The sequence below is a fragment of the Eleginops maclovinus genome, chromosome 2 (genome assembly GCF_036324505.1).
Source record: "Eleginops maclovinus isolate JMC-PN-2008 ecotype Puerto Natales chromosome 2, JC_Emac_rtc_rv5, whole genome shotgun sequence".
Classification (NCBI taxonomy): domain Eukaryota; kingdom Metazoa; phylum Chordata; class Actinopteri; order Perciformes; family Eleginopidae; genus Eleginops; species Eleginops maclovinus.
The window spans coordinates 28,098,552-28,221,138 of NC_086350.1; the positions used below are offsets into that span (position 1 = coordinate 28,098,552).

A 122,587-nucleotide genomic window follows, 5' to 3' on the forward strand; every position below is an offset into this window, starting at 1 on the left:
GTATACCAGAGTCCTATGTACATCATAGTAATTTATTGATATGCCGCATAATGTCCTCCTTTTCGGTGTTATGGAAATGGTCACCCTACCCTCACCTCGTGTGTTTGTGTGAGAGTGATTGGCGTTAAAAAGAAAAAGGGGAAAAAAGAGTAATGGTTCAGCCATTTGTTTCATGTTAGTTATGATTATAGATAAGCAATATTGTGATGTAATAATAATATGTATATGTGTGTTTATATGGAAATGTTTATATGTAAAAGTATATATGTTTTAATGAGAACATTGTAATAACCCTCCTTTTGGCCTGTATAGGCCGGGTCTTTTTCTTTTCTATATTCTTTTCTCTATGTGGTTCCTGTTTCAAGATCTACATGAAGACTTCTTCTACTGAGACGTTCCCAGTTCTGTAAGGTAGAGGGGACTCAGTAGTACCCTAAATAGAGCTGTGTATTAGTGAGTTAGGATTTGGACTGTGAATTGTGATTTGATATCTTGTGTGTGTTGACATTTTATTTTTTTAATGATTTTTAATTTCCTTATTCCCTTTACCCAATATAATTTAATACGTAAAACTTACCTGTTGGTTGTGCGGCTCATTTATTCTTCCACTCAATGCAGATTGCAAATACCCCTTTTTCCTATAGCGAATCTAGACTTCAGATTAACTAGTCCATGAGGTAAATAGCACACTGATAAAAATATCTACCGCCCAGTGTCTTTATTAAATGATAGTAAGCGCTGAGGCGGGTTACAGTTGCACTCGGGCTGCATTTAAAGTAAAAAAGAGAAATTAAATAAAATAGCTTTTGAAATGTGTGCATCTTAAACAAACTTAATTTTAGAAAGATTAAATAATTAATTAAAGAGCAGCAGCAGCTTGAGTTTCCCTTTCTCTTTATTAACTTCCACATCTTAACAGTTTCAGCCAATTATAGAACATATCAGTCTGAACACATCATAACAATGGAACAGTTTTAAGGTTTGTCTTTCTGTCCCTCTTATATTCCACTCCCTCACTGACTGTCTTTAGTTCAGTGAGAGAACTGAGCTCTAGCCTGTCCGGATTTTAAATCGGGGCTGAAATTGTGTCAGGGCCATTCTCATACACATGTGAAGGTGCTCATTGGTGCTCCACTCTCCGCCTTCTCTCTCTGTCTCCCGCTAACTCGTCTCTCCACTCACTCTTCTCTTCGCCTTCTCTCTCTGTCTCCCACTAACTCGTCTCTCCCCTCACTGTTCTGTCCGTCTTCTCTCTCGGTCTCCCGCATACTCGTCTCTCCCCTCACTCTTCACTCTGTCTTCTCTCTCTGTCTCCCGCTAACTTGTCTCTTCACTCACTTGTCTCTCCCCTCACTCTTCTCTCCGTCTTCTCTCTCCCGCTAACTCGTCTCTCCCCTCACTCTTCGCTCTGTCTTCTCTCTCTGTCTCCGGCAAACTCGTTTCTCCCTTCACTCTACTCTCCGTCTTCTCTCTCTGTCTCCCGCTAACTCGTCTCTCCCCTCACTCTTCTCTTCGCCTTCTCTCTCTGTCTCCCGTTAACTCGTCTCTCCCCTCACTCTTCTCTCCGTCTTCTCTCTCCCGCTAACTCGTCTCTCCCCTCACTCTTCTCTCCGTCTCCCGCAAACTCGTCTCTCCCCTCACTCTTCACTCCGTCTTCTCTCTCTGTCTCCCGCTAACTCGTCTCTTCACTCACTCGTCTTTCCCCTCACTCTTCACTCCGTCTTCTCTCTCTGTCTCCCGCTAACTCGTCTCTCCACTCACTCTTCTCTTCGCCTTCTCTCTCTGTCTCCCACTTACTCGTCTCTCCCCTCACTGTTCTGTCCGTCTTCTCTCTCGGTCTCCCGCATACTCGTCTCTCCCCTCACTCTTCACTCTGTCTTCTCTCTCTGTCTCCCGCTAACTTGTCTCTTCACTCACTTGTCTCTCCCCTCACTCTTCTCTCCGTCTTCTCTCTCCCGCTAACTCGTCTCTCCCCTCACTCTTCGCTCTGTCTTCTCTCTCTGTCTCCGGCAAACTCGTTTCTCCCTTCACTCTACTCTCCGTCTTCTCTCTCTGTCTCCCGCTAACTCGTCTCTCCCCTCACTCTTCTCTTCGCCTTCTCTCTCTGTCTCCCGCTAACTCGTCTCTCCCCTCACTCTTCTCTCCGTCTTCTCTCTCCCGCTAACTCGTCTCTCCCCTCACTCTTCTCTCCGTCTCCCGCAAACTCGTCTCTCCCCTCACTCTTCACTCCGTCTTCTCTCTCTGTCTCCCGCTAACTCGTCTCTTCACTCACTCGTCTTTCCCCTCACTCTTCACTCCGTCTTCTCTCTCTGTCTCCCGCTAACTCGTCTCTCCACTCACTCTTCTCTTCGCCTTCTCTCTCTGTCTCCCACTAACTCGTCTCTCCCCTCACTGTTCTGTCCGTCTTCTCTCTCGGTCTCCCGCATACTCGTCTCTCCCCTCACTCTTCACTCTGTCTTCTCTCTCTGTCTCCCGCTAACTTGTCTCTTCACTCACTTGTCTCTCCCCTCACTCTTCTCTCCGTCTTCTCTCTCCCGCTAACTCGTCTCTCCCCTCACTCTTCGCTCTGTCTTCTCTCTCTGTCTCCGGCAAACTCGTTTCTCCCTTCACTCTACTCTCCGTCTTCTCTCTCTGTCTCCCGCTAACTCGTCTCTCCCCTCACTCTTCTCTTCGCCTTCTCTCTCTGTCTCCCGCTAACTCGTCTCTCCCCTCACTCTTCTCTCCGTCTTCTCTCTCCCGCTAACTCGTCTCTCCCCTCACTCTTCTCTCCGTCTCCCGCAAACTCGTCTCTCCCCTCACTCTTCACTCCGTCTTCTCTCTCTGTCTCCCGCTAACTCGTCTCTTCACTCACTCGTCTTTCCCCTCACTCTTCACTCCGTCTTCTCTCTCTGTCTCCCGCTAACTCGTCTCTTCACTCACTCGTCTTTCCCCTCACTCTTCTCTCCGTCTTCTCTCTCTGTCTCCCGCTAACTCGTCTCTTCACTCACTCGTCTATCCCCTCACTCTTCTCTCCGTCTTCTCTCTCTGTCTCCCGCTAACTTGTCTCTTCTTCTTGTGTTTATCTCCCTGTATCGCTCTCTTTCTCCCCTTGTTGGCGCCGGTTAAAATGGAATTGCCCCGTCAAAATGAAAATCCCTTATTAATGTATTGATTATAGGTCCGGGTCCGTATAGGTCGGCGTCAGGGTCCGGACCCGGACTGCGGTCCGCCTGTTAGTGAACTATGGTAGATAGGATATAAGGATTTTGAAGTGTATCCTTTGTGTTATAGGAAGCCAATACAGATTTTTGAGAACCGGGTTGGTGTGGTCAATTCTTCTGGTTCTGGTGAGGACTCTTGCAGCAGAGAGCTGGATGAGTTGTTGTTGTCTTTTTAGATTTTTTTACAGAGACCTGTGAAAACACAATAATCAAGTCTTCTAAAAACAAAGGCATGGGCTAGTTTTTTAGAAAGACTTCCTCATGTTCCTCGACAATGACTTGGTCAAAGACAGTTGTAAAAAAAAAAGCAAGTTACTCAAAAGAACTTCTGATCCCCATCATGAGGTTTATAAACCGCTTGGACAATATTGTTTATTTCTTTTAGGTGATTATTCTCCACTTATTGTACTTTGCTTAAGAATGCTTGATTGGCTGGGAGGAGGGCATTAACCCGGCAGGTTGCCCGCTGACATGTCAGGTGTACTTGCTGCTGACTGAGCACAGCGTCATCAAACACTAGATCAATACGCTGCTTGTATTTTTTCACAGAAATTTCAAACATGTAAAAATAAACCTTGTCTAAAAAAGTTTCTAAAATGTGTCGGAAGTCTATGGGAGGGTCAGTCCATACATAGTTTCGCAAGCGAGGTACAATGTAGCAACTATGGCAGGGTTATTCAACTTCATTAGTAAGTGGGCCAAATAGGAAAATCACAGGGGGGTTGTGGGCCACACAATACTTTGTCAAGGAATCACTACAAATAAGTCTTACTTACAGTAGTGTTAATAGATACTAATACATTAAATTAACAACTAGAACGTGCATCCCTTTTTTTCATTTTAGTTGTATCACCATAAATCATTGCAGAAAGCAACCAGTCCATACAAAAGAAGTAGGAAAGCTATGGTTACAAGGCTCGACACAAAAGTGCACAATGTTGCATCTTTACAACTAAGGAGACATGAGGTTTTTTCCCTCCAACAGTTCCGTGTCCACTAATGTACAAAACAAAATGAACATCATAAAACGGTATTCATCACATTAACAGTAAGTAGCCCTGTTTATAATATCCTCAACACTTCCAAGCATACATAAGGTGCTTTGAAAACAACACACATCCATAAAATGTAATGCTGAATGCAAATAGAACATAGGAAAACAATAGCCATCAGACTCGCAATAACATTCATGTCTTGGAAACATTTTTACAGTTTGCAAAACAGTGAGTAGGCTTGTTTGAATGACCATAACATGAATGACCATAAAAACAGATCAGCATACCGCAGACTTCTGTCATGTTTAGCCTGTTTGAGTCAGTGAGAGAAATTATACTGCCTTGATTTAACCATTTCAGCATAGTTTGGCTCATAAGTGGTAAGAGCAATCCTGAGACACTCATGCAACTTCTCATTGGCATGGAGCAACGTGCCCTTGTTTTGATGGCATTCATATGAGAAAAGCTAGACTCACAAGTAAGGGTAGATCCAAACATTGTCAGTATAAACAAGGCCACCTTCCTCATTGTGGGGTACTGATACTGGCTAACATGGTTAGACCGAAAGTCTACCACACCCTCAGACTGCAGGAGCTGTTTTAAAGCAAAGGAAGACTGCACATCAACCAGTTCCATCTGAAAGAGGCTCTCATCAATGCAAGACAGTACCTCTTTTACTTTTACACAGAAGTCTGCATTAGGCTTGATGCAAAATGGGTCACGAGCAAACTGCAATACCTCAATTGGAATGCTGAAGCCTTGGAATCTGTCAGTAAAGTTTTCAGTCAATTTTGTCATGAAGTCTGTCATGACTGGTGTTATGTTTGCCCCGGGTGATGTGGTCATAAATGCACAGAGTTTTGGGAAATGCAGCAGTTTTGTTGTCATTAGGTCTGTTTTGAAGATCGTTAGCTTTGTCTTGAAGGCACAAAGTCTTTCAACCATATAAGCGACAGACTTTTCGCGGCCCTGCAGTTCGCAATTCAAAGTGTTCAAGTGTCCAAAAATGTCCCACAGAAAGTAAACATCTGCCATAAACTGTTCACCCAACATGCGCTCCAAGAGGTTTGAAGCTTGTTTGTGCTTACACGTGCCAAGGAAAGACACCATCTCCTGGCGGAGTTCACAGAAACAGTCCAGGACTTTTCCTTGGCTGAGCCATCAGACATCGTTGTGGACGAGTAAGTCTGTGTGTTCAGCAAACGTGTCAGCAAGCAGCTGACGGAACAGGCGGTGTTGCAGGCTGGAGGTTTAGCGAATGAAATTCACAATTTTCATGACAGTGTCCATGGTGTTTTTCAAATCACCACTGAGCTTTGCACACAACACAGATTGATGAATAATACAGTGTAAATACTGCATGTATGTCAGATAGACGCCCCTGCACTCTGCCGATCATAGCTGGAGCGCCATCAGTGACCAACAGGAACCCTTTTTTAAAATCCAGTTGACGTTCGTTAAAAAACGAGACTATCTTTTGAAAAATAACCTCACCTGTAGTGTGTCCCTCCAAAGGAATAAGCCCCAGAAGTTCTTCCCTAAAGCAATCTCCATCAAAAAACCTCACATAGATGCATAGCTGGGCCATGTCAATACAGTCAGTTGATTCGTCCACAGCGATTGATATAAACTCCACTTTTCGAAGGTTTTCCAAAAGCTTCCCTGACACATCCTTTGCAAGTAGTTCCACTCTGCGAGGTGTTGTTGTGTCTGAGAGAGGTACTTTTTTAATGGCTGACGCTGTCTTTTACTTTTTGGTCAATAACCACTTCATCAATGACAAGCATGCACTCTTTAACGGTCTCCGCGTGGGTAAAAGGCCTCTTCTGTCTGGCTAGTGTCCAGGCTACTCGCAGGGATGCTATCATAGCTCTGTCTTGTGACAGACAGAGCCACTTGACTCCGTTCAAACGATGCTAGCAGTCCCTGTACTTTCCTTCTCCATTCCTCTGAGCCCGCGGGAAAACTGGCAGAAAACGAGCCGTGATTTGAGTTATAGTGTCGCTTTACGTTGTATTCTTTCATCACGGATATACATTCGTTGCACAATAACCACACCGGTTTATTACTTGTTGCGGCTGGCAAAGTAAATACATGTGTCAGTCCATTCATTCTGGAATTGGCGATTCTCCGAATCAACTTTACGTTTCTTTGGCTTGGAGAGAGACATCTTGAAGCTGTTGTTAGTTCAAGTACTATCTCTGTGGCCCGCGAACCTTCCAGACGCATTTCATGAGGCCCGTTATTTTGCCTGCTGCGCTCTGAGCCGCAGGCAAAATAAGCTAATTTTGCATGAGGACTGTAATTTACCTGCGGGTCAGAGCACAGCAGGCAAAACAACGGGCCTCATCCAAATGAATGGAGAAACCTGGGTTTTCGCCGCATCGCCGGATTTAGTGTGATTCAGACATTAGTATATTTATGCCATTACACATATGCCATTTCGATTTGCAGGCAACCTCTTGTGGGCCAGAAAAAAGTTCAGAAGGGCCGGATTCTGCCTGCGGGCCGCTAGTTGAATAGGCCTGAACTACGGTATTGAACTAGTGATCAGATGCAGCCTTGTGTGGTTGCTATAGAAACTAACTAGCTACCGTTGAGCGAATGGTATTCACCGTAGTTCCATGCAGCATTTTAAAAATGGACGAATTCATTGTCAATTTTAATGTATTTGGAGTAGGGAAGTGTGAGCGTTCGGGCTCACACCTACGTTCCCAATGATGATCGGTACTTTAAAACTATATGAAATCTTTATTACGGAACAGTACTTTCACAAGTATTGAAATGTTTTTGCGTTTTTTAATGACACAGTAGCAATACATGTGTTTTTTTTTTACACTTGACGAGAGCCAATGGTAAGTGGCTCTCGTCCTGCGGGCGAGGGGAAACAGTCCTCACTCAGGCCCCCGCTACTGCAAAAAGAGCCCAGAACCAGGTTACGACCATGACTTTAATCCGCCCCTCATTACCTGATTCTGATCAGCTGTCTGGCCTCCGGCTGAGCCACTCCTACCACTCCAGCAGCCGGCACCCTAACCACATACCCCCACCGCCCGACTCAGGCCGGGACCCCGCCTGCCGAAAGCTGACTCCCCCTCCGCCGAGCGAGAGAGGAAATCAGCCACGACCATCCGGCTACCCGGCCTGTAGATCACCTTGAAGTTGAAAGGCTGTAACGCCAGATACCACCGAGTGATCCGGGCATTAGCATCCTTCATGTGGTGGAGCCACTGGAGTGGGGCATGGTCCAGAGGGTGAAAGGGCGCCCCAGGAGGTAGTACCGCAGGGCGCCGACCGCCCACCGTATGGCAAGGCACTCCTTTTCCACCGTACTGTACCTCACCTCCCTCTGAGCCAGCTTACGGCTGATGTACAGTACGGGGCGGGCGACCCCTTCCACCTCCTGGGACAAAACGGCCCCCACCCCACTGTTCGAGGCGTCGGTCTGCAAAACAAAGGGGAGAGAGAAGTTAGGTGTGTATAGCAGTGGTTTTCCACAGAGGGCTTTCTTAACCCTCTCAAACGCCAGCTGGCACCGCTCCGTCCACTGGACCGGATCTGAAGCACCCTTTCGGGTCAGGTCAGTCAGGGGACTGGTCAGCTCAGAAAAGGACGGAATGAACCGCCTGTAGTAGCCGGCCAGCCCCACGAACCTCCTGACCTCTTTTTTCGTCTTGGGCACCGGACAGGCGGAAATGGCGGCTGTTTTTTCTACCTGTGGCCACACCTGCCCGCAGCCCAAGTGGTACCCCAGATACCGCACACTTCCTCGGGTTGGCCGTGAGCCCCACCTGCCTCAGGGACTCGAGCAACGCCCCAACCTGCTGCACATGCTGCTCCCACGTCTTACTGTGAATGATGACATCATCCAAGTAGGCGGCAGCATATGCAGAGTGGGGACGCAGGACCCTGTCCATGAGCCGCTGAAAGGTGACTGGAGCCCCGAACAACCCGAAAGGAAGCGTGACAAATTGGTACAAACCGTACGGAGTGGAGAAGGCCGTTTTTTCCTTAGACTCTTGCGACAGGGGAATCTGCCAATAGCCAGCCCTTGGTTAAATCCAGTGCGTGAAAAAGCGAGCCGCGCCCAGCCGATCCAGGAGTTCGTCGACCCGGGCATTGGATAAGCATCGAATTTGGACACCTCGTTAACCCTGCGGTAGTCCACACAGAACCGGATTGACCCGTTGGACTTCCGTACCAGCACGACGGGGCAACACCAGTCACTGGTGGACTCTTCTATTACTCCCATTTCGAGCATGGCCTGAAGCTGCGCCTGAACAATTTTCCTTTTGTGTTCAGGCAGCCGATAGGCCCGTGAGCGAGCGGTCACGCCCGAGGGCGTTTCTATGTGGTGGTGAATGAGGGAGGTACGTCCTGGCAGAGGGGAGAACACATTGGCAAACTGCCGTTGCAACGAGGCAACGTCTGCTCTCTGGCCCTCCCCGGCCCCCTCTGTGTCAGATTCCCCCTCGACATCGTCAGCAGCCTCCGAATCTCCACTAAATACAGCACACAACTCACATTTCCCTGCCGTCCGTGAGCAGCGGGAGCGGTACTGCAGTCACTTTACCGCACCGTTGTGACGAAAAGAGAGCTGATCCGGGCCATCTTCGTTCCTACCCTCACCTATGGTCATGAAGGATGGGTCATGACTGAAAGAACGAGATCGCGGATACAAGCGGCCGAAATGGGATTTCTCCGCAGGGTGGCTGGCATCTCCCTTAGGGATAAAGTGAGAAGTTCAGTCATCTGGGAGGGACTCGGAGTAGAACCGCTGCTCCTTCCCGTTGAAAGGAGCCAGTTGAGGTGGTTCGGGCACCTAGTGAGGAGGCCACCTGGGCGCCTCCCTATGGAGGTGTTCCAGGCACGTCCAGCTGGGAAGAGATCGAGGGGTAGACCTAGGACCAGGTGGAGGGATTATATCTCTTCGCTGGCCTGGGAGCGCCTTGGAATCCGAGCTGGTTGATGTGGCCAGGGAAAGAGCAGTTTGGGGCTCTCTGCTGGAGCTGTTCCCTCCGCGACCTTGATGGATAAGCGGGAGAAGACAGATGGATGGATGGATGGATAGACAAACACTTCCAGTTCTGAGACAGACATAACTCTGCCAACAGAGACAGTTGTCCAGCTTTATTATCCTGAACGTCACCAAGCGCTCCGGTCCGAGGTGTGTGCATCACGTTTTAGTGTCCCCTGGTCTCCGTTGTGTGTTGAGCTTCTTGCAGCGCTTTGTATTCAGCTTTTAGTAAATGCTGCTCATGTTTCCTCAAGGTGGTGAATATTTTCGAAATGTGGCATGTGTTGTCGAGTTTGTGACGATATTTCTTAATTTGCATGTGTTTTTAAACAATTGTGTTTTTTTATTTGTATCGTTTCTGAAGCTGCAGCCCGTTTCTCCTAATGTAAGCTCTTTGGGCCCTTTGTTGCGCGTTTGCATGGGTCGGCCACCGTAGGCTAAGGTACTGGAGTTTACAGACAGACATTTAAGCATATAAAATAATTACTGTAAATGCTAAGTCATTTTCTGAGCATCATTACTCATGATAAGATAGTCAAGATTGTTTAAGCAAAGCAAAGCAAACTATTTTCTCAGCATACTCCAGAAAAAAGGAAGAAAAGGTAATGGAGATGAAAGGTAAAGAAAGAGCATATTTCAGACGGTAATGGGCTGAATTGATTTTAAAACAACTTCAAATGTTTTCACCTTAATAATGCAACCTGTCCTTCTTTAAATGGGCAGAGTCGTATTCTAAAAGGCTGATTTACTGCGCACTTCTTCTTTCAACAATCTTCTTCACAAACCTCCCATGGCCTTTTAACCAGGAGTTAATTAGTCTTTTCACTTTCCGTGAATGAGTTAATTGATTAACGAGAAATGTTAATGGAATATCTGTAAACAGCCTCTCATTTGCTTTCAGTATCCTCCTCTTCAACTCCTCTCTCACATTATATCCCCCACACAAGTTTTCCAACACGTTAAGCTCAGAACTCAGCTCAGAAGGAAAGTAAAGGCTTGTTTAGAATTTCTCAGGGCATTTTAATTAAAACCAAAGAAAGGCGCCTGGATACTTGTCGCTGGCACTCTCTTTCTACCTCTCACGTTCTACTTTGGTCTTGCCCCTCCTACACTGGCCATACTCCTACTCCTGAACCACTTCTCCCATCATCCTTTCTTCAGAGTGGCAGAAGGAATGGCCCTATCCCTCCTTAGGGGATCCCTTGTGGCCTGACAGCTCTCACAATAAGAGCCATTAAATACAATGAGAGAGAAAGACGGTGCTCTAATTTAAATCCCCTCCTCCTCTGCCTCTTAACATCATTATGGTATTAGTTGTGAGCAAGAGAGAAACACTGATAGAGAAGGGTGAGAAGAGAAAGAGATAGATGAATGAGGGACTTCAAAGTTGTGCAGCAGCGGCAGCACTTGACAGGAATAATCAGCCCGTATGTATAGAGCTGTGTGGCTTAGCAGGCTGCGCTGGCTCTCTATGAAAACCTTCATCAAGCTGCAATCAAGAGGCAAACAGAGGGGGGGGGGCAAATAAAGCAATGTGTGTTTCAGGGCAGGTTTGACAGTGGAATGATTTTTTTTTTGCTTTTACATATCAAAGAAATAAAAGCTGTACATGTGAAGCTTCAGATGTTTGATTAAATTCAATATTTATGCGCATTGGTGATAAGGAAATTATGTCAAAATGCAATTGGTAATGCCCTTAATTCCTTTCTCTCTTTTTTTACGATAAGAAAAGCAACAATTATCTCAACACAAAAACATGTTAATGGATGGATAGAAAGACGGGGGTCGAGGGTTGCTTAGTAAATGATGGGAATAATAATCTGAGGAGAATGTAGCACTTTAGGACATATGGTGGAGTGGAGCAGGCTGGAGGGCTTTTCATGATCTTTACTCCATCACAGGGATTAGAGCCACACACACACACCACTTTTTCCCACTCTAATTTAATTGTACACACCCATGCAGGTTCACACACACACACACACACACACACACGCGCACACACACACACACACACACACACACACGCACACGCACACGCACACACACACACACACACACACACACACAGTGGAAACAGTGTGTTTGAATTATGATAGCTGCTTCCTCGTTTTTCCCAGTCTGGAACTTATTCTTGAGCAAACAGTTAATGCTGCCCAAATGCATTGCAATGTTGAAGAAAGTAAAACATAATTGGTGTTTCTTGGCCTGTGAATAGGATTTGCTAGAGTAAAGGGTTCGATATGTTATGACAATAAAGCTTTTGAATCTTGAATCTTGTTGCTACACCCTTCCACAAATTGTATGGAAATCCAGACGATTGTTTTTCTGTACTTCTGCTGACTTTCCTGGTCTTTTGCCTTAATACAGGACCCATTTAGGACATTTGAAATGAAATCACTATGTTCCTAATGAGTGTTAATCCAGGCAGTCAGTCCCAGTCTTGAGCGACCTTGCACTGATATGAGTCATGCTGCATCCTGTCATAGTGAAGACCGCAACCAAAGTGACAGCTGTCAGCACAAATCTTCAAAGTTCCCACATATATTTAAACTACCTGTGGTTCTTATTGCCAAGGAAATAGCCATTCAGTTTTTAACACTGGAGGAAACACAGACTAATGGTTTGATACTAGCATTAACATGTTGAATTTGACTTTGACAATCACTGGAGCAGAGAAGCACCTGCAGAGAGGCAGGGTTTACACATTAGCTTTCTTCTCTTTCCTCAAGATAGACCCCCATGAAATCACTCTTTAACTAAAGGATCACTCGCTCTGTGTGTGTGTGTGTGTGTGTGTGTGTGTGTGTGTGTGTGTGTGTGTGTGTGTGTGTGTGTGTGTGTGTGTGTGTGTGTGTGTGTGTGTGTTCATGCTGGTAATGCCCATGGTAAATTGATACCATTACTGTCTGGTTGTGAAAAAGGCAGAACTAAAGACCATTCCATTTGCTTTTGACTTCCTAACAGGTGTGTGTGTGTGTGTGTGTATGTGTGTGTGTGTGTGTGTGTGTGTGTGTGTGTGTGTGTGTGTGTGTGTGTGTGTGTGTGTGTGTGTGTGTGTGTTTAAGAGTAAGAGAGACGACAGTGGCACATGTATCGGCACACTACTTTTGTCTTTTCTTTCGATCTCTCTAACCCCCACCGTCGCATCCCCCCCGCCCCCTCCGGGGTCTCAGACCTAGCCATGTATGACAGATATGGTTGATTGTGGTTAGATCAGAGCAGATCATTGAGGTGAATGGCTTCAGTGAAACCTCTCATTCAGCTCGGAGTCAAGCTTTCAATAGAGCCCTGATATGGAAGAAATGGGGATCTCCTCCTGGCTGTTCCTTTATTCGTGTGTGTGTGTGTGTGTGTGTGTGTGTGTGTGTGTGTGTGTGTGTGTGTGTGTGTGTGTGTGTGTGTGTGTGTGTGTGTGTGTGTGTGTGTGTGTGTGTGTGTTGCTTGGGCTGCTGACTTTAGTCCATGTGAAATTATCAAACAAAGCTGAAATAGGAAGTGGAATGAATAGCACTCACACAGGGCACCATGACCATAATCTGGTGTGTGCACGTGCATGTCCACGTGCACATCGCTGTCGTGCACAAGAATGGCTTGACACAATATTCAAGGATATGAAAATGTTTTTATCCTTTTCTTTATGTGCAGTTTTGAATTCAGCCTTTTGAATTTTTCTCAATGATAATGGACACCATGTTCTTTCAATGGTGGTTCTCTGAGAGACGGTCAGCTTCTTGTTACATGACAAAGTGTTTTTTTTTTCTCAGAATGGATATTTAAATGAGTCATTTGAGCTAATTGAATATCTGTACTGTGAAAATATACATTAAGGTCTGCCCACAACGCCCTGCGGTCTTTATCCCGCTGAAACAAACTCCTGCGGAAGGAGAAGGGAATACATTTACAAAATGAAACACTGAGGAGCATCAACAGCTCCTAGTCCGATGGTTACCAATGAAATGACTCACTGACCTGTGGATGAGTAGTCTTTTATTGTTGAATATCTTACTTGTTGTCAGATATTTGTAATGTTTTTTACGTCATGTCGTTTAATGTTATTAAACCGAATCGCCAGAATAGAAATCTGCGGAGTCGAGCTAAATGTTTCTTTGCTTACCATGTGATGAATGTGATGATTGAACAGTGAAAGGCCAGTGGATGTTTCACAGGAACACAGCTCATAAAGCATGTAGCACCACCATTGTTCCTGTATAGTTATTTAACAGATAATGTTGTTTCTATAATGCACAAGTTATTTGATCCTCTGAGTTCAAATTAGCAGTAGAGGAAATAAACCTGATTACTGTGTTCTATTTACTAAATGATATTGACAATAACTACTGTTGTTGAATAAAATGCTATTAATAATAACTTTTAACAAATGATATGATGATATTTGAACAATAGCAAAAATGAGTAATAGCTATGGAACAGCTGTTTTCAGTGAAAAGCCTTTTTGTTGTATATAACTTTCACAATGTCCTGCTCTGCCTCATTTGACCCGAACACAACAATCAAAGGCCCACCTCCCCTTTCACTCCACTTCCTTTCTCATGGTTTCTTCTTAACTTAAAAGTAAGAAGCCATCTTACCCTCAGCAGAAAGCGACCTGGCCGGACTGGGAGAGCTAGATCTGTATTTATTTCTGTTTCCCAGAGCAGAGCTCCTGCCACTCACTTTATATGAGCAGCAGCTCCCTGACTGAGTTGGATCTGACTGGATTAGCTGTTTCCTGCCCCGACACAATGGAGTCCACCAGGAAACCAGATCAAACCACACACAAGCATATACATTTGAAGAGTGTGCATATCACATGTGCGTGTGTGTGTAGTTGTGTGTGTGCATGCAGGGAGCAAAGGGCCAGGCTAAAGGGCCGAAAGCCAACAAAGAACAAGAAGAGAGAAGCTGCAGGAAGCTGACTAGTCACTTTATCCCTCTCTCTCTGCCTGCAGACGGCGGGGGGGGTGGATCAAGGAAGAAAGTTGAATTTAAAATCAAAGGTTGAGCCAGGGATTATTTCCTGAGTTGGGTTAGGGGGTTGGGGCAGTAGAAGACAGTTCAGGTTTAAAGGGGGCCAGGAGCAGAGGGGATGATTACCAATGATCAGATCAGATGTCTGAGGCGTCACATGTTAGGTTGATGGTTACATTTAAACCTACCGTCCTGCTTTAGTGACCTGAGATATAGAGATGTGCCTTGGTGTTAAAGGGCAACAAAAAAGATGTTCTGCATTTAACCCAGGTTATGAATGCCAGGCTACCTCTGTAGAAACGTGCCAACTTGATTTCCGTTTCGCAGTCTGCTGTTAAAATGCAATAATAAGACCCAAGCATTAGACCGAGCCGCTCATCAAAACTGCTCATGTTTAGACTAAACATGTATTGTCTGTTGCAGGTATGGAGATGTGTGGACAGCTTTTCTCATGAATTGATATAGGATAAATGACTTTAGGATGAATAAAGTTATTTATCTCTTAACTCTTTAAATGCTTACACCAGATGTAAGACCAAACACAGAGGAAACCGTGGAAGTGAATCAGTGACTGCTTTGTTCCATTCAAAAGTGGAGAGTTTAAGAAGCACCAAAGATTTCAAAGCAATTCAAAGATTCTTATACCAGATAGCTTATTAATGTTTGTTCAAGTTCTGGTATAGTTACACATGAAGCTGTGTGGGAGTGGCTGGATCATTCAGGTCTCCTCCTTCTCTCTCACTTATTCAAATTCAAGTATCTTTATTAGCAGGACCATAATGGCATACAGTATTGCCAAAGCGTTGTACAATTAGGGCAAATATACATACATATACATTTTGAGTGCATTGTTAGGTTCATAGATTTTAAACAGAAGCAACATAAGCATGTGAAAACAATATACTTTTTGAAAATTAACTAAACAAGGAAAAAACTACCACAAAAGAAAATGTGAATTACTGATTTTTATGCAGATAATAAATTCAAAAAATACAGTAAGATAAAAAATGAATAAAATAAGATAAATGCCAACCTGTGATCAAAAATATGTATACAAAGGTGGGGGGACAGGTTGATGCCTACAAGCCTTCATGTCTGTAGCTCAACATGCTGAAGCAAACTTCCTTTTATTAAAACATGATATTTTGCATTCAACATCGTTAATGTTTTCAACATTGGTCTGCCTCTGAGGGCAGGAATGTGTGCTGGTCATTACAGCGGGTCAGGCCGTGAACATGAACAGCTCGTATATTGTTTCTTCAGTTTCTGCTGGCCTGCACACAGGACATCAACATATTCTGCAATAATTCCAGTTACCAATCATCTGCTACACACCTTAACCACAAATACAAGCTTAAGTTACGATGCCTACCTTGCAGCCTTCAGTTTGGTCTAAAACCAGAAGCCTTAGCCTGGAACCAGGAGTTATGAATCCTTATGGATCTCAGGGGACTGTTGATCATGTTGGCACAGCTGAGTGCCAGTAAAGAATGGCTCATGTCTGTCCACCCGAAGGATACTTATTTTGAATATGTTCATATGTAGTACCTTCCCTTGCCTTAAAGTATTTTATAGGAATGCACCCATCTGGGCCTCCCCACATGTGTTGATTGTGGTAGACCTGTTGCCTTTGCAGTCCTGGGGAGGCTCTCTGGATGGAGTGTGGTGTGGAAGAACAGAACAGCTCTGGGGATGTGGTCTACTTAGGACCGCAAAAAGCACATCAATATACTGAACACATCTGGCCAAACCCGAAAGGGAAGCATGTGCTAATCTAGTTGGATAACACCATAAACATTTCTCATATAAATCATCATGGTTGCACCACAAGGCTCTTCTCCGAGGACCACACCTTGCCTGACAAGCCTCGGGGCAATGCATGTATCTCAAGGAGAGGGAAATCATGTCCCGGACTTCCTCTCCCACCACAGGCCTCCGATGGGGGAGTGGCAGCTTCATCCAGAGAAGTCTCTTGAGCAGGGCAGAAATTTTTGCCAAAAAGATGTTCATCCACTATTCCTAATAGTTCTCCCTAACGAAGGGGGAAACCAGCTCCCTCTTAGAGTTCTTTCAGGGCCCCAGGATTGTTCTGGTGAGCCCTTTTTTTACCAGTAAGGACTGCACAGAATCTGCTGCGGGACTGCCTGGTGGCTTCCTAGCTGGAAAGGATATATTCTCCCAGCTGTTGGTCGTATTCTACATCCCAACGTCTGCTGTGTTCAGCTGTGGGTTAGGGCTAGTGCTGGAAGCATGTGTATCAGTAAACCATTATTACATTAAGGAACAAGCAGAGAGCTTTTAAGTCTGGTCCAGGTTTAAAGGTCTCCTATTATGCTATACAAAACATGTCTGAAGTGTTTTGCTCAAAATAGCAAACAGATCCCCCATTGTAGCATGCCTCATCCCCCTCTATTTCAGCCCTGTTCCTGAAGTGCTGATTCTGTGACTGTAGCTTTAAATGAACTAGCTGCTGCTGGCCACGCCCCTTTGGAGCTGCTGCTGACCACGCCCCTTTGGAGCGTCATGATCTCTCCTCTGAAGAGAGTTTTGTACCGGGAGAAACTCAGCTAAACGCTGCCGTGATTAAACGCCATATTCTGTTCCAAACCACATCCAGCATTATTTCTGAAACTCTTCTCAGTGTTTACCACTAGAACAGAGACATTATATGTATTATATAAACAACAACTCCAAGTCCCTCCTGCAGACATCCTGCTGAACACACACACACAGAGGTGCTGCTGAGGGGATTCAGCTCACTACTGTATATGGGGGACGATAGGTTGGGACTAGTGCTGCGTACCGGTATGCCGAACCGGTACTGGACTTGTAAAAAGTTTCGGTTCAAGTCCGGTTAAAACCGGAACGTCGGGAACCGGTACTTGGACTCGCAAAAAAACTAGCACTTACGTATATTCTCCTTTTTATTCTCAACCATTTAAAACCTTCCATAGATCGAGAAATTTGTGCTGAGAAAAGACGAAAAGCATCGTGTCGGCTTCTGATATGGCGGCCATTACTGAACTCACCAAGTCTCGCAAAATATCGCAACTGCTCGCAAGATCTGTGTGATGTCAAGGGAAGCTAGCGATGTGATTGCCTTAGACATAGTGGACAGAGTGGGCTGCTGTGGTTGCCATATTGGATATTTGGTAGTGTAGCTAACTCCTTTGTTTGGTCTACGGCGTCACGGGTCATGTGAACACAATGCCGCGGGGCTTTAAATCCAGTAAGGTGTGGGATCATGTGACGAAACTGCCGCTAGATACTGCGACGTGTAACCTGTGCGGGAAAGTAATCAAGTGCACTGGGGTAACATCGAACATAGCGAGGCACTTGAGGCGAAACCACAAAATAGAAACTACTCCACATGCAGCCTCAGCTACATTGGCGGCGATGTTTGGCGAGCAAAATAACAATGATCGAGGTAAGCTGAACAATACTTTTTGGAAGATAGGCTTTAATTTTAAATAGGCTTGTAAAAAATAGGCATTCTTAGCTTTATACTATAAGATATACTAGTAGTAGCATCGGGACTAGCCGACTAGGGCTTTTATTCAGCATCATCTTTTCTTGTGCGGGGAGCTTTTGGTTTGGTTACTTTAGTTTGGTAAATGAAACAAATGTTTGAACTTTGTAGTACACTAGTAGTTTACTGTAGTTGATGTCATAAGTCATTTGTAGACTAAGTGGCAGAAAGTGTGTGTAACTTTTTTTTAACATTTGTACTTTGTAGAGAAATGTAGGCACAAGTTGGAAGGACAGTAGCAGGGAACACAATAAACCGGACGAGTTTGAATTTGAGTTGATTCTGAGTTTATTTTCAATTGATAATTAGCCTACAATAAGTTCACTTTAGTTACTCACACAAGCCATGGGTTCAGGTCCGGACTTATAATTCCGGACCTGAACCTGAACCTCTGGACTTGAGTCCGGACCTGAACCGGAATGTGAGTCCAGGTACGTAGCACTAGTTGGGACGTGTCACGTGGGCGGGACGTTGCCAGGAGTTCAATGTAAAGCCAGCCCACATTTTGGTTATTACGACAGCAAATGTGGATCAGCTCGTTTGTACCCCCGTTTTTAGAGATGTGGGTAAGGAGGAGAAGAGAGAGGGTTTTATTTTTCTCACACTTTGTGAGTCTCCTTACACACCGGGGACACATATGTATGTATAAAAGACATCAAAAAGTGCATTTTGCATAATAGTGGACCTTTAATTAAACTGGAGACTGAAGAGGTTTTGACATACTGGCAAAATGCATTTACATTTAGTACAAACACAACAGCAGACACATTTGAAAAGAAAGAAGGCTCTAAAAGTGAAACTTCTAATAAAGTCATTCTTAGCAAAACAATACCTGTAAGTGGAGATGAAGCCCTGCACAACCTGAATCAGAGAGTGAAGCGTGTACAGCATAGAGGAAGAGAGTACATCCACTAGATTTTCGTACTCAAGTAAAAGTAAAGTTAGCATCCTTAAAATACATGTAAAATAAATTACATGTGCATATATTTGATTTAGATCTGTTTATTTTGAGAAGGCCTGAGGCCTACAACTGATAATAAATGATCAAAATAAGCATTTCTGAGTAACTAGAGTAAACCAGGGTACATTTAGCATTAGGCTACATGAATAAAAACACATCAAGGTCGCAAACACAGCTGTAAACAATAAAAAGCCCCAATGCAGCAGCAGCCACAGTCCAAGCCACAAACAGTCTATGCAAAACACATACCGCTGTTAGGCTAGAACAGCCTTCTTTCTAAGCTGCTGCCACGCTTGCATCTCAATCAACGGTCCAACCTGCACAGAAATGAAGGTTTTGACTAAAACCTGTATGGGCCCTTATATCAGGGCTGCTGCATGAATACTGGGTTTAATACAGAGGTGAAGTGGTGAAGTGCCACTCTCGTCATGGATAAACATTAGAGGTGAGACTGCCTCTGGGGGTCGGCAAGGATGGAAAAGATGAGATACTGATTCAGTTGGTCAGTAAATTGTGTTTAATGTGTTCCTTTATTTTTATACCTAATGTATGATTCTATTTCCAAATTCAGTCTGTTTTTTATTGAATATTATATGATTTATGAGGGAGTGCTTCTTTGGCAAAATAGTTTTGCATTTGTTCAATGCTGGGATCTAACAATACTAAGATATAAGTGTTTCACGCTGTGCACAAATGCCATCACATCAACCATTTGATTCTGTAGATAAACAGCGGTACACATGAATGTTCTGCAATAGAATCACGCTGTCTGCTGATCCGTGTGAGAACGCTTGTCCCTCAGCATATGCATATATAAGCCTACAATACACTTTCAATTACAACACTGTTCCTGTTCTCTCTTTCTCTCCCATACACACACACACTCACGCACTGAAAAGGCAGAGTCCCTTTTTTTCCAGTTATGCAAATAACATCAGCCCTAAAACGGTTTGAGTGAGAATTAAACGTGAATTAAATGAGGCTTGGCTCTTTTCACTCCATTCTATCTGAATAAGGCAAAATCCCGTCACCATGGGAGATCCCCACGCCGTTGCTATGCCTGTTATGGGATTGACAAGACGAGAAGTGACATAAATACCGTGGCCGGCGTTCAATCCAATTATATGGCGTGGCCCGCCTCAATACCTGCTAGCCATGCAGTGCTGCGTTGGCGTCCTTGTATTCAGCCCGCCTCAGAAATGAGACTGACCGTATTCTTCTTTAAGCCCAGTGCTAACCTTGGTCTCTTCCCCTCAGCTAGCTCTGAGTCTCTGCCCTCCACCCTATGCTCCACCATCAGCCTGCTTTAATACAGGCCTTTGGACAAGGTGCTTCCCCAGGCTCTCTCAATGACCCGGACTAAGACAAAATCCCATCTCAACCATCCAAAGGCCCCACAAAAACATTGGAAATGAATAGCTTTTGATATAATAATAAACACCGTACTGAGACAGGAAGCTTATGTGTCAATACATTCCTGGGTGATGTGTATATGATTGACTTGAGCTGAGTAAAAAGAGATGAGAAGACCCAAATTAACAAACAAATTGCAGTCGAACAGTCTACTGCTGAAACTCCTTATGTCCAAGTGAATCCTATGACCCTTTAACTCCAGCTGGTCTTCATTAAGAGACAGTTCTAACACAGCCTCTTTTCCTCCAGCCTCTGTGACTGAATGCAGTGTTCGTCATGATAAATGTAAATACATGGGGACTGCAGCACATCAGAATCAGAATCCCTTTATTCGTCACACAGAGGAGATTTACAGAGTTACAGCAAAAGTGAAGATAGAGAGAAAAAAGAATGAGTAAGATAAAGCACTTAGTTTAAAGGGCATGCACAAAAAATATAAATAAAACAATTAGAAACATTTAAAATGGAGTAATTACAATCTTAATCTGGCGTCTAATAATCTACAAATTGCACATATGTGTTTTTGCAGATGCTATTAGAATTTAAAATTATTCATGTGAAATTAAACCATTATAAATATTTTAGCATTAGGTTTTACTAACACTTCATCGTAGGCCTATATATAGAGACAGATGTTACAATTTCCCGATTAATGTCTCATAAGCCATCTACCACAACAATATAATGTTATATCTCCAAATATCAGCCTGCAAAATAAAACTAAAGTTTCATATTCAACAATTCCATTTCCATATTAATCAGATAACTCATAAGAGTGGGGCCCTATCAGAGCTCCCAGTGTGTTTTTGATTCGGTCAGTATGATCAGAGGGAGGGTCAGCAGCTAGCAGCACGGGGGTGTAGGGTTCTAAATACTATAGTAGAAATATGCGAAAAGAATCCAAGAAGCTTCTCATCTAAATTTAACAGCATTTATTAATAAAATGATATGATAAGTCCACAAAAGAAACACAACTGTGGTCCTTCCCCATACCACTGACCACAGTCCACATTGAAGCAGTTAATCTGTCTACAGCTGCATGGAAAAGGCCTCGATCTTCTGTTCACATCACGTATTTCTACTCTCTACTCTCATTGGTTGGCAGCGGGGGCCAGATCCTGTTGGCCCCTTGTCGTCTCATGGGCGTATCCCCATCTCTTCTATTGGCTGACTTCGACAGAGGCTGGTCCAGGGCATGTTCTGCTTAGCCCCGTCATGAAGTCACCTTTGCCATCTGATGATGTAGTCATCACGCTTCCCCTTATGATATTCTATTATGCAATTCTTCTGAGGTTTATGGGTTATCAAACACAAAATAGTATTATTGCAGCATCAATGAGTGAGAGGTAGAGGCGATGTGTTTAGTATGTAACTCCACGCGTCATTCTCCCTCCACTCATATGTACGATATACCATTAGCTACATGCTACCTGAAGCTAAAAACAACATCCGGTACGACAGGAAGTAAAAGTCCGGTCCTTCTGGAAACAGTGAATTATGTCATTTAATGTTCTATTTCAATATATTGATTTATTCTCTCAGGGGGTGACCGGACGTTACACCCAACAAACAGCGCCGCTCCAGAAACAAATGAGCCTGACGAGCTGCATCCGTACTGTCCGTCAGTGGTAGCATGCTCCTGCGGAAGTTCTGACACGCTGTGTGCCGTGCTGTCAGCCTTACATTACTATGATGGGGTCAGAATATATCACTTGTTGAAGTTGGATGAAATTCAAGGTTAAATAAAGTAAATTATTTTGGAAATGTTGTTGCTGAAAATGTGAGTTTAGAGTAAACAATTGGAGAGAGTGGGAGGGCTGGGTCTCCTTTTGTGCTGGTCATTGTTGGTATACTACTCTAGTGCTATGGTAGCCAGTGGTTTAGGCCTTCCTCTCCACACTCTGTTTAAACGTTATGTATCGCCCCACACCTTCATTCTGCACGATGTATTTCTTGAAGCATCACAACCGTCTTGATCAATGCTAATGCCAGGATAAATGAACAGCTGCAACTACTAAACACAAATGTGCCAAAACACATAAAGAAATGAAGAAACATCTTCAGCAACTCGACAACACATGCAGCATTTAGAAGACATTCAGCAAATTGAGGAAACATGAGCAGCGTTTACTAAAAGCTGAAATACAAAACTCTGCAAGAAGCTCCAAACACAACGGAGACCAGGGGACACTAAAAAGTGACGCACACAGAGCTGGCACAGGAGCGCCGGGTGACATTCAGGGCTATTAAGTGTAAATGTAAGTTTTACGGTCTTATTTTACCAACGTGATCACATGACTCCTTCTGATGTTACTGCAGATCTGCTGTTAGCTAGCCAATTAACGTAGCTAACCTAGTCATTTATACGTCAGATATACTGACAAACACTTCCAGTTCTGAGACAGACTAACTCTGCCAACAGAGACAGTTGTCCAGCTTTATAATCCCGAACGTCCCGGTCCCAGCTGTATGCGTCGTTTGTTAGTGTCCCCTGTTCTCCGTTGTGTGTTCAGTGTCTTGCAGCGCTTTGTACCTGCAGCGTTCTCTGTGGGTTATCAGACCTTTAACATGGGCACTGCGTTTTATCATTGCCATGTGAAGATGAATATTATTCTAAAAATATAGATTTGAGTAGCTGTAAACCTCTGTTTAGTCTTTTGGTAAAACAGATTTAGACCATATTTTTCAATAACTGCTGTTGAAGAGTCGTTTGGTAAAGTGTTCTCTGAATCTGAATGTATTCTGCAGTGATTACCCACAATCCTCTGCTTGTGAATAGCACAAGAAAAACGGTAAGTCAGTAAACTGAAGCAACAGGTTGGTGTGAGCTCTGGGTCACTTTTTCTTTCCCCACTCTACTGACAAAACCCAAACTTAAACTGGACTTGACAACCAAATCGGTCCCCCTCCCCTCCACCCGCTAGTGCTTGGCTTGTGTTTGGGCCCCAGAACCCATTTTAACCACAGGCATTTACAAGCTCCCCTCTAAACAACCTGCCAGGTGCTTTAAGCCTCCCGCTGAAGGGCTGCAGAACGTTATGAGACTCCAATAAGATTAGAGCAGAATGGGCTGTGAAGAGAAGAATGGAAGCTCTTAGAATGGGAAAGATTGTTAGCACAGCGATGTGTCGCTCTGAGCTCCCATGACCAATCGACAACTAATGAGCATTCAGTGAGCGTGCTCTATGTCACAAGTGTACCAATGCTATGATGGGGACACTGAGGCGGGCAATTTCTCATATTTGTCAGGAACATGGGCTTAACGCTTCGGTCAAATTTTACTTTTATTGTATGAATTGAATTTGTTGAGGACGATCTCACACTAGATGGAAATTCATGGGGCTGGTCACCCAAAAGTGAGTATTTTATTGTGAAATATTTATTAAAGCGTCCAAAAAAATCTGGGGTTCTGGTACTAGCTTTACATGCTTGTGATACAATTCTAAAAACACAAATTATAAATAAATGTAAGGCTCTTTTACATTTTAGTTAAATGTTCAAGTACATACACATTTGCTTAGCACTGTTTGAAGACAGATGTTATTCCACATTGAGCACTGGGATGCTGTGCAGCTAACATGCTGATGTTCATCAGGTATATTTTTGTAACAAGTCTGACTTCTTGGATTAACATTTCCTTATTAGAAATACCTGCTGGTGGCATGGAGGTAAAGACAAGCTATCATCAGAGAATTAGGATTCTTCCCTTGGAGACTACAAATGTCTGTTTTAAATATCATGGCATCCTTCCAACGGTTGAGATATTTCAATCTTGACAAAAGTCCGACTCTACCATCTGTAGATCCACTTTGGGAAAAAAAACAAAAAAGTCATTTCAGATGGTCCCTTTGTTTCCTCCTTATAGTTCCACTTTGGTCTCCTCCAACTCCCAGCTCTTAGCAGGCGGTGTACGGTGAGTTTATGAGAGACTGTTTGCTGAAAATGTCTGCCTGCTGCTGTAGGAAACGAGGTTAAAGACAAAGATAAATCAGATGGTTAAAAGCTTCAGACCCTACCGGGATATTCACGGTTTGATGTCATCAGTAGTAGAGTGAGTATATGTGTAAATATTTTCAGGGTTTTCCTATATAGTTAATACTGTTCAGCATTGTCTGAACGCTGAGGGACAGGTGCATTTAGAGGGACACACACACTCTCTCACTCACACACACACATGCGCACACACACACACACACACACACACACACTCTCTCTCTCTCTCTCTCTGAGGGGCTTTACCCAGGGCTTGTGTCTTTCTCTCCCTCAACAGAGCGAGGTGATGTTTAATGGAAAGTTAATATGGCTTTAATGCTTGTCGCCGCACTTCGACACCGAAGGCCCCACTAATCCACTCTGTTCCACACCGCCTGGAAACAGATGCTCCGGCCAAGGGACACAGACAGACAGAGAGAGAGAGAGAGAGAGAGAGAGAAAGAGAGAGTGGGCTCAGAGAGGACTGAGAGAGAGAAGCTGCTATTGGCTGCTTCACTGCGCTCTACTGAAACACTACACTGTTTCTACAGAGACATATTACCTTGTCACTAGTCTGTAGCGCTCGTAACCTGTGCAGAGAGAGGTCAGACACACACACAGACAACAGAGAAACATTCATGTTGAGAGCGGGCAAACAATGCCACAGAAGTGACTTCCATTTTATAGCACACAAAGACTTGCTTACCATGACTGAAGTAACTCCTCTGTATTGTAATTGTTTATATTAATATGATCATTTCTATCCAGTTCTGTTGCCAAATGTTCAGCCCTGGTTGAATAACTGCACATATGCCACTGCAGCCTAATGCAAAGAAACTCCACACCAAAACCAGACAACAAAAAAGTTAGCAGGAAGATTATTATGTAATTTGTTTCTTTGAGTGAGGGATTTAGAGAGAAAGGGATGACAAGCAGTCATGATTCAAACCCACAACACTGCTTAAGCGCTCAGCCTTTGTAAAAAGCTCCATCAGACAGAGGCACTGTGTGTGTGTGTGTGTGTGTGTGTGTGTGTGTGTGTGTGCGTGTGTGTGCGTGTGTGCGTGCGTGCGTGCGTGCGTGCGTGCGTGTGTTTGTATCACGGCAAACATTGTGTAATTTAGATACGTAATGACGTTACATAATTTAGTTCTGATTTTCGATTATTTCAGTTTGAGTTATTTTCCTTTTAAGCAATATTGCGCTATATTTTGTTAACCCTAATATTATAATTAACAAATTAAACATTTGCAAAAAAAATCTAAATTCAAATAACAAGGCAAATTAGAATTTTAAAAAATGTGCACAAAGTCATAATTCAAGCAAGATTATTCATTGTCTCCATTCTGCAGATTAACCGTGACTCCACCAAACATAAAATATATCTTTAATATTCACAAACTGCCCTGTCTTTATGATTTATTAAGATGGGTTCATATTATTTCTCAAAGAAGGTGAACACATATAACACTGAGCTGGTCCATTTCTCCAGTCCTACTTTGAACAGGTTTGTCCCCCTTGTTTGGCCTTTCAATATACAATTTCTGAAATATCATAATCACAAAAACTTTGAATTATTGTCTTGTTGTCAATGTTAAGTCTAGGCAATCTTAGACTGAAAGATTGCCCATAATAACTTTTATTTTATAAGTATAAATTATTCTTTCAACCACTGTATTCAACCTAAATACTGAGAGTGTTTTCCTATTTGAATGACAGAGGGAGACAACCCTAACTGGTTTTCAGGACACCGTCTTTAAGAGCATTCTTTAAAGGGTCCTGGTTATATTCATCTCTCACTCCTTCATTTGGAAACGGTCGAAGCTGACATGTGTCGTCACTCCGACAGCTTTGTTCCTGAGACGTGGAGGCTTAGAACTTAACTAGTTAGTTCAACATAGAGACAGCCTCAGTTGTTCCTCTCTTTGTGTATCAATTGAGCCAGTAAGGTGGGGAGGGTTCATGTAAGACTTCAAGGCTAATAGCTTTAAAATGAGTCTTAACTGGTGTTTAATTCACCAACAGCTGTTGTGCTGGTTAAGAATCGAGCAGCAGGCCAGTCTGTCTGTCGAACCAGGAGCAAAAATTAGTTCTGCTGATGCCCATATTCCCTCCCAGGAAACCATCTGCTCCACTTCAATACAAAAGAGGGATTTTGTGTAGGAATAAAATGCTTTGAACAATCTCCCTCTCCAGTGTTGGCTAGGTGCAGGATTTCCTGCAGGACTGTCAGTAGAAATTTGTTTAGTGGAATTATCATTTTTCATTTCTCTTTTTCAGCACAATGTCAATTTCTGTTAAAAGGGGTTTGCCCAAATTAATTTGGGGTAATATAATAGTTGCACGCATTTTATTTAACAATTTGAATAGATGTTTAAACAATTAACAGAAACTCATGACTTAAAATAATATACAGAACATCATGTCAACAGTTCCAATGTACGGTTTATTCAATCAAAGTTCCTGTTGGGATAAACAGTAAATAAGTTGCCTTTAAAATAATGTATCCATCTAACTGTATGTTGTAGGCTGACAGCATCACTACAGCAGGATGAATACTTTACGGATCCGTGAGAGCATTGTTACTATTATTTCTTGTAATTTGGGTGAAATGACCCTTTAAAGAAGACACAATCCTTCTTATGAACAGCATTAAGGACTGGGGTGAATGGGGAGGCAAGCTTGTGGCAGATGCTGATGTATTGGTTAAGGCACTGTTCCCAACCTGTGGTCCGCGGCCCCCTACTGGGCCGTGAAGGCATTGCAAGTGGGCCGCCAAATAATTTGCAAAACATTAAAAAATATCTATACATTTTTTTTTCAAAACTTAAATTGAAAGTTGATGGTTGGAACTTTCCCGCTGGACCACCTTGATAATGCACCTGATTGGTCTGTTTTGGTAAAACAAACCAAACATCCGTAGTGTTTAAGTAAGGGATAATGTGCAGCGAGATGGTCATTACGGGGAAAAGAACACCCAACAGGCAAGCGATCTCTTGCTCCTGGCTGAGCAATCATGCTGCATTTACAGCATTTTGTTAGGCCTATTAATTCAATGCACTTGTTTTGGCTTGTTTTGATGTTGATGTTTGATGGGTTTTGTTCTGCACCATTGTTTGTGTGATTTACTACATCTGATGCGTGTAACATATGTGCAATTGTTATGTATAAGAATGCATTTCTCAATTTCTGAATGAAATCATTATTAATTTGCCCATTGCAGACAGCCCCTCACTTTTTAGTTTCTTGTTTCGGTTTGTTCTGGCAGTTCATTTAATGAATGAAATACAAAGTAATTTGAGAACTTTATTTAGCCTCCGTATTGTTTATGGTTGAATGAGGCCGTGGGATTTTTTTTAATTCTTAAGTGGGCCCTGAATCGAAAAAGGTTGGCTACCGCTGGGTTAAGGTGTGCAGAGGTGAGAATGACTTTCATAAGTAAAGTGTCAAAATATTCTGTTACAAGTCTTGCTTTCCAATTCTACTTAAGTAAAAATACAAAAGTATTGACATAAAATATACTTTACAAACAGAAAGTGCTCATATGCAGAACGGACCAGCAGCATGCATATTCAATTAGTGTATTATAATTAACAAGAGTAAGACAAAGAAGACCCTTTATGTATTCTCAAGGGGATATTCAGTTGTTCACTCAGTTATCACACACCTGGCTGACCGGTCTGGATCAGGGTCCGGATACAGTTATCACACACCTGGCCGGTCTGGATCAGGGTCCGGATACACACACATGCATTTCTGCTATAAAAAGATTTCAGAACAAACAGGCTGCCAGTGTTCCAGCACCAGGGAGAGGTTGGGGGTTCAGTGCCTTGCTGTAGGGCACCTCGGCAGGGCCCAGGTGGTGAACTGGCACCTCTCCAACTACCAGTCCACACTCTGTATTTTTGTGACCCAGCGGTTCCCAAGCCAAGTCCCTACAGACTGCTGAAAATACTCAGGTTAGTCAAGTGAAATAGAAGGACATTTTAACCTAAGTACAGTACTGGAGTAAATGTTCTTAGTTATATTCCATGTCTGACCATATGGAGTATCAAATTGTTTGTCATTGTTGTAACCTTAAATAAAAATAGAGAACAGACCTCAGAGCCTGCCTCAGTGTCTGCTGCTCGCCAACAGGAAGCCAGTTACAGAAATAATGCTTGTTTTATGCAGATGAACATTAAAGCGGAGGGCAACCTCCATCCTGAGGACCATCCTCACTTCACCTCTGTCAGAACCACAGTGACAACTAAGTGTTTGCCATAGTAGGCTAATGCAAACTAAATCCATAAGAGAAAGTATATTTGAACACAGAAAAGAAACTGCCAAAATGATCCTTAACTTATACAGCACCGGAAAAAAATAAGAACCACATTATCTGTGTCTCTTGCTATATCATTCACAGGTATGTCTTTGAGTCAAATGATTTTCTTTTTGCAAAAATATGTTTTTTTATTGTATTCTATAAACTACAGAACATTTTTCTCTGTGTTGGAATTCAACAGACACTGGAATGGTTGCCATAGAGATAAAGATTTAAGAAAAAGTAGGTGTCTCTTAATTTTTTCCGGAGCTGTAAGTGCTTTGCATTCCATTTCTCTCTCCACTTGTTGAGTCGATGTGCGGTTTGGAACCACGGTATTCTGCAGGTAGATCATCAGCGGATATACAAAAAGCAGGACAGCTGTTGAGCCATCGATTCTTTGAGCTTGTGACGATTTTCTCCGTCGGATGTTCAGCGGCAGTGGGTGTTCTGATCTTTGACTCATTTTACACTCATTTATATCACCAGGGAACATTCTGAGATCAGCATGATCAAAGGCGAGCAGAGCCAGGCTGACTTTAAGTCTCTCTCTCTCTTTTAAGCGGAAAGGCCGTGTCTCAGAGTGACAGGTGACCAACAGGAGATCACGTGACGCACGGACGCTGCAGAAATAAGAGATGACGTGTTTTAAAAAAAATCTGCATTGTAACATTATGTCAGTTAGCCTAGTTATTTGTCCTACTTGTTATTAATCGGACCAACAACAGGTTCATCAGGACTCTGACCATCAGCAGGACTCCAGAGAAAACGCAGGGGACTGGACCTCCTGCAAACAGCATACACCATGTGCTGAAGTCAGCCTCGCATAACAGGACTCTGGGGAGGCCTGCAGCTCCGCGCTCTGCAGCTCTGACTGTAAGAACCGGGCCTCATGCTTAACCGGATCAGAATACGCGCGAGGTTTTGTCACTTATACTTACCAAATGTTATTGTATTGTATATTTGTTTTAAATGAAAAATCTCAATAAACAGATTGTTAAGCGGCGAGGCCAAGGTCAGATGTAATGAGTGTGCGTGCATGTGTTTGTAAAGGGTTCTGTATAGTTGGTATTATTAATAATAATAATAATAATATGAGGCCTAGTAGCCTGTCTTCGGGCCATGCGTGTGTCTAAAATATGGACAGGTGAAATGATAAAGGAGCATTAGGGCAGTTTAAATATTTTTCGAATTCACTTTTAAAATATTCTATGTGAATGTTCTCATCCTTGGAGGGTGTTGGATATTTGAATATCATTGTGTTTAAATAAATAAAACTTAAAATGAATAATGAGGCTGGTGAAGTCAGGCACATTCTTCCATCTGACTGAACATTGTGCATTTTCCTTCAACATTCAGTGTATTTCTTACAGCATAGAATACTACATTTTAGCACGAACACCGTTTCATGTTGTCAACCTGCAAGAGCCAGCATGTCACCGCTTATTAATATCTTATTTTAGAAGTGATTTGGAAAACAAGTGTTCATGCTTTCGTCCAGCTGTTTGTTCATCAGAGCAATAATGACATTTACGTGTGAGCTGCTTCAGTTACAATCAACCCGAATAAAAAGATAGAACCACGAGGGGAATGTGATGTTTGTGACTGAGGTGGTCCAATCACAAAAGGATCAGAGGACCGTTGACCAATCCCCTGGATTTAGTGTTCAAAGAGATCAGGCAGAGATGCGAGGCTTGAACTTGTGCGCGTGCACACGCGCATGTGCTTGAGTGTGCGTGTTTGTTTGTAGGAGTGACTGCTTGTATAAAACCTGTTCGAGAGAGCGCACTGAGAGCAGTGAGTGTGTGTTCGTCAGGTTCCACTTTATTTCCCTCTTCTGTAACCTCTCCAAACATGATGTTCCCCTGCAGCGCGCTGCCGCCTCCTCTCTACCCCGCCTTCCTGCGTCCTCCTGCGGCTCTCTCCTCGCCCCTGAACCGGTCCTTGCACTCAGGCTTCCTGGTGGAAGATCTCCTCAGATGGAGCCAGCCTGTCAGCTACATTCATCGGACTTTTTCTTCCCGAAGTCCCGGGGACATTCTCCAGCTGAGCGCGGGGCAGGGCGGGCATCCCCGCCTGCTGGAGCCCGGCACAGAGCACTGTGTGCCGCAGAGCTGCAGCCTGCCGAGCCGCGGGAACCCCGGTTCTCCACAGACCGCCGGCCCGGAGCCCGGATACCTGAAGTTCGGGGTCAGTGCGATACTGGCACCGTCCACACGGAGTGGTGAGTAGAGGAACATATTTTGGATGATGATCATTGGTATGATTCATATTAAGTTACCCTACAGCTGCCGTTATTATTTTTAAAAAATAGCAAAATAAAGGCTATCGTTTTTAATTTTATTTGTATAATAAAATAATATTTATTATTATTGATATTATTATTATTACATTCATTTTGATTCAATAGCAATGCAATTAAAACTCCAATGCAATTGTTCCCACAAAAGCAACCATCATTGATGCTATACTCTACTGTGGACAGAATAATATGAATATAGACACAAGTTGAGAAGAATAGAAAAGTAGAACAGAACAGAGGAAGTGTAGTAAATGTATTAAGTGCATTGTTGAGTCTTAAAAACTGTAGGCCATAAAATGGGCCAATAAATGAATGTGTATTAAACTGCTGAGGTGCATCAGACATAACTTTAAATTGTATTTAAATGTTTTCAATGAATGATTTATAGCCTTATAGGCAAGGTCATTACTATATGTGCTGTTAACATGTTAAGCTATAAATCCTAAATGTTAGTCAATAGGTCGTTCTCCTGACTCAGCTTCTTGTTTGTTTCCTGCTCCTCAGTCCAGAGTGTTCAGAAGTCCTTCCCTTTGCCTTTCTTTGATGGAACCCTTCATCCCTTCATCCGAGCGTCCTATTTCACAGGTTGGTGGGCTTTAGGTCTGACATGAACAGCTTCTCAACTCCAAGGCAGACTTAGAACGGTTCTCCATCTTCAGGAGAGAACGTGGCATTCTACTCTCTGATTACAGACACATGCATCTTTTTCTCCCCTGACACAAAGGGAACAAATTCAGTGCCACTGTTTTCATGTTCTGCAGGTCACAGAACACCACTCATATTGCTTACTGTTATGATTACATTTATCTACTGGGCATTCGCTTTTTAAAGGAAAGGCAATTTGATCCATGGGAAATCACTTTTCCTTTTATTTTTGCTAAGAAGGAGAATTTCCAAGAGAACACATGCTCATCGGTTCTGTTTTATTTGTAATAATTCAATGCTATTGGACTCAATACTAAACATGTTGAATAAATTGTATAAAATAATCATTTAAAATTACTATCTCATAGAGTTAAAGTATCTGAGTACATCTACAGTGTTGATTCCACAGTCACTGAAGTCCCAGATGTTCTTTATTTGGGCATTTAAATTGAAATGTTTAATATATATAAAGTTTTTGTTTTGTTGTGTTTAAAATATTTGTATTATATGTATTATATAAATGTCTACATTTAAAATCACAATCTTGTTATAAAAGTGAATAAGTCACAGTTTAGCCACTTACTAAATAATATGATTAAGAGAAATATATACTATACATATTAATCACTGTTTACTGATATGACTTACTGGATGAAGTGTACTGTTCCTTTCCCTGGAGGAATGTTATCTGACTGTGTTTTAAGATTTTTTCATGCAAAAGAAAACATAAAAAAACACACATCTCAAACTGCAGGCCCACAGTGTGTGCCTGTTTCTGAGAGTGTGAACGCTGAGGTCTCCGAGGCCTGTTAGACGTGTCAGCCTTTTAGCATGGGAATACCCCGGACAGCCTGGAATCAGATCCGCCAATTTGGGGGACTATTTAGGCGATGCACTGACTGCTGACATTAGCACCAGTTGTCCTAATCTACAAATTAGTCCAGTTTGTCACGCTCTAAATATATTAGTGCCGTTTGTCACGCTCTAAATGTGAGGCGTGTATCTTCCCAGCTCAGGACCTCAGAGCCTCTTCACGCGCCGTCGTTTTCCCACCAAGCCCCTCTGCACCCCCATAAAGATCCCAGCACCGTGACCAAAGGAGCCAAAACCACACACACACAAACACACACAAACACACACACACACACACACACACACACACACACACACACACACACACACACACACGCACACATATGATAGCACTAAAACACACACATACATACACATACACATACACATACACACACACACACACACACACACACACACACACACCTTAAATTATTTAATTTTTGGAGTTAATTATGCTGCTAACAGATTTCTGTCTGAAATGTTGGTTTGATTTGACGTTCTCCAGCCTATAGAACAGTTAAAGGTGAATATGTTGTAGGATCTGTATGACACTAGAGGCAGTGTACAGCAGTGTGAACGGCGAGGCTCTAACAGCTCTGCTTTATCCTGAGCTGTTTTTAATGGGCCTGTAATATAGTGGCCTGTCGACGGCCTTTTCCTCTCAATTCATTACAACACAATCACCTTTCTCTATGCATTTGCAGCCCATACAGCCCGCTTCATGCTTCATTAGATGCAGTGTGAGCTGAGCTTTGAGAGCCCGGCTCATTAGCATAGGCTCTGTTTCCATTGCTGGACAAATTGGGCTTCAACAGCAGATTTCAGGCAGAACACTGCATTGTGGGCAGCGTCAGGGAGCTTGTGCGCTGATGATGGAACAAGCAGGGCTGACTCGTTTCTGAGAACACAGGAATGTAGAATATATTGACAAAACAATCCAAGTTTAGCACAACTGTTGCTAAATCACCATGAAAGCTTGTATTCAGGAGTAGCATTTCATCTGGAATCCCTCAGAAACTGCTTTTACTAAGATGCTACAAAACAAGAGCGTCAAGATAATATGACAGAAAATGATTTGATGTTTGGATTGATTCCTCTTATTTATGACATTTTAGACTTACAGGAAATGTGAAAGAAGCCTGAATTAAATAAAAAATAAATGTATTCACCTCACAATATAGATGCCGTTGAATATAGAACACAATGAGAAAATATTCAGAATCTTCAAGATGAAAAAACGAATAGAGTGTGTGACATGACCACTTTATATTGATAATGTGGACTCGCATTTAAATCCAGAAAAAAACCCACTACTACTGTTCATCCGTTTAATGGGGGATGTCATACCAGCAGCGGCTTCCTGTGGGGGGGGGGGGGATCTGTCAGAACTTCATTATGAAATGAGTTCTGACAGCCATTAAGTGTTTGTGACTTTGGATGGAAACCTCTTACCTAAAGTTGAAGGCATGTAATTATGGCCTAAAGCCTTTTTATGGCCTGCTTTTAGAAAATGACATGTAACTAGTTTAAGTTTTGTAGGATCCTTGTAAAATAATCTACTAAAACATATTTCTTCTTGTCACATGTCTGCATTTTTCATGTAGTACAGCTGCAGGGTTTGTTTTGTGGAGGATCTGGCTGTGATTTATAGCTCTCCTGTCTCTCGTGCTCTCCCTCCAGCCTCCTCATCGGTGATTCCTGTCCCGGGAACATTTTCATGGCCCCTGGCCCCCAGAGGGAAGCCCAGGAGGGGCATGCTGCGGCGGGCTGTGTTCTCAGACCTCCAGAGGAAGGCCCTGGAGAGAACGTTCCAGAAACAGAAGTACATCAGCAAACCAGACAGGAAGAAGCTGGCCAGTAAGCTGGGGCTGAAAGACTCACAGGTACAGCGAGGGGGTTGGAGCCTTAAATTTTAATCCGGCCTTTCAGTTTTAAAATGTTGATTTATAGTTCTCCTTTTGCATCTGAGGGAATACAAGACTTAAATAACAATAACAAATGAGACACACATTGCTTAACATGAATTCAACTGTTTTTAAAACTGTGATGGTCCGCAGTACTTTATTATTAGACACGTTTCAATTTAATAAATGTCCATAGGTAAGGAAAATGTTACTTTGTTTAAAAACAATGAAGGAGTTTCAGTGCTCTTTCAGATAGCAGCATGTCTTCGTCTCTGAGACATTCCGACTTATGGATCCACCACTATTTTTCACTTTTTATAAAGCCAGTACGAAAGTACGTCTTTCACCTTTAATGTGCATTAAACATGTGTGATGTGTTATTGGTGCAGCAGCTGTGGACGGATGTGATTGCTGAGCATGTCAATGACAGAGTGTGTGTCCTGTGAAGGTGAAGATCTGGTTCCAGAACCGCAGGATGAAATGGAGGAACTCCAAGGAGAGGGAGTTGCTGTCCACCGGCGGCTGCCGCCAGCAGACCCTCCCCACCAAAACCAACCCCCACCCAGACCTCACTGATGTAGGCAGCCCCCCATGCCACATGCTGGACAGGACGGCCCCCATCAGCCACGAGTCACACCTTCACCACCACCTCCATCATCTTCATCACAGTCCCTCCTCCCCGTCAGAGTGCAGCAAACAGTCGGAGCTCTCAGAGTCTGAGCGGGAAGAGGAAATCACCGTCTCGTAGGACATTCGTCTGATTCTCTCCGTTCTCTTTATATGGACCCCCCCCCCCCCCAGCGGGATGAAGGGACAGAATGTATGAAAGACACGCTGAATGGAGTGAAGACTCTGCTCCATTTCCTCTGCGCCATTGTGTCTGTACAGTGTTGTTTATATTACTATTATATTTAGCTCTGTATACCTTTATATTAAATAAGGTATACAGAGCTATTTTAGATATTCTAGAGTGAAATGTCAAATTAGCTTTTAAATATAGAAATTGTTCTTTCTACACATATTTGCATTCTTTATATTTTTCAAATAAATCTCGAAAAAGTCTCATTGGTTCCTGATGAGTGTCATGCTGAGGAACCTACAGGAGACTGGAGCTGGGACACGTTTCCACTCTGAGGCTCAGTGAGGGCGACGCGCTGAAGTGCGCTGGAAGTGGGAAGTTAGGATTATATTTGACGGATAACTGATACTTCAATAGATTGTATACTCCTGCCGTACGTGTTGATATTTAATATTAGCAGATATCTGGAAACATTTAAATACTGCAAGGATCTAATATTTCAGAAATGTACTAATAACCTAATGAGCTAAATTAACAATAGAGGCAAAAAAAGATGCACGAAAAGCATCATTTTTGGACCAGTTTACAAACTGAAATAAAACCAGGCAACTCAAAAGTGGATTGTTAAAAAAGAAACAAGACTTTATTGACATTTTCCACTATGGATTATACAAGGAAAGCTGGAGCGCAACAATGTAAGACTAGTACTGACATTTAAATTAAAAAACATGTTATTTATGCTTTTATTTCCACATGATGACTGAAGGCCATCTTCTTAGTCATCAGGAAAACAATGACTTTATTACACAGCTGTTTGTTAATGCAAACTTTATTTACATGAGGAAATAAAAACAAATAACTGACTTCATGCCGCACTCTCAACATCTACGAACACAACGGAGTGGCTGATGTTAAATAACTGCAGGGAGGTTAGTGCAGGACATTAAATACAGTATTTACAGCCCAATGTTGACCCACAGCACAGTCCAACACAAACCTGTACACACTCCCCCCTCAGCTTTCTCTCAAGGGAAAGAGAGAAGTCCTGATTGGCTGAACAGCAACAACAGGTTGGGATACATTGTGCCTTGTCTCCTGAATAAAAGCAGTTGTTTTTAACTCTGTTTTCTGCAGCTTCTAGTCACATCGAATCTGCTGAGGACGATTAAAAACCATCGCGTTTACTCGAAAGTCAAGAAGCTCTTTCAGAAGAGAGCTGGGTATACCCTCTGCCCAAACACCTGCTTACACAAACCACTTCCTGTAGCACGGCGCTGGCCGTTGGAGCCTCGGCAGACTGAACCCATCAGGGCAGAACCGAGTGCGCTGGAGTGTCGCTATGTAAATGCAACTCGACTCATTTCAAGGCAGCAACAAATGTCTGAAATTGATAGAAATCAGACGCTTTGTTGATTAAGTGCTGGAGCTTCAAGTCCTATTGTGTCTGTTTCTTTGAAAGCATCGTCAACTACAACCCTTTCCACTAAACATCACTAATTAAGAATCTTTACTTTGCTAAAGCAGACATAGCAAAACTTTCTGCAAGAAGTCCACATCATGAGACGCTGGAGAGGCACATTTACACAGCGAGCGCCTCAGTCTCCATCTGAACAGCAGCAGCTTCCTGTTGTACATTTGTCCTGAAACCGCATGAGAAGCACTTCATAACAGTGGTTAACAAACCTTAAATATTTACAGACATATTGTGCCGTGACACCGAGAACAGAGAGGAGGAGGTTAAGTTCACTATGTCATTATCGTCATACAGTAAAAAGTGTATATGTGAGGGTGGGAGGCACCCTTAACGTGAAGGCTAGGACGAGACAGGAGGGTGGGGGGTGGGACAATCTGTACAGACAGAGGAACAGCTGACTGACACACACCAAGCTCTCTCCTGGGTTTAGCTTTTGATGTTAAATAGCAGCACAAAACACTTGATGGTATTGTGTGTGTGTGTGTGTGTGTGTGTGTGTGTGTGTGTGTGTGTGTGTGTGTGTGTGTGTGTGTGTGTAGAGGCTTGAAATCCCAGTCCCAGCCTCATTCACTCTGAACGTCCTCTGCTAAAATGAGTTGGATGCCTGGTGAAGAACAGGCACGTTGGGTGGGGTTCAGGTGTTTGTCTGTTGCTTCCTGCTTTGTTAACAGACGGGGGAGGGGGGAGGGAGGCTTTAAGAGTCCACGTGCTTTCTATTTCACCCCCCAGAACACAAATAAAAGACACAGAACAAGTGAAAGAGGAGGATGTTGTACTTTCTACTGCTGAAAGGAGAGCGGGTGGAGCCGCTCACTGCTTCTTGCTCTTGATCTTCTCCAGACGCTTCTTCAGGTCGTCCAGGTTGGCGGCGGGGGAGGCGGAGCGGGTGTGTGTGGGGGAATGTGAATGTGTGTTGTGTTCCTGCTGATACAGCTCTCTGGACTCTTTGAGCTGCGACAGCTTGCTGTGCAGCATGTCGGTGGACGAGGCCACGGCCGGCTTGGAGGACAGCAAGGAGGAGATGGGGGGGCGCTGCTGAGGCTCGTCCTCGCCTCCTCCCACACCCTGCAGCAGGCACACAGGGACAGAGGGGTCAGCTGCTGTCATTACCTTCAGTACCTGCTACTCTGGAAATCTCATAAGACTGATTGCTGAAACATGTTTGCTCAGCAATCCTCCAGAGAGAGATGGTAAAGATCTGAGTGAGTCAGCAGCACTTACGGAGCCACTCCGTCTGCTCTATATTAAAGTGAAAATTACACGTATAAAAACGACTGCTGGACTTTGAGGACCTGAGTTTGACATTATTCACTATTTACATCTTGTAGACAAAACTATTCATTAGAAAAATAATTCAATTATTATGGTGTAAATCTTATAAGTCCCATCATATGTTTAAACATTAACATCAGACTGCTGCTACGTCAGGTTTGTGTCTGTCTCAGCGGTGTAAAGTAACTAAGTACTGTACTTGAGTGTTTTCATTTTTTGCTACTTTGTACTTCTACTCCACTACATTCAGAGGTTAATGGTATACTTTTACTACACTTACGTTTCTTTACAGATCTGGATGAATGATGGTAAATATAATCTCCCTTAAATCAGACTTTAGTTCACCTGCAGTAAATCCAGCAGCTACCCTGCAGTATACACAGCCATTCAAACTAGCTGCACCTTTACCAGCTCTGAGAACACTTTAATGATCAATCATTATAAAACATATCAGAGATATTATTCTGAAATGGACCAATCAAACAATGACTACTTTTATACAATATCACTTTTCTACTTTTCCTTGAGGAACATTTTGAATGTGGGACTTACTTACTACTAACAGAGTATTCTTGACATGAATTCAATGTAGAGCAGTCTTCAAACCAGAAAAAGAAAAAGCCTAATCTCAATTAAATCTTTTTATTTTTGCCCCACCCCTACAGATAATAACACCGCTGCTCCAGCTCAGAGCTGCTCAATACCTCTGCTCAGTATCAGTTCATAACAGCACCAATAACCCAGTAGTTTAATAAAAACAAGGGGAGGGAAGAAATGTTAAACTTTTATAATAAATTGCAATAGGCTGAAGTGATAGCCGTGTGTGTGTGTGTGTCTCACCCTGGAGGTGTTTTCCAGGCCTTGTCTCTGTCGGAGGATCTTGAGTCTCTCGTAGTAGACAGCTGGTTTCAGCTCTTCACAGTTGCTGCTCACACTGAAGTCCACGCCATGCTGAGGGATCACTGCACACACCAAGATACACACACGTTACTATACACACACCTGAGTTCATTGTGAGCAGAGAACAGAGACAGCTTCCACTGCACCTGCTGAGGTCTGGATGCGAGCTTTGCCCTCCCTCTCAGACTCGATCATGCGAAGGCCTCGCTCCACGTAGCTCTGGAAGAACTGGGATGTGTTTTTGAGGAAGGGCTCCAGGTCTGCATCAGAGTAGTTTTGTTTGTATTCGTACAACTCTGTCAAACCCTGAGGACCAGATCAGAGAGTTACTGATGTTTTCCAAACACTGGGACATAATAGAGCTTTGGTGTTATGGTTAAACTGTTCAAACTGTAAAAGAAACAATCCATCAAGAGTGATTTTTGAGAAAGGATCTGAGCTGACCTCTTTGGTGTTCTCCTTGGAGCCGATCTTCTTGAAGATTTCAGACAGAATGTCACTGACGTTAGCCTTTGACATCCGATCCTCCTGGAAACAGACATGTACATTCTATTAGACAGACATCCCATACACTACATTTTAAGAGTCCAGAAAACATGGCCACTTCAGTGTGTGTTGTGTTTTTGGTATGCGATGCTCACCGTGCGCAGACCACCCTTCTCGTTGCCACGGTCACTCTTCTGTCCGGACAGGTTTCCAGAGTGTTTGACCACCCGCATCAAGTGGGCCTCCAACTCAGACTCATTACGGTTCTCTATCATGGACAGGTGGTCCAGGATCTGTGTGTCAGTGCATTGATGGAAGAAATGTCAAAACAATAGACATAGGTAACCCTCACACAACAATAAGACTAACAACTGTTTGAGCCCACTGCAATGTATCTCTAACGAAAGCTATTATTACTACTGGCTGCCATCTTACTTAGACACTTTAAATACAGTAACAACTCAGTTATAAGTAACTCTGATAACTACCTTCTACCACACTGAATCTATAAATACTGCTGCTACTTTTCCAACGGCAGGTGTACTTTGTAATAACTTTTCATTTTAAATACGTTGAGCATGCCCTTTATCTCAGTGTTTCTGTCCCTATCTTCACTCTAGCTGTACCAATATATAATATAAGTTGGGGACGAATAAAGTGATTCAGATTCTGAACACAGCAGAACAAAACCTCTGATTAGAAACTAATACATTGTGTGTGTGTGTGTGTGTGTGTGTGTGTGTGTGTGTGTGTGTGTGTGTGTGTGTGATACCTTGGCCCCGGTCAGCTTGCAGAGTGTGTGCAGCAGCGTCTTGAGGGTTCTGTGAGGGACGTCGCTCTTCAGCTGCTTCAGTTTCTCCTTGGGGAAAGCCTTCATGAAGAGGTGGACGTCGAGCAGGATCCGATCCAGGTTGATGGTGTTGATGGACTCTGGGAGGAAGCGGATCATCCTCCACAGACACTACACACACACACACACACACACACACACAGTCAGTTTGAGGAGTGTGAGGAGGCACGGTGCAGTGTGAGGAGGATGTTAGAGCCTCTTACCTTCATCACCAGCTCAGAGAACATAGGGGGGGCTGTTGTAGCTAAACTGTCCTGAAGCAAAACCAGCAGAGCGCTGCGGAGGCAGGGAGGGGGAACAGCCTTTAGTTTGATGCTGAATGATTAACATATATAGTGACTATGAAGGACTGGAGCTTTTCATAACTGAGTTTGAGCAAAGCAACTGTATTAAAATAAAGACTACATAATAACAATAATAACAACAACAATAATAATAATAATAATAATAATAATACATCAGGATGTAATGCCTTTGTCTGCTTCAAATCTAGACCCGGCTCTCTCAGGTTCAGGTGAACCCTTGAAAAGAGTGATGTGAGCAGCTTCTGTAAACTAACCTGATCATGTTGGTCTGGTCAGAGCTCTCCAGCACTCTGGTGACCATTAGGTTGACAGATCTGATGACCTGCTGTCCATCTGTTATGTCCTCCACTCTGGCGTCCAGCATCAGAGTTATCAAACCGTGCATCAGGTCCTTCAACACGCCCATAGATGCCTCTCTGGCCAGGGCCTCGATAGAGAACAACTGAGAGAAAGAGAGAGTCTCATCATCTGCCCACCTCACAAAGTGCTTCCTGTATGTGACATCAGGCAGAGACTCACAGAGAGCATGTTTCCTATGATGCAGCTGTACAGTTTGGTGATGTCCCTCTTGTCCAGCCGGTCATCAGCCATGTGTGTGCTGTAGATGAGCCTGAGCTGCATGAAGGTAGCGATGAGGAACTGGTCGATGTGTCCTGACATGACTTCTGCTTTGTCCTGCTGACGCAACACCTCGTCGATCTACAGGGACAAACCAAGGATTTTAGTGGTGTGCCCAATGCTGGTACCAGTAGAAAATGTGTTCAGCTTTCTGTCATTAAAGACAGCAAAACACCTGAGTGCCTACATAAGTGTTCATATTGCAATTTATGTATCTAAATAGCTATCACTGTTATAAACAGTATTTCATCTTACTGTACAATATTTACATTTACACTGTTCTTGTATATATCATATTCTATTTACGTGTATATAGACTTTCTTTCACTGTTTTATTTGGTTTATGTCTCATTGTTATGTTGCATTGTTGGAAGAGCTTGGGGCTTTGGATTTTCATTGCCATATCTATGCTGTAGCTACTGTGCACGTGACTTTAAAACCCTTGAATCTTAAATTAAAGCACATAAAGTTAAAAACAATGTCTAAAGCAAATGTTCCTTTGATGAGATGAGCAAACAGACAGAGCTACCTGAAGGATAACATGAATATGGAGGGCTGCTTGTTTGATCAAATGTATCTGAAGGATATACGTGTGCAGAGTTCCTTTAAATAATGCATAGTGTACGTGGTGTTGTAGTGGTGATTTGTGCAGTTTTGCAGCTTATAGATGTTAAGATGATAAGATGATGGCATCATCTTCATGTTTCCATACCTGTGCCAGTGCCTGTATGCTGTTGTTAATGTCCCCGCTAGCCACCTGAGAGATAACCAAGTTGATGGTGGAGGCCGTGCTGTTGTGGAGGTCGTCATAGTGTGGAGAGACGGAACGCATCCTTCAAACACAAAACATATTTGAATCAGACACAGAAAATCACACGCTGAAGCACAGCAGGTCGGAAGATCAATGCAAATATTGTTGTTGTGGTTACTTGGGTTCAGGGATCTTGATGGGCTCCAGCAGCCCGTCCAGCTTGTGTTGCACCAGATCCGGCAGCTCACACACTCTGCTCTGGTCCATCTCAATCATGTCAAGGTCCAACTGGAACTCCTTGGGGATGGAGGGGTGTGAGGACTCGCTGTGCTGGGCGTTCTGACGTGCTTGGCTGAATTGAAAGATAGGTGGGGATATGGGGGGGGGGGAGATATGTAGTTCATTGTATTGCAGATCAGTGCTTATTAGCTCGAGTCCTGACACAAACTTTGACTTATCAATTTGAGAATCTGTGGCAAAAAGGAGGATAAAATGTTGACTTCCAAACACTGATCTTCATATTTCAACTTTTATGAAAAAGTACAACAAATTCATACATTTAAATTAAGGCATCAAACACCAACATAGTCATAGATCTTTAGCGCATGTTCCCTGCTCTGAGTCTTATGAAGATCTGCCTGGAAGACACTGATATGAGTGTTGTGTTAAAAGCCCGATCTGGTCCAAATTACAGTTGGGTTGACAGGACAAGAGCTGATCAGCATTGATCTATACACACATATTCAGCTTTGTTTCCTTCAGAAAGGAGGGGGAAACACCTATATTATTGGAAGAAAAACATTTGAAGGACACGGAAAGTTATCGTTTATACCGGACAGCCTAGGGTTTTTACCAATACAATTCCACATGATCTTTGTGCATACAAGTTACTATCATAGTGCTGGGTGCGCACAGGCCGCTATCATTTCTGAGTCAACAACCTCGTGACGTCGGGAGCCTCTCAACGGTTGTTGAAACAGAGACACTTGAATGTCTTACTTCGGCTGGCATCAAATGGTGCCGCGTGAAAAATGTTCCTCATGTTTGAACACACCACGTGATTACCATGTTTAGATGAACCAAACTCTACGCAAAGCCTCTAAGCAGATTTGACAGCATTAAACAAACCAAAATTGTAAAGGATAAAGGTTTAGGATATACACTGAACAAACATATAAACGCAACACTTTGGTTTTTGCTCACATTTTTCATGAGATGAAATCAAAGACCTACAACTTTTACAATGTACACAAAAAGCTTATTTCTTTCAGATATTGTTCACAAATTTCCACTCATCCTTTTCCAAGATAATTCATCCACCTCACAGGTTTGGCAAATCAAAATGCTGATCAGAGAGCATGATTGTTGCACAGGTGTGCCTCAGACTGCTCACAACAAAAGGCCAATCTGAAATGGGCACATTTATTACTGTAGGAACTGGAGGTGGTCAGAAAACCAGTATCTGGTGTGACCCCCATTTGCCTCCTTCACATAAAGTTGAATACAGTGAAAACTGGGATTCATCCCAGAAGAGGACACCTCTCCAAAGTGCCAGACGCCATTGAAGGTGAGCAGCACACTAAAGTTTGTTGCTGGATGTGGAGGTCCTGGGCTGGTGTGGTTACCTGGTCTGCCGTTTTGAGGCAGATTGGATGTACTGCCAAATTCTCTGAAACGCCTTTGGAGACGGCTTATGGTAGAAAAATTAACACTAAATTCCTGCAGTCAGCATGCCAAGTGCACACTCCGTCAAAACTTGTGACATGTGACATTGTGATGTGTGATAAAACTTCACATTTCAGAGTGGCCTTCTATTGTGATCAGCCTGAGGCACACCTCTGAAACAATCATGCTGTATGAGCAACATCTTGATCTGCCACCCCTGTGAGGTGGATGGATTATCTTGGCAAAGGAGAAGTGCTCCCTAATACAGGTTTAGACACATTTGTGAACAATATTTGAGAGAATTGTGCTTTTTGAGTATAAGGAAAAAGTCTTAGATCTTTGATTTGAGCTTATGAGAAATGGGAGCAAGAACCAAAGAGTTGCGTTTATATTTGTGTCCAGTATATATGACCACCATTCGGTGAAATGGGTCTTTTGCAGTTGTCAAAAGGCAGATTTGTCAAGAAAACACTGTGTGTTTGTAGCTGACAGAATAAGACCAAGCAGAGCACAGTTCATCTCATTTCCAGGTACAGTTTAGACAACATGGATAAGTAGGACAAAGGGATGATGGGGAAGAAGAATGAATCACGTTTCAGCAGCACAACATGAACATTAGTCTGGTGCTTCACCTAACATGGGACAGTGGGGAACAACAGAAACTACTTCCCTACCATGTGAAGAAGCAAGACTAAAACTTAAATGTGACAGCAAACTTTTCGGTCAATTAGAATGATGAGTGTTCGATTGCATTCAGAGAGGAGTTGTTACAATGACAACACGTAGAAGAGGCGGGGAAGAGGTACTCACATCCTATACGTGCGATACATTATTCTGCTCCGGAAAACAGTAGAGGCAGAGCAGAGCAGAGAGAGAGGAAATCACACAGGAAGAAAGATGAAGGACAGGCGCACACACACACGCACACGCACACACACATACACACAGGCACAAACAGGAGAGGACTTTGTGGCAATTTCATCTCAAACAAAATGAGTATCCGTGAAAGCAATCCAACATGCAATGACTCAAACACAACAAGAAGAGAAGGACAGATTAGTTTGAAGACAAACATTCAAAAGATTTATGGCATGAAGAGAACTACACTGCTGGTGTGTTAGGCTTGTCAACAGAATGGATAATGAATACAAAGATGAACAAGTTGGGTTTAGTACACTACATTCAGGACATTTGATTAATATACAAGACTATCTAAAAAAACAGGAGTTCCTTTATCTGGAAGCATGATACAGTCTGCCTGTAAAAAGAATCATTCAATAAAAGTGTGTTGTGTGTGGCTGGAAGTTTCCCACCCAATGATCGTCTATCTTTACTTAGTTTCATGTGAAAGTCATATGCTCTTACAGGAATTTCTTAACTGATCAGTACCGGCCATGTCCAAATTCTCTATGTGAGCTGTCGTTGGTGTTTTTATTCGCAAAGCGTAGCAACCCGATTGCAGCCATAGCGATTAAACCTTGACACAGCAAACGCAAAATGGACCATTTAGTCATTTCCCTTTTTAATGAGCACTTGTTGGATTTTAAGCTGCGCGTGCGAGCAAAAAGCCAACAAGTGTTGGAAAAACAAACACTGGAAGATGTATTTAAAAAATGAGAAGTAAATTTAAATACACTCGATTGGTTTGAATGTCCTTTGGAAATGAACACCTTGCTCATGCTCTGATTTTTCGAAATAATGCTGTATTTTGTGCTCGGCAAGTATCAACTGCTTCCTCACTTGTTTTGGTCCAGCTAATAAGATAAGGTAAGATGTACCTTTATTAATCCCCGTGGGGAAATTCAGTTGGTAACGCTAACAGCCCTGACTCAGAGGGGACTTACTTGAGTTTATTGGGGTCTTCCTGTGCAGGCTTGCGGCGGAAGGTGGCGTTAGGGTTAGCGGGGGGCTCTCTCTGGGTCCTCTCCGGGGCGCTGGGCTTGGCAGGAGCTGCAGCAGCCTTCTTTGCTGAACGCTTGATTCTTTCCTCCAGCATGCTCATGTCTTTCTCTGACAACTGGAAAGGATGGCAAAGATATTAGATATATATTTTTAGAGTTATGTGACACCCAACAAAGAATGACAGCGATATGTTGTCCATCTTACATTTCCTATCAGTTTGTAGACTTGGTCCCCGCTGACGTTGTAGACAGCCACCACTGTGTTGAGGGCAGCATTGCGGACAGACGTGTCTCTGTCCCCGATGTGAACGGCAATCTCCTTCAGAGACTTGGCTGGAGTCGGCTGACAGACATTCATCCCATAGCCCTCTATCAAACAACCCAACTCCTCCAGACATTCTGAGGACAGGGAGCAAACCAAATCAACATTTGTTTGAATAATTATCTTCCAATACTCAACTCCCCCCCTTTTTTCTCCATTGAAAAAGGTTTAATTTGCGAATGACGCAGCCACGTTCCATTTTTTTCAACTCTAGCGACAAATTAGTGAGGTGCTGACTCTTGAAGCCAATCAGCGTAGAGAATCGCACTATTTTGCAGTTGTTTCCTGCATTCTAGGTTTCAAGGTTTCAAGGTTTCAAGGTTTTATTTGTCATATGCACAGCAGATACAGCGTATATGTTGGCAATGAAAATCTTATGTCGCGTGCTCCTCCAACAACTCAACATACATGGTGCAAATAAGATAAATAAAATAGTAAAAAAGAGAGAAGAATATTTACAATATCAACAATACAGATTTGAGGATGTGAAATATATACATATGTGGAATACATTGAGAGTATTTAAACACTTTACACTGTTGAATGAGGAGGTATGGACAGATGCATATATTATGTATAGCAGATGTATATGGCAGATATGTATAACATATAGATATGTGTACTATAAACAGATATGTATGGCAGATGTGTATAATATATATATATATGTATATGTGTACTATAAACAGATATGTATGGCAGATGTGTATAATATATATATATGTATATATGTATGTGTGTACTATAAACAGATGTGAGTAGACATTCACACAGCTCAGGAGTTCAGTAGTCTTATAGCCTGTGGTATAAAACTGTCTCTGAGTCTGGTGGTCTTGGTCCGGATGCTGCGGTACCGTCTGCCAGACGGCAGCAGACAGAACAGATTGTTGCTGGGGTGATGGGGGTCCTTTAATATCCTACCGGCCTTCTTCCTACACCGCTGGGTGTAGAGGTCCTCCATGGATGGCAACTCCGTCCTGGTGATGTGCTGAGCAGTTTTCACCACCCTCTGTAGAGTCTTACGGTTGAGGGCGGTGCAACTGCCATACCAGGCGGTAATGCAGCCAGTCAGGATACTCTCGATGGTGCACCTGTAGAAGTTGCAGAGTATCCTGGAGTCCATGTTGAACTTCCGCAGCCTGCGGAGGAAGAAGAGCCGCTGTCGAGCCGTCTTGGATATGACCCTGGTGTGATGTGTCCATGTCAGGTCCTCACTGATGTTAACCCCGAGGAACCTGAAGCTGCTGACTCTCTCCACAGGAGTCCCGTCGATGGTGATGGGTGTGTGTGCTTCTCTCTGCCTCTTCCTGTAGTCCACAATCAGCTCCTTTGTTTTGCTGACGTTGAGATGGAGGTTGTTGTCCTGGCACCAAGATGTCAGGGCTCTGACTTCCTCTCTGTACGCCGTCTCGTCGCCGTCTGTGATCAGGCCGATGACGGTCGTGTCGTCAGCAAACTTGATGATGGTGTTGGAGCTGTGTGTGGCCACGCAGTCGTGCGTGAACAGGGAGTAGAGGAGAGGGCTGAGCACACAACCCTGAGGGGCTCCGGTGTTGAGGGTCAAGGTGGAGGATGTGATGTTCCCCATCCGCACTGCCTGGGATCTGCCCGTCAGGAAGCTCATGATCCAGTCACAGAGGGCGCTGTTGAGCCCAAGGTCCCTGAGCTTAATGATGAGCTTGGAGGGCACAATGGTGTTGAATGCTGAACTGTAGTCAATGAACAGCATTCTCACATAAGTGTTCTTCTGGTCCAGGTGGGAGAGGGCAGTGTGGAGGGTGAGGGAGATGGCATCATCCGTGGACCTGTTTGCTCTGTAGGCAAACTGCAGGGGGTCCAGTGAGTCAGGGAGGGAGGAGGTGATAAAAGTTTTGACTAACATTCTGATTCCTTTACCACATAAGACTCATGAGGGCCAGCACTGATCAGGTGTTTTTTGTGGGGCCAACACATATAAATGTAAATACATTTAACTGATTCTTGAAACTTTGGCAAATACATGTCCCACTAAGAAAAGTGCTAACATTTTCATGAGTAGAAAGAATCAAGGTTATCATAAGGGGGTTCTTTGCACATATGTAAGGTTCTTTTATAGGTTTACTTTTAAGTTTGCTATTTTCTCTTAAACTCGTTCATATTTTTGGACACTGCTACTGTAGCAACCATAACATGTCAACACCCTCTCTTTTGTATAAAAAATATTAGATTCGATTATGACATAAATGTAGACTTTTTAAGAAGAGGTCTGAAGTAGCTAGTAACAGTGGGGAAACAAGATGGCTAATGTGAACAACTCATGCATATCAAGTGAAAGAGTAGGTTTATGTCACCACCGTCAGACGTCACCACCGTCAGACGTCACCAGCGTCAGGTTTCCTGTCCGACAGTGGCGACGTGCAGTCTGACGGTGGTGACAAAAACCTCCAAATGGTCCTTAACTGAGGCTAGAATATAATTGTTGATCACAATCAATACCAATATGACCTGTAATGTTTCATTAACCTCTTTTATATTTGTGTTTATGTAATTCCCCCTAAAGCCAAATGAAAATGGCATGACGACATTTAAGTAAGGGATAATGGACGACACGCTGATAGACTATCCGAAGTTAACGCACGTTTGAGGCGGTAATGCGGCCACGACGCAGAGCGGAGTGCGTTAGCTTTGGATAGTCTAACGGCATCTAACGTCCATTATACCGCTTATTCTACTGTTGCCATATTTAAAATATTTACTAGCCCAGTCTACTGAGAAACAAGGCTATTTCTTTCTGAGTTTTCTAAACTCAGAGCAAACTGTTTCTAGTTCGGCATGCCTGGTTGCTACGGTTGCTATGCTGGAACACTAATGCGAATTGATACAAGATGGTGAAAAAAATGTAACTACTTCATAGGCGTGCAAATAAACGTTGCACGTTCGAAAGAGCCCTCACAATGGGAAACTCAATCAAGCAGTAGGATAACCAAATATAACATTCACTGTTATTCCCTTCAATTTCATAGTCATTACACTCAACTTTGACTTCATGTATTTTAGGAAGTTATGGCTAGGCAGCAGCTATCTGTGGATGAGACACAAGAACATCCTAGGAGAAAAACAGAGCAGCTGCTGCGGGGAAGCCAACTCAAAAACCCCTCCATCAAGACAACTCTGCTGTTCCGTAACACACTCATTCATGAATTGAAACAAAACGAGTCTGCCCACGAGAACAAGAACTTGACTGTCAGGCAAGGTTCTGAAAAAATATCGGCTAATTCACCAGACAAGGCAATTTGGCGTAACATAACAGACTGCGGAAGAGGAGGCTTACTGACAAAAAACCTGCATACATTCAAACAATTACTCCGACGGTTCAGGATTTTTACCATAATGAAGCACAACTGACAAACAGGACACAATCACACGGAAGAAAATCAAGCACCATAGAATGATTCTGACTGATATAGTATTGAACCTCCACAAGGAGTTCACCAAGAAGGAACCGAGAGTTAAGCTCAGTTATTCATCCTTCTGTGCCTTACGTCCATTCTATGTCACAACACCAAGACCGTCGGATCGTAAGACTTGTGATGCATAGTGGCACACTGGGAGAGCTTATCCAACGATATGAAGACAAACTGAAGACAGAAACAACAACACACGTGTGCTCAGTTCAGAACCAGACCAGAGAGTACAGGAGCATGATCGAGAAGTGCAATGATGGCACAGTAATTGTGCATTTGGACTTTTCTGAGGCGTGGAAATGCAAGTATCGTTCTGAGCTACAGTCATGCCATTTTGTTCAGAACCTCCCACAGCTCAACCTACACACTGGCATGTACTATACAAAAGAACAGAAGACAGGCTTTTGCACAGTATCAGAATCCAAGCAACAAGATGCGTCTGCCATTTGGAGTCACAAGGAACCAGTCCTGACAGATATTCGTTTAAAGTTTCCAAAAGTTGATACTATTTACTTTTGGTCAGATGGCCCGAGCAATACAAGAACAGGAAGAATTTTTCTCTCCTCTGCAGTGTCCCTCCAACTCTAGGTTTCAAGAGAAAAACGAAGAACTTCTTCCCCACCTCACATGGGAAGGGAGCCCCAGACAGCATTGAAGGAACTGTGAAAAGGACTGCAGACAGCCTTGTGCTGCGGGGGAATGACATTGTGAATGGGAATATCTTCCATGAGATGGTTGGCAGAAGCCTCTGCAGCACTAAGCTCATATCATTACTGAAGCTGACATGCAGCCATATGATGCACTCCTTTCTCAACCACTAAAACCTGTACCTGCAACAAGGAAACTCCATCAGGTCACACCAACACACCGAAACCACTCTGAGATCCATTGCAGATCACTATCCTGGTTCTGCAGTGAGCCACAGATGTGCGAGTGTTTCAGACCAACAATATTCCAATTGACTGCCAACACACCCAGGGTACACGTTGAGGATGATGGTCCTATGCCAATGCAAAAGAGGAAAAGTCTTTTGGCAATGTTGTTGGGGGAATTGGAATGGGAGGAAAGTGAGCAAGAACCACTGACCAAGAGTGGTCCTGACGGGACTGTGACGGATCTATCTGCTGATGTAGTTCATTGTGAAGAATGGCTTGCGGTCCTTTATGACCAGAACTGGTGGTTAGCAAAGGCTGTCACTGTGGACGCTCATCATCAAGCCCTCGTGTGCCCAACACACGATTCTATCCAAAAGAAGGTGGAAAGGATATGTGCTTCATACCATTTGACCATATTCTGGTCAAACTTGTGGAACAGTCATCACCAGGTCGTGCAAGCAGGACGAGGGAGATATACAACCTGTCTGCTGAAGTCATGGGCTTCATAGAGGAGAAACATATAGACCAGGGATGGAAAATAGCACCCGCCACACGACATATGCGGGTGGATTTGTATGCTGGCGGGTACATTGTGTCACTTTACCAGCCACTGCAGGTAATACTTTTCAGTCATAGCCGATCGAATTCGCCTATCATACATGGGTCATACGCATGACAGCTGCGCTTTCCACAACCATACAGTCAGATCCGGCTTCTGATTGGGCCGAATCGGCGCGAGAATGAAACTCTGACTCCTTATCCACAATTATTACTCTGTGCTTAAATCAAAGTAGGCTAATCAAAGTGGAACTATTTGTTGCGGAGAGATAAAGAATGTTGCAGGAGGCTACCTAAACCTGCGGCCATCACAGCTGCTAGTTTAAACCAAAAATGTGGCGTTACATCACCGGGGTGAAAAGACCCGCTGAGGAGAGTGTACAGGAGGGGGGGGGATAGTAGACCTACCACCGAAAAAAAGGCTAAGCGCTTTTTTAATGAGATGGCGAACAACAGATCGCGACAGGCTGGTGTACGAGGAAACGAGCCAGACCATGTCCTGCTCAGCCTGTCGTCAGTACGCATCGGACGCTCACAGGTCAAGCAACTTCATCGTGGGGACAAAAAAAACTGAAATTGGAAGCCGTGAAAGACCACGAGTCATCTAAATATCATGTTCACGTGCTGAAAATAGCTAGTTATGTAACATTTGGAACTGGGACATTGAGGTTGATAGATTTGTTCTGTACTGCTGTGTGGACTCAGGGTTCAACATGCTGAACTGTGCTGAAAGTTTTCTCGCTGATGTTTTGGAGATCATCCTTTTCTATGAAGCATCTTGGATGGTTTGATGCACTGTCTATGCCTATGGTTTGTATTTGTAATGGTTGCAAGTGGCTTGTGCTTATGTTGTCTGTGACTGAAAGTGTTAACCATTTCCTGAGGAAATAGGCACATTTATGAAGTTTAATGGCACAATGTTTCCCAGAATAAACATTACTTAACATGGCAGATACTTGTGTATTGTTTATCATATCATATGCAGTAAGACTATAACATTTGCAACTCAGTTCCTTGGTAGCACCCCGATTTAACGTTTTGTGGTATTTACATAGAATGCTATCTGTATTTTGAAACATTTCAGTTTATGGAAAAGAGACTAAGACATATAATGTATCTGTTCTTCACGTCCATACAGTTTATAATCTAGTTTACAGAAGAACATGATTCATATTATTTATTTATTTTGTGAACTGTTTTATTGAAATTATAATCTCACATGACAAGATTGAATAATACAAACATTTTTAACATACCCCTCCCTCCCTTCCTTCCCCTGGCGGCGAATGTCTGATTGTCTAAAAATAAATAAGTCAAATGCGTGCAGTGACCAAAAACTACATTTCCCACAATGCATGCCGATTATGTTACCCGCGAAGAGACGGCATCCCACCACTAGACTGCAGTGTTTCCACATCGATGCGATTTTCCCAACAAGTGGAATTAAGAAATACAAATAATGATCCCAAAATGTCCAGGAAAAGAAAAATTGATGCAGATGGAAGGGTGTTTCGAGAAAGATGGGAAGGCGAATACATGTTTGTGCTTCAAGGAGAAAAACCGGAATGTTTTTGTGTTATGAGGCGGTGGCGGTTGTCAAAGAGTACAATCTACGTCGGCATTTTGAGACCAAACACGGAGCTAAGTATGCCAAAATTAGCCATCAAGAAAAACAACAAATTGCCCAAGAATTTAAAGGCAAACTGCGATCGCAGCAGAATGTGTTCGCGAAAGCCACAACCAAAAACAATGCGGCAGTGAGCGCGAGCTTTGTTGTGGCTGAAGAAATCGCCCGCGCTTCAAAGTCTTTTTCAGAGGGAGCGTTTTTGAAGCAGTGCATGCTGAAGGTCTGTGATCAGGTGTGTCTCGACCACATACAGACTTTTAAAAATGTGATGAAAGCACAGACAACACGGATACAGCGCAGCTATCTATTTTTATTAGAGGCGTGAAGTCGGACCTCTCTGTCACTGAGGGGCTGTTGGATGTGGCTGCCATGCATGGGACCACAACGGGACGGGACATTTTTGATGCGTTGGAGAAATCTGTCAGTAAAAATGCATTGCCCTTGGAAAACTTGGTGGGATTAACTACAGACGGTGCACCTGCAATGTGTGGAGGAAAAGTGGGCTTGGTTGGACTAATGAAGGAGAAAATGCAAGAAAGTAACTGTCACACGCCTCTGATAACGTATCATTGCATTATCCATCAAGAAGCTTTGTGCGGGAAGGTGCTGGTGTTGGATGATATAGTGACCACGGTCATGAAGACAGTGAACTTCATTCGGGCGCGTGGCCTGAATCATCGTCAGTTCCAGCTGTTCTTAAGGGAGATAGGCTCGGAGCACGGAGACGTGCCGTACCATACAGAAGTAAGGTCGCTGAGTAAGAGCAAAGTCCTCAAACGATTTTTTGAGCTTAGGGAAGACATTGCTCTTTTCATGCAGAGTAAAGGAAACCCCTTGTCTGAACTGTCAGATCCAAACTGGCTGTGTGACATAACCGAGCATCTCGCCCAACTGAATCAGAAGCTGCAGGGACGCAAACAAGTCATCACGCAGATGTCCGACATGATCACGGCTTTCCAGCGTAAACTTGACCTATGGATGTGCCAAGTGAAACAGGACAATCTTGCCCACTTTCCTGTTTGTCAAAGCATCTCAGTCTCATGTCCCAGTACTTTCTCATGTGCTCAGTTGGCTACCAAACTGAGCCTGTTGACGAATGAGTTTGATCGGCGCTTCTCTGACTTGTGTTCAAGGACAGGCAGCATTTCCTCATCAAAAACTAACTTAAAAACTTGACCAATATAGTTGTGGACTGAGACAACCCTTATTTTGAGTTTATTACATATACTACTTTATATGTGTAGCAATGTATTTAGTGTTTGCAGGTTTTATATGTTTATGCAGACAAATGTTTACTGTAATCAAACCATCTCTCATTAGTTGGATGTGTGCCCCCTGCAAGACTGTGTGCAGCCATTTGTTTTTATAAAATGCTACATCTGTCACACATGTTCTTAGCAGCTCACAATTGTTGGTTTTACAGTTATTTCAAGTTTTGAACAAAGTTAATGTCATAACTTGTGTTGGATGTTATTTTTCTTTATTCACTTGGATAGTTTGATCGTTGATTGATGGAGTAATGTGGGTTTCATAACCTGACAAATTAAAAGGATTTATGTTATAATAACAGAGCAACAAGCAAACAGATTTTTTTACATCTATACAAATATATATGTAATATTTGTAACTTGAATAAGTAATACATTCAGAGTTATTTAACATTAAGGAGTAGTTATATTTATTTTACATTGCATTTAGTTACATTTATAAGTGAAAATGAGTCTGACACCCCTGCTCTAGACCATGTCTTGGCCAGGGGTAGCTCCTTCTGTGTGTGCGTTTGAAGTCGTGAATACACAACTGATACGAGTCCTCTTGTGTTCGTTGTGAATAGCCAGTCCACTACAGGGTGCGTCTGCAGCTTAGAGTTCGTCCGCACACCATAGGCGCGAAGGGCCGACCGTAGTTGGAGGTATAAAAAATTGAAATGTCGTTGGCAGATTAAAACGAGAACACAATGTCTGGAAGCTAAGCATACCCCCTGGGTCAAATACATCTCCGAGACTATAAACTCCCTTTGAAGACCACGATGCTCAAACGGCGTATTCCCTGAGATAATATTCTTGTTCCCCCACAGTGGAGTATTCAGATGCCATTTCCAATTCCCCCCAGACTCTTCTCAATCACCTTGAAATTTCTTATAGAGTTTGAAGTAACAGGCCTAAAGTGTAACATGCATTGGTTGATAGGAAACACAGCTGGTAATTTAGTCCATACAGCTATGTCACGTTCCACCTCTTTAAATATGTTCTCATAATTCACTTTTACTATGTTATGCAGTGAAGGCTGAATCTGGATGCCCAAGTATGTGATCTCTGCTGTGATGGGAATGTCCTAAGTCAAAACTACCGCTTTTGCGGGTTCATTCAGGGGCATCAGAGCTGACTTCGCCCTGTTGATCTTATAGCCGGATAACATCCTGAACTCTTCAAAAGTGGCTAACAGAGAGGGTATTGACTTTTCAATATCCGATAAGTAGATAAGTACGTCATCAGCGAAGGCCGATATGGCATGCAACAACGTTTTAATCCGAATAGGAGCAATGACCTGGGTCTCCCTCAGATGTAGGGCTAGCGGTTCTAACGAGAGAATAAATAAACTTGGCGAGAGGCCACATCCCTGTCGGGTCGAAAAATGGGAAAGGGGCTCGAGTGCAAGTTGTTTGTGGACACCATGGCAGTGGGGTTAACATATAAAACACAAATCATGTCGACAAACCCTCTCCCTAGGCCAAATCTCTCCAAGACCGCCCACAGATACTGCCACTCGAGCCTGTCAAAGGCCTTTTTGGCGTCAAGTGACAGTATCGCGCATGGAGTCTGTAATTGTTGAGTTTCATGAAGTACATGTATTAGGCGTCGGATATTGTCCGCTGCTAGGCGCCCTTTCATGAAACCAGTCTGATCCTTATGAATTAGTTTGTCCATGTATCCCTCCAAACGTAACGCCAGTACCTTAGAATACAGCTTCTTGTCTGAGTCAATTAACAAAATCGGTCTGTAATTGGAGCAATCAGTTTTGTCTTTCCCTTTTTTAAGGATAAGCGAAACCAGGGCAGCATTAGTGTGAGTAGGGAAAGAGCCCTTTTCAACCGCTGATTGGATCGACCCCAACAAAACTGGCCCCAAAATATCCCAGAAGTGTAGTAAGAGCTCTAGCGGTAAGCCGTCTGGACCCGGCGATTTCCCTTTATTTGTCATCCTGAGCGCAGTCTCCAGCTCCTTTAAGGATATGGGACGACCCAGATCTGTTGCTTCCTGCTCCCCTAATGTGGGCAAATCCAGTCTGCTCAGGAATTGCTTACATTTCTCTGAATCAAAATAACGCGTTGATTTGTACAACTCCCTGTAGAAAGAGTGGAACGCGACATTTATCTCTTTTGGGTCGGATGTACATTTATTATTAGCCATTTTGATGGTATTGCTTGATGCTCTGGATTCGCTTTGCTTAAGCGCCAATAACCTGCTTGGTTTGCTTCCGTTAAAATAATAGCTCTGCCTGACTCTGTGCATGATGAATTCCGCTCGCCTCCTCAACAGGTCACTGATCTCCACCCTGACTCCCCTCAGTTCTTTTCCCCCCGATTTAACGTATTTACCCTTTAACCGTTTCTCAAGTATATGACACTTCCTTTCTAACTCGCAGATCCTGCGGCTCCTCTCTTTTTTGAGATGAGATGCATAAAGTCTCTAATACAGCCCTTGGTGGCCATCCATATATGAGGCAACCTCTACTGTGCCCACATTATTGGCTACGAATTCTGTAATTCTTTTCCTAAATTGTGCTACAAATACCTCATCCTGCAGAAGCATCGTATTAAAGCGCCATCTAGGTGTTTTATTGAATCTGTGACTAAAATCTATCGTCATCAACAGCGGGTTATGGTCGGATAGTGTCGCCGGCAGCACCTGTATCAGATCTCCGCCCGTTTTCAGACTCGAAGAGAGCAGAAAGTAGTAGATTCTGGAATGTGATTTATGATACGTGGAGAAGCATGTATAGTCTCTAATGTCCCGGTTCTGAACACGCCACATATCAACAAGGTTAATATTCTCTATCATGACGTTGAGAGCAGCTGATGCTGCCCGCTGGGTGTGGGAAACCGACAAGGTGGATCTATCTAAACTAAGGTCTCACACTACGTTCATATCCCCTCCCACAATCAGCTCATAGTTTAATAAGGACAGCAGCTCCTTGGTAAGCTCAGGAAAAAAGAGAGGGGCAAAAACTGCTGGTGCATATACGGATACAAAGGCTACTTTCTTTTCATATATGGATGTACATAAATATGCTATGCGACCTGATGTCCCTTTATTAATCTTTTCCACCTCTAAGGCCAGACTCCTTTTGGTCAAAATGACTGTCCCACTAGAGTTAGAACTCCCACAATCCAAAGCCACGACTTTATATTGCCTATTTTGAAAGTGTGATACATCCTCCGCCCTCAGGTGTGTTTGTTGAATAAATGCTCAGTCCACATTCTTGCCACGTATTAGGTCTAAGCATTTCACTCTTAAGTTCTGCATTCAGTCCCCGGACATTATAGCTCAATATAGATAGCTTAACCATTATCGAAATTGGTAGCTATTGCTCCAGGTGTGACAATAAAAGGTCTAACCCTAATGTAAGAGTCATAACCGAGATATCCACCCTCCCCCTTAAAAAAAGGGGCAAACAGTTCTCCCACCTCAACTTTGTAACAGGGTCCGGGGTTGTTGCGAACAAATCACACCCTGTGCAGCGAATCAAGTTTTTCTCCTCTGGGAATCATAGTAGATATCTGTGCTCCAATGCTCTAGCTCAGCGATACTCAACCCGCGGCTCGCGAGCCACATGCGGCTCCTTTAAGACTAGTTGTGGCTCTTTTAAGTCCCACTTAAAAAAAATTAAAATCTCAAAAAATCTTTAAAAAACGAAAAACAAAAACATTGTCAGCAGAATTCATCAACATTTCATTATCACTCACAAGTCACGTCTATTAAGCCGCCCCCCCCCCCCCCATCCCTCTGAACAACCAATCACAAATGATTTCAGGTTTCACAATTACTCATCTTTATCCGTGCCATCAACAGTAAGTTTGACATTACAGAAGAACTGCTTGACATGGTTTCACTGGAAAATGGAACAACGGGCATTGAAATAAAAAACGCTGTGCTGGAAACATTAGAAAAGTTGAACATTGGACCAGAAAAAATCACAGCATTCACAACAGATGGCGCACCGGCGATGCTTGGTAAGAGGAACGGAGCCGTGGCTTTGCTGAAAGAAACGCTGGAAAAACGGCGGGGTTGCTGCTGAGGGTATTTTCTCATACCATTGTATTGTGCATCAACAAGCCTTGTTTGCTAAGTTCAAATGTCTGAATGAAGTGATGGCAAATGTAATCGAAGTGGTTAATTATATCAGGGCCACCTAAATCAAGAAACCACCTAAATTTTAAACTGCTGTGTGAGGAGTTTAACACTCACTATGGAGATTTGGTGTTACACACCGAGATCAGATGGCTGTCTAAAGGACGTATGCTTGCACATTTCATGGACCTGCTTGAACCCATGAAATCCTTCTTTGTCGGCCAAGGGGAGACTTCCCGATTTTCCTTTTTGGATGATAAAGAGTGGGTGCTGTCTGTTGCAACCGAAACAGATTGAGTCTGCAGCACACATCAGAGGCCCTTCGGATCGCCGTTTCCAGCGCAGAGCCCGACTTCAAATCACTTGTGCGGCAGAAGGAGTGTCAGAAATCACATTGAGTGTGAAGTAAGTACAAAATTACTCTTCTGACAACCCCTGCTGTCTATAATCTGCTGTTATATGGACTGTGATGATCAGTAAACATGCTGTCTGTTATCTGTTGTTATGAGCAGTGATGATCAGCAATGTGTGTTTTGTGGTTGCAGTGAAAATAATAAATCACAGTTATTGCACTGTACATTATGCTTTTCATTCCTTAGTAACATATTACTATTATCCATATTCTCAAATGCATAATGGTTTCAGGGAGGAAAGGAGCGTTTTTGGATTGTGGCTCTTGCAAAAATATTTTTTCGTCAATCTGGCTCCTGATTAGGACAAGGTTGAGTACCACTGCTCTAGCTGATCGACCCCGTCATCATCCGTGCCAAACCGAAATGTTGGACTGCTCCATGTCGTCCTCCTCCGGTCGTGACGCATCTCCCGAGCCAATGATGAACAGCTGGTGGCGCAATGGCGGTCCCTCACCGGCCTCCTTCCTCAGGAACTGTGCGGCCTCGTGCACTGAAGTGAAGGTGCGTTGTTCACTGTTGATCGTCATCCTCAGGGTGGCCCGGGTAGATTAGAAAAGCCGGGATGCCTCTCTCGTACAGCTCCTTCATCACCTCTCCATATGCCTTCCTCCTCTTGCTCGTGAATGCGCTGTAATCCCCATAGAACCATATTGCCCTCCCGGCGTCCTGTAAGGGAGCCTTTTTCCTCGCCTTGTGAACCCCTTGCAGGATGGTGTTGCGGTCCTGGTACCTGAGCACTTTGAATATCATGGTAGCCTGGCCGTTGTTCTTGTTACTGCGGATCCTATGGGTGCGCTCTATTTGAATCTTGGCATCGCCGAGCGAGGGGATCCACTTTGGCAACATGTCTTGTAGGAAAGCGATCGCATCTCCTCCCTCTCTGCCGGTCGCGATCCCCGTAATTCTCGCGTTGTTCCGCCGATCTTGCGAGGCAACTTTCAGCTGCAACTTTTCCAGATCGGCGGTATTGTTACTCACTGCCCTTTTCATGGCTCTCGTCTCGGCTTGTACATGATCCACTTTCGCGACCAGTCCCTTGACCGTTTCCATGTGGGCTTCCACTTTCCTCTCCAAGCTCTCTACAGAGTTTTTCATTCCGTCGATAGCTCCTTGAACAGCCCGTGTCACAGTTGCTTCCAGGTTATCTTGTTGTCTGGCTAACGCTAGCTCAATAGCCACGCTAACGCTACTGGCAATGTTCACATCCACGCCGCCGCCCTCTGACTGTTTGCGTTTCGCTGAAGGAGTTTTGGCTGGCGAACTGCCCGTTTTCTCGCATCTTCTACAACTTTACCGATTCAGTAAATAAGGTTATCAAATGTGTAACCTGACTAAATATCAAAATTGAGGGATAGTTAGTAGGAGCTCTAGTGCCCTTGCGTCTGCAGGTCACTTCCGGTTCCTCGATTCATATTATTTTATGAGTTGGGGGCACTACATGACAGTTAAATATGAGGTCAGTGAATTCTATCCTATTGCTACTGGTAATGATTTATGTTTTACTTATGATGATTATTAAGGGGTACTTATATTAATGATAGCCTATTACTCAGGTTTTTGTTAAGTTTTCAGCATACTTTGTGTTTTAAGCATTTCCTGTTTTTATAAGATTCTAAACATGTGTATTTGCTCTTTGTGTTTTTATTTCTCCCTTTTATTACCCTTATTATCACTTAATAAATCCTATTATTATTAATTATATTCCAGGTGTATTGGCAGCTCGTTTCCACTTATCTATTATCACTAATATTGTCATTAGTGGCACTAGACTACTATTACACAGGAAGTTCAGCCAGCTCACCACTCCACCGCTGAGAATTCAGGATCCTGTTGCGCCTTTGGATTGTACTGTAACACTTTAGTAACTGGTAGAATTAGGCTGTTGCCTAGGCCTATTTAATTGTGCTTGGCGATGTCCGCCAGTGAGAAAGGGGTTACACTAATATTCCTTGAAAAATGTTTATCACATTGCTCAGGATTGTTATTTTTTTGGACCAAATAGTTAAATAAAGCGGTTAAGCAAGAAGCCATTGACTTGAGTGGTATACATTTAGGAATTGTCTGTCGTAATGAGGGCACTGTCACCACCGTCAGATTAGTGTCACCACCGTCAGTTCTAAAGTCACCACCGTCAGTTCTAAAGTCACCACCGTCAGTTCTAAAGTCACCACCGTCAGTTCTAAAGTCACCACCGTCAGATTAGTGTCACCACCGTCAGTTCTAAAGTCACCACCGTCAGATTAGTGTCACCACCACCATCAGTTCTAAAGTCACCACCATCAGTTCTAAAGTCACCACCATCAGTTCTAAAGTCACCACCGTCAGTTCTAAAGTCACCACCGTCAGTTCTAAAGTCACCACCGTCAGAGGGAGTTTTATTTGTTTTAACTTAATATGCTTACAGTATATTTCTTCAGTGTTGTTGAGTTATTAAAGTAATAGTCTCTTTTAATACAAAAATATGTGATAAATAAAAAAACATTACTTTTTCTATTTAGGCTTAAAGTAAACGTTGTATGGTGTTAGATCTTTTTAAGTGAATATTCAACAATTAACAGCATATATATGTACCAAGAATGCCAGATAATGATTTAAAAACACTAAATACATATTAGACCAAATAAATAAAACATTATTTGCTTTTGATTGAGTCTGACTGTGTTGGCAAAAACAAGTATAACTGGAAAAACGCCTATTTTATGAAAAAAATACAAAATGAGGAGGTTGCACCGGTACAATGCTGAACAGCCAAGACCTTGGTCTATAATGATAAACCTTCAGATTTTGTAATTTAACTAACTTTATTTTTCAAAATTAAAACCTGTTTTATCCAAATTCCTAGGAATCAGTGATTTCCAATTATTGAAAAATAAATAAACATAGTCAAAATGTTATCATTTGGAAAAGAGGTTGGTATTAGTTTTTGTCATACTGCCCAGCCCTAACAGAAGCTTGTAGACACCTACCAGCTCTCTGTTTGGAGTTTTTGGACTTGGTTCCTTCCATGAGGAACGGGAAGACCTTGGATGCTGGGTACACCTTACAAAGCATGGCCAGGATCGCCCGGACGTCTTTGCGTACTCCATCCTTTGGCTCTCCAACCTGAAGCGAAGACGCTGTTAGCAAAGCGAGCACTACAGCAGCATCTGTCATTACTCTGAGTGTGATGCATGCTCACCTTGAGTATGAGGTAGGGGACGAAAGAGTTGGCCTCGTACTCAGTCAGGTGGTAGTCCTCTCGGTTCAGCATGGCAAATAGCAGCTTCAGATATTCCAGCACCTTCATCAGGACTGTGGTATTGGTGTCGAAGAACCTCAGGGTGAACCACTTCAGAATGAGGTCCAGACAGCTGATGGTAGCGTCACTCTCACTTTCCATCCTCTGTCACACAAATAGACTTTATTACCAACTCTAGCCTCCTTCTCCTGAAATGCAGTTTGTTTTTTAGAACAAAAACTACCTCAATCATGACTCCTATAGCCTTGACGTGTCTCTGGAAGTCAAAGTGGAAGAGCTCATCCTGCAACCACTTAGCAAAGCAGGTGGACATCTGGGTTTTCAGCTGCTCCAAATATTCATCTCGAGGAGTGTTGAAGTTCCATTTCAAAATCTGCAACAGAGACCTTATGAGTGAAACTGAAGACCAGCAGTTTGTGATAGATTTCGAACAACATAATAACTGATGTTTTCTTTGTAATAACTTTAAAACAGTTGTGGGAAATACAATGAACTTAGCCAGTGGCCAGCTAGAGTCCAGTGGAGTTAGTTAAACTATGCTGACTGTGGGCTGACACCCGCAGGACAAAATCAGGTATCCATCAGGTCCAGTTAACACATCAGATACAGTTTGGAACTGGGCCACTGGGATCCGGACAGGTTGGTTGGGATGTCAGATACCTTCAGTTGCTTCTCCTCTTTGATCCTCTGTTCTTTGGCGTTGGGGATGAGGACAAAGATCGGCCCGGACTTGTCTTCCTCATCTTTCTGGGGTTTGGCTGCGGGCTTCTTACCAGCTGGACCCTGAGGGGAGGTAAAAGTGTCAGGGAGTCGCTGGGAACTTAGCATTGTGTGAAATGATGTTTATTAATGGGCTCTTTGTACAGAGAGTGCGTGATGGAAAAGGTGATGTGAGTTTTGGAAGACATAATAGATGTGTGAGGCCAAACAGGAGAAAAAGAGTGTTATACTGAAAAGATCTCAAGGAAGGTCACACATTGTAAAAACAATAATGTGATACTCCAAAGAAGAAACACTGACATTCAGAAGGACACACACATGCAGTGGAGTGACCTTTAACCTTTTAATGTGACATTGCTCACTTGTTCTCGTCTGTATGCATGCATGTGCAGCACACTTTACATGTTAAAAGCTTGAAACAGATGTGCATTAATCTCATATCACCCCAACACTCGTTATCCATGTGCATGTGGTGACACGTTTGTGTATTCAGTGGCTGCATTAGTAATTAGAGACACAGAGTTAGATTGAGCCAAGATCCGACCAGGTCAGGGCAAAGAGAAGGGACAGGGCTAACAAACGTGTCCTCTGAGAAACTCTGCACACGTCTGCTCCTCCACACAGATGGCTTTAATAAGGAGCAGCGTGGAGTTTAGTGTAGAGGAATTTCATCACAAGGACACCTGCACAGAACTACCTGTTGACTGCTTGCAGCAGCCTTCCCTTTGCCGGGGGGCTTTTTACTAGCATTACTGTCCTTGTCCTTGGAGGGAGGGGAAGGGACAGGTTCCTTGGGAGGGGAGGAAGGCTGGGTGAGTAAAAAAAACCACATATTCACATTTCATTGTCATGAAATGACTTATAAAAACAATATGGTGCACATAGTGGTTGTGCATCGGGCATTCGTTAGAAAGTATTTCTGTTCTCTGACAGAAGTGATCAACTGAAATACAAATGAAAGTCTGAAGTTTTATCATTTTTAATAAAATAAATGGGAAAAGGATTCCAGTGTGATTGCACCTTAAATTTCACTTTCACAATGGCTAGACCGCCATAAATAATGATTAGGCAAAGACTTACTAACTAAATATCAAAACTGCAGTGTTGGTGGGATTGAAGATCCTATCGTACCTTCTTTGTGGCCGCTCCTCCTCCTCCTCCTCCTCGGATCTTCTTAACTTCAGGTTTACTGTCCACACAGTCCTCCCCAGCTGGCTGCCTGGAGGCTGCGGAGGAGAGGCATGGGTCACATTATGGGAATACAATACATACATTTACCAGGCAAACATATTTGACATCTCACACGTATTGCATTCTGGGGTGTGTGCAATACAACTGTGAATGTCACCCTTTTTTTACATTGTGTTTCGCCAGAGAAAGCGCACACAGTGGCACAGATATGGATTTACATTGAGAATTGGTTTTACTGTAAGTCTGTGGTAGTACAAGTAAGTCATTCATTTGAATGTCATACAGACCTGAAGCAGCTCTGCTTGGCTCTGCAGAGCTTTTCCCCCCTCCAGCTTTGGCAGGGGCAGCAGGTTTAGCTGGCATCACTGCTCTGGCCTTTTCCAACATGGCTACCACAAGATCCCTAGAGGCAGGCTGCAGGGAGTAGGAGAGACATTCATTATTGCAGACAACCACATTCTTTAGGTGCCTGACCCCTTGCAGTCAGTTATTTCCTAGCAACAGTCCGATCATCTGATCAGTACTTTGAGTTTCCCAGCAGCCTTGTCCATCTTGTCATGTCCCAGGTGCATCATGAAGGTCGGCAGGGCGTCCTGAGCCTTCTTCCTCACATCTCCGTTTCTGTCCTCCAGACAGGCGTAGAGGAGAGGGACACACAGCATAAGGTCTGCAGGGACCGTCCTCAGGGTCGGCAGCTTCTCTGCTAACCAGCCCAGCACCTGGGTGATAAAGAGATAGCTAGAGTTTGTATTTTATCATGACCCGGTATAATATAAATATGCATTCTTTGATGATGTCATTCTTCATATAGCCTGCCTATGACTTGTGTTTAAGCTACACACACACACACACACACTTTGTCATTTCCCAGTTCTCGCCTCCACTCATCAACTCGTTGTGTCTTAGTCCCACCCACAGGAAATGCTAGCAGAGCAGTTGAGGAACGGAACCGAGGGGAGAGGAGTGGAAACATCCTCTCTTCCGAGCGGTCATTTGAAAGCGGTGTCCATTAATTATGACAGGAGGCAAAGCAGCTCTCTGTCTGATGGACATAACTGTGATCATGACAACTTTTACATTTACTTTAATCCTCCTTGATGCTTGATCCTCGATGTGCATTTAGAGAAATGAGATGTCTTTCAAGATGGCGCGCTGAAATTAATTTCCGGGTCACCACCGGAGGACCGAGAAGGTGAAAATGAGAGGAATGAGAAAGAGCTACGGTTTTTGCTATTTGTCTGGGAGGTGGCAATTTTCAAAGACAACTGGACCAGCAGCAACTCTTTAAATCCCTGGTGTGAACTATGATCTACCTCAGGAATATGCATGCTTACAATTTCACTTTGGGTCCAGATGGTACAAGACAGGGAATTCAAGATTTTTTTCCACAAACAACACAGTAAAGAGTAGATATCTTAGCACCTCCTGTCGTAGGAAGGGGTTCTCTCTTTTTAGCTCCTCTGACAGGTCTTCTCCTTCTAGCCACTCCTTCATCCCAGTTTGCTCCACCCAGGCCTGCAGAGTGCTCAGGGCAGCTGCCCTAACATTAGCCTACACAGGAACACAGAGACATGGCCATCATCAGTAGTGGGACCCAGAACGGTCCCAGAAATTTAAAATGGATATTTTACAGTATTTTACGTTCATGCATTATCAGTACACTCCAACTGAATGGAATACTAAATACTAAATGGAATGTTGTACTGTTATGTTTAATGCCTGCACACTTCTCCTGTTGATATTTTCAGTTTCTTTCATTCTGATAGATGTTTGAGTTGCTTGCAAAAAGTGTCAGATAAAATACCAAAATGTGTTAGTAGTGCTATAAGGGCTCAGTGCTATCAACACATTGCCATTGCTGTTGAATGTGCACACACAGGTGTGTTACTTTGGGTGGTGAGCGTCCGTCTGATTTGAGTGCATGCGCACAATACCTTGCTGTCTCCAAGTACAGTGATGATAGGCATTCCCAGGGCTTTGACATGCTGCTTGAGTCCCGGTCCAATGGCTGCAGCCAGCTGCTGCAGGATAGTCAGGGTCTGCTGCACCTGGAGACCATAGCTGCCATCTTAATATTCTATTTCTGTGAAAAGTCGTTTTTAAATCCTAATAGAACACTTTGGTGTTCCAATGTTGAATATAAGAGGACTGATTGTGCTTCGTAAAATAAAAAAAACATCACATCACAGTATAACACCAAAGATCTCAAATATGAACACATTTGGAGAATTGTGTTGTTCCGGAAATTAAATAACTATTATTAACAGAAACATTTAACTCTGTGAATAGATATTTAGGGCAGGAGTTCACACTTATATTTTAAGAGAAAAGGCAGTTGTTAATTCATCCAAACACAGCTCATTGAAAGGGAAACCAATCAGTACTCCAAAGTACTGCATGTGTACATGGTAGTGAAAGGACAGTTATTTAAATAGTCTCAATCAAGTGAAAGAAGTCACAATATGCTGTTGACAGACTTGGTTTGACGCCATTTGAAAGCAGTATTTTAGATGGCGATCTAGCATAATATTGAAATCTTTATGGACAGGTCAACCATGCTCTCACTAACCAGGATTTTGTTGGAATCACCGAGTCGTGCTTTCAAGGCAAGAGGCAGGTCTCCGATGTTTGTGGTGATGAACTTGGCCTCTGAGATGATGGCTGCAGTCTCATCCAGACCCTCCTTCCTGATCTTCCAGTTCTTATCACCAATTTTAGATACCAGATCAGATGTAATTTTGTCACTTGAGATGGGAAGGGAAAGAAAGATGTAAGAGAAGAGGGGAGAATGGTGTCTTACAACTTGAGCAGTTAACAGAACGAGACAGGTAAATAAACCCTGGTATTGTTAAATGGTTTCTAATGACTTCCTTTGTCAGAATGTTCTATAAACAACTATTCTCTATGTGCAGGTAAACCAAAAGTAGTGTCACCTTATATACTGTAGACAAAGCTATTTCAGATTTGTTTTGCATTCATACAGAAAACTAAATATTCATGGCTGAGAAAATAAAACAAGAATTACGATTATTTATCTTCGCAGTGACACTGCACAAAGAATAATTAAACCTTGCATTCTTTGTGCAGTGTCACTGAAGGTGTGAGTGTTTGGTTACCAGATATCTGTTCTGGGCAGCAAGTCCATGATGTCCTGTCCTCCTCCTCCTCCACCATCTTCTTCCTGCTCCTCTGTTTCATCACCCTCCTCCTCTTCCGCTGCCGCTGACTTCTTGGTGAATCTGATGGGAGCTGGTGGAGACTGGCCCTGCATCTGTGAGGGAGACACACACACACACACACACACACACACACACACACACACACACACACAAATAGACATCCTTAGAATGTGTTGACGAGATAACAGAGTGCTGAGAAGTCCTTATTTCATTTTTAATAACCAATATAACAGGAATAAAACCATGATCTCTTGTATTCCTGAGCCACACACAAGTCCCTACCTTCTCAAACTGGGCATCTATCTGTGTCAGGAGAGCAGGCTTCTCATCTTCAAAGAACATGCGAAGAGGAGCACCCATGTACAGGTACATGACTCCCAGCAGGGTGATGGCAGCCGTCCGCACGGCAGGGTTAGTCGCTCCCAGAGCAGTCTTCACGTTGTTGATGAAGCCCTTCACATTGATACTGAGAGAGGGGGGTCAGATGTCAACAGATGACATTAAAGTGCGTGTTCTTTAGTAAAAAAATGAAAAAACGGGGGAAAAAAATGTCTGGAACTTTCTAAAAACGCCAATAAAAACATGACTTCATATATTAATGGTTTGATGAATAATGAGCATGTAAATAAGAACGGCAGATTACCCGACAAAGCCGAACTCCTTCATGGCATTAGCCAGCCAGTTGAGAGTCTCCGCCTGGTTTTTGGGGTTCTTTTGTGCAAACACCATAGACACAACCTGGCAAATAAAACACAGACCGTGTTAATACAGTATACAGGGGTGTTCTAGAAAAATATTTTGTACGAGGGCTAATCTTGTATATAAGATATATCAATTCTCGCGAGAACATGACACCAGTAGACAAGACGGCGCAGCGGATGTAAAACAATGCGAAGAGATGAAAAAAAGTAGTCTTCTGCCCAGAGAAATGGGATGCAAACCTGCTCTGCAGTCCAAGGCAGTGAGCACGCCACTCCAATAGCAGTCAGTCCCTCTTTGGCGTTCCCACCACATTTGACGTCTCCCACCTTGTCGACCAAGCCATCCAAAACCACAGAGGCTGAGGTCTTTGAAAACTGTCCTCTCTGAGCTATGAGAGCCACGATGTGCAGCTTCATCTGCATCACCTGCACAGGGACAACACGTTAGTGTGGGCACCTACCATCCCCTATGCAACAGTAAATAAAAGAGGGAAGAGTATGTTGGTGGATCCAGGACTTTAAGTTGCTAACAACTCCACTGCAAAAACTACAATAACACATTTTATAATGAAACTTTTAACTTTCATTTCATTTGGTTTCCAATAAAACTCATACTTAAAAAATAGTGAACCTTTGTTGTACTCATTTTGAACCTGTGCCATGGATAATGTTATTGTGTTGTTATTCTGGGAGAGAGGTAGTCTTTTAACTTTCAGCAAAAAACACATTTTAGTTGTCCTTCGTTATTTCTATCAAGTCTACACATCAGATTTTAGATTTGTTAACGTTCCATTCATCTCATCATAACATCGTAGCAAAAAATCTTAGAATATATCAAAAGCTCTAATGCACAGAATAGTGTTGTATCGCCCCACCAAAACAGACTTGTTAAGTATATTTGACAGCAGATCGCTGCAGTGTCTGGATGTTGCTTGAGAGGAAATGATATCTTGTCTCTAAACATGTGCTTCCCAGGTAAAAGTTGTTCCTTGGACAAAATGCTACATTTCAAGCCCATGTAGCTGCTGCCCTGTCGTTACAGGCAGAGACACTTACCTGGAAGTTGGTCTCCTTCCAACCTGGTTTCTTGGCCAACATCCTGACCAGAGCCTGGCACGGCATGTCTGCCTTATCCATGGTCTCAACAGCCTTAAAGCAGAAATAAATTCACAATTAAATATTAGTGCATATTATTTTATGACATGTCAGAAGTTTATTTGCCCTCAGGGTTCCCCCAGGATTTTTAGTCTTAAATTTAAGACTTTTTAAGACCTTTTTAAGACCACTTTCAATAAAATTTAAGACCAACGTCGCACCTTCCCTGGTATGCGTATTAATGAAAAAATTGAAAATCAATCAATCAATCAAATAAATAACTTTAATGAACAATATGCTCTGAGGACAACAGCTTTCAAAGATCTGCTTCAACATAACATTCACCATATTTAAACACAATAACTGTGTGAGGAGTGCATGTATGCACATGCACACGTCTGTGGGTGCGCCTTTGTATGGATGTTTTTTCCCAAAGTAACCTACAGCCTGTCTACACTGTATTTAAGTCATTAATTTAAGAACCATTTAAAACAATAACTGTGAGGGGTGTACGTGTGTGTGTGTTTGTGTGTGCGTGTGCCTGCATTCGTCTGTGGGTGTGCCTGTGTGCGGTTGTTGCAATCTACACTGTATTTAAGTCCTAAGACAGAATAATTTAAAACAATAACTGTGAGGGGTGTACGTGTGTGTGTGTGTTTGTGTGTGCGTGTGCCTGCATTCGTCTGTGGGTGTGCCTGTGTGCATTTCAATAGATCCTACAGCTTTTGGAGCTCAGCTCTTTTGGCAGCAATCTGTTCGTCCAGTTTAATGAGTTCAGCCATCTTTTCCTTGTGGCTCCTTCTAAAGGCATTCGATTTTGCTATTAGCTCCGCCATCTTGCTGCCTGCTTGCTTGGCTTCAGCCTGGTCTGCCAACTTATCAGCATCCCTGAGCAGATGTTCGGCTACCTCCTTGATGGATCTTCTGTGCTTTCTCAGTTGCTCCAGGTTCTCCTCAATGGCCTTTCGTTTTTCTGACTCTGCTTGAGATTCTCTCTTTTTTCTCTCCGTCTCAAGATGAATTCTATATCTTGCTCTGGAAGATGAGACCGAGGAAAGCAGGGCTGGCGTGAGGGGGACCTTGGTAACCCCTCCATGGAGAGAGATGTAGTCACAGACGATTCTCTGCGCTACAACGGTGTCTTCGTGAATGTTAGCAGTTTCAATTTCTTTGTTCACCGAAAAGCCCCGCTCAACTGTTGCCTGCCCGTGTGATAGAAGTAGAAGCTTCTGGATAAAGGACCAAAGTTGTGGGTAGGTCTCACTGATGATGTTACTTAGAAAGACATCCAGTCTTTTCTTGAATGGCTGGAAGGACTGAAATTCTTCAGTTCGGACCTCCAGGGACAGCATCTCTGAGAACTTCTGGGTGATCAGATCACCTAAGAAGAGTGGATGAAAGAGCATTCAAATAAATGTATAGCTACAATATCAGTAATATATTATTATTCATACGACTGCTTGATCTAATGTCCTATTGTGCTGTGTTAGCATATGCATTATGTTATGATTCTTATTACGTAGTTCCTATTTTTTGACCATCGGCCGCATTGGGAAGCTTCAATGAACTGTCACATTAAAGAGTGTTACAATACACTTAGTGCTATGCACTGCACAGCATTATTCTAACTTATAATGGCATGACAACAATGGCATAATCAGGATAACGAACTGCATTCGTAGATAAAACAAATAATGCACTTTGAGGTGTAACGCCTGTGCTACCACTTTGAACATGCAGTATTTTTTGATACAAGAATACCATGATGTTCTTTATCCCTTACGTACAGGTATTACATTAGTAAATTGTATGCTTATGTTTAGACCTCATCAATAAAATAATGTATGAATATGTACCAGCAGCAACTCCTCCATCCAACTGTCTGTCTTGTAGAAACTTCCTGACTATGCTCTTCATCTGTTTCTGACACAGTTCAGGGTTGCTGTACATAAAGGCTGGGTTCAGACAAGTTAATTGTCTAACAATCGGAAACTTCAAAGGGCTCCTCTCCTGAATCTTCTGGACCATTTTGGATAGACACTCCATGCATTGGTTTTGAAAATGTAGGATGGAAAGTTCCTCTGAGGATTTACTCCGCTGTTGGAGTTCCTAAGGATGAATAAGGACTAGCTGAAGTGAACTGTCCCTGATTACAACACAACTGTTTACAACACAACTCTCCTTGCTCTTTCCCTTTAACCACCAAATTGCAATTTTGTGAAACGCCTACTTGTCGGCCATGATTATTTCCAGAATACCTTTATGGCAGTCTCTGCACCAATGCCGATGTCCACTGCCTTTGGATGCACCCTCGACTGCTTGTCAGTGACATCAAGCCGTACCAAGTGCTGAGGTGTGACATCAGTCAGTAGCTCTCGCTTGATGAATCGCCTCAGCAAATTCTACAAAACAGGGAAAACATATCCGAGAATGAAAATGTCTTTGGGACATAGTAGCATCATTGTCACAATACACTTGAGCTATTTGAAATTGATTATATAGATGTAGTCTGTGGTCACATATTGGCCCAAATCAACCAGCAGTAGTCTTATTGTAATGAAAAGAGATGATGTTAAATAAAAAGACATATATTCACACAGATTCACTTAAAAGATTCAGCTTACCTTCAGTAATTCAGCCAAGTCATTGGCAAAGAATGGAAGCACAGGTTCATCCGTTTGATACTTTGTCAAGAAGGGTGTCACACTTCGTGAAACTGCCATGAAAAAATGCAGCTTTGCCAAAATAAGAGGGTCTTTGGTTGCCACCTCGATGGTGTCATAAGGAGACGTTCCAGGGTTTGGGAGCTTCTTGGTTGTAACAGCATCAACATATTTCTTCATGTCAGGCCAGATCTCAATGGCTCTCTGCACTACTGGGAGGTTCTCGATCCAGCGGTGACCACAGAAAGGCAAAGCAAAGGTTTTGGACTTTGTAAGATTGCAAAAATCCTCCCTTCTTGCTGGCACATTGTGAAAAATAGTATGAAGAGCTCTTAAGAACTTCTCCATATGCCACTCAGTGAATCCACATTTGACAGCATTATGTAGAGTGTGTAGCCCACAACTTCCCACTACAACCAACTGGGCACCCCCAAAATGCTCAGCATGCTCCGTCTGCAGCATCTCAAGAAAACGCCAATTGACGTTGGGTCCGTCCATGGACAAAGAGACCATCCTCTTCAAATCAAGGTCACGTAAACACTCCTACAAGAAATATCAGAAACAAAATTCAAACACCTTTGCAGTATTCTGTCATACAATATAAAAGTGCTCTATAACCATTTGTATCATGCTTTGGGTAGGGGAATATTGGATTGAACAAGTTGCTGATATAACAGTTTACACTATATACATTTTCATATGAAAGGGCAACAGATTTTTTTATTTGTTTTACATTTTGTCAGTCTTAACAGTAATAGACTACATATTACTGTGTAAGATTATAGAAGGCCTATTCATTATTCCACAGTACTGCTATTCCTGCAGTTTGTTGCCAGACTGTGTGAAAAGTTACTAACAAAACTATACTAGACAAATTGCTAATAACTTGTTCAGCTCAGTTGTTTTAAGAATCGCAATTCTTATCTAGGTAATGCACGGTAAGCAACTAAGAAAACGTGATGACTCAATATTGACAAAAACGATTTCCTCTAGATGGCAGTAGCGCATTAGCGCGGGCTCTGAAGTTAGCATGGGAATAATTGAACAGCCCTGTTTACATTTCATAAAGTAGCCTAGCTTATCTCTTGTGCAGAGCCTCACTGTAGCACGGATATGCTCTGCCTATATGGACTTTAATTTCAAAACATCCCTGTTTTACCTTTAGATTACATATTGAATTATCTTTTATTAAGTATTCTTCAGAAATGTTATCTGTAGCAACTTACCTTGAAATTACTGAGAAGGTCCACCGCCTTTGCATGGCCCATGAACTGCGAGCCAAAATATCGTGATCGAACACGGTCACCGTCCCAGTAGCGGAGATGGATGTCAAGCTGTTTGGTTTTTGTGCTTTTGTTGAGGCTTTCGTCCAACATTGGCACAAAACCAACAGCCTGGTTTACCTGCTCGGTGAGCTCCTTACTGATAAAAGGGACGAGACCGAACTTCGTAAGATACGCTGTCTTGTTGCTCCCGCATGAAAATGTTGCCGCGATTTGAGAGTCAGGGAACATGCATTTGAATACATCGGTGATGCCCTCATTGGAGGAGTAGGAGTGGTGTTCGTATACTGTCCTAAGAGTCCATATTACCTCTGCCTGCAGAGTTGGTGTTGACCCGCACAGTAACCCTGACAGTGGTACCTGCTGCAGTGGTGTAGCGCTAGCCACGGAGGTAGACTGCACTGAAGGTGGCACACAGAAAGTTGCTATCGGTGCCTGGCTCGAACGCACTTCAACCAATTTTGTGTGCTTAGCACTCTTCATAAGGGAGTTCAAGGCTATATGCCCCATGGTCCCAAGTTTGAAGGTTTTTCTGCATAAAGTACACTGTGCCTCCCACACATTCCCTGGCACAGGCTGAACCCAGTTATACTTAGGGTCGTGTACCCACGACGGATTGAACCGACATTTGCCCATCTCTAGCAAATAGAGTAGCCTACTTTAATGTCAACACATTTTTTTCGGATTTCACTTCGCGCGAACTCAAAGACTGTACCAAAGAGAACACAATGCAATGCAGAGGGGGGTGTCAGCGTCTCAATCAGTTTACAATGAATCGGTACAGGTTGCCTGATATTTAGGATGTAACCTACTAAAATGCAACGTTTGGGTGTTCTAAGATTCGCTGTAACAACGAACAAAAAAATACATGTTGTGGCGCCGTATCAAATAAGGAGGTGGATGAAAATTAAGACTTTTTGAACAAAATTTAAGACCTGTGAACAAAATTCAATACCTTTTCAAGGCCTTAATTTACGAATACTAAATTTAAGACTTTTTCACGTTTTTAAGACCTCGCGGGTACCCTGTGCCCTGGACTGATGTGATAAGTGGTATGCACAGCTGCGTTCAAATTTCTAACTACTTTCCACTTCGGGCACGGCTTGTCTAACCAAGAAAAGAAGGCGCTAAAAGTAAAATGTTTCCAATATCAATACGTTTTCCAACAATTGATTAGATAATCCAGGACACACACATTCATATTTGTACTATGGGGTTAACATGCAGTTTTTTTGTCTAATTCATTTCCAAAAATAGTTAAAATGCCCATCACAATATGTGGCAACGGTGAAGCTTTCAAATACCAAAAAGATATTCACGTTACCTTAATATGAAGAGCAGAGCAGAGGAAGCCCTTGCTCTTACATTTGAACAGCTCGAGTGAAAGAACATTTGGTATTTAGCTCTAATAATAGCCCTTTTTGTTTATGCTGGTTAACTACTCAATTATTTAGTTGTAGCAGCACTAAACCATATCTTGTAGGGACGTCTGCTAAAGCATGACGGAATTAGTGGTCATCAAGAAAGAAATAATGACCTCACCTTCTGAAACTCCTCCATACACGCCAGTCTCTCCTTCCAGTTGGCTGAGTCCAGCTGCTGCATACAGGAAGCAGGAAGTACAGCGGCTGCCTTCTCCTCACACGCCTCAATCTGACAAGTAAAGTTAAAACAAAAGTTTCGATGGCAACATACTCAGGGTTTCCCGCAGCACTTTACAGCTTAGGCGGCTGCCTAAGCAACGCATGCCTGCAGCCTCAACTAAGGTCTTCCAAAGAAAAAAAAAATATGAGCGATATCCGCCATGTTACTCTGTCCTGTTTTCTCTCATTCCAAACGTGACCAACGCCAGCCTCCCTTCTCTGCAGAACGCATTTAAAAAAGTAATAATTTAAAAAACGTGTCATGACTTGGAAAAACCGAAAATTGCTAGCTTCTTCATGCAACGAAGCAGGCCTACCTCACCCTGCGCCCCCCCCCCCCCCTTTTTGTAAACATTCAGAGATCATCATAACAGATCCCTTTTAACACAGACCTCTTGACTTTTTAAATTGCAGAGGCAGTGTGAATAATAACTACTGAGCTTCCAAGTAAGCCATGTCAGTGAGCAATCGGAATGTCATGTCATGTGTTTTGCTGTCATTGTGAAGGGCTTAGCAGGCGCAGAGGTTGTTTAATATTACTATGACTTTAAAAGAAAGCCTCAACTCCAAGATAAAGTCATGCAGACTTACAGAGAGTTCAGTCTCGATGAAATCTTTACTTTCAGGGGCCTTCTTTGATTTTCCACCCGCTGCAGAGGCTGCTTTGCCTTTTTTAGATGGACCTGCTGACGACTGCAGAGAGAGACACAACAGTCATTTCAACTACATGTCACAAAGTTCCTTAGGTCATAACAAGCAGCAACATGCAGGTAGCACTAGGTGACACGTGTTTATTTTGATTATTTGAGTTTCTGGTTGTGCATTGCTCTGAACATACCTTGCTGGAAGAGGCTTGGGCCTTTCTAGGTGGGGCAGATGATTTGGGTGGAGCTTCAGCAGGGGGAGGAGCTTTAGCTGCTGGCTTCTTTTCCCCTCCTGCACCCTTCTTCCCAGGGAGATCCACTTTATCAGCAGACTCTTTTATCTGGCAACATGTGAAACAAAGGGTAAGGACGTATTCTAGATGATGAAGGACTTCCCTCCATTCTTCCGTTTTCTACTGATCCTTACCTTTTCCAGTTTGAGTTTGTCCAAATCAGACAGGAAAGGATTAACAGCTTTCTCCCCCACCACTTTCATGGCTGTCCCTAAAGCTTCAAAAGCGGCATCACGCACCTCTGGAGCGGAGTCATTCACTTGCTGAGGTGGTGAAAGAGAAAAGTAGATACAAGCTTTTAAAGTATGACATTTGAAATAAAGATTAAGTGTCTTTCCACATTGCTATGATGGAAATAATTTTCTGTATCAGAGTACCGTTTGTTGACTCTGCAGCCACAATGCACTATTACACTTTTACTATTTGTTGCACTATTTCAATTATATTCAGTTTCCTTTTTATTGTCTTATGCTGTACTTATGACAATAAGACCTTTGAATCTATGTTATTAATAGCACTGACGGTATCCGCACACCACTACTCTGCTGTCTTGCTACTTTTAAACTATGCTTTCCTAATCGTATTTTCATTTCAGTCTGATATTGAGACAATATGCTATAAGAAACAATATTTGTATTATTGCCATGTACAGCATTAGCAAAAAAGAAAGGTATTAGTAGAGATCAGTTATTTCCACCTTGATGAGAGCAGCACAGAAGGGTTTCAGGACACTCTTGGGCAGCGTGGCCTGAGTGCAGTGTCTGAAGGAGCGGGCCAGGAACAGAGAGGTCTGCTGCTTAATGGACGGGTTCTTATTGTCCATCACAGCCAGGATGTCCTCCGACAGGTTCTGAAGAGTGGTCTGGGTAAACAAAAGGTCACAAACAACATGAAAAAAACACATCAATCTATTAATCATTCCAACTTCTATCTTCTGAAATGCATAAGTAGCTTGTTTGGATTCAGTAGAGCCATCTACGTATCCCAGCAGCCATTAAGTGAGGAATCAGCTCTGCACTGTCGTGGGAAGAAGCCATTGTTGCCCATCATCAATAAGTGAGCACTAAATATTATATTCATCATCACAGTTGAATCCTTTACTCCATTATTCATTGAATTATTTTGTCAAAAAATAAAAGAGTGATAATGTCTAAAAGCTTACAGTGATGTGTATTTTTCATTACAGCGCATTTTACAACAAAAAAAACAACCAAAATGACAACCCCGACTAGAACAGGAGTGCAATACCCAGGGTTCCTGCAGGTTTCACCAACTCAAATTTAAGACTTTTTAAGATCACTATGAAAAGAATTTAATACCTATTTCACGGCAAGAAAGCATGAAGGAAAATTGATATGAAAGAAGAAATATGTCCCATAATTACTTACAAAGTAAATGTATTCACATTCAACTTAAGAACGATGACTGAACATAACAGAACACAGAACTGTGTTAGCCAATTGAAAAAAAAGAAACTGAATATTCCATAAAAATGTTAATATTAAATAGAGGAAGAACTAAAATCCAATACAAAGAGGGTTCATGTGTAAGACTAGTATTCATTTCTGAAAGTGATTTGAAGACATCAAGTCACCTGACAGAGAAGCTATTGAAAAAACAATTGAATGAAAAAGCCACGTTCCATTACAACATTTATATAAAATATACAAATGATCCATTATTACTTTTTAATTAATGTGCTCCATCAACCTAATTTATTAGAATTGTAATCAATATGGACAATTCAGCATTAAGCTATTCATTTTTGTTTACGTTTCTGGCAATAAAAACAACAATTTATTGGATATCCAATAAATCCAATAAATGAGTGTATGCGGGTTAAGTATGAGCACTACGAGGTTGGGCTTAACTGTCTTCCTGCTGCCAACTCCAGTGGAAACTGCAAGGCGTTGAGTCGCTGGATGCGGGAGTCGAATATCCAATATCCAATTTAAAACTAACTTCACTGCAGTTCTTGTGTTTCTCTGACTGACCGTGAGATTGTAAAGCCTTTACCCCTAATGTTCTGAGTTGAACCGTTTTTTTGCAAAAGGTGCAGCGGGCTTCAAAAACGTTCCTCTCCACTGGTTTCAACCAAGCACTAAATTCGATGCTTTCAAACCAAACACGGTTGAACTCACACTTCCCCATATTTATTTGTTTCTGACTGCTGCTACCTGAAGCTTGGTTGCTAAGTTACTAGCTGGTGTTCTCCGAACAGGGTCCGGGGGATGAAAAGTTAGTGATTACTGGTTCCATGTTGATTTATTTCAATACAAATTGTTCGGGGGAACTGAAAGGCTATTACTGTTCTTTTTAAAGCAGCCCGGACCTTTCCCCCAAACCCATTTAGACGTGATCACAACACAGAAGTACCTTTCATATCCAATCATTTTTTAAGACCTTCTAGATCAGTGGTTCTCAACTGGTGGGTCGCGGACCCATTTTGAGTGGGTCGCAGATATGCAAGAAGAAAAAAAATTAGGGAAAAAAGGTCAAACTTTTATTTTGAAGTCCAAAATGTCTAATGGTACACGCGCAGTAGCCGTTTGACTGGAAATGTCGGAGACCAGAAACGGATGGAAAACTGCTGTCACGTACTGATCATCTTCTCAATAAAGCAAATAAAAATGAACAAGTAATGAAATAAGAACCCCGGTTTAATGATTGAAAGGCGACTCTTATCAGAATGAGTCGTAGTAACATTTAGTACGTGGTGACCCATCAGATTCAGTTTCTTTTTATAATAACTAAAACAATGAGTAGGCTGTCTTTCATTTTGACCCACAGAACAATGGGGGCTATCTACCCTTATCCACAATTTAAAGTAATTTACACAGCCGCTCTCCTCTCCTCTCTGTGAGGAGCAGCAGCTTCAGCTGTCAGAACAAAGTAACAAAAGATAATTGGCATTAAATATTACTAAACATGTCAGGTAATAATAGATGTATTTATAATTATAGATGTATTTGTTCACAAAGGAAAAATCTATATACGAAGGAAAAAGTGGGTCCCGAGGCTTGACCAGTTGAGAACCACTGTTCTAGATCATATTTAAGAATCTTTAAAGGCCTTACATTTGGATTATGAATTTTAAGAGTTAAGACCCCACGGGAACCCTGAGTACCAATGTTGGGCTACTACAAAAACATGTTCAACAACTGGCACACTACCCGGGGGCTTGGGGATTAGTCACAATTCATTTTGAGGAGCATAGTGTGAGTTCTTGACTCTCTTTAGCCTTGCTTCACAGTAGGTGTTTCCTCCATTACATATGATTTTCAAAAGTTTATTGGAGGATTCCAGAAGAGCTGCTCACTACTACTACTAGTCGAATGAAGGACTTACAGTGAGGAAGATGGCGTCAATAGCCTCTTGCAGGGCCTGGACCACCTGAGGTTTCTTCTCCTTGAACTTCTCCAGAATAGTTGGGACCACCTACATAAATACAGAGATCTTATTTAGAAGATATCATAACGTTACATTACATTTAGCTGACGCTGTAATCCAAAGCGAGCTACAATTAGTGCAATAAACCACAAAGACTCAAACCCAGAACAACAACAACAGTGCTGACATATTCACTTCCATCAATCAAGACCACTGCAAGTGCTGCTGCATAAGTTAAACTCCCCTATCAATGATTTCAGAACATAGAATAGTCCTGATATATTAACACAATTAAATCTGCTTTATTAAATAACTGAATTCAGGAAAATATTATGAATAGAAAATGTTAGATTCCCATTATATTCTGAATGTGATATCTAAGTCTCAGCTTATGCTAATTAAAAGTAATGCAGAAGAATTGCAATACTTTATTAATCCCTCACGGGGAAATGTCTTTCTTTCAATGCAGCTCATACCTAGTGGAAAAACTCATCTATCCCTACCTACAGAAATACAGAAGCAGCATACTGCTTGCCAGCGTTGTGATTTAATACAAATCGAATTGAATTAACAAACATGCTACAATGTTATAATCATAGTGTAAGAGCCATTTTATTAATTGTAATTATTAATGACTTGAAGAGAAGAGCCCATTGGATATTATTTAAGTTCACTTTAATGAACCTAATTATAATTACATAATAATAATCATGCGAGTCAAAACTTGAATGCGCCCCGCAGACTAAGTGGCCTTTGAACATTTGGATACGCATAATCGGCCACTACACATTATACACAGTATGCATGTTAATATGTTCAAGATAAACCTCCACGCTGATGTCTGTTGGCCAAAATAAACATTTAATATCTAATTAATAAAGGCACTTCTAACAAGTAGTTGATACCAGTTTTAGCCAGGAAAATAGCAGTCACAGAGATTCCATTGACTTACTTGTCCCGAATATGTTCCAAACTTCTTCCTGAGACCAGAGGCCAGTGCAGCCAGACATTTAGCTGCCAAGGTCACCAGCATCACGTTAGCATCTTTCCCCACAACCTGAAACACAACAACCAGAAAACATACACTTACCGAGTCACCACATTCTCCCAAGATAGATCAAAATCATTTCTCTTTAAACTAATTTCAGTACAAACTACTGAAGAAAACACGAAGGGTTCCTCAGCCTTTACCTTCTTCAGAGCTCTGACAAGGTCTCCATAGTCTCCGTTCTCTAGTTTCGGGTTCTTTGTCAGAGTCTCTATAGCCTCCAGAGCTTCTTTCCTCTCCTGCCACTTTTTAGCTTCCTGCAGAAACAGATGAGCAAGGAAACAGAACATGTTGAATTACAAAAATCAATACCGCACACTTCAATGTTGTAATTAAAGAGAGTTTCAGTCGTAGAATCTGTATTAACTAAGTTGCTCAGAATGTTGTCTTTGGATACTTTAAGAGCAGGTAAACTCAGACATGACATTAAAGTATATTTTTGGAGATGTCATAGTTTGACAAACTTACTATTTTGTCATAAAAGTCTTTGGGCATCTTTGCCAAAATGTCCACGGCTTCCAGCAGTTCGTAAGGATCCACTGCTACTACTGTGTCCGCCTCATCCTCTCCTTAAAGAGGAACAGAAAAACAGATGGCACCAGATAATGAAATTCCTCAACATCAAAATGAAGTTTGTATGTTTGCAGTGTTCTACTTACCATCGGACAGTTCCCCTTGGGCTTGGTGGTGTTCAAACTTTGCCTTCAGGTCATGCTGGGAGCGCAGGAACCTGGTCTGTTTGGGAGGAGATGAAGGCAGCTTCACCCACTCCTCCTCCAGCTCCTTCAGCTGCAGCGACAGAGAAGAGACAAGCAAAGGTTTCGTTTCCACTGGTTCTGAAAGATCAACATTAATTGGTTGTGCCCTCAAGAGTGTGTCCCACCTGAACGGAGGTAATATTTTGCAGTGGAGGTCTGAGAGCATCTCTGATCCATTTGTAGATCTCAACGGAGAGCAGCTTGACTTCGTCTCGAACCGCCTTCTCTCTGGACTCAAACTGCTTGGATAGAATCTTCACTACTGGCTTCAATGTTACAATCTTAGACCCAAACTCACTGTAGGAATAAAATGACCGACAGACAGGGGACAGTGGTGAGTGGTGAGTGTCATCGACATCTTTGATTGACATATTAAATTACAAGTAGTACTTTTTTGACCAGCAGTAAAAAAAAAACTGTTCTAGAGAAGGAAGCGGTCAAATTGGCCCACGTTCTTTATTTTACAGGCTCTCTGTACTGCTCTATCCAAGAAGACAAGCAATACAGTGAAAACTATGCAATTGTTATTAGACATGCATTACACATGTATATGGTTTTCAATGACAGTAAAGGATTTAATAATTAAGATTGTAGAGAAAATGGAAGTAAGACTATTTGTTAAACCATTTTAAACATATAAAATAATCATTTAAAGACAGTTGTGGTTCTGTCGCTAACAAACCCTTTAGAGGATTATTTGGTGAATGACACAACACGCGCTTGTTGAAAAATGGAATGCTTTTACGGGCTCATTGCCTAACAGTTGTACTCCGTAACTCAAGGCCATATACAAAGAAAAAACGGGGGCACTGACCTGAGGGCCCTTCTGAGAGTCTCGATGCAGGCCACCACGATCTTGGGGTTCTTGTTTTCCAGTCCTTTGAGCAGCTCTTCTTGCACCACCTCGCCCTTTTCCATTTCGATGTACATCAGACAGATGTCCATGCCCATCTCCTTGGCCCGCGCCTTTGGCTGGTTGAACACTTTGGTCACCACGCCTGACACCACCTCACCCGTGGTCCTGTGGAGATTGAGACAAACACTGCCTGTCAGAACACAGTAACCACATCTACTGATGAACATCCTCTTATGTGTGGCCTTACGTAGACTTTTAAACATCAGTATGGATACATTTTATCTGATAAAGGCTGTCACTGAAGTGGATTCAACTTTGTACGTTTGTCGGTAATCATATTTACTTCACACCTTTAACAACGATTCCAGGAGGTATTCAATAACAGCAACCAAATTAAACTGTAGGAAGTGATTTGTAAACATGGATACAGATTCAGACTGCCACTTGTACTCCGAAGCGACTTTTATATTGTATTTTCAGAATCAGGAACATCTTTCGTTACCGAAGCAAAAAACTATACAATACAATGTGAAGCATAGCAAGAGATCAGAAATACAAATTTGAAATATACAGATAGTAAATAGTGCATGCAATGGGATATTAAATGAAAATATAGTATAAATGTAAAGTGTAAGTGTAAAGTGTGCATGTTAAGTCCAGTTAACATAAACTATACTTTCAAACTACGGCCAAGAGATGGCAATGTATACAATCGTGACAACTGAAAACTGTTGTATCACCGAAAAAGACAAAGTTTACATTAAAACATAGGCTACACACGAAACATGATCATGTTTAGTCATCACTACATTGATGCTTCGGACTGCGTTCTTGTAATTAGTGTCCAGTGTTCCTATTGAGCCAGGCTGAGCGATGTGGGGCAAGCTCCGGGCTGCTAAACGTGTACTGTGAAAATAACATTGCGCATGCTCAGAGTCTTTTTCTATTCAGTGTGTGCGGCAAAAAAATATTCACAAGTGGGGCAAAGTCAAGCAAAACATCATCTCATAAGTCAGAGCTGATTGGCTGTGTGTGTTGCGGGAAAAGTGTAGTTATGAAGAGGAGACGAGAGGGCTGAGACTCCATCACTACATATAAACAGAAAGTGAAAGAAGTTATAGAATGGGAGGATGAAACCCTCTTTATTAGTCACATGCATGCACACAGCAGAGCACACACAGTGAAATTAGTCCTCTGCATTTAACCCATCCTAGTACTAGGAGCAGTGGGCAGCTATCGTGCAGCGCCCGGGGAGCAATGGGGAGGGGGGGATTGGAGGTGTCCGGGTGTGCCTTGCTCAAGGGCACCACAGCAGGGCCTAGGAGGTGAACTGGGACCTCTCCAAGTAGCAGTCCACTTTCCATATTTCAAGTCTGTTCGGGGACTTGAACCAGCGACCCTACGATTCCCAGTCCAAGCCCCTACTGACTGAGCCACTGCTGGACAGTTGACCCTCTACTGGAGCTTTGGTGAGCGGAAGTATAGTTTATGATGATGGTCTGTGTTTAGCCTTTAGGCTATCGACCTGCTGGATTGATTGACACATGTCGATCGATCGATCAACCAACCACAGACGAGTGTCTATGTTTTCCTTATAGTCTGGGGTTTTCATGCTGAGGCATGACGGTTGTTGTTATTGTTAAGTTTTGCATTGTGATAGCGCTCTTTACTCCATGTATTAAGGTACAAGAAGCCTATATTAATATCTAAGTTGTTCGTGCCCCTAGAGTCTTGTACATTTAAAAACGCCACTAAAAGTATGCAGTCGAAAACGCTAATCAACCAGCAGAAAGAGAGTTTGGAGTGAGTGAAAAGCTTTTCAGGGACTGGTGTTTTTCTTGTTAAATAATGGTACAAAAATAATACATAAAGGTGACATACACCAAACATATGTTTTTTTTCTCATAATGACACGTTTTTTTAAAGAGCAACTTATAGTCCGGAAAATACGGTTAACGTTTTCATAAATATATTTTTCTCCCAGTGATATTGGTATGGAACTTATTTTCCACCTCTCAAAGAACCTAGATCAAGAACCGAAATTAACTGGAATCGAAAGCAGAACTGGAACCAGAACCTGAATTGTTAAAATCCAAACAACACTGAACCCTACGGAAGTATCTTTAAAGCTATAACACCTTGGACGTTACACCATCCTCTGACAAGCACATACTGTAACTATGCAAGATTCATTAGGAGGATATCCTTTAAAAAATCATATCAATTCAAAAAACTGCTTTTTTTTATCCTCAGTGCAAAAAAGACACAAAAAGGCATCCTGGAAGCATGCTTAGCTTTCTGTGGATTAAGCTGACGCATACAAAGCTCTCATGATCAATTGCAGGCCTCAACATAAACAACAGACAGCAGGTTCTGCTGCTGGTTAACCCAGAGGACAACTGCACAAAGCAGTTTCTCCCCAAAAAACGAACAAAAAAGGGGGAAGATTTTTTATTAACCCGTGCTCCTTTATACCGAGTGTTGAACACCTTCTTCTAAGGCAATGCTCAGAACGACACAAGTACTGCTTGAAAATGTTTTACTTACTTGCCAGCTACATGAGCATTCTCAATGAAGGCCAAGGCAGCCTCCAGGCCTTTCAGCTGAGCCACAGCATTAGAGTCAGTGACAAACTTCTTTATTAGCCCCAGGTACTTCCCCCACTCTGGACTCTTCTCATCTTCTATCTTCTTGAACAACTTAAAAGCTTCTTCATAACCATTCAGACGGGCTTTCCAAACCTGGGAAAGAGTCACGAAAAGAGAAAGGGTTAGGTCGTCAACACAAACATGCCTTCCTTCAAAAGAAAGAGAAGAATGGATAAACACTGTATTTTCCGCTGACTCTCACAATCTCATTTATATTTTAAAGGTTCATTATAAGTTGTATGTGAGGCACAACGTAACATGCTGTCATAATAACGCTCTTCATCAGCCTTTGAATATGAAAACATTTGGGGAATCTTTTTTTAAACTATGATATTAATAATCATAATATAACATAAACGTGCCACGAATAGTCGACTAATCGCCAGAATTTATGACAATTGGTCGACTTCAAAAATCTTTAGTTGAGGGCAGCCCTAACAAACACCCCAATGAATTACCACTTCCTGTACAACAGGCAGGGCATGTGACCTACATTCATAACATCCGTTATGTCATCCTCTCCATTTTCCCTTCAAGTGTGCACGTCTTGCTTTTATCTTTATCTTAAGTGAAGTGAGTTACAGAAAAACCACTTGCCTGATTTTCATGAAGCATGGTTGAAAAGAGTAACAGAGACCCAAGAAGAACATTAGCGAATGGAGTGCATCAGAGCAGAGGGGCAGATACGCGATATGTGTTATTCATGGAAACAGCCTTGGTGTGGTTATTATTTGTGAGTGCCCTTCAACTTATTCAGGAAAGCTCTAATTCTGTTTACAATAGTCTGTGTAAATTCTCTGATATAAACGGGGTAGCTGGAGTTGAACATGTTAAAATTACAGTGCTGTTACATTACGTTTACCCAGGTGTACCTAATAAACGCCAACTGGCTTTATTTTGTACTAATGATTCAGCTGGCAGAGTTTCACATCAATCTATGTCGTACAAATGCGTTCACACCCAAAGCAATTCAAATTGTTTTCAGTTAAAAGGCCTAGCAGAAAGATAAACATTAGTTACTGCCATCGGCACCAGGCTACAGTGCATCCGTAGTTCTTGGTAAACATAGCCCAACCACTTTAGGAACAAAGATTACTGGGACCAGGGCAGAAAAGTGGAAACAGCTCCTCCTTCTTTGGCAAATGAATAAAATAATCCAGGAAAAACTCTGAAACAGCTTATCCTTCTTCAGAACTATCTACCTATGAGATTAATATGCATTTGTCAAGTATTATTTAAATGAAAAGGAAAAAAGACAAGGCATAGACTGCATGAGCTTATGTTTGGTGGCCCTAATAACCTGAAACACAGCACAGCTGTGACAGCTGATTGATGTTTCTTTAATGGTTTATGTACAACAATGGAGATCTATTGCAAAGAAAACGTAACTTTGCCTAGTTTACACATTTTTACTGCCCTCGCTGAGCACAGGCCTGCCACCTTGGGGTGCTCTCAGTGTTTTGTCTCCTTACTCCTGCCTGTTGGCCGGCCCTGGTCTGGTCTTTGTGATGGGATCGTTAGGCAATAAGCTAAATATTTTTAAATCACCAGACTCATCCTTTTATTCGAGACAGGGTTAAGGTCACTGGACTGCATATAGCAGCCCTACAGGCAGTGGTTGGGGGCTTATTTGATGCAGAGCATTGCATAATACAGTTTAAGAAAATGTGAAAAACTATAAATAAAATCATATGGCATTACATCTTTCTAGATTACATGCTTACAGTATTTTATATTAAGTATGATGTCATAAATCGATTGGTTTCAGGGTGTAAGTAAGACTTGAATTTGATTATTAGTTTAATCCCACTTTTCCCAAAGCCTTTCGAGGATAAGAAATCAAATAAACAGGGCAGTTAAGTATGTAGGAACAATTATCAGGTGGAGACTGTGCTACTTTAAATAGAAGAACCTGAGAAGTAGTAATATTGATTTTGATGAGTAGAAACCATAACTGGTCGACTGGTCCAAAATCTACACAAAAGTAAACTCGACATATCATTATTCTCTCATACAGAGCCCTAATGTTTTTGGATGTGACGGGTGGATTATGACACACTTTTCCTGTCGATATCTGATTAAGAGGAAATATTTTTAAATATAAGATTGAAAATAAACTATCATTGAGGACAAACATGACCCACCTTATGTTCACATTTCTGGTCGACGGGAAGCTTCATCCACTCGCTATCGTCCCCCATGGTGGCCACTCTGGGTGGGCTTCCCCAAATGTACTCAACTGGAAAACAACAGCAATATTAGTCACACAGATTTACATTTGATGAACTGCATCTGTGGTCAACTGCTGATGAATGAGTGCACCCTGAAATGTATGACAATCTGGGAGTCTGCTGAGGATTGCCTGAAAACAGAAATATTTCCTGAGAGAGATTAGTTTATCAGCTGTAGCTGTCACCTCTTCTCAGGACATTGAACAACACTAGAACTACACAGGAGAAATTACAGTCTAATAATCCTGACTGTTAAGATAAACACAAGTGGCATGCATTTACTACATTTTCCAATTTGCAGCTTAAAACACACAACCCACATGCACACAAACGACATTCTGCTGCTGTAACCAAATACCAAACATTATCTATTCACCTTTCTACAGTAAGTAAAGTACATCAGTGTTTTGAAAACATGTCAGGTGACCCTTATTATTAGTGGATCATATGTGCAACTACAATTTTGTTGTGACAAGCGGGCATATTTGGGGATTCTGAGTAGAGGCCAGCTTATAGATTTATGATGCAGACGCCATTACCGGGGAAGAATTTGGATTATTTACTTTTAAAGTCACGAAATACCCAGTCCTGCAAGAGGGCTACAACAATGATACTTTTATAAAAAAATGTTTCTAATTAAGTACTCAAAATCATGTCAAGTGATTTTTATTCTGTTACAATGTCTATACTCTGTGGCATGCACTCAGTTCCATTTAAAAGCATAAGCATGTGATTGTCTACTGCACATTCAGGGAGGGGCTATGGCTTCATATTTCATATTGATCCAACCCAGTCTGGTAAACAGGCCAAGGCAGTAGTACTGAAGTTATTGCCCACGGGGCGTCAGTGCTGGGTTTTTTAAATGTACAGTGAATCATTTGAGTCACAGTGATCAATTTGATTTAGTTATTGACGTGCATAAAAAGCTTCAAAATAGAATAGAGTAGGAGGTAAGAGGGATCCCTCTCTTACACTCTTTTTTCATGTGCTCACATCTTTCAAAATGCTGTCATCTTGGAGCCAGTCCTACACGAGCAATGCAAACTAAGCAAATGCATTTCTGAAATAGTTTATAGCTATATGTAAGCGCCTTTGAGCCTTAAGAAAAGTGCTATATAAATGTTATGTATAATTTTATTGATCCATAATATCAATAAATGTCCACAACTTTTGCTTCAAACATGGGAAACAACAGTCCCCTTTATGGAAGGAGCACATAACTCCATTTGCTCATGATGACAACAGACCCTTCCAAGAGTAATCTTGTCATTACACGTTTTAAAACTACGTTGAGAGTTTATTATAACTTCATTGTAATAAAACATTTACACTGAAATACCATCTTTAAGTTAAATTACAATAAAGTTATAACCGAAACCAGACAACTGCTATGTCAACATATCACCAGCTGCAATCACAATAACACATGTTGTTTCACGTGTAGCGTTATGACAGGTATGAGATGGCATTAAACCGCCAGAATGTGGACTGAACATTTGAACTGCACACAAGAATGAACCACACGGGGGGCTCGAGGAGGACGTGCATTTAGAAACTACACTGCACCTTCAAATACAGACAGTCATTTGAAATTAGGCTAGCTAACCATTTTACTGCTTGTCACAAATGTTGTTTCAGTTTGCTGGGACAGGGAGCGGTCACTATCTAGCTGACGTTAATTACTAGGATGCTAATCAGTTAGCGCCATTAACTAGCAAACTTAGCAACGACTCTGACAGTTGCTGCGTTAGCACGTTACCCCGCTCATTGTCGTTAAAGCCGTTACAGCATAACAGCTCACTGTGACAATGAATACATAACTTCGTATATAAGCTTTACAATTAGTAACAACAATTATTCATAGTGAGACATTACAATTTGCCTTTTCTTATTGCTTAGGGTTAGGTAGCCATCGTTAGCTACTGAGAAACAAGGCTACAAGCTAACCTTCCACCACCGCCAACATAGACAGGCCTAACAACGCACTTCAAAACGACAGCTCCAGGAACACAGGAACCTAGCATGCTAAATCAGAGTAAAACATGAATTGTCACTATATTTAGAAAATAATTGTATATCGCTGAGATACCTGTGTGTGACTCTAAGAGACAAAACGATGCTGACTGTCCAGTTAGACGGAGATGATAATGGGATCACTATGGGCAAGCCCAGTCGATCTTTATAGGGAATGGAAATCGCGGTGCATTGTGGGCGACACGGCCATCTTTTGAAATTAGCGTCTATAGCAACGGCAGACAGCAGCCGTTCAAATATATCAACCTTCAGCGGTCATCTATCAGCTGTTTTGCATCTGCAATGCATAACGTGCGCATTACATAAAGATGCCCCCACATACAGGACCTACAGGATCACTGAAAACAATACAATCAACCGGACAAAGGTGATCAAGCGAATGTTATGCTAACGCAATGCTAACAAAATAAAGCGTTGCTACTGCCTACAAGAAGATGCACAACTTCCGGTTCTAAATAAAACTGACAGCTACAAAGTTGTTAATGTTAATACAATATTGTGCATGAATCACCATACAGTATACAGGGTGTGGTTGTAAACGTCTAAGATGACTTAACAATGCGGAATAATATGTATTTCTTTGTTCATGCCCACATTTAAAAGACAAATGAAAAAACACACTTCCGGTCTTTTTACTGCTTTTCATGTCTAACTTGTTGCAGCTTTTTGAAATCATTCAAAGGGTGGAGATACGGGCACCACCCTGCTTACATCCCTCTGTTCTTTAATCCATATAATGTATACAATCCCTACGGCATGAAGAATCAAATATATACTAGGAAACTACAGTAGTGCACCCCACGTAGGTTGGATTTGCGTTTTGCATATTTTATTCCATACAGCGGTTTTGTTAGTTGTCACTAGACGAAGTCATTGATTGGTTGCATTTGAACTCCAACCCTCCCCAAAAGTATGATATTCCATTGCCGATTGGACCATCACACGTATCCGTTATCCCAAATAGATTTCACTGGTTGCTTTAAAATATGACCCCTCCTGTAATCATACAAATCATTCCATGTTTTCAGGCCTTTTGCGTTCCCCCCTACATTAGTGTGGGTTCGCTTCATACATTACTATTGTACTTGACCACAGTCTATGTATTTTGCATGAGAAAATGAAAATGAAAAGAAGTAATTTTCTGTTGCAAATACTTCCTTGTTTTAATCCTTTGGGAAGTCCTGGAACAACTCCATTAGCCTAAACATCGGATATACCACAGGCATGTTACTTAATGGTAATCATAAAAACACAAGTAACACAAACACATTTAAATGTGTGTATCACTGCTAGCAACAATTTAAGGTAAACGCTCCCTGAATATATCATATATTCATGGTATAGAGACTACGTTACTGTGTTTGCGGTCAAAACAATGCATTTGAAATAAACAGTATCAGCAGCCATAATGAAACCCAGTTGTATATTTTTATTATGATAATAAAATAAATCATTATTATTATGTATATTGTAATAACTATTAAGACATATATTATTATTGAGATGTAAAGCAAAGGGAACCTTTCTCTGCTCTGTTGTTTGGGGGGCTTTAATTAATGTAACTCACAATACCCTGCTGGTTTGTGGAAGCCCACCATGTTACCTAGAACAAACAGTCAGTACTATAATTTGTTTAGCATAATCTCAAGAAGCTACAGAAATTAAACGTATAACACTTGTGTGCATACCTATGTTATTAATGTTAATGTCACCGTTATCTCCTGAAAGGACGACCACAATGAACCGGTTCAGTTCCGCCGTCCCAGATGACGAGTACCTCGGTAGGTGTTAGCTGTCCTGTGCTGACAGCTTAGCTCTTAAGCTAGCTTCTCTTTACTGTGTATTTTTACTCCGAAACATCACGCTGCATCAGTTCGTCGTCATGTATTTACTGAAACACGCTATCTGTTATAAAGCATGAAAAAAAACTAAATCATTTTAAAATGTGTATTTGTTTTCGCGCGTGTGTCTGCGTTCATTTGTCTCACAGCGGACAGCAAGGTGTTGTTCTACGTGAGTGATGCAGTGAGCCAGCTGCTAGAACATAAGGAAGAATATACCCATTTTGGGGTGATCCGCTACTTTGCTGAATAGTATGTGACACACACACACACACACACACACACACACACACACACACACACACACACACACACACACACACACACATCTGCAGGTATCACAAGGGTTATTCTGTGAAAAGGTCTTGATTGGTGTAGCATTTGTATTTTAAAGGATATAACTCCATTCCACAAACATGATATTCAAAGCATACACAGCATGATGTTATTTTTGTTCTCCTATAAATACACATTTGTTAATCTACACATCTTTTTGTATTTAAAACCCCCTTATAGAATTGATGCAGAAAGCCAGTAATGCATATTACTTATTAAATGTGGTTTCCTTTTGTAATTTGTGTGTGTTTGTAGTTTCAGCAGTGTAAAGAACAGTAACCACGTGCTCTTCAGAGAGTATAGCTACATCAGGGCCACTCCACATAACAGAGCTTCCTTCCTCCGAGTCCTCTGGAGATGCTACAGACAGATTGGCAAGAGTGGAGGTGAGAGAGCCAGAAAGAACAACAATGAGTTTAGTGACGCATGGGTGAAAACATTGTTCTTGACACCTTTCCGATAAGTGAATGTCCGAACCATAAGTACATTTGGGTGATTTTTCCTTTTAATGAACAGACAGAATTCTTGAAGGTGATAATATGAAAATGACTTTTTAATTTAATCAAGGGTTATTTCCTGTTTGACAAAGTTCCTTGATTATTATTCCGTGCTTTGGTTGTGCTTATGGTAAGACCATGTGATCCCGTCTGCTATGCTCACCAAGACTTTGTGTCTATCTGTGATCTTAACATGAGAGTGTTATTAAACGTACACTTATACATACCCCTATCTTGTGATCAAGTATTCTAGTAATACATATTTATGAACATTTAAAAAATATATATATTTTAGAAAACGTTTGAATTGTCATACAAACCCCACATCTTTCTCATTTATTCAGTTCTTTACTGTTGTTCTTTCTGTGTCTAAAATGAGTTTTATTCTCATGTTGTATTGCAGACTTGCTCTCCATGCTGGAGTACAGGTCTCTGCTGCAGTTACTGTGTCCAGACTTCCCTTTGGAGCCGGTGCAGAATGCAGCCCGGTACACAGACACGCCTTACACAACTCACTGAACTTGTTTGCTCAAACAAATTGTATTATTTCATCAAACTCTTTTGACCAGGCTTTCTTTATACTGTTGTTCACTAATCCACAGACGTCCCACATTTGTTAGTCTGCTGACCTTAACTTTAATAACCCAAGCTGTGAAAATATTCCTGTTCAAGTTGCTATGAAGATTATTCTGAGGTACATACTGTAGAGTAAACAGGATGTCCATTAAAGTGCAGTACTTTGCAGTCATCAACATGTAGTTATATAGTGTGTATATTGTACACAGTGGTGCTGCACCCTTTAACTGACCTATAATAATAATGATAATAATTCATTTTATTTATGGGCGCCTTTCAAAGCTCTCAAGGACACCTTACAGAGCATAATTAAAATCAAGTAACAAAGAAGGTCAAACAGTAATTCCAGACTTTATAAAAACAGAGACTTAAAAACAAAAAATCTGTTTATAGTAATTATGGCACAGAGTAGGCCAGTTTAAAAAGGTGGGGTTTCAGGCAGGATTTGAAGGTTGAGAGTGAGTCCATATTGCGGATTTCTTGTGGGAGAGAGTTCCAGAGAGTTTGTTCTCTGGAACAAATCAAATGTTATCTTTCAGTCATATGGACCGAATCGCATTTAACTTTTTTTAAAATGTTGCATACTGCTCTGATTTTTATATCATTTTGTGTATTCTGTGTGTTACTTTAGTTAGGATAGTTGTGTCCCTGAATCCGCAGGTAACTGCTGTGCTGGTTGACAGCAGACTGCTTTGAGTTTGGTTTTCAGCCTTTCCTTTCTTGTCCTGTAGAATTGTGCTGATGGACGACGCCATAGACTGCCTGATGTCTTTCTCTGATTTCCTCTTTGCCTTCCAGCTACAGTTCTACTACCAAGGTACAATATAACTGTTTCATATGTCTGGGTTTGTGTACTGTTCAATCAGTTTGGCTGTACTCTGTAATATTTAGGGTGGGTGAATTATCTGTATATGTTTCCAAATATTTTACAATAGAATTGAAATCAAACTGTTAGAATTTGAATCTCTATTGTAAATGATATGTTATCCAAATGTTTTATATGTCTAACCATGGGCATTTTCATTGAAAGTTGACTGTTGATTGGCCCATTATTGCTAAACTCATTGATTGATCAAGTAGTTTTAGGACAAAAAGCTGTGATAATTTATATGTTTAGATCTGATAAGAACATAGTAATACAACCCAATAACTTCCCATAGTAAGAGAGAGGGATTATCTTATCAGCAGTGGACCAATCAAATATCTAGTGTTCCAGCCTGTTAGCAGTCAAATCCTAGAAATAACCAAAAGCTGAGTATCCTCCCCCTGATGTGCCATGTTTCTGTAGAGTTCGTGCACAGCGTGCTGGTGATTTATCAGGATCTGTTGGCAGGGAAGAGTCCCAACACCGTCATTGTTCCCACATCCACCTCCATCGAGCAGCTTCCCTCTGTGACTCCAGAGGAGAGTGGCAAGGAGCAGCAGCAGGACGGAGTGGAGCCGTCCACTCTGGCGCAGTGTATAGAGGCATTCTGTGACAGGTTCAAACACAGGTGAACTCACACACTGCACACACACACTGCACAAATTCCAGTCCTCACTCCATCAGTTGGAAATTGGGAACACTTTGTCCTCAAAGTTGATGTGTTGGAAGCTGGAAGAATGGGCAAGCGTAAGGATTAGAGTGACTTTGACAAATTGTGATGGCTAGATGACTGGGTCAGAGTATCTCCAAAACTGCAGTTCTTGTTCCTGGTCTGCAGAGGTCAGTACCTACCAAAGTGGTCCAAGGAAGGAAAACTGGTGAACCAGCAACAGGGTCATGATTCACTGGCTCATTGATGCGCGTAAGGAGTGAAGGCTGGCCCCGGTGGTCTGATCCAACAGAAGAGCTGCTGTAGCTCAAACTGCTGAAACAGTGGAAACACCAGCACTGGCCCTGGAACCACCGCGGTGTAAAAGTGGAACATGTGTGGAAGATGATAAGACCAGAAGAGGATTGAAGTATCTTCTGCTTTCACTCAGGCAGCAGCTGAACACAGACAGGGGCAGTGAGCACTACTGTAGCTCTTTTTAGTTGTGATATGTGTTTCAGCTGACTTTGCTCTGTGTGTAGTCATCCTCCCAGGTCCTGTATGACGGAAGTGCTGGAGCAGACCAACAGAATCTCTTACTACAGCTTCCTAATGAGCCTGGCTAAACATGAGGCCATCAACCAAGCTATTGGTAGGTGTATTCATGATTTTAAACGAGACGTGTGTCCACCTACTGCATTGGGAATTAAGAACTTTGTAAAATCCGAGAAATAGTTCAATGTGAATTCTGCCCATTAGGCCATGTGCCATTAGGTTTTTAAGCTGCTTTCATTAATTATCTTGGCCACTTGAGGGCATTGCAGCAGACAAAGACACAGAGCAACATTAATGTTCATTTGTAGTCATGTCCCTGTCCATTTCATGACTGTACCTCCAATATGCCATTATTAATAACTGTGCAATATTTACCTGGCTGCTATATCTCCTTCAGTGTGTGTATTTTGTAAATTGTGTGTTTTTCTTTATCTTAATATTTTTATCCTTATTTTTTTTAATGCATATTTTCTTTTGTAAAGCTGTCTTTGGCTCTGTTGCCTCTGTAGCAAATTTAAATTTCCCCTCTGTGGGACCAATAAAGGGATTCTGATTCTTTACTCTGATATCCACTCCGCGCTCTGCTTTAGGACTCATTAGCTTCTGAATCCTCTATTATGTTGACCAGTAGTTGCTAACGTTGTAACAGCTGTTTTCTGCTGGGCAGTGTTTAGTGATTTGCATTTTTTTAGATGAGGGCCCTTCTGTGGGTTAATCACCACAATTCATCTCTTTCACTAAAGACATAATAATTCATTATGCAACCGTTAAGCATTTAGGGAATTTCCAGTAATACTGCTTCCAAACTCTTTCTCCCCCCTCTTTCAGGAGCATTACCCAGCAAGGCAGAGTTTCTTATTGACCCAGAGATGGACCAGGAACTGGACAAACTGTGAGAGACATTAAGCCAGCCCTTTTTATTTGTCTTTATTTTGACAGTATTGTTAATTCTTGTAAGAGCCAATTAAGCACACAGTCATATTTGGGGAAAATGTTTATGCTGGCTTGACATATAACATGGTGCTAAATATTATTGCATTTATACTATCATTTTTGTATAGTTTTCTATACAGTGATATAGGTGGATTATGCTAAGGTTATGTTTCTTTGTACTACTTTTCATATAAAATGCTAGGTGTTCCTATTTCCAACATGGAATTAGGGCCTTAAACGCAGCTTTCAAGGTGGAGTATTAGGAGCTGTGCTAGGCTAGTTACATGCTGGAAGCCTGCAAGATTGGATCGCAATAAGTTTTTGACCGTGTTAGGTGTTACATGTTAGGTGTTCCGTGTTTACTGTAAAGTGTTTACTGTTACGTGTTATATCAAAACTTCGAGTCGGTATTGGACCGGATGAGATGTATTGTGGATGAAAATCACCTGCGGTAACGTTGTCCTTATTTTGATAAACCCTCGTTCAAGTTTTACTTGCCTCCCGTGACTACATTGGGTCTTCACCAAAGGTTTGGAATTAATTGGAACACGAGTCAGAACCAAGATACATTGCAGACTAAGTGGCCTAGGAACTTTGGACATTATTTAAACGGCCACTACACTTCGCTTCTCTTAATATCTCTTTCTTTGTCCTGCGCTGTCCAGAATCGCCCAGATCTCAGTGAGTCCTGGTAGCAACAGCAGCGGCAGTGCGGTGGGGGGACTGAAAGAGGTGCTGCAGAGGAAGGCCTCCCCCAGAAGGAACATCCACCACAGGAGGAAAATAGAGGTGGAAAGTGATGGCTCCACAGAGGAGACAGACTCCTCTGAAAACTGACCTCTCACCACCCTGTGACATCTCCACCTTCATTCCCAAATACACAGAGGCTGAATGGACCATTATTTGCTCTATATACCCATATACTAACAGTGGATAAGAGGAGAGCTGTGCAAGAGAACCCCCCACCTTGTGACAGATCACTCCAGTCTTCTTTTGTTCCAGCATTGCTGTCCAGAAGAGCAGTGAGTGATCCAGAGGAAGAGCAGTCTCCTCCAGATCCACTGTTGATGCTTCTCGTTGTTCTCTATGTGCTGTGTGGTCATGTGACATGCTAATGCCCTAAGGCTGCAGTGTGTTTATTTACACCCTATGTCTGTCATGCACTGATATCATACCATTCTGAAACACTAACCAGTCAAATAGTTTTAGTTATTGTAGGTTAGCTGCTACTTAAGCTGCTGCTTCAAATGCTCGTCTTGGCAAATGACTGGAATAGAAGGTAGAAACATCAGCCATGTCGGTGTTGTATTAAATGTAAATGCTTAATACTACACCGTCCACAAACACCTTACCTATTGGCTTGTGGACGGTTTTCCTGCTGCTCTACATCCTTCCCTTTTAAAGGATGGACACAACACTGAACGTAAACACTAAAGTTGTCATGGAAAAAGTCAAACGTACTGTGACAACCGTTGACTGTAGTGATGCATGTTCTACACCTGTGCTGGGCTCAGCACGTTCAGGACACTGAAGAAAGGACACATTGAACAGCTAGAGCAGGAACTGTATTTACACTGCTATTTTATTTATTGCCTTCCTAGTTGGAATAGTTACATAAACATACTATTTGAATGTAAAATGAATATCCTGACTTACACTGTGAATAAAACATATAACTGTGAAGCCTGATGCGTTGCTCTCTGACTCTGATGGGGGCTTGAGTGACTTTATGTTGCTCCTCCATAAAGAACACTAGAGACACAGGTAAACTCCCAATGGGCCCCGCTGAGTCCAACATATCCTGACATTTAATCCCAAACTCTTATCAGCTCTAAAACCTACATTTCCCATAATGCAGGGGTATCCAAACTGTTCTCACTGAGGGCCACCGCAAAACATATGAAGGGCTTCCAAGTTAGCAAATTCCCCCCGGGCTGCAGTGTGGACACCCCTGCCATAATGCACATTATAACTCCTGTTCACCACAGGCTTCTGTTGGCCAGATACATTTGATGATATCGTCAGTTCTCATTTCTCAGATAGAAAACATGTTTGCCCGGCCTGAATGCTACCCACCATGATCATTGATCTGACTCTGTGTTCAACCACTGCAGTGTGTCTTTAAATCAAACACAGCATGGTGTCTCTTGGGACATTTACCACAACCTGAAAAAAAATTAAAAAATCTTCTGGAACTTTCCTTGGGAGAAATACTTTACTAATATCTCTAGAATACTGCACTGATGCTTTCTGGCTTTCATCTTTTATCTTCAGTACTCAAAACTGATTAGATTTTTTTATACATACCAAGTTCAATTAGGCAAGATTATTTGCTCAACCCTGTCCATATTTATCTCTGGATTTTTTTTCTGCTTGTATGAATACGAAAATATGCATGTAAACATTTTAATATGTGTTACATGTGTTTATTATGTCCTTTATATCCTTTTTAAAAACTATTCTCGCAGAGTTTACTCCACTTTACTGCACACATTAAAAATATGACTCAAGTTTGGCCTTTATGGCAGAGGGTTGGTAAGTAGCCCATTGTAAATGCAATTCAGTTAAAAATCATAAAGTAAATATATGGTAAATATACTTATATTCTATAAATATAAGATCCTTTGTTTCCAAAAAAATGTATTGTAGGTGGAGTTGTAAATGTGATTTATTGACAGAATGATCACCATCCTTATCACCAGTCTGTGCATCTTCTGTGTCGCTTCAGTTTACAACATCAATATCATGCGGCGTTACACCCAGGTTTAGTCAAACCAACAGCATACAATAATAACTTCTATACAAACATACATACATTATCTTTACAGGATATATCTATATTGATGAGTCATGTACAGTAGATCCCCATGGTGTTAGAATCACAAAAGTGGAGTACATAGAAAGGACACTTTCTGGTGGATCAGAACAACTTCCTGTGGTGCACCTCAGATGGCTGCCATGGAAATGAACCTCTGGTGGACAGTACACTATCCGAGGGTTCAGATGACACGTTTTGTTAATCAATACCAACATGTTAAGTCCGAAGCTCCATTCCATAAAAATTCAACCCTTTTTATGACAGAGTAATCACGTTTTTAAGAATCCTGCCCTGTATTTTTATCCTTTAGCTACAAAAGCAGAAACATCATGGGGCTAAATATCCTCCACAGAAATATCAGCTCATCATTCTCAAAATGTTGAATTACTTTGTCTTAGATGCAACAGCTCCATAGTCAGTCAAACCCTGGTTCCCCGTTACATTATTTGACATTCCATGTCAGCCATCTGAGGTGTACCAAGTCATATCCAGCTACAAGACTACTCTTCTGAATGAGACCGGCTGTTGTACACATGTGATCGGAGACATCTGAAGTCAACAGTTATTACAGGGGATAGTCATCACCACTTCACCAGAACAAAATAGGCACTGTTTTTCGAACATAAAACATTTCAGGCTTCATTTCCATTGACTTTACACTCAAATCCGTTTATAATAGATCATTCTACACATGTATTCTGATTCGCTGGTCCAAATGTTCCTGGAACTTAAAGCTGCATTCATTTCATTTAGGTTACCATGACTAGCAGGTAAGCATATGTTAGTCTCCTTACATGTCGACCATGTCTTTCTGCTGTTTCATTTTTGGTCTGTAGTGTACAGAGGGTTAAAATCCTTTTAGCAGAAAAAAGCTACCTGCTGCTTCTGGACAAAAGTTTGATGGGAGTATAGTTTCCTTACTGGAAAAGAAAAGAGCAGAAAGAGACTGAAAATCTCCTTAGAGCTGATGTAACCATTGTTCAATCACCACTAAGAACGATTCATTTATATATCAAAACATGTTCATGGCTCAGATATAAGCCTGGAACTAATCTTCAAATGCCTGCAAAACAAAGAGTAACTGTGTGAAGGAATCTTTCTTTTGTAGGCCGATTGTGGGTGTTTGTGAATGTACGTTTTCAAACACCAAGGTCAGTGTTTCCTTTAAAGTAAATCTAAGTTAAGTGTCTTCATGCTGACCTGACCTCATATTTGGTCTTGGATTTGAGCAGGCAATGCAAAAGAAGTCTGAACTGAAAGCAATGTGCAAAGACATGGACAAGACTGCACAGTGATCCACTTCCCAACACATGCTGAATTGCACAGAGTCATTTGGGCCTTGTTATTACACAGAGTTTGAAGAATAAAATATTTCATTGCTCAACCAGAGAAACCCTGTATAGAGGGATTGTGGTTGGTACCAGATTTGGAAGAAAATAAACAGAAAGCAGCAAAGAGAGAAATGAGGCACCGCCAATAGTGTTCAACAGTAGATTGTCAAGTCAAGGGGTTATAAGAATTATTTGTTTGATATATTATAATAAATATTTTGCAAAAAGACCAGCAGGTCCTTTGTTATTTGTATTTTCCGAGCCTTTTAAACTGAAGGGGGGATTGTTGCTGATAAGAAGCTCCTTCATTACTGTGGAGTAAAGCATGACGCTGATTTAAGGACACAACATTTACCCTCTTCATAAACATTTCCTATTTTCTGTATTCTCATACTTCTCATCAGGCTTGATTCAAGGACAATCCATGGAGCAACATCTGTAAAATGCAAATGCTTATCTGAATCTGGTTGGACACAATTCAACACTGAATTTCAAACTCAAGCCCACATGAATTACATAAGTTCATTGAATTTTAGAAGCTACTTTTTTTGTGTATTTAAATAGGCTTTGAGGATGTTTGGCTTATGTACATGAACTAAAACTTAAACTACAGATACAGATATGTTGTGCATTCATTTTGTAGTTCCAATAAAATGTATGTAAACCTAATGGAAGGTTGAAGTAATGTTGTAAGGAACCCCTTTCTTAATTGATTTGTGTCTTTCATTTTACTGAATAGGTTATAATAGATGATAAAACTCATGATAGGTTCCCAGGGGATATCTTCTATCTGTTTATCTTGTCACAGAACTCAACAGCTAGTTATTGCCCTGCCTTTCCTCTAGGTCGGTGTATGGTCAAATTCCTGCAAAACTGAGGACATCCATCAGCCTCAGCTGCACGTTGTACGACAACATTTGTAACTGATAAATGATTATGAAGTGGAGCAAATTCAAAAATGTATCATACTAAACATTGTGTCATTAAATTAACTCCACAGTACTGAAGGATTTGTGTTTGCTCTTACATCCAATATCTACCCGTCGTAGTAATTTTAATCCGTAAAATATATACATTTCAGATATTTGTATATGCATTTGGTAAGGTTTTGGAAAACATTTTCAGTGTATGGAACATGTCATGTGATCCTACCCATCCATAGAGGAATGTTAATAATGACATGGATCAAGAAAGGAAACTCTTGCTGGACTACAGGATGCAGGTAAGAAAATAAATCCCCCATGCAAGCACTCTGAAGAAGAGACATCAGTGGTCCCATCCACTGTGTAAGACCAGGCTTACATGCACATACAGTAGTGAGTATTCAGGACGTAGTGTGGATGGGGGAGAGGGGTTATTCAATAAAGATGTCTTCAGTGGGACAGGAGTAGCCGATGTGTTCCCTGTAATACTGCTGGAAGGCCCTCCTGTGGGAGGCAGAGGAGAGCATTATGAAATGACAAAAGCTTTTTTGCAGAACAGATGATGGCATATATTTGTGTACTTCATTATTGTTTACTACACTGTTTGGGATACAGGCCACGTTTGAATGTCAAGGAAGATTTAAAATGTCCCTTTGGTACCGAAAAGGATACAATTTGCCAGACTAAATTAGTTGGCCTAATGGTTAGCAGTCTGATTTGGGTTCTTTCTAAGTTGTACTTATAGATTTCTCTTACACCTGCTTTTTAAAATGTGGATAAGTGAATTCCCAACTGCTACCTAGTATTAAAGTGGAAGTAATACTTTCTGAAAACTCTAATATTTGTATGAGATGTCGCTTAGTTTTTGAGCCCGTAGTCCACCAGATCGTGCTCTTTTGTGCCGTAATAGCTCAGTTGGCGGAGCATCAGACTGAAGACCTGAAGGTCCCTGGTTGGATCCATGGGTTTCGGCAGCAGGTAGACTACTTTGTGAACTGCAGATAAGCTATCAAGATGCTTAGGGACAAACCAACTGGTCACAAGTATTTCATGGAAATTCCTCCCCCACATACCATCGGCACATACGTCATAAACAGGACAAATGACATCACTCAAAGAGTAATCGGGAATTGTAATTTTAATGTGAGCAGGCAGCACAATTTAACCCTTAGGATATTTTCAAAGATTATCACAAAAAGTGTAGTGGATTAGAAAAGTGAGTATTATGAGCATGAAAAGTGAATGTATCCAGAAAGCTTTTGTTGCAAGCTGTGGAGGTTATTTATTCTACTGTATTTAATTTAGTTTTAATCTTGGAATCATAAGTGCAGTTTTCTGTTGTTAAAGGCTTTGTAACTGATGCATTAAGAAATAAGCAGTATTTTAATGCTGCACAGAATTACCTGAACTGAAGGTACCCTCAGGAGTACTTGAGTCATTTTATTTAGTTACTTTCCACCACCGAGCAGATATCCAACAGTAACAGTCACAAAATATGTATGAAATAAACAATACAGAGAAAAGAACACAGAATAGAATAAAGACATGTGTCTTACCCTACAGACTCGGCTAGAGGGTGCAGAGTTGTCTCTGCAACCATCACATGACAGGCGAAGCGCTGCTGGTCAGGGTGTTTGGTGATGAGTCCAAAGTACCTGCAGAGCAACAATCGGCATGACTTATTCACACACATCTGTGTGTGTGTGAGGCAGTAAGCCCACTGTGCATCATCATCATGTAAATGTAATGATACGTAACACACTGTGAGAATAGAGACACTAGATGAAGCAGTGAGACTCACTTGCTGTGTTTGGGATGACAGCCACAGAATGAGATGTTCTTCAACTGGAAGAAATGGAAACACTGGTCTCCCTGAAAAAAAAACACACAGAGAAGTTTTAATTATGTATGTGCTTTTGTGTGTTACGTGTGTGTTTTATAATGTGCTGTAATTGTGCTTCAAATGTGCCTTGGTGTTATGCTCTTGTGTTTCCTGGAGTGCTCACCTATGTTTTCCTTTAATGCCATCAACCTGTAAGGGGCTGGAAATTGTCCCTTTTTAAATAAGTATACAAATACAAATGAGCTTTTTGGAGAAGCTTGCATTTGATGCTCATTGCCGCTACAAAATGCTATAAACCTAGCTGCAGCAAAGTGTCTTGCTTCTATCAGCATTACTACCCTCTGCTGGATCAGAGGAGGAGTGACAGTGAGGGAGTGAAGGAGGGAGGGAGGAAGATAGAGCAGAGCACGTACCCTGTGAGCAGAGTGACACTGGTCCTGGACACTGATCTTCACCCCTCTCACACTGACCTCCAGCACACAGGCTGAAGGGGGCTGAGTAGCTAACCGCCGGTTACACGCCACCTGTTCACACAAGTAATCAGTAAGTAAATCCATAAACACACCTTTAACTCTCAGCACTCTTTAGAGAGTGACAAACACATGTCAGACCCGTCTGTGTGTGAGGCCAGTTCTCAGCCGGGGTTGTCTTCACCTCCACTTTATATCCTTTTAGAGATATGAATGAAACAGTCATAATTTTGTGTGAGTCTGTGTGTTGATTTGTGTATCGAGGGGTAGGGGGCTGGGTGGGCTGTTTGGAGGAGTTTTCTGAGGAATAACAATCAGGAGAGTAGGATAGATCACATTCAATAGAATGGTTTCCAAGTGTATGTCACAATCTTAGTTTTTGTATTTAGTTCCTGTTTTTATTTTCTCCTGGTGTTGTCACTTCCTGTGTCTAATTGCCTCATTGTGATCACCTGTTGCCCTCGTGTTTGTGCCTCCCCTCCCCAGCTGTGTCTTGTCTTGTGATTAGTCCCAGGGATATGGTAGAATTGTCCAAAAATCAGCTCCTATCGTCTTCCCCTATGCTCTATTCCTTGACCTCTGTGTGAAACGTCAAGGGGTTAAGGAAGAGTGGATAGGAGAATTCGAAAGAGACTGCGAGTTACGGCATAAGTTTTAAACTGCTTAAGAAGCACCGTAACTTTCACGAAACGCATTTTTCGTCAACATCGGTTGTTTCCAAGAACAGCAGAATATTGTCTCACAGTAAATGTTACGGGTGCAAGGCATTGTGGGACAGCATTTTCTCCTTTCCTTTCCTGAAGGAAGGTCCAGTGTTTCCTAAGCTAAAGGAGGTTATAAAGGAAGTTCATCATCTAGATCACCGTCTCCTCTGTGTTCGTCCTCCCCCCCTCCTCATCCCTGAAAACAATGAATGACAGGTGATACACACCAGGGTCTGGAACAGGGGGGTTTCAAAGTCCTGGCTTTCAGACTATTCAAATATTGCAAAATTCAAATCATAAATACTTAGATAGTGCTTGATCTAAAAAATAATAAAAATAAGGCTAATTAATGTCATAAATTCATGGGATTTATTTAACAGACAGAGAAATGTAAGTGTGCACCCACATACAATATTTCTGTGTCTACGTGCACCATATGTCCGTGCACAACTCTGTGTTAATGCTACCAAACTCATCTTTGAAATAAATTGTACAATTCTTGTAATTGTTGCATATTTTCCCTTGCAATTATTTTCCCTAACCTTCTGCTTTCAGATGTAGTTATTACCAAAACCAATAATTATCCAATGCAGAGGCAATAATGTAATATAATACATTATTTTATATATATTATATATGTATATTTATATTGTCTTGAAGTGAAAACCGGTCCTTTGAGTGTAACCATAATGCTGCTAATGTGGCCCGCGATGAAATTGAGTTTGACACCCCTGATCTGGAGAATCAAACAGCTCTTATCATGGCTGCCACTGAGGTACTTCCGGGTCATTTCACTCCTTTAGGAACCTTCCTAAGATATACTGACAATTCCACCGCAACCCCTGTGTATTTAGTCTTGCGTTCCCTTGTGTTCCTTGTCAGTTCATCGTCGCTTTTCCCATGTTTTTGGTTCGCTGTGTCATGTCTTGGATATCCCTTGTCCTCTTGCGTCCTCCTGGTTTGATCTAGTTTTGTTTCCTTTTGTTTTTGTATTTTTGTAGCTTTTAAGCGAATAAAAGCTCGCTTTTTGTTATACTTTGTATCCCTACTCCTTATTCTGTATTTGGGTCCAGTTAACCTCCCGTGAATTTTGTCTGTTTTGCAGGCTTAAACTTAATCATCACTCAGTATTAAAAACTCCTACTCGTGTTCCAAACACTGAACTCATTTCACAGGAATTAATACAAGTTTTTAACAAAGCAATGAAAAGAACAGAATGTGTCTCTTGAGCTAAAGTGTGCTGTAATGTTCTTAGGAAGGATTATGAGGCAGTCCAGGATTTCGAGGTGCCACAGTGCAGCTGGGTCTGGATCATTAAAGGGTCCGAAGCTCTCTGATACAAAGTAGACTGGATTCAATAGTCTCGGCTTCAAGGTTTCTACCCCCACCCTAATGCCATCATTGGAGGTGAGATAAAAGAAGACTAATACTCAACACTTTTGAATAGAAAGAGGAAGAGGAAGGAATTTACAATATTACACTTATTTAAATGTAAAAGGAAATTCATGTATAATATGTTGTGTGTTATTTGTTAATGATGCTATGTGATGATCTCCAGCTGGAGGTTGGTGTATTTATTCACCATCACTTTCATGGTGTGCTTCTGTTCTCACTGCGTACCTTCTGCATCGCAGAGCAAAGCATGTCGGTGCCTTTGTGGATCGGGACCTGCACTGAACCCAGGAATCGCACCAGGAACTTCTCTATCGAGCTATCCTTCGCAACTGTGGGAAAAAATTATATTAATAATTATGTTAAATTATGTTGTTGCTGATGGTGTCGGGAACTAAAAGCAGTGAGCGGAAAGTGAGAAAAGAAAATCATGGTGGTTAAACTGTTGAAAATAAACTGTTGTTGCTGTAACACTCTTTATGGCCACTGCAGGTTGAAGTGCACCACTACATCACATTTTAAAAAAGGGTTAAAGTATTCATGTTATCTTCAAAGTGAGTATTCATTTCTCCAAACACACGAAATATACCATATATTGTATCTTCAGCTGGCATTTGAACCATTACTAATGTGCCAACATACACAGAACTGTGTATCAGTCTTTAATAGAACACTAGATGTTTTTTTCTCACTTGCCTCTGTTATTCATTTTTTGTATTTTAGATTTGTTTTGCAATGTACCCTGGTTAGTGTCTTTGGACATCCCGACAGCGTAGAAGGCAGGGAAGATGCCGGTAGCTCCGGTCCTCATGTTGTAGCCTTGACACCACAGGTCCTCAGACTGCTTCAGCAGCAACACGGGATCCTCCGTCTCTAGGTACAGCTCATCTGAATGACGAGGGACAAACCTAAAGACAGGCAGGACAATGAACAGAATTCGGTGTGTGTTGATCCGGAAATGTCACAGTTAGTTTGTATAGTATAAGTTCGGACCTGTAGACAGCTCTGTGGCTCTGCTGTCTCTCCACTCCATCCAGAACACAGGAGAACACACCAAATGCGCCGGCACCTGAATGAAACAGCAGGCATGTTACTTTCACAGTCAACAGCTGTTTGGCACGTACTGTATGCTTGCTTAGGAATAGAGAACACAATTGACTACATTTAGAGCAGGGGTGTCCAAACCTTTTTCACTGAGGGCAACATTCAAAAAACCTACAAATGGCTGGGCCCCTCTCTAGAGGTGAGTGATTGACTTATAGGTTAAGTTATAAGTTAGCAAAATCAATCAAATATAGGTAAGTTATGATTGATACTTGAAAATGCTTTAAATCACAGCTCTCCATAGGGCTTCATTAATTTAGTTGGCAGATCATTCCTTAAAACAGGAGCCTGTTCTATTCTAATAAGATCCTCGTTTTATTTTTTAAGATTTGCAGACTTCCAAATCCTATACAAGTTCAACACAGAGTAACTTAACTGTCAAAAAGGGCCATCAAATATTTGTTTCTGCATTTCATGTTCTTAAACTTACTGTAGTGATACATTTTTATAATTAGTTATTTAGCAGAAAACAGAGTATTATACCACCTAATGATTTTTATTCTATGCTTTTTTTTTTTTTTTACTATTTTGTTATTGCATTCGGGAGCTAGGCAAAAAAGATGATCACTAAACATATGTTAGGATTGTGTGACAAACACAATCCTGACATAAACAAACAACAACATACAAATGGCAAGCAGTATGCATGTGTTCAGGAGGTTGTAAAGAAAAAATATGAGTTGAGCAAAGGAAAAGCAAACAAAACTAACATTTAGCAAATGAGCAGCATTTACAACAGGAAAAACACACACATAGAGATGATAAATAAAGGAATCTTCCAAGATATTTATGAATGTATATTTCTAAATGATTTTTCATTCAAATAAAACACTTAAACATACCCGTGGCGCTGTAATGAGTGCTGCTGTTGGAAAACAGGTTGAGGAACTTTTTACTTCTGGAAGGCACGGCCCTCTCTCCATTGGACTCCTCTTCCTCTGAGGTTGTTGTGGAGGTTACCTTGGTCTGCTTGCAGGTCCTTGCCACAACTTCCCTCCTCCTTTTAACCTCCTCCTCCCTCCTTCTTTTCAAATCCTCTTCCCTCCTCTTCTTGGCATCTTCTTCCTCCTTTCTTCTCTTTTCTTCCTCTTTCCTCCTCTCTTGGATTCAGAAAACAAGTGAAAGTTACACCTTTTGCAGCAAAAAACAACAACCAAGGAACCGTGCTGAAAGATGGGGGAGAAATGATTTCAGATATTCTGTCCTGAAGCTACACCTGCACAATCCTCTCGTACATAGTGTGGTCCTCCATACATTCCGTGGTGTTCAACAGGGCTCAGTATAGCATATTCGTATATAAAGCTTGGGTAGGTAGAAACCAGCAACAATAAGTTAGATTTATCAAACTGAAAAACCAAGCCAATGTTGCCAACTATCCCCACTACCACAAAATGATCCCTTTTGTTGTAAACATATCGCTACGTAAACAAACGGAAATGCTACTGTTAACATCACAGCTGTCAAACTAGAAGCTTATAAAAGTACTCTGGTGCATTGTATCGCCTAATCCATGAGACAATTAGTCCTTCAAATATAATAAATCACACACCGGCATTGTGCACCCCTTGCCAAACCATGAGCAGTTTGTCCAGTGAGAACGCTTCCTAAAAATGTTAATCTTTACGACAGAGATCAAATTCCCTGAGAATAGTGATGCTTCTCGGATTGAATATCGGACATGGAACGAATTTTCCACATGAGAATATAAAACAACTTAACACCTGGTTTAGGGGAGCTGAGGTCGTCCACTAATTGGAAGATTGGTGGTTCGATACCTGACCCCTGCAGTTTGCATGTCATGTCAAACATCTTCTTGTGTGTGGAGCGTTTGAATGTTTACCACTGCTGCTGTGCAGGCGGCAGCTTGTACGAGTACATGGTTGTATATGACTGAGCGACTAGAACATTCACTACAAATGCACTGCAGTCCATTTACACAAGATGCCTTATAACCTCAAAGGGAAATTGATCATGAATTTAGAGTAGCCTACATTCATGACAGATGAACCCTTTACTTTGGAAAACTTACCCTATGAACTTGATAGTGGTACTGCTGTGATCTCAGCCATGTTAAGAATGAAGCTGTATCATTACCTTGCTTCGTTGTTTCCTCTCTCCTCCTTCTCTCCTCCTCATACTCTGGATCTTCCTCCTCATTGGCTGACTGATAGACCGTCTCTGAATCACTGTCATCTTTGTGCTCATGGTAACCATGCAAGCAGTCCTTGAGGCTGACCAGCTCCAACTGAGCATGTTCATCCACCACCAAAGTGTATTTAACAGAGTCATAATCCAACCCTGCTGCAGATTCACTCTTTGGTACAGTCTGAGCCGCCGCACCACCTCCCTGAGGGACCTCAGTGTTATTGTCATCATTTCCTCCCTGTGCGTCGACTTCTGACTTGGTACAGTCTATCTCAGTTTTTTTGGTACAGTGGGTTACACCATTCTGCATGTTTGCACAGGGAGTTGGAACTCCCTCCCCATCTTCTTCGCTGATGACAGGGTTGGTTCGATTGGATAGAGAAGGATGCAGGGGCCCTGGTGGGGGGCCCTCTGTGTCTGAGCTGAGGGACATTCTGTTTGAACCCCCCTCACTGCTGGATCTGGAGAGGATAGGGGGGTTGTCTTGGGTCCTGTCATGGTTTTGGCCTAAGAACACAAAATATGGACAGTAGTTAGATATGAGGAGTAACAGAGTCATTTGAAAACTATGAACAGTTTGGGAATGTGGGCAGAGTTATTTGTGAACCATGAACCTTTATGTTCTTATCTCAAAAGGAAAATTCCACCCACACAATTATCATTTTATATCAACTACTCCCACCATGGAACCTTAAATCTTGAAACTTTCATACAACAGTAATCAGTCCATCTTTCCAGGGTTATGCTCACTACTTCCCCAAAACATGCACTTCTACTTAAACCCTTTAATGCTTAACAATCTAAAACACTTTGAGCCAGTTGTGGCACAGATGTAGCTCACCTGATCATGAGTGAGTCAGTTTGAGAGTATTGTTTTAATTTTCAGGCTAACTACTCTTTCATTGAACTGGTTTTCAGTAGAAGGGTTTGAGACATGCTCTGAGTCTGAAGATGAAAGGAGAGAGTATATTGTACTTGTGCTAATGTTCTTTCAGCTGGACGTGTAAATAGATATTTCTTTAAAACACTGACTATAATAACTTTGTAAGTCAATATTTCAAGTGTTCAGCTTGTTCTGTTGGTGCCCAGTTTATAATGGAAGTACTATAATCAGTATTGTGTGCTTCTGTTCCACATCCCTACAGTTGCCACCCATCAAAAGTATTCAATGCAGACCATACAAACACTGTCCTCTTTTTTTTCTTCTTAGGGGTACACATATGATCTTTATTTCAGAAAGCTCCTCAAAAGGACTTTTGGAATTTGGTCTTTCCTTGTAGCTGGCAATTCAACCCAAATGGAGATAAACGTTTTTAATCACAAATTAATATCTACTTGGGTTTAGACTGGTAGTTTTTCCAGTTTTTACCTCGATTGTAGTAAAGATGTAAATGAGTTGTGGGGGTGTAATCTTGATTCACTGGGAAAAGTACTTCACTGTTCTCGTTATGTGGAATTACTAATACCATGAAAATGATTCTGAAAATTGGCCTGCTGCTATTGTGGGTTACATGTTTATTTGTTAGGTCGGATGAAGCCACACGCAGCCACACGCAGGTTATCTTTTGATCCCACCTTTCCACACAATCAATCTTCAATGGTACTGCAAAGGAGTACAGGCCAAGGAAGCAAAATACAGACGCCCTCTACTCTAATTCAGTCTACCTTTAGTTGGCAAAAGTAAAAGTTAAATTCCCCCCTTAGAGAACGGGTTCAATACCTTGGTCTTGGGTCTTGTCCTGGTTTCTTGGTGCTACAGGCGTGCGTGGGACCACCATGGCTGCATACACCTTCCTGGGTGGACAGTATGTTATTTGGCTTGACCCCCCCAGCTCTGTTAACCCCTTTGGCTCCAACTTTTCCTCTCCCATCAGCCCCCCGGCTTTTCAGACCACTTGCTTCTCTTGGCCTCTGATGTCCGTTCTTTTCTTTGTCCTTCCCCTTGGACTCCTCACACAGTCTTCCTCCTTTCCTTTCTCCCTTCTCTGCTGTCCCTCCTTCCTTCCCTCTCCCGTCCCCCTGGCTCTTCTCTCTCATGGCCGGCGCTCCTCTTCCTCCTCTCCTCTGGTTCCTCTGTGTGCTGGGGGCCTGTGTGTGCGGGGCCCATGACGCCTGTCTATCGCGCAGGCGAGCAGACCTGTCTGTGGGGGGGCCCGCAGCTTGAGGGTTGGCCCTGCTGTTGGCTCCATTAGCTGTGGGGGGCTTTGGGGCCGGGCGGCGCGTGCTGTTCCGGACTTTGCCCTCTGCTTTGGGCCCGAGATCCGGTGGTGTAAGATCCCCTAACAAACAAAAGTACGGCATTATGTATGAAGCAAGAGAATCGCTGAGCCGATTATCAGAGAGGCCTGTAAGCACTTTATCCTGGATAAACAAGAGGAAACACAACAAATGACTAATATTTCTAAAACATTTCACTTCATTCTAGAGGGTTTGTTGTCACTCCTGTACGGCGGATGTGGAAGCAGTGTACTTTTGTACTTGAGTAAAAGTAGAAGTACTCAGATATGGTACTTGAGTAAAAGTAGAAATACTCAGATCTTGTACTTGAGTAAAAGTAGAAGTACTCAGATCTTGTACTTGAGTAAAAGTAGAAGTACCAGAGTGTAGAAATACTCTGTTACAGTAAAAATCCTGCTTTCAAAATGTTCCTCCAGTAAAAGTAGAAGTACTCAGATCTTGTACTGGAGTAAAAGTAGAAGTACTCAGATCTTGTACTGGAGTAAAAGTAGAAGTACTCAGATCTTTTACTTGAGTTAAAGTAGAAGTACTCGGATCTTGTACTTGAGTAAGAGTAGAAGTACTCTGATCTTGTACTTAAGTAAAAGTAGAAGTACTCTGATCTTGTACTTGAGTAAAAGTAGAAGTACTCAGATCTTGTACTGGAGTAAAAGTAGAAGTACTCAGATCTTGTACTTGAGTTAAAGTAGAAGTACTCAGGTCTTGTACTTGAGTAAAAGTAGAAGTACCAGAGTGTAGGAATGCTCTGTTACAGTAAAAGTCCTGCTTTCAAAATGTTCCTCCAGTAAAAGTAGAAGTACTCAGATCTTGTACTGGAGTAAAAGTAGAAGTACTCAGATCTTGTACTTGAGTTAAAGTAGAAGTACTCGGATCTTGTACTTGAGTAAAAGTAGAAGTACTCTGATCTTGTACTTGAGTAAAAGTAGAAGTACTTTGATCTTGTACGTGAGTAAAAGTAGAAGTACTCAGATCTTGTACTTGAGTAAAAGTAGAAGTACTCTGATCTTGTACTGGAGTAAAAGTAGAAGTACTCTCTGATCTGTTTTATAATTATTGATCATTAAAGTGTTCTCAGAGCTGGTAAAGGTGCAGCTAGTTTTATGGCTTTGTATACTGCAGGGTAGCTGCTGAATTTACTGCAGGTGAACTAAAGTCTGATTTAAGGGCTGATTATATTTCACTTAATTTATCCAAATCTGAAAAGGAAGTTAAGTTATATAAAGTACACTTTTTTACCTCTGAATTATAATGGGGTGGAAGTATAAAGTAGCAAAAAATTGAAATACTTACATAAAGGACACCTTTCTAAAGATTGTATTTAAGGACAGTGCTTAGTTCCATCACTGCTGCACTGCACTATGTGGACATCACTTTAATGTGCAGCTGGTAGCGGTAGGGCTAATCTAAATTATTTTCTATACTGCTGGGATCTTATCCTATAGCAATATATATTTTTGGGTTGACTTATAAAAATATGAACAATAAATTCTATTTTTATAGAGCTATTCCCATGTGCTCAAGGGGCTTACCATTTATGATGTTTTTATATTAAGAATCACCATCTGCAAATGATCTTATGGCAAGTAAAGTACAAGTCAATCAAAAGTATAATATATAAATATCAGCAGAGAGAAATCTCAGACCTACTGATTCTTATTATCATTATTATAATCATCATTATTATTATTGTTGTTATCATAATTATTATTATTATCAATTTTTCTGGTGACATGACGCTCTTTTCACAGGTTCATAGTTGTATTTTGGTTTTCACCTGCAACTTGTTTTCATGCTCAATTCTGAAAATGTCCCTCTGAATATGTATTCACGGCTTAAAGCACCCCTCCATTAAAGCCCACTGTGCTCTGATTGGCTTGGAATACAAATATGAGGTTTTTCTCAAGCTGTGGGTAGAAACAGTCAGATGGGGGCGGTATAATCTCAGGATGTGACACGGGAAAGGAAGCCAAATGTAAAAGGCAGAGGTAGCAAACCAAATCTGCCAGGCTTGCCAGTCTTATTTCACAGCCCAGAAACCCACAGTACTGTGCATAAACAGTGATACAAATCTCCTCTGGTTTTGTTATTTAAAAAATGTTTTGTTTTTCAAGCTCATTTAATCACCTTTGATATGTGGGGAGGAGGAGCGAGACTCCTTCCAGCTGTCCTTCTTGCCTAAAGAGTTGTTGTTGATGGAGTCCTGCATGGAGCCAATGAAACAGCAGCAGCAGTGTGAGAGCAAACAAACACACACACACATCATCATCATTTTGTATTAAGAATCAGAATCTGCAAAGTAACTGCGTTACCTTGGGGCAGGTAAAATACCTCAACATTGAACCTAAGTAGCCAAGTGCATGTGCTGACTTACAGAGCAAAACACCACACACAGGAGGATTATCTCCAAAGGATCCTCCCAGGAAATACACACGCACGCACACACGCACGCACACACACACACACACACACACACACACACACACACACACACACACACACTGCACGCACGCACGCACGCACACACATACATTTTCTTGTTGATTTATGTTTTCTATTAAAGGTGCCGTAGAAAGCATCTATCTGGTATTTGAAGTTGTTCTCTGATGTCTACAAAGAAGGTGTATAACTTTGGTTTATCCAAAAAATGTCCAGATGCAGTTTAACAGGCCCATTTATAACCCTATGATTTGGTCCTAGAATGAAACAAGCTGAATTGCCTTATTTGGGGCTCATTTAAATAATGATGATGAGCTCTGCTCTGATTGGCTGGTTCACAAGGAGCAATCCAGGGCTGCCTCAGAGCCCACAGAAGTAAGTGAAGTTCGCAAAACTGTGAGAGATGAACCATGGAGGCTATTGACATCCAACCTTACATGTTTGAGTCTTTATCTTTGAGGAGGAAACCGATGAATTTGAAGAACAACCGGTTGGTCGGAGATTGGAGAGCAACGTTACGGAGTGGTAAGTGTTAGCGTTAGTGTTTTAGTAGCTGGTGTATGCAAATGTTGGGGCTGGACTACCGTGTGTTACCTCACACACAGGGATTGTTGTAATTCACCCGTTTTACCGCTGTGATATGCATATTCATGATTTGCACGTGAAGGAGGAAACAATGGTGTTTGAGGTTCACAGTATTTCAGCTCAATGTACCCAACTCCTTATTCAACTATGCCAAGGTAAATACAGTTTTCCATTCTATGGCACCTTTAAGAATCAAATCAAAGGTCTATCTATCTATCTATCTGTCTGTCTGTCTGTCTGTCTGTCCGTCCGTCCGTCCGTCCGTCCGTCCGTCCGTCCGTCCGTCCGTCCGTCTATCTATCCATCCATCCATCCATCCATCTATCTATCTATCTATCTATCTATCTATCTATCTATCTATCTATCTATCTATCTATCTATCTATCTATCTATCTATCTATCTATCTATCTATCTATCTATTTATCTATCCATCCATCCATCTGTTCTAAAACTCTCTATCTCTTTGCCAGGAAGAGGAACGACCATCGACCAGGAAGTATGACAGTCCAGCTTTGACGTCGCAGGATCCACACAAAACGCTGACTCACTTACTCCCATCATGCATCTGCTTCCCTTCTTGCACACCCCATTTTTTGTGTTATGATTACTCAGTGTGTGTGTGTGTGTGTGTGTGTGTGTGTGTGTGTGTGTGTGTGTGTGTGTGTGTGTGTGTGTGTGTGTGTGTGTGTGTGTGTGTGTGTGTGTGTGTGTGTGTGTGTGTGTGTGTGAGGCCCATCCCTCTCTCTTCCTTCAGACGGAGGCTTGGTGCTTGTGAGGTATCAGGCTGTGTCTACTTTATTTATGTTGTTGTGATTCTGGAATGATCCGATAGAGCAGTGACTTCCAGCCAGGGGAACATGTACCCCACAATGCATGTGTAAAGCCATTTAAACAATTAGCTAATAGAGATGACTTAATGGGGGAATTAGATAGATATTTCAAAATATGAAATTTAATTGGTTGTGCCAACAGGTGCCAACAGTGGCTAGTGCGTCCAAGAGCAAGTGTCACACATAAAGAGCCGGACAGCACCAGGGCCTGATATGACCCATGAAAGAGGCTGACTGCACTCCATGGATGCCGGGCAGCACCACTGAACCAGCTACTGAGAGATGAGACCCAACCAGAATGGTAAACCCAAGTCCTGATCATGAAGCAATGTCTTCTGACTACCAGCCAATAACCTGCCTCAGGGAAGCTCTTGTCAGGAATCATTGCAGCTAAGATGAGGATACCCATGACTCAATAAGGGAAACAGGACCAGAACCGAATTGGTAAAAACACCAGGACAGCTAAACACCAGCTAGTGGTTTACAGAGCAGTCATTCAGCACAGATCAGACTAACCTGTGCACTGCCTGGATCTGCAACAAGAAGCCTACGGCTCAATGCCGCACACATGGACACCGGAATGCTTGGAGCTGTGTTGTGGAAGATGACTCTAGAAGCCAACTCAAAACCAATTGAATAGGTTACCATCAGGTGCACCATATACCAAAGAGATGCTCGGACCCCAATGCCAAGGGCTGAACCTCCTCAGTCAGATCATCAATAAGTAACTACGGATACCGCTTCAGAAGAGGATCGACCATCAGCCACCTGCTCTACATGGATGATTTCAAGCTGAATAGTGTGACATCGACTCACTGATCCTTCAAAGGTGGCTGAGAATGAGAAAGCTAAGATCCTGTTGGATGTTCAGATCCAGACTGACAAAAGGCTGATAAGAAGATGTGAAAGGTGAAGGCAACAGTGATTCCAGTGGAAATTGGAGCCCTCAGGGCACTAACCCCCAAACTGGGACAGTGGCTCCAGCTACATGCCTTCAAAACCAATATATACACTGGGGGGGTAAGGTAAAGGGCATTTATGAAAAAGCATCACACCTCACTGTAATGCAGGGATTTGTCAGATTCAATTGATTGATTGATTCTAACAATGTAAGCAATAGAAAATGGAAACAGCATTATTGTTATTACCAACAAGGCTCAGGCTAAGGAAAGGACAATCTCATTTGAGGCTGAACCAGGCTGTATCACCTTTTATATCTGCCTGTCAGCCCAATCACTTCAACCTCTGTCAGGTTACAGTGCACAATTTACTGTTATAGTCATCCTCACTGATAACCTCTATAGATATCACAGAGCCAAAGCACTACTGATCTCCTTTTTACAAAGAATGAATTGCATTTTATGTCTAGACACTGAGCTGCTTATGACTGAATCTCTGAGCCCATTGGCTATCAGTCTGGCGATGACCACCAACCGTTACCTCTGGGGGAAACAGACAATATTTTGGGGGACCAGTGTAGCTTGACCTGTGCCAACACTTACAGTATTTTCCGTTTGCGCCGTACAAATATGTGCAGGCTAAACTGAGCTGATGAAAAAATAGGTTTGGAGATTACATTTCAGCCAATGCGTCAACTACTTTTTAAACACTAGTAATAGTAATTAGTAGTGTTTTAGATTCCAATACCAGGGAAATTGCACGATACCTGATTTGATACTTCAGAAGTTAAACGGGTCATAATTTGCTGTGAAAATATCTTTAAAAAACTACATTTCAACAACCTGAATAGAGTTTGCATCATAACTAAATGCCACTCTGTTAACATGATCTGTTATTTAGTCAAGGAGCTCTGTGCTCACTGGCAAACAGCTGACGTTAACTAGCTCTGCTCTACTGTTCTACTGTAGAAACTTGATATACTGTATGCAGCATTACAAGAGAAATCAGAGTATTTTAAAACTTTTTCACCACATCATTTCTGAATGTATGGCAGGAAGTCCGACAATATTTCCACTGTGTTTCCTCTCTGTACGATGTGTGATACATAGGGCCTATCATTACATTATTCATTCTATCATACTGCAAAAACTATCTGTCCCTACAGTGGGGACCCTGTCTCCTCAATTTCCCTCGGGATAAATAAAGCTTCTTGAATCTTGAATCTCCTGTACAAACAGGTACAGGTGTTCCGTACCACCTCCGTGATGGTCTTCACTGACGTCCAGTTGTCTCTGGTGGAGACAGTGTCAGTTGTCAGTGCACCACATGTCTCTTTGGCCAGTTTTTCAGCTTTCTTTGCCTTCCCACTCATGCCAGATGATTCATGGTAAACAACCATGCTGGAATACGGGAGGTACGTTGGGTAAATGGTAACAGATGAATTTGCCCTTGGTGTTAAGCTGTATATCTATATACATATATAGGTATATTTACTGTATAAATATATATTGGTGTGTATATATATATATGTATATACCAATGTCAATTTTACCAGCCAATACAGATGTTTAATGAAACAATTTGACTGTTAGCGATGCCAATGTTTTGATAATTTTTTGTGATTGTTTTTTTCCCGTTTGTGCCAGGAAGAGGAATACTGATATTATTTATTATTTATAAGTGCTCTCTTTTAGCCCTTATCCCGCTAACTCTGAAAGAGCAAAAATGGATAAAATAACTTTAAAAAGTAGCTTGAGCCTGCTGCACACCTGGTGACTCAGTGAGGAGATTATTAGGACCATCAGTGGTTTTGTTTGACTATTGTTGTTGTCATGATTCAATTATCCTGTTTAAAGTTAAAACATATTAAATAACATTAAATTGTCATTCATCCAATTCAATTGTTTAAAAATAAAAAGCAAGCTTTATTTTATGAATTTATTGGTGAATGGAGAATGAACATATCAGCTATTCAACACACAGAGCAGATGAGACACATCTCTGTTCTCTCGTTAAGATTCTATAGATGTGTCATATTATCCAGTATTTAGCTATGAGAACAAAACTTACACTTCTCAACAGCATGTTGTGCATTTTCATTCTGCATGCAACATGTCTATATTTCATATTAAGTGTATTTAGTATTGTTTATTTATCTGCCCAAATCAACACCATATTTCTGTTGTCTCAGCATGGACACAACAGTGATTATATGTGATGTCCTAATGGACACAACGACCTCCCTATGTTGAGATGTGGATGTTGATGCTGAATGGAACCCCAGGTTAGGGTAACAGACTGAGCTCTGCTCTGCTCACGATAAACAGGATGCAGCTCATTTAAAGGGACACACACTGCAGAGTGAGAGCCACTCAGCCCTGCTGGCTCCCTCCAGACACATCATCCCTGAACGCTGCCTGAGGAGCCATGGCCAGCGACCTCACCATCATCCACACTTGTTTTTATAGACATTTCCTTTTTTTGACTTGGCTTTGCATTATCCTCTTCTCCTGTTTCTCTGAGCCATCTTTACACATGTGCATTTCACAAGATGGCAGAACAGCTCGGAGGCTCCTGTTTAACAGCGCAATGAGGGTCAGTCCACACAGAGCCAGTCAGTCCTGTCAACGTGTCCTTGAGCAAGCCACTGAACCTCCAGCTGCTCACTGACTGGGGATACACCAACATGATGTGTTTCCCAGGAATACTACCGCCAATACACGACAATACCTCTTTACTGAGGAAACATACAGCTAGAGGTGATCCATGTTCAGAAACTGACCCACTGCCACACACACACACACACACACACACACACACACACACACACACACACACACACACACACACACAGATAAAATGTTATTCTTTGCTGTCTCATCCAAAGGATCCTCCCAGGAAATACACACGCACGCATGCACACACACACGCACGCAGACGCACACACGCACACACACACACACACACACACACACACACACACACACACACACACACACACACACACACACACACACACACACACACACACACACACACACAGTAACCCATTTTCACTTGATGCCACAGCTGCCTGATCATACACACACACAGAGCAGGGATCCTCCCAGACTCCTACCTGGGTGCCGGCTTGTGGCAGCTGTGGGAAGAGAGCCAGGGTGGTGGGTCTCTTTGGTCGATATTTGTCCATGACAGCACAGGTTGATCCCCCTCTAACAGGCGACAGCTTTCTCCCTCCCTCCTCCTCTTCCTCCTCCTCCTCTTCTCCTCGTTTAATAAGCCAGTGCTGGCGCTCCTTAGCTTGGACAAGGCCTCCCCCACCCTCCTCTACCTCTCTCTCTTCTCCTTCTTCTTCCGCGGTCTCTTCAGCAGCATCGATCACACACAAGCTCAGTCTCTGAACACGCCCCTTCCCCACTCTCATGCTATCCTCATTGGCTGGCCACAATGTCACATCATCAGCATCAGCATCATCTTCCTGGCAGGAGGAGAGAAGAGCAGAGGAGAGGAGAGGAGAGGAGAGGGGAGGAGAGGGGAGGGGAGGGAGAGAGACAGAAAGAGGAAGGGAGAGAGAGAGATGAGTGGGTGTTGTTGAATAGAGGCGGATGACTGAGAGAATAAGGTAGGGTGATGCAGAGAGGGAAAGGGAGGAGGAAGTCAGGGCCAACCAATCAGAGCAAGGCATGACATCATCAGCTGATCTGCCTGTGGTGGTTTCTGTGAATTAAGGCTAATAAACACTGTGAGTGTGTGACTGTTTTGTGTTTGTGTTTGCGTAACCCAGACAAATAATATTATAGAGAAAGAGAGATTCCATGGAGAGAGAATGACGCCAGAGCAGCCTTCCAAAGAGACAGTCTTTCCATCAGATAACAAAGCAGCCATCTGATCATTCAGCCAGCCAACCGAGCAACAAAACATACATCGGACAGTTTCACTCAGGACAAGATCACCAGCAAACCAAGAACTAGTCTGCCAGCTAGTTATACTAAGTCTATCAGTCATTAAACAAACCAGTAAGACCATTAGTCAGAAGATCCAGAAATCTGGCTTTCTTTGAGATATATAATGGAATGACACCCTTTAACCATCTTCTGATGCTGCTGGACACATCAAGGATGTTCCTTACATCATCTGAAGTCTTGGGTCCTTTAAACATCATACACCCCACCTCGTGTGACCATGCCTAACAGCCACTGTGGTGATGGTGTTTGCAGTCTGCTGCCCCATTCTTATTGCTCTCACCTCATTTCCTGCGTTGGCATCTTTAGGTCTTTTGACTCTGGATAAGATCAGAAAGGATAAGACGAGATTATTCACTTCTATAAAATGTATGTGTCATAGCAGCAACATATACAGTATATATGGTCATTTTAGGTTTATGCATATACTCTTTATATATAAAGTACATATACAGCCGCGAAAAAATAGAGACCACTTCAGCATTATCATTTTCTCTTGTTTTATTATTTATAGGTATGTTTTTGAGTTAAATAATTTGTATTGTATTTTATTGTATTCTATAAACTACTGACAATTTTTCTCTGTGTTGAAATTCAACAGACACTGGAATGGCTGCCATACAGTATCTCACATGTGAGTACACCCCTCACATTTTTGTAAATATCGTATTATATCTTTTCATGGGACAACACTGAAGATATGACACTTTGATCCAATGTAAAGTAGTCAGTGTACAGCTTGTATAACAGTGTGCATTTGCTGTGCCCTCAAAATAACTCAACACACAGCCATTAATGTCTAAACAGCTGGCAACAAAAGTGAGTACACCCCTAAGTGAAAATGGCCAAATTGTGCCCAAAGTGTCAATATTTTGTGTGGCCACCATTATTTTCCAGAACTGCCTTAACTCCCTTGGGCATAGAGTTCACTGGAGCTTCACAGGCTGCCACTGGAATCCTCTTCCACTCCTCCATGACGACATCATGGAGTTGGTGGATGTTAGAGACCTTGCGCTCCTCCACCTTCCGTTTGAGGATGCCCCACAGATGTTCAATAGGGTTCAGTTCTGGAGAAATGCTTCACCAGTCCATGACCTTTACCCTCAGTTTCTTTAGCAAGGCAGTGGTCATCTTGGAGGTGTGTTTGGGGTCGTTATCATGTTGGAATACTGCCCTGCGGCCTAGTTTCCGAAGGGAGGGGATCATGCTTTGCTTCAGTATGTCACAGTACATGTTGGCATTCATGGTTCCCTCAATGAACTGTAGCTCCCCACAGCCGGCAGCACTCATGCAGCCCCAAACCATGACACTCCCATCACCATGCTTGACTGTAGGCAAGACACACTTGTCTTCGTACTCCTCACCTGGTCCCCGCCACACACGCTTGACACCATCTGAACCAAATAAGTTTATCTTGGTCTCATCAGACCACAGGACATGGTTCCAGTAATCCACACAGACTGACCCCCCCACCCTTTAACCTCTGCAGCAATGCTGGCAGCAGTCATACGTCTATTTTCAAGAGACAACCTCTGGATATGAGGCTGAGCACGTGCACTCATCTTCTTTGGTCAACCATGGCGAGGCCTGTTCTGAGTGGAACCTGTCCTGTTAAACCGCTGTATGGTCTTGGCCACAGTGCTGCAGCTCAGTTTCAGGGTGTTGGCAATCTTCTTATAGCCTAGGCCAGGGGTGCCCAAACTTTTTTCACAGAGGTCCACATACAGAAAAATATAAGTAGAGCTGGGCCACTTGTAGAGGTGAATATTGCCTCATAAGTTAAGTTTTAAGTTAGCAAAACAAATCAAATGCAGGTGAATGATGTGCGATACTTTCAAATGGTTTAAGGAAAAAACTGCCTATATCCCATCTCTCTTTAGGGCTTCATTTATTTTGTTGGCAGCTCATTCCTTAAAACAGAAACCTCAGATTGCTGATAATAAGAGTAAATATGAAGGTTGTATTTCAAGCTTGTTATAGAAATAAGTTATTAGTTTTTTTATTATTATCAACTAAGATTAGGTAGAAAATGTTTTTCAATTTTAAATGACTGAATTTATTTGAAAATTGGGCTCATTAATATATGAATACTGTGTAATATATGTTAACATATATATTTGAGAAGTACAATGTAAGACAATCTAATGTTTAATTTGTGGGCCATATTCCATTATACTTTTAGAATTTGCTGAGGGGCGATTCAAAATGGCCTGCGGGCTGCATTTGGCCCCCAGGCTGTAGTTTGGACACCCCTGGCTTAGGCCATCTTTATGTAGAGCAACAATTCTTTTTTTCAGATCCTCAGAGAGTTCATTGCCATGAGGTGCCATGTTGAACTTCCAGTGACCAATGAGAGAGTGTGAGAGCGATAACACCAAATTTAACACACCTGTTCCCCATTCACACCTGAGACTTTATAACACTAACGAGTCACATGACACCAGGGAGGGAAAATGGATAATTGGGCACAATTTGGCCATTTTCACTTAGGGGTGTACTCACTTTTGTTGCCAGCGGTTTAGACATTAATGGCTGTGTGTTGAGTTATTTTGAGGGCACAGCAAATGCACACTGTTCTACAAGCTGTACACTGACTACTTTACATTGGATCAAAGTGTCATATCTTCAGTGTTGTCCCATGAAAAGATATAATACGATATTTACAAAAATGTGAGGGGTGTACTCACTTTTGTAAGATACTGAACATGTAGAGATAAAGATTTAAGAACAATTTGGAGTGGTCTCTTAATTTTTTCCGGAGCTGTATATATACCATTTATATATGCATAGAGGAATTTGTCTTGCTGTACATGGTGCATACTTCACCACTGGTCCTCTCCTAATCATCTACCAATACACCAAGGTGTGCAGTTATACATGAAGGACATCACCAGATCAGCAGCTCCTTTAACAGCCGCTAATGTTTCAAGGTTTCAAGGTTTTATTTGTCATATGCACAGCATATACAACGTATATGTTGGCAATGAAAATCTTATATCCCATGCTCCTCCAACAACTCAACATACATGGTGCAAATAAGATAAATAAAATAGTGCAAAGGGGGAAGAATATTTACAATAACAACAATAAAGATTTGAGGATGTAAAATATATACATATGTGGAATACATTGAAAGTATTCCTTCTTTTGCCTGGTAAGCAGAAGTGATTGACTGGTCTGAGTTTAGGCGATCATGGAAGGAAGATATCCATTGCTTGATAAATATAGTATGTGGGGGTTTGCATCAAGATATGTTTTGGCTGATGTTAGAGCAACGAAAAGCATCCTTTTCTGAAAGGAATCATCGTTCAGCAATACAATGTTTGGGAGACCTGGTATCTGAACTCGAATAATCTCAGATACAATGTCCATCACGTTTCCAGCACGTGTACAAATGCTCCAATAGTCTTTTGGTTACACAGAAGACACATGGGGCTTGGAATCCTCCTCAGCTGACAGCAGTTCCTGGCTGACAGGTGAGATGTGTCTCATTTTGTACTGTATCAATTGGTGATGTGGTTATGTGATTTTAGAGTGATGGTATTCCATTTCTCTACCAATCAATAGTCTGAATGTAGTTTTTTAGATCTGAATTCCATACTGCAGAGATGCGAATGTATCTGGTTAATTTCTCTTGCATCTTTATATATATGAAGTAATACCGCTCCCACTATTTGAACTAAGTATGACCTTAACCAATGGATGTGTTGGCAGAGGTTCATTCCATGGTCCTCCATATGTGTGCATGGCATTGCGTTATTGCAAATAGAAAAAGAAAGAAGAGCTAAGCAAATTGTATGTGAAGGAAAAATAATAAAGCTTGGAATTGGGAATATTAAGGCCTCCACTGGTCTGAAGTTTGTCACGAAAGATCTGGTGAATATAAAGGTGACATTCTGGCTAAGAAATGAACTCTTGGTAGAATATTCATCTTTTTGATTGAGTTTCACCCTGCTAAAGAGATTGTTAAATGATCCAGTGTTTTTCACGTCTTTTAGGTTTAATTGTTGTATACATGCTTTTGTAGTTCTTCGCCACTATGTGTCTAATGAGGCATATACTGTATATCGATTCCCAAATACTTACAATTATGGACGATGCGTTATTCTGTCTTTAGATTTAGTTCAACCATGGCACTATTCAGGGGTTAAGGACAATGTTTATACAAAGATATCTTGTAACCAGAAATCTGTTTTAGGTCTTTGGAAAGTCTTATTTTCTGTGCCAGCGGTTCTACAGGAATTGCAAACAGAAGCTCAAAGACATCTGGATGACCACTGATTGCCCGTCAGAACCATAGCACTTGGATTATTATATAGGATCTTTAACATAATCATATATTTCCCCCAAAACAAATTCTTTGCATTGTATACCACAAAAAGGGCCACTCCAGCCTGTATGGAGCAAGGCGATGGAATGTCTGCTGCAGAATGAATTACATGCAGTACTCTTCTAATGTTGTCTGATGAGAATCGGTTTCACAAAGCCTGTTTGCTCATAATGAACTAGTGTAGGAGGTACTTCCTCCAATCGGCGAGCTATAACTTTGGTATAAAGTTTTATTTCTGAATTTATAAATATGGTTGGTCTAAAAGCTTGTGCATACACTTTGGTCTCCACCTTCTGTGTATGAGAGAAATTATAGCTGTATTGATGTCCTTTTGGAGCTGTCGCTCTTTGAGTGCTACATGGATCATTTCCAATAGTATTGCTCCTAAATCCCTCCTGAAATAATTCAGGAGGGATACCTGGTTCATATCTTCCAATTATGTATATGTTATCTCACATTCCAAGCGATAGATATCCTCAGAGGATAGATGGGGTAAATTCAGACGTACAAAAGAATCTTTCAGCACTGCCTTTGATGTCTGTAAGGGAGATACATTCTTAAAGGAATGTTTAAATTCATAATGAATACGGACTGGATCATATAATTGAAGATGTTTGGGCTGGCTGCTGGTTATTTCTAAGTTTACTTTCCAGCAGGGAGCTCAGCCTTCTTCCTTCAAGACATTCTGTGTTTCTTACCATATGGATCAGGAATGTGGCTCTCTGGGTAATTAACGCATTAGGTTTGGCTTTGGCTTTGCATACTGCCATTTCTTTTTCTGAATTATAATTGTCCTGTTGTTCTCTAATCGGTGATCATAATGTACATTCTAATTCCATAATTATCCCGAGTGCTTCCCTTTGGCTTGTAATCTGTGTAGTCGCCAGAGGCACAATCGTGAGCTGAACGGTTGTTTCTCAGAGTACAGTCGTTTAGCATCTCTCACCGCCTTGATAAACCACTTGGACTCTTTAAATCTAGCCTTATCACCACCACAGATTCCTGCTCCTTTTGTGACCGGAGCTGTCTCA

At 42.0% G+C, this 122,587-nt stretch overlaps 5 protein-coding genes across 11 annotated transcripts; 2 read left to right on the plus strand and 3 right to left on the minus strand.

Annotated features, from left to right (window-relative positions):
* The first annotated feature begins 30,215 nt into the window (after window positions 1-30,215).
* On the plus strand, window positions 30,216-34,936 carry LOC134858414 (homeobox protein DBX1-B-like). The gene is made up of 4 exons (XM_063874281.1): window positions 30,216-30,585; window positions 31,168-31,248; window positions 33,844-34,046; window positions 34,516-34,936. Exons 1-4 carry the CDS (start codon window positions 30,216-30,218, stop codon window positions 34,813-34,815), a joined length of 954 nt encoding a protein of 317 aa, XP_063730351.1. The 3' UTR covers window positions 34,816-34,936.
* A 547-nt stretch (window positions 34,937-35,483) lies between these two features.
* ckap5 (cytoskeleton associated protein 5) lies at window positions 35,484-87,432 on the minus strand. Of its 4 annotated transcripts, none has more exons than XM_063907644.1 (45): window positions 87,348-87,432; window positions 85,172-85,266; window positions 82,927-83,120; window positions 80,338-80,544; window positions 79,649-79,820; window positions 79,425-79,554; window positions 79,234-79,334; window positions 78,909-79,022; window positions 78,670-78,774; window positions 77,676-77,765; window positions 75,025-75,189; window positions 74,462-74,590; window positions 74,229-74,375; window positions 73,982-74,083; window positions 73,290-73,400; window positions 67,763-67,855; window positions 66,947-67,132; window positions 66,649-66,743; window positions 66,288-66,471; window positions 65,943-66,097; window positions 65,396-65,570; window positions 64,761-64,874; window positions 64,249-64,377; window positions 63,351-63,545; window positions 63,114-63,240; window positions 62,767-62,861; window positions 62,333-62,425; window positions 61,576-61,698; window positions 61,139-61,288; window positions 60,856-61,059; window positions 60,644-60,779; window positions 45,294-45,487; window positions 45,032-45,204; window positions 43,998-44,021; window positions 41,701-41,874; window positions 41,484-41,604; window positions 40,673-40,852; window positions 40,408-40,595; window positions 40,052-40,124; window positions 39,771-39,959; window positions 39,154-39,291; window positions 38,957-39,040; window positions 38,659-38,818; window positions 38,453-38,574; window positions 35,484-37,405 (listed from the first exon to the last, which is right to left on the minus strand). In XM_063907644.1, the coding sequence occupies exons 2-45, from the start codon at window positions 85,226-85,228 to the stop codon at window positions 37,151-37,153; spliced, it is 6,153 nt and encodes a 2,050-aa protein (XP_063763714.1). In that variant the 5' UTR covers window positions 85,229-85,266; window positions 87,348-87,432; the 3' UTR covers window positions 35,484-37,150. The 4 variants fall into 4 exon arrangements, with proteins under 4 accessions (XP_063763714.1, XP_063763705.1, XP_063763732.1 ...); XM_063907635.1 differs by having other exon boundaries at window positions 62,333-62,443; XM_063907662.1 differs by lacking the exon at window positions 62,333-62,425.
* On the minus strand, window positions 68,070-72,220 carry LOC134875030 (uncharacterized). Of its 3 annotated transcripts, XM_063899433.1 has the most exons (5): window positions 70,426-72,220; window positions 70,060-70,203; window positions 69,658-69,910; window positions 68,475-69,182; window positions 68,070-68,342 (listed from the first exon to the last, which is right to left on the minus strand). In XM_063899433.1, exons 1-4 carry the CDS (start codon window positions 70,975-70,977, stop codon window positions 68,518-68,520), a joined length of 1,614 nt encoding a protein of 537 aa, XP_063755503.1. In that variant the 5' UTR covers window positions 70,978-72,220; the 3' UTR covers window positions 68,070-68,342; window positions 68,475-68,517. The 3 variants fall into 3 exon arrangements, 2 of the variants coding, with proteins under 2 accessions (XP_063755503.1, XP_063755494.1); XM_063899424.1 differs by having other exon boundaries at window positions 68,070-69,182; XR_010167156.1 differs by lacking the exon at window positions 69,658-69,910 and having other exon boundaries at window positions 68,070-69,182.
* A 1,423-nt stretch (window positions 87,433-88,855) lies between the features above and the next one.
* cstpp1 (centriolar satellite-associated tubulin polyglutamylase complex regulator 1) lies at window positions 88,856-95,227 on the plus strand. Of its 2 annotated transcripts, XM_063909290.1 has the most exons (10): window positions 88,856-88,907; window positions 89,021-89,073; window positions 89,283-89,385; window positions 89,725-89,855; window positions 90,370-90,454; window positions 91,274-91,359; window positions 91,831-92,035; window positions 92,599-92,708; window positions 93,440-93,503; window positions 94,210-95,227. In XM_063909290.1, the coding sequence occupies exons 2-10, from the start codon at window positions 89,031-89,033 to the stop codon at window positions 94,379-94,381; spliced, it is 999 nt and encodes a 332-aa protein (XP_063765360.1). In that variant the 5' UTR covers window positions 88,856-88,907; window positions 89,021-89,030; the 3' UTR covers window positions 94,382-95,227. The 2 variants fall into 2 exon arrangements, with proteins under 2 accessions (XP_063765360.1, XP_063765353.1); XM_063909283.1 differs by having other exon boundaries at window positions 88,857-89,073.
* Window positions 95,228-96,194: 967 nt separating this feature from the next.
* Window positions 96,195-116,585, minus strand: LOC134881735 (C-Jun-amino-terminal kinase-interacting protein 1-like). The gene is given in 13 exon segments (XM_063909271.1): window positions 96,195-99,120; window positions 100,173-100,271; window positions 100,418-100,488; window positions 100,873-100,983; window positions 103,254-103,357; window positions 103,767-103,933; window positions 104,019-104,094; window positions 104,972-105,229; window positions 106,224-106,781; window positions 107,995-108,064; window positions 108,066-108,553; window positions 110,637-110,712; window positions 116,383-116,585. Coding segments are annotated over 13 exon segments (2,223 nt in total). The 5' UTR covers window positions 116,455-116,585; the 3' UTR covers window positions 96,195-99,047.
* Window positions 116,586-122,587: the final 6,002 nt, after the last annotated feature.

Coding starts and splice junctions, on each gene's coding strand:
- LOC134858414 (XM_063874281.1), top strand. CDS start 30,216: ATGATGTTCCCCTGCAGCGCGCTGCCGCCTCCTCTCTACCCCGCCTTC. Junction 30,586..31,167: donor GGCACCGTCCACACGGAGTG/GTGAGTAGAGGA, acceptor CCTGCTCCTCAG/TCCAGAGTGTTCAGAAGTCC. Junction 34,047..34,515: donor TGGGGCTGAAAGACTCACAG/GTACAGCGAGGG, acceptor TGTCCTGTGAAG/GTGAAGATCTGGTTCCAGAA.
- LOC134875030 (XM_063899433.1), bottom strand. CDS start 70,977: ATGGTCTCTTTGTCCATGGACGGACCCAACGTCAATTGGCGTTTTCTT. Junction 70,204..70,425: donor ACTTGGCTGAATTACTGAAG/GTAAGCTGAATC, acceptor CCTGTTTTGTAG/AATTTGCTGAGGCGATTCAT. Junction 69,183..69,657: donor GGATGGAGGAGTTGCTGCTG/GTACATATTCAT, acceptor CACTCTTCTTAG/GTGATCTGATCACCCAGAAG.
- ckap5 (XM_063907635.1), bottom strand. CDS start 85,228: ATGGGGGACGATAGCGAGTGGATGAAGCTTCCCGTCGACCAGAAATGT. Junction 67,133..67,762: donor GGAAGGAGACCAACTTCCAG/GTAAGTGTCTCT, acceptor GTCCCTGTGCAG/GTGATGCAGATGAAGCTGCA. Junction 61,060..61,138: donor CTATAGGAGTCATGATTGAG/GTAGTTTTTGTT, acceptor TTTGTGTGACAG/AGGATGGAAAGTGAGAGTGA.
- cstpp1 (XM_063909283.1), top strand. CDS start 88,983: ATGTTATTAATGTTAATGTCACCGTTATCTCCTGAAAGGACGACCACA. Junction 91,360..91,830: donor GCTACAGTTCTACTACCAAG/GTACAATATAAC, acceptor ATGTTTCTGTAG/AGTTCGTGCACAGCGTGCTG. Junction 93,504..94,209: donor GACCAGGAACTGGACAAACT/GTGAGAGACATT, acceptor TGCGCTGTCCAG/AATCGCCCAGATCTCAGTGA.